The following is a 112,806-nucleotide window of genomic DNA, read 5'->3' on the forward strand; positions in this document are numbered from 1 at the left end:
TTTGATTTCATGAGGGACAACGCTCATGAAATTAATATTTCTAATAACAAGTAGCCTGTCAGTCTTTTCACAAATGTTTACCTGCTTGGTTCACAGAGAGTCCTCTTATTTTGCAGACCACATGAGTGCATATGGGTAAAAAGAGTGAATGTGCATCGGGGCTTTAGATGCATGAATGGATTTTCAGGGCATTGATGATTCAGACTCAAAGAAAGTGCACTTCTTTCTATATGGGAAATAATGCAGGGGTGATTCGGCTTCATCATAAGGGCATCAGCAGCCGCAGCAGTGCACTGAGAAAACACAAATCTAATGGAAAGATGAGTGGTTTTGGAAAGCCGGAGAACCAGTGTGTCATCCACTCTCCCCTCTCAGGATAAAGCCCCTGTCAGAAAAAAACCCACTAATGAAACGAACAGGACAGCGCAATAAGCCTGAGACAAACATCTTTTAGCAGATCATTATTACTTAGGGAACAGAGCCAGAAAGAGAATGAGAATGTCACATTATATGTCAAATTACCTTTTACATTATATACGACATTCACTGAAAGGAATATCTCATTCTGCAGTCTTTTGCCAGTGGGTTCACTCCATGGAAGGAGGAGGCTGTGAAGGAGAGAACTATGAATTAAAACCCATTAGCAAAGCAAGCAGGCAGGAGACGGGCTTGAAAGATCAGGCAAGATAAATAATGAGCAGCTTTCAGCCAGATTTCATGATTTCCAAGGCTATTAAAACAAGCATTATGAAAGCAGATCTCAGGCTCTGTTGCCATATACATACACTTTCATTTTTGAACCATGGAAGTGTGCATGACAGCAAGTTAATATGGTGACGATGAAACAGTCTTTTAAAAAGAATGATGGTAATATACAGAAAATATACAAAATATACAACACACAGTCTAGTATTAACAATATGGCTAATATTTTACCAGTGCTTATGGTTTTCTAAGTCATCTGATGAACCTGTAGTTTCTGTATTTATGTTTTATCTGCTGGCACTGTCCCAGTATTATGAAAGTCTCACAATCAGCTCTAAATATCAAGATCTGAGACTAATGTCCTATGTTTTGTTCCTCTAAAAACACAAAGGTTTACACCGGGCATCAGATTAAAAAAAAAAAACAAACAAACAAAAAACAATGGCTCATGCCAGCTTCATTACATTGTTTTATCATTCATAAAGGGTTGGTATTATGTTTGTTTTACATTGAGCAGGGAGAATTTCAAAACATGGAGTGTTTACAGACCTACTGTCTCCTTCAGCGGGCTGCCATCTTGTGGTAAAAACAAGCCAAGTTGTGAAGTATCCTTTTGGCTGTGTTAATTCTCCTCCAGCATTACACTTGCGTTGTATTTTAAGCTCTTTAATTGATTGGGAAGGGAAGGCCCCTCCAAAACAACCAGTTGACCTCCGACCTTCTGTAAAAGAACTGCAGACTATTTGGACCAAATGAATTTAACAACTTAATAACATTGACAATGACAGACTTGATGGACTGTTGTAAAAACATTCTATTCATGACTTCCTGACATTCATAAGTGTAGACGTATTGGCTTATTAGAAAGTGCAAAACTCGTGTCCCGCTAGTAATTAGTTTATTAAAATTGCAACTGCAGAAATGATCATTTAAAATATAAAATAAAATATAGATGCAGTAATCTTCATTAATGAGGGCAAACAACAGTGATGGGGATTTCTCACAAGGTGGAAACCCAAAACTGTTAACTGTAAGTGAGCTATTAATTTATCGTTGATCAGTAAGTGTTTTCTTCACTATCATTGAAGCCATTGGTGAGAACTTAGACCCATAAACCAAACCAAAATCATAGTAACGCACCTATAAACCAAGATAACAGAATTTTGTACATGATAAAATTGGTCAGGCAAAATAAATCACTTGCTTAAACTACTGATTTAGTTTATAATGTAGAAAACGTATTAAGTACTGCAAATTTAAATACTGCAATATGTGTTGAAGTGCTTCACATGCTCTTAATTGCGCTCAAGTACAGCATAATTCTCCCAGAGGGCACCATTCATAGACATAAACTACCGCCAGCAATCACAAGCAGTTACCCGCACATTTACTGCCTCTGCTAACAAACCTACCAACCAGAAGACCATCGAAAACGATGGTCTTATAGCCGCTGGTTTTGACTGTGTATCGTTCCGCTAGTACTAGAATTGAACGTTTTGACCAATAAAACCTACATTCAGCAAACTGAACATTGATTATATCGATTATCTGCATATTTTTATGTTAAATAAACACAATCGCACTGTGCTATTACAGTCATAAGGAAAATTTGATCGGCAATACGCGGAGGAATATCGCATATCTTTAGTGGTCGCAAGCACAGAGCAGCAGCGCAACCGCGGCGAATACAGAGCAAACGTTTCCTGTCGGCGGTGCTTGGTAAGAGCAAATGATTCGCTTTTTGTCAAAAACTTTGGTGAAATATTAGGTGTTTTCCACAGCCTCTTGTTTGCCAGTAGCTATTGAGCAGGTTCTTGACTGACAAAAGATGCATTTTCATTGTGGCCCGTGCTTATTTATTCTTAAACAGAGTTTAAAGTTAATGTTAGAGGATGCGCGAGCGCGTTCTTTCTTTGAGGAAGCTAGCTTATTAGCCAACGGCTGCTAACGTGTTCTGCAAAAATAACATTTTATGTGTCTTCTGTGACTTAATTATGCTCACGAATAAGCGTACACGGCCTGTTAATAATAGAATGGTTCCAGTTTTAACGCCCAAAGTCTCGTTTCTGATTCACAAATACTATAGGAGTGTATAAAATTGTGCTAGCTGATGCTTGTAATGATGTCATCACTGTGCGCCCGTAAAGAGGCATGTTTGTGTCTTACCGGTTTGTTTGTCAAACACTATTTTCACTGTTGCAACGCTGTTTTTTTGTGATCAGCAACTATAACTTTCTTATCTATATTTACATTAACGACTGCGGATCTCTTGTTTCCTCTCATTTCTGTAGTGTACATGAAATCACACTGAGGTCTGTGCAGACTCCTGTCTGCTCCCTTTCCCCACAGCAGCACAGTCTTTCTCAGCTGCCACCATGGCCTTTGTGCCTGCACCCAGCCCCACTGTGGTCGACCAGACTACACTGATGAAGAAGTACCTGCAGTTTGTGGCAGCACTCACAGACACAAACACACGTAAGTTAATAGATCTGAAACTGTATTGTTACACAGGCGGTATGTCAGATGTCAGAAAAAGGGAAAATGACAGCCCCAAAATGATTCACTTTCAGAAAGGATCTATCTGTGTTTAATTACGTTTATACTATCAAACACAAATTTGCGTGTCAGCCACTTAAGGTGCTCTGTTTAAATATTTTGCAGTTATGAATTTTAGGAAGAAAATGTTTGTATAATAAAAGTTGTAAATATTTCCCCCCAAAAAAGAAAGGGTCTTATAATTTTTCTTGTTTGGATTTGATTAATAAGGGTTTCAAATTCACAGAGCACATTTCTCATTCATATTAATTCATTTGCACGCACCATGTCATTTTATTGAGTCTTTTTCTGCTTAGCGTCAGCAAAATAAATGATGTTTAGATGAGGCACCTGTGCTCAGCATGTGCGATGTGATGAGAGCGATATGCTTTAGTCCAGTCAAAGGTACGTGTGTCTGGGAGAATGTTTGTCTGTGTGAGTGTGTTGACGTGTGAGTGTGTTTCTTAATGTACCTTTTGATCAATCTGGACGCTGAAAGTAAAACTGATAAGATCTGAGAGTCATTGCTGAGCACATGGAGATGGTCATGAAGAGTGGAACTGTATGATTAGTAGGTTTGATTAATGGTTCTGTCCTTCAACTTGCAGCTGATGAAACTAAGCTGAAGATGATGCAGGAGGTCAGCGAGAACTTTGAGGTAAGTTTGATGAATGTTGTCAGTGTATGATGGAGGGGATTCATTTTCTTTGTCCCTGCTGATGTATTATGGCGGATTTTAAGAAGTTTTATAGAGTTCCCAAAAATGTAATTGTCTAAGGGTTTTTGATGCTGTGAAATATATATAAGTCTGCAACAACAAAGAAACAACCTTGAGAAAGATTTGCACAGCACTGAAGCATGACTGCAGGATATACTGAGTTACTACGTGGCATACAATGTCTTGGGCTTGTCAATTTCAGAATGTGACATCTTCGCTTCAGTACTCCACCTTCTTGGAACATATCATCCCTCGCTTCCTCACGTTTCTTCAGGATGGAGAGGTGCAATTCCTTCAAGAGAAACCAACACAGGTGTGTGCTAAAGACACAGTTTGGGCTTCTTCTTACACTCACCACTTTTCATTTATTCATCAGTGTTCAACAACAACTCTCCCTTATTGGTGTTGAAAGTGAACTTGCTAAATCAGTCACGGAAGTTCATCACAACACATTCCCTGAAATGAGCGAACATCGCTGGATTATATCAAATGTGTATGAGAAGCTGGATCCATTGATTTAAAACACTATCCACTCTTTCAGCAATTGAGGAAGCTGGTGCTGGAAATCATCCACCGCATTCCAACCAATGAACACCTCCGTCCACATACCAAGAACATTCTATCTGTGATGTTCCGCTTTCTGGAGGTATGAGTCCTAATCTCTGACAGAATTCTTAATCTTATTTTGAATCCCTCAGTTATTCTAAAACTGTATTGTTAATATTTTTCCACTGTTAGTTGATTTTTCCTCATTGTCTAACAGCTAAGAACTTTCTAAAGCTTTTTGAATACGGATAAATTGTTGGAAATATAATATTAACCATACCTCATAAAAGCTGCTGTTGTAATAGTTTTGTGTATTGGAAGACATTTTACAAATAATTAATGAAGCACATTCAACATTTAGTGGGAAAGCAGTGAAAAATGGTCACTGTGGGAAGTAGGATTAAGAAATATCAGTTTTATATGTATTTATTCCATGTATACTAAAGCTATTGCATGGCCTTTTCACATTGATGATTTTTTTCCCCCACAGATTGAAAGTGAGGAAAATGTGCTGATATGCCTTCGCATCATTATTGAGCTGCATAAACAGTTCCGACCTCCAATCTCTCAGGAGGTGAGAAACTCAGCCTTATTCGTTGAAAAAAGATTAAGTTGTGACTGATAGCGCTGTCCTTAACTTAGGAAATCGTTTGCTGCCCAGTTGTGGATTTGGCTGAAAAATCTGTCAAATAGTTATAATGATAATAATAATAACAGCAAGATTTTTTTTCCCTCCTTTGCTTTACAGGCCAAACAGAACTTAGACATTAAAGAATAATTGATATTTGTGCTGTGTATGAAAAAGAAAATGTCTTCTAGAAGTCTTAGATGTTGACATGTTTTCCATATTTCTCTCTTCTCAGATTCATCACTTTCTCGACTTTGTGAAGCAGATTTACAAAGACCTTCCGAAAGTTGTTGTAAGTCCAGCCTCTGCAGCACGTGGCTTTGCTTTCACTAAAGAAGTGTTTGGTTCTAGTTTCATAGTTTTCAGAGTAAATTATTGTAATACTCAATGTCATTTTCTTCTCCCCTGTACCTTTTTTTCTTTTCACCCAGTCTGTTTCCTCTAACGTCTGTCTCTTTCTGCTCCCTCCAGGCCAGGTACTTTGAGAACCCACAGGTGATAGCAGAGAACACGGTTCCCTCCCCAGAAATGGTGGGGATGATCACATCGGTGTTGGTTAAGACTGCACCCGAGAGGGAAGACAGCGAAACACGAACAGTAAGATAACCAACATTTGTAGCAGCTGAGATCCTCACTGTTTTATCTCCGTACCCCATGCTGTTACAGTACTGTTTCTAACCACTGGATGGTAGTAGTATTCCGTATTGGCACACTAACAGGACAGACCATTAAACTGCTTTCTTTCTTATCCCCAAATGGACAATACATAAAACATACATTATGCTTTCTTTGAGCATAAATTTTCAAACCGAAGTTGTATAACACATGTGCTTTTGTCAGTTATACACGATGCTGCACTGAATTTGTTCTGTTTAGGATCACAGTCCTTTATTGACTGCCAGTTCTTGGAAAAATCTCTTATTAAGAATTAATTTTCCTCATTTTGTGAAGACTGAAAGCCTAATCTTACAGATGGAATAACGAGTGAGAACTTTAATTGTCAAAAATGGCAACAAGGATCCAACCCAGCAGCAATGGTGTACTTTTTTTATTTTATTGAGGCAATTGTCTGTCCGAATAGTTTTATTTGGTATGTTTTAGCTGTAGGTACGTGTTGCACATGTCCACCACCTACATCATTCAGCTATATCAATCATTCTCATTATGTTTCTCTGTTCATGCCTCTAGCACACCATCATCCCACGGGGGTCCTTATCTCTCAAGGTGCTCGCAGAGCTGCCTATCATAGTGGTGCTGATGTATCAGGTTAGTGGCATACTCCTAAATGTCTTAAAATAGATCCATCATGCGGTAACCTCTGGTAATGTGGCTCAATAACGCAAAAGGAATAAGTGAAATGAGTTGTTGTTATTGCGATTATTACCTATCTGCTTTTGGTTTAAAAAATTGCAAAAGATTTGAATGCAACGGGGGAAAACAAAGTTTAGGGTAAAATATGCTTCCTTTTTAAGAGTGGAAATTAAGTCACCATCTCAAAGATTTTGACCCCACTGACTGAATTGACTCATCTGCATTTTTAAATAATTGGAGTCATTGAAGTTTGAGCATTTTTTCCCTTAAAAATACATATAAAAACATGTAGTTTTTGCTTTAGTGGTAATACTGCTTGTATAAAAAAATGAGGTTAGTTCTTCATTAGCTGAGATTGTGTCTCTGCTCTGTGCCCTCAGCTGTATAAGCTGAACATTCACAATGTGGTATCCGAGTTTGTCCCCCTCATCATGAACACCATCATGCTCCAGGTGTCTCCGCAGGCCAGGTAAGACACATCTGTGTATATTTGTGTGTGTCTGTGCATGTTCATGTATGCTTCCACCCCTCCCTCCTCTCTCTCACTAAGTCTGTTGACTTGATGGTGTTGCTTGGCACTTTGCATGCCAAAGCTGGAGTTAAAATCCATTTGGGGAAGTTAAATTTGTAGAAATTGGCTTAGCGGGAGGTGAAACCGCTCAGGGTAGGAAGAGGGTTGTGTTAAGCATTCTGAGCAGGATGGAAATGGAGCAGAGTTAATTTAGAAAAAATACCTCAGCAGTCTCTCTCAGGTATAGACAAGGTTTCTTCCTGATGTGCAGTAACAGCTGTGACGCAAACAAATAAGTCACCCATGCAGAGTGGAGTCCTATATCTAGTCCCACAATTTCAACCTCTATAATTGCCACCTACTGCAGGTATTCAACATCGTGGATGTCTTTGATGAGACTAAATGTTTTTTTTATGTATATCATGCTGTTTCCCTTGCAGGCAACACAAACTTTATAACAAGGAGTTGTATGCAGACTTCATTGCTGCGCAGATCAAGACGCTGTCATTTCTAGCCTACATCATCCGAATCTACCAGGTACACCTGTTTGATGGCTGCCTGTTGCATCAGTTTCCACTGTCAATGAAAAGGTTCAATGAGTTATTCTACCTCAGAGGAAAAAAAGTTATTTAGAGTTGAAGTTTTTCTTACTGGTTTTTTGCTATGTGTAATGTATATGCTTATATACTTTTTGTTGTTTTTGAAATGCATCCTCTTGTCAAACTTGTCTTCACATTAATAACTAGAAACCATCCCTAGAATGTAAAGATGTTGATTTAGTAAATCAAGCAGACGTGTTTTGAAGGATTGTTTCCTGGATATCATTTCTTCCTGTGGGTGTCAGGTGATTGGCAGGAAGTAAAGAACATAATGTGCTCATTGATATGAAGGCACCGAAGCCAGGAAGAATGAAGATAAAACAGACACTTTGAAAAATTAAATTAAGCTTTCATATTTACTTAATTTTTTCCACACTGAACAAGAATGAATGGCACAAATAGCTTCTTCTGAAGCTATTTCCTACTACACTGACTGTGTGCAGACATCAGGAACCGGATAAGACAATAACAATTGGTACAAACACCAAAAACACTGATAATGCCACCAAAAACAAAACTTCTAACCCGCCCAGAAGAATTCTATTAGTAGGGATTTAAGTTCACCATTGTCAAATTGAATTGAAAGATATTAAAATATTGAATACTGGTCCAAACATTTGGCTTGTATCTGTATTTTCTTGTATATATTAAATATTTTTGCAGAACATAGTGTCTTTTCTGTAAAGTAATTAAGACATTGGTGCTTTTAATCATATGTTGTATGTGTGTGTGTGTGTGTGTGTGTGTCTGCCTGCCCTATCAGGACCTGGTAGGAAAGTACTCACAGCAGATGGTAAAGGGCATGCTGCAGCTGCTGTCCAACTGCCCCTCCGAGACTGCTCACCTCCGCAAGGAGCTGCTCATTGCAGCCAAACACATCCTCACAACTGACCTACGCAGCCGTATGTGCACACACACACACACACACACACACACACACATACATACATATAAACTAATGTGAAAGAGGCAAGTGAGAAGACTGGGTGACATTTTTCTATACTGCCTCATCATTTTTTTTTAAATGTTTTCTCTCCTCAGTTAAAGTTGAAGAAACTTTCAGACTAATTGTAGTTTAATGTGATCTTTCTGGTCAAAACATTAGTAGCCCCCATTCTTGCCAAGTCACACTTAATTTTTCCTATTTCACACTTCTGAAATAACATTTTTATTAGCTGTCAAACTGTGGCTGTGGAACCTCATTCTGATTTGGGGAGTGAAAAGTGAGACTGAATGAAATGGAAAAAAAGCTCAACCACCCATCAGTAAAATCTTGAGAAACTGATCCACATTTTGGATGATTTTCTGCATGAGTTACTTCTGCTTCTGTTGTTCGGGACATTTCCTGTGATTCATCTCGTTTGACATTGTGGAGTTGCAGAAAACTGAGAAACCCACAATTAGGTGTATGAGTTAGAGTTACTATTTTGCTGCCACAGTAATGAAAGGAGCAATGATACAGATAGCGTTATATTTGATAAAACAAACATTTCTAATATTTTTATGTACATATGTTTATTATAGATTTTATTTATCTTGTCTCATAAAAACGTTTATTTAACACCATGTATATTGCAACATGTGTACACACGTTTTATCCCTGTCAGCTTGTTTATCAGGGGTACACCTAAAATCTTTGAATGGTGCCATGAAAAATGTATCCTACTGTGTTTCAGAGTTTATACCTTGTATGGACAAACTTTTTGATGAAGCCATCCTGATTGGTTCTGGTTACACCGCTCGGGAGACTCTTAGGTGAGTTATTGTGTGTCCCCCCCCCCACACTTGGGGTTGATTGCTCAGCGAGGTGCATGTTAAGTGTCCTAGCATATTAATCAGGCAGTTCTCAGTGCTGCTGAAATCAACGGGACGCTGACTCCAACACTGCTGCACAGATAGCACTGTCAAGTTGTCATGTACACAAGCGTCTCCGGAGGGCAGGCTGCTCGCACGTCCTCCCTTAGGTCGATTTCAAAACCTTGTTGACCCTCTTCAGGTGCCAAACTAGCTCACCTCATCAACAAAATAGCTGCCATTTCCCATTAGTGCTACACTGGAAACAAGGCAGTTGGCTGAGCCATGGCAGGACTATCAATGTCACTCATTAGCTCGCCTTCTCCTTTTCTTTCTCCCTCACTGTTTCAGTTGCATCCCAAAGCTAATTTCCATATCTGTCAAGCTTTATATGACTTCTGCTTACCTGATTACTACTTTTCCTGCCTTGAAAATGTCATTTCACTGGAGCGCAGTCTTTTCAGCTACTACCACGATTATAACTCTGCTGCAAATGTCATAGGTACGTTTCTCTTTCTTTCCAGACCCTTGGCCTACAGCACACTAGCAGACCTGGTGCACCACGTGCGTCAGAACTTGCCCCTGACAGATTTATCCCTAGCTGTGCAGCTCTTCGCCAAGAACATTGATGACGAGTCACTTCCCAGTAACATCCAGACCATGTCCTGTAAACTTCTGCTGAACCTGGTGGACTGCATCCGCTCAAAGTCAGAGCAGGAAAATGGCAATGGACGGGACATCTTGATGAGGATGTTGGAGGTGGGCAGCACAGAGCTTGGATCAGTAGAGAAGACACTTAAAAATGTTTCATACACATTGATAAAGAAAGCTGAGTTAATTTTCTCTATTTCTCCTACAAATCAGGTTTTTGTGCTGAAGTTTCACACCATCGCACGCTACCAGCTCGTCTCCATCTTTAAGAAATGCAAGCCCCAGTCAGAGATGGGCGTGGTCGACCCAGGAGCGTTACCCGGGGTACCAGCCACACCCACTCCATCCACCACCCCCGCCATTCCACCTCCTGCTCCTCCCACACCCGTTCCCGCAGCACCTCCAACCCCAGCAACGCCCTTTGACCGACCTGGTGAGAAGGAAGACAAGCAGACGTTTCAGGTGTCGGACTGTCGAAGCTTAGTCAAGACCCTGGTGTGCGGGGTGAAGACAATTACTTGGGGCATCACCTCTTGCAAGGCCCCTGGAGGTGAGAGGGCACAGATCCATGCTCAACAACCATGATAACATTAATCACTTTGTTTAAAAGCATCGAGCTAGTTATCCCGCAGACAGTCTAAACACATATCTATCAATGATTGTTTGATGAAAGTTGGCCTTACATATATGCATTGCTAACTTCCTTTTTTATCTCACCTTTCAGAGGCTCAGTTCATTCCTAATAAGCAGCTTCAGCCAAAGGAGACACAAATCTACATTAAGCTTGTAAAATATGCCATGCAAGCCTTGGACATCTACCAGGTACAGCCAAATTCTTGATAATACCATTAGTGTTTTTATTTGTCCACTGATGATAAAACAGTGCAAGCACATATGAAAATCCATAACAAAAAATCATGTCGGTAAGGTCTGATAAATACAATTATTTTTAATTGAGCAATAGCCCAGTGTAAGAGCATGTGTTTCTCCTGAGCAGGTACAGGTTGCCAATAACCAGCAGACGTACATCAGGGTGGCCAACTGTCAGACTGTACGCATGAAGGAGGAGAAAGAGGTTCTGGAGCACTTTGCTGGGGTCTTCACCATGATGAACCCCCTCACATTCAAGGAGATTTTTCAGACAACTGTGCCGTACATGGTGGAGAGGATCTCCAAGAACTATGCACTGCAGGTACATGCCGTCTCGCATATCAAAAAAGAAATGTGTTGTTAGTTTTATATTTTTCTCACAATTATTTAAGTCATAATAATAATAAGGTCTTCGGCCTTAGTTCATCGCTTGTGCTCAAATTGGATTTATTTTCTGTTCTAGATTGTGGCAAATTCTTTCCTGGCCAACCTGTCAACATCTGCTCTATTTGCCACCATCCTAGTAGAGTATCTTCTTGAGAGGCTGCCAGAGATGGGCTCTAATGTTGAGCTCTCGAACCTTTACCTCAAGCTCTTCAAACTAGTCTTTGGCTCAGTTTCACTATTCGCTGCTGAGAATGAGCAGATGCTCAAGGTAAGTGGGTTTTTTTGTGAGGCTAGTTTTTTTCTTTATCTATGTCATTCCTTACGTATATAACTGTTTCGGTTTCCTCAGCCACACCTTCACAAGATAGTGAACAGCTCCATGGAACTGGCCCAATCAGCTAAGGAACCCTACAACTACTTCCTGCTTCTCCGGGCTCTCTTCCGCTCCATTGGCGGAGGCAGCCATGATCTGCTCTACCAGGAGTTCCTACCCCTTTTACCTAACCTGCTGCAAGGTAAAACCTCGCACAACATCAAAAAATGTGAAAAAGTAATACTCTGTGTAGTACTTTCTTCTCACCTAATTTCCTACCTCCCCTTTCCATGTCATTAGGGCTAAACATGCTGCAGAGTGGCCTTCACAAGCAGCACATGAAGGATCTATTTGTGGAGTTGTGTCTGACAGTGCCAGTGCGTCTGAGCTCCTTGCTGCCCTACTTACCCATGCTAATGGATCCACTGGTGTCTGCCCTCAATGGCTCTCAGACTTTGGTTAGCCAGGGCCTTCGCACTCTGGAGCTGTGTGTGGACAACCTACAGCCTGACTTCCTCTACGACCACATTCAGCCTGTCAGGGCAGAGCTCATGCAGGTGGGGTTTTTTTCCCATCATCAAACCAATAATTGCACTGCCCAATTCAATTTTTGCTGAGCTGCTTGGCAGGACACTCTTAGATCCAAAAAATAGCTCATTCATTACAATTCAGTAGACCATCCTCTCAGTGTTGCTCACCATATCTGCCCTCTAGTGGTCAACAGTGGTCATGGCAATATCTGCTGACAAAACATTGAACCAGGATTTCACACTTCTTCAGCATAATACTGCTGAACTGTGTATGATGCATAATGGATACATATGATTATGACAAGATACCTACAGTGTCTCATTTGCTTTCCCAGCATTTTGTGTATATTTAGGGTGGTGTTGCAGTAATGATTGTCATAACTGATGACAGATTAGTGGTCAGCTCTTTTAAGTGATAAAGTGTAATTCCCTGCTTCTCTCATTTCCTATCAACCTAATGATTTCCATCCTTCTCTTCCTGTGCTTCAGGCTTTGTGGCGTACACTCCGTAACCCAGCTGAGAGCATCTCTCACGTAGCCTACCGGGTGTTGGGAAAGTTTGGCGGGAGCAACAGGAAAATGCTGAAGGAGTCTCAGAGGCTGCATTACGTGGTAACTGAGGTCCAGGGCCCTAGCATCAAGTCTGAATTCACCGACTGCAAGGCATCCATACAGCTACCCATGGAGAAGGTAGGACCGCACTGTTATTATTGGTAGTGAATGCTAGCATGATGTTCTCCACTTAGAGTTGTTTGCAGAGCTCTGAAGAGAAAAGTTTTTGGATGATGTTACTCAGTCTGAAGACCCCACCTCTGTTGTTTTTACCTTTTGTTTTTCAGTTTTAGAAGGAAAGAATTAAACATAAAAGAGCTTGATATTCCTCATTATTGTGCCCCACTGAGAGCAATATATCCTTGTCAGGGGTTTGTGTGTGTGAGAGAGAGAGTGAGTGAGGAGTTGTGTGTGTCCTCCAGGTAATTAAATTCATCTCCTGTTTCTCCTCCTCATCCCCAGTCAGTAATCATCAATCTAGTGTGGGCCACCATGACGGCATTATTTACTCTCACTAATGGCTGCTCCTTCTTTCTGGCTATCCGTCTGTGTGTTTGCCATCATCATGGGTGCAGCCAGCACACACACAGACTCTCACAGACTCTCACATTCTGCACACCCACGTGCACAGGCTGAAGGCAAAATCTGCAGCAGGCTCATGATACAGCCATACAGTTAGCTGGCACATAGAGAGAATACTAGAGGTAGACTAAGAGATCAAATACCATTGATCTGAATACTTGAATCTCTTCAAGGTAGTACAAGGTGTAAAAAACACTCACATGGGATTTGGGCTGCACACCTTCAAATTTCTTTTGCATCTTATGCCTTTCAACATTTTGCCTCTTCAATCTTTATTTTTTACTGATTGCTTCAGAAATGGTTTACAGTAAGTCTGTACTCTTAAAAGGCTGAAGTAGAAAGCTGTGTTTTCTTAGAGGGTTGCATTCGAAATCTAGTTGTTTTCCCCTTCAATTTCATATTTATGTACTTGTAATAGTGTACTTCAGCCTTAGTCCTGACATGCTAATACATTGACAGGTCTATAATTCAATTATGCTGCCCTCATCTCTCCTCTCATCCTCCCTCTATTCCTGCATCCTTTTCATCGTCTCCCCTCTGTTCTGAGTGGCATTAATTAGTTCATTTTCTCCCTTTCTAAGTGCCTGGCTGCTGTGGGTTGTCAGCCCATAATGTAGAAATCATAATGACCTTTTCTTGGCCAGATGGCACCCTGTGTTACTTCCTGCACACGAATCACATGAATACTCGTATATCACAGTTTCATTCCCGTATTAATTGCTTTGGACTGTTGGCATTTTGCAACATAGGAACTTGTCATTTATTAAAATAAAATGGTGAAGAAAGATTTCTCTGGTATATTTCTTCCAAGGCGATAGAGACCGCTCTCGACTGTCTGAAGAGTGCTAACACAGAGCCCTACTACAGACGACAGGCCTGGGAGGTCATTAAGTGTTTCCTGGTGGCCATGACCAGTCTGGATGACAACAAGCACGCCCTTTACCAGCTTCTGTCACATCCCAAGTAAGTAAACAGTCTCGTTTTGATTTTGAATGTGGCATATGCATAGATATTATGGTTATTTTGGCATTTTATTACAATTATTTGATTCAGTTCAGTTGTAATGCAGTATTCAGTACTGAATTATAGATGTATGATTTTTTTGAACTAGGATAAATGGGGCTACCATGACCTAATGTATTTTGATTGGCTAGTTATTCAGGACGTAGTCAGTATATTTATTTTTATGTTTCTCTATCAGAACAACATAGATTGCTGCTTAAGTCTACACAGATGGCAAGAGGTGATAAAATACCTTTGCCGCTGAGGCTATACACAACCAGGCTTCAATCAATCACCCCCCTCTTTAACCTTACCTTGACTCAACTTGACCTTGACTTCTAACCCTGCCCACTGCTTACCACACCATTCCTCACCAGCTCTGTGTACATATTCCCTGCTCTCCATTACCTCCAGCCCTGTCCCGCCACCTGCTGACATCTCCTGCTTTCACTCTCTCAAGTCGCGTCTTCACCACTCTCCCCACCACACACTGCCTCATCAATTCCGTCTCAAGAGCGGGACTTGCTAATTACATGCTCGCAGCCCCCCACCTCCACCCACCCTCTGGCAGGCTGCAGTGCGAGGCGAAGACACATACATGAACAGACAAACAGGAAGTGGGGGTTGGTTGTCGGGCGGGTTAGTCGCATTACCATCATCGATCCCCGGGCAGGAGCTAATTGACTTTCCCCTGTCTGTTTACGCTACACCATGCCCCTTACACTCTCCTGTCATTACGCACTAAATCACACATGCACATGAATACATCCGTGTGCACACTTCTGCGGGGATAATGAAGTGTGTCAGTTATGATCAGGGGGCCTGCACCTGCTGCCTCCTCTTGTCAGATGTCTTGATTTGCAGAGCCCTCTTTCTTGAAAGATTTTGTCTCCTTTATTCTCTGTCTGCCTTGCTTCATCTTCTTCACACCAACTCTCTTTGCCTTTGTATTTGGTCACTGTAAGTGCAGCCTTTCAGTTTCACAAGAAAAAAAGGATACATACAGTCATGAAATGCCAACTGTGGAGAACAGTTCAGCGTTGGAGTGGCAGACCCCTGAATGAGTGAAGGACAATTGATCTGACATTCTGTCAACTATGCCAACCCCCTACTTTCTCCACCCGCCACGTTCCTCGCTCAACTCTTTCCTTTCCACTCAGTTCCCCTCTCTCTCCCTTCCCCCTTCTTCTCTCTCCTCCTCCAAAGAGTAGTCTCTTAAATGGCAATAATGAAATGAAGCGATCCATCAGGTCTGCCCCTGGCGTGTGGCATTATAAAACACAAGCTCAAGCATGGAGAAAACAGCTGCTCAATCACACCACGGCCCAGTTGCCTTCAGCTGCAGTAAATAACAAAAATACCAACAGGGGACAAAGAGGGAGGCAGAGGAGGAGAAAGGGAGAATGAGCTGAGAGGGGAGAGGGGAGGAGAAATTAAAGAACAAAAAGAGAATCAGAGTTAACAGGTTTGGGGACTGCAGATCTTTTGAATATTGGGAAAATGAGCTGAACCCAAACCACTGAGTGATTTTGGACATTAAAGAAAGTTTCAGTACCACTGCCACATGCTATGTTGTCCTTGTTAATATGTGATCCTCTAATTCATTGTGTGGCTTTCTTCTTTCCTATTAGCTTCACTGAAAAGTGGATCCCCAATGTCATTATCTCTCACCGCTACAAAGCACAAGACACGCCTGCACGCAGAACTTTTGAACAGGCCCTGACTGGGGCGTTCATGTCTGCTGTGATAAAGGACCTGAGGCCCAGCGCGCTGCCCTTTGTAGCCAGTCTGATTCGACATTATACCATGGTTGCTGTGGCACAGCAGTGTGGTGAGGGACTGGTGTTCTTCATACTATTTATGTCTAATATGAGCTTTTTGTTGTGCCCTGGCATGGAAATGTATTCCCAGCACAAGACAAGGAATCAATTTCCACCGATGTCCTCTCTTTGGTTTTATTAGAGTTCAGGCCTTTTCTATTTGCATTTGATGCAACATAAAGAGATAAGAGAAATTTATGTTATGTGTACTATAACACATAGATGTAGCTGTCCTAATCTATGTTAAAATTGACATATTTCACATTAAAATTGACTCCTCTCCACTGGTCCTCCCCCTTCATCCCAGGTCCATTCCTGCTGCCATCCTACCAGCTGGGCAGCCAGCCAAGCACAGCCATGTTCCACAGTGAGGAGAATGGCTCAAAGGGCATGGATCCACTGGTACTGATTGATGCCATAGCTATCTGCATGGCCTATGAGGAGAAGGAGCTGTGTAAGATTGGAGAAGTGGCCCTGGCTGTCATCTTTGACGTTGCCAGCATCATCCTTGGCTCCAAGGAGAGAGTAAGTCACTGGGACGAGGGTGTTGGAGGGTTCAGTTATTTGTAAACATAATAAAGTTGTTGGCACTTAATGCTTATTATGCTTATGGTTTTTAAAACTGTGCTCATCATTAATATAACTTAGGAAGTGATTTCACTCAAATACTACTCTGACACATTGGTTCCTTGCATTTTCATATTTAAGTTTGCAGTGAACATCTGATGCGCCTTTAATCTAATTATTTTTTTCATTTTATAATTATCCTATGTTTTTGATGTATATTTTCATATGAGTATGGTTTTTCAGTCAGTCATCTTGGCCTCTTGTCTATATCTTCAGGCTTGCCAGCTGCCCTTATTCTCCTACATTGTGGAGCGTCTGTGCGCCTGCTGTTATGAGCAGGCCTGGTATGCCAAGCTTGGCGGTGTGGTGTCCATCAAGTTCCTGATGGAGAGACTGCCTCTGATCTGGGTGCTGCAAAACCAGCTCACCTTTCTCAAGGCCCTGCTCTTTGTCATGATGGACCTTACTGGAGAGGTGAGAGGAAATGACTGAATAATCTAACTTTCAGCAAATAATTTCAAAAGGAGTAGAAAGTTTTACCTGCTTCCATTTGTTGTCAGCTTTTGTTTTCACATGGTGTTTTACAAAGGCTTGGAGCAGCAGCAATGTAACAACTTTCCTCTTGTGTTGAACCACTGTACTCTCACTGCAGTGGCATTGTACTTACTGCCTTATTGATTTTCATAAGGTGTCAAATGGAGCAGTCGCCATGGCTAAGACCACCCTGGAGCAGTTGCTCGTGCGCTGTGCCACTCCACTGAAAGATGAAGAAAAGACTGAGGAGCTGCTGGCTGCGCAGGACAAGTCTTTCCACATGGTCACGCATGACCTGGTCCGAGAGGTCACCTCCCCCAACTCGACCGTCAGAAAGCAGGCCATGCACTCCCTGCAGGTGCTAGCCCACGTCACCGGCAAGAGTGTCACTGTCATCATGGAGCCACACAAAGAGGTAAACCAAAATGCACCTGTCTGTTCATCTCAAACATAAAATAGCTTCAAATCAAGGAGTCTGTCTGATCACCCTGAAGTGATGCCTTCAGATGAATTACAAAATGTCTTGTAATCCGCATTAATTGGTCGTTTTCTTTGGGTTTCTTTCTCTCCAGGTGTTACAAGACATGGTTCCCCCCAAGAAACACCTGCTCCGCCACCAGCCTGCCAATGCCCAGATCGGCCTGATGGAGGGCAACACCTTCTGCACCACCCTGCAGCCCCGTCTCTTTACAATGGACCTCAATGTCATGGAGCACAAGGTCTTCTACACAGAGGTATGCAAGATGCAGGAGTCACTAACATTAATCAAATCTACTTTTCCTAATTTATTGCAAGTTCATAACATTGGTATTGTTTTAAATGTCCATCTATATAAATAAATTGTACCCGGTGTAAGCTCATTTTTCCATATTATTTAAATGAAATTTTGCACACTTATATGGTGCAAATTCATCCTAGACTCAGATCTTGTACATAGAAAATAGAAATGTGTTTGCATCCATGTTGAACATTTACCAGACAGTACATGTGACCTTGGTGTGTGTGTTTTCTCCCCTGTCTTTCTAGCTGTTGAACCTGTGTGAGGCAGAGGATGCTGCTCTGATGAAGCTGCCCTGCTACAAGAGCCTCCCCTCCCTGGTTCCCCTCCGCATCGCTGCGCTCAGTAAGTTGGCCCAGCTGCACTTGATGCTGGTCCCTTGTATTGTTGGAATTTTGCAATTGATGCTCGATTGTGTTTTGTGTTCTTTTGAATTGAGCTAAATACCAGAAATTTGCTCTTCATAATTCATTAGAAGTTAATAGTCTAAGTACAGTACAATTAGCTGAGACTATTTTTATCATTATTTCATTATCTTTGTTTTACCACTGTGAATTGAATCAATAGCTATTTTACTAAAAATCATCGATCATCTCCTGTCTGTTTATAGTCCGAAAGGAAGTGTTGCTGATGTTCATGCTTCTCTGTCTAGATGCCCTGGCAGCCTGTAATTACTTGCCACAGTCCAGGGAGAAGATCATTGCTGCCCTGTTTAAAGCCCTCAACTCCACCAACAATGAACTGCAGGAAGCTGGCGAAGCTTGTATGAGGAAGGTCAGTTCAACATCTCTCAAGTGTTTCGTGTTGCTTAACTATTGGTTCAGAATTTGTTGAAAAGACATAACACCATGACTTTAAGTATAACCACTCCATTTTTGCTTAGCTTACTTATTAGCATATGTAATATCATGATGTCAACTTACATAAAGCTTATGGTTTATATCCAAAATCCAAAATTTTCAAGGAGACTACATTTTGAACAAATTTTCCCAAGCCACAATCTCGGCCACCTGTTCAAGATGCCACCTGCTTTGTCACCTACTATCTTGGCAACTTTACATTAGCACCCAGTTTATTTTTTGCTTGCATTGGAATTTATTTCAAGGGTTATTCAAATTCTTAGAAAGCTCAGACCTGCGTTGTAGACCCACAGACATGGCCTTTCTAAATCTGGATTTAAGACTCTGCCCTTAAGATGTGAAGCAGTCCACCCAAGAATTCTTCCTAAAACCACATTTTCTGCACCTTTGAAATGGCCCTCTACTGTGCCTCCGATATGCTTTATTATCTTGTTTTCCATTGTCCTCTTCCTTCCTGCTTCATTAGTCTTTTATCTGTATCAGTCATGTCATTTGCCATCTTTGAGGTCCTTTGTTACTCCTCCTCTCATACCATTTCCCCACCCAGTTATCTTCATATGGACCTCCCTCGGCTTTATCGCACTCTCCCTGAACCATTGCTGCCTCTATTCATCAACGTACCCACACAATCTTAGCCTCTATCCATCTACCCCCAGCTCTTTGTCTCCTTTCCTTCAATTTCTGTGTCCTTGATTTTCTTTCTTTTCCACCGTCACTCCCTTTCACTATCTTGTGATTTTTATTTATTTATTTATTTATTTTTACCAAGCCCCTCTCTGCTCTCTCCATTCTTTCCTCACTGCCCTGCTAGCACTAATGAGCATTGCCATGGCCCGATCGATACAGGATGGAGTGTTTGTTCTCAGCACTGAGAGGAAAATGAATGTGGCTGCCATGCATCATTCCCTCCTGACTGTGTGAGGGTGTGCGTGTGCATCATCAGTGTTCGGTGTTGGCATGTGTGCTTGTTTATGGCTGGTCATGCCCTCATTTGAGTGGCCTTAGTTCCTTTAATGGAGACACAGGGGGTAGTGAGCAGTTCATGGGGCTAGAAAACCTGCCAGAGAAAAACAGATTTGTGGAAAGGAAATTAAAATGATTTGGTTTAACGCATTGGGAGGAAGATTTTGTCACAGATCTGAATAATTCTTTGAAGCTCACACAGTTTTTATGTATGTAAGGTTTGACAACATCAGTAGAACTAACTTGTATTCTGACTCACAAAAATAACACAAGAACATTCTGTGGAGGCATATTTGCAAACTGCTTTTACAATATTTATTTTAAGAGTTATGAAAACTTTCTGGAATTGTAAATGTTTCCATGTACTCTGCTTTAGTTCCTGGAAGGTGCAACTATTGAGGTGGACCAGATCCACACTCACATGCGCCCCCTACTGATGATGCTGGGTGATTACCGCAGCTTGACCCTCAACGTGGTGAACCGCCTTACCTCCGTCACACGTCTTTTCCCCAACTCATTTAATGACAAGTTCTGTGATCAGATGATGGTGAGAAACTTCAACCTCTGTCCTTTTCCTCATCTCACAACACCTAACTGCACCGCATACAGTTTTTTCGTGACATCAACATGGAGAACATTGCATGCAAAGTTTGAAACTGTGATAGGCTTCGAAATATAGATGTTTTTTGAGAATCTAAATATGTGGTTATTTTTAAATTTGAATGTTCTACTAATATTCTGCAGGCTTAATCAAAAACAGTTACTTTTAAGTAATTTTTTAAGTTTACATATGAGAGTAATTATGTATGCTATTTCGCTTAAAATGATCATTTACTAGTTTCTTTACATTTTATTTATTAGGTGAAAATGTGTTCTCACTGGTGCCATGTTCTGCCTATTCAGTCTCAATCTCATCTCCCACTGTCTTTCTCAGCAACACCTGAGGAAGTGGATGGAGGTGGTTGTAATAACACACAAGGGAGGCCAGCGCAGTGATGGCAGTGTAAGTATACACAGTTCTGACAGTCCCATACACACGCTACAGCTCTGAGAAATGTAATAGAAATGTGAAGCTTTCATCAGTCATAACATGTCGATGTGTCCTGCTTCTTTCACCTACTTATGTATGTAGATAGGTTTGTATGCAAAACCAGTCATAGCCTATTGGAGCAGCTCAATAGGCTATGACAGGCTGTCTATTTTTTGTTCAGTTGATTTGTCCTGCCTAAACCAAACAGCACCCACGGAAAGGTCAGAGAGATTGCCCCTTGTACACACAAAGCCACAGTCACATGTAGTCAACACCTCCTCAATGTGGACTCCTCCCAAATGAGTTGTGAGTGGCCATATTACAATCAATGATTAATTAGGCGCCAGGCAGGCGGTGGTGGGCCCAGCGCTGCGTCTCCTCATTATCTCCCCGACAGATAACCTTGTAAAGACAGAGAAAAGGTGAGAGAGAAGGAGGGGAGGGAACAGCTGCCTCTCCCTCTGAAATAATGCCCATTTTTCCTCCCTTCTCCTTATGTGAGTTCTTCCTGCCGCATCTGAAAATGGTGTGTTTAATTAGATGCAAATTGGCCCTTTGTCTCTCCCTCCCTCCAACTCGTGGTCTTTGTGCGTGTTGACAGCAAGGCTGGCAGTGACAATAAAGCCAGGGTCAGCGGGTCAATTAGCCAAGCCTGATAAAGACAGAAACTGGAGAAAGAGGGATGCGGCCAGGCTGAGGTGGATGGTCTGAAGACATGTAGGCATGGAAGAGGGTTTGATAGAGGGGAGGAGAAAATGGAATGGAGTAACGAGGTGTGAGGAGGAGCAAAGAAAGTGTATGAAAGAAAAGAAAACTATTTTAATTTGACTGAAAGAGAGAACAAAAACAAAATGTCAGTTTCTGTGTTCATGACCTGATATCTGTCAGAAGAGTGTTTTCCCTCCAAATGCCACAGATTCTGTATTGCTTGACTAACGTTCCAGTACGGCCCCTGCCCCGTTATCCACCCGCTGCTGAGAAAAGTTGTTCCCGAGGTCACTCGTAAAGGTTGCCGCTGGCTCCACATCCATTTCATTATCACCCTGTCTTATCTGCTCACCTTCCATATGGAACAAAGACAGACAACACACAACCACACAAAAATGCACACATACTGCTCTGCTGACTCTGATCATTGTCTCCCGTTCCGGTACAGCCTGCGTTGGAGGGCGTTGAGGTGAGATGTGACCTGGTGTTGCGCCCTCTGTTGGTGACTTTTTGTCAGTGATTTTAAACTTAGTTAAACCAATGTTGTGCTGGTGAATTGAGCCAATGTCATGGTAGTGGTGCTGGTGGAGTCGCCCTGTATTTCTGTGTCCGTGTGTCTGTGGTCGTCTTCAGAAATGTTTCTGTCATCTCAGCCTTGCTCTAAATCCACGTTTTGACTGTGATCGAAATGTCCAGTTGTCCCCATTTCCCTTTGACTTTTGCACTCCAAGATATTGATAATACGAGGTTTATGAAAATTATTGTGTACACTGTGCAAATGTATCCAAGAACTCATGCAAGTGTGGTGTGCACAACTACCTAATGAGCACAGATTGCATTTACAGTCATTCGACTAAGATTCATCTTTGTCTTTCCACAGTGGCCGTCCATCAAGACTGTCTGTCAGACAATTTGTCCGTGTCTAGTTCCGTCATCTTACCAAGAATTTAATTTGCTCCCTTCTTTTCTCCGCTATTTTTCTCTCACTCTTTCTCTAGGAGATGAAGATCTGCTCTGCCATCATTAACCTTTTCCACCTGATTCCAGCCGCACCTCAGACTCTGGTCAAACCTCTGCTGGAGGTGGTCATGAAGACGGAGAGGGCCATGCTTATAGAGGTAGGCTCCACTCCACGACTCCACTCTGTCACTCTGTAGACCGGACTTGTAGGGACTGTCCAGCCTTGCTTTAGAAGTAGCGTTAAAATACATAATTGAAAATGAAGGCTGTTGGTGGATTAACAAGGAAATCCAAAAGAATGAGGATGTGGAAAATTACTTGATAAAATAATGACCATAGTTATGTTAAGGATGTTTCAGCTTGAAAAAGGATCATTGGCATTCCATGAGATATTTTATAGGTGAAGGAAGCAATGCATGGTAACTTTACAATAAATACCTGAAACTATCTTGGTAATCCCATGATATAAATTTTTTCATCCTGGAATAAGCCTCCTAATCCTATTTGATCTATATCTGATACGTAGTGTTAATGGCACATTAAACTCTGCTATAAAGCACAGATCTTCACAGGAAGGTGATGAAATATAAAACTGCATTTTCTTCTTCCTGCCTGTTTCCTGTGCTATTTCTCCTATCCTCCCTCACTCATCCCTCCTGTGGCAGGCCGGCAGTCCATTCAGGGAGCCTTTGATCAAGTTCCTGACGCGTCACCCGTCTCAGACAGTGGAGCTTTTCATGATGGAGGCTACGCTGAACGACCCTCAGTGGAGCCGCATGTTCATGGTCAGACACTAGCAGCTTTAAATAGCAGTCCTCTCAGTCTTTTCTCTGACACATTTGCAATTAAAACAGCAGTTTTGCTTCCTCAGTAATGGGATATAATCATGGATATATTGGCTGTTTTGAGGCTCAGTGGTCCTGTTAGGACCAAATATAGATAGATTGCTCCTAGTAAAAATTCTTAATGTTCTTTATTATGTTTTCTTTAAATTTGTTATTGCAGTTGTTGACCCAGTGCAGTAAACATGGTTCTCTCTAGTCTTTTTAATGTAATTTGGTGTTATACTTACAGTATCTGTATATGTTCATGTGCAGAGTTTTCTGAAGCACAAAGATGCCAAGCCACTAAGGGACGTCCTGGCCTCTAATCCCAACCGCTTTGTCCCCCTGCTGGTTCCCGCTGGCACTGGAGCAACTGTTCGACCTGGATCTCCCTCCACCACCACAGCCAGACTGGACCTACAGTTTCAGGCTATCAAGGTATACATATTTTTATTTAAATTCTATTATTTGTTTGCATTTTGTACACACACTTATTACACACAGCCATATCTTTGCCAAATCCGACGTGTATATGTGTAAAGATAACCGTCAGGTGTCATTGAATACTACATCATTTTTATTAATTCCATCACCTCTAACCTTTTTTTCTTCTTCATCCCCTCTGGCCAGATTATCAGCATCATAGTGAAGAATGATGAGGGCTGGTTGGCAGGGCAGCACTCCCTGGTCAGCCAGCTGAGGCGAGTCTGGGTCAGCGAGGCCTTCCAGGAGAGACATCGCAAAGACAACATGGCTGCCACCAACTGGAAGGAGCCCAAGCTGCTGGCTTACTGCCTGCTTAGCTACTGCAAGTATGTACATTTATTCAGATTGTAATGGGGATGAAAATTGCGTTGTGCTGGAAAATGTTGCCGTTCGACCTGAAAATGGACATTTGGCATGAACATCTGTGTTAGGAAGTGATGATAAACAATGAGCCCTCCCTCAACAGATACTGTGAGCCTTTGGGCCATGCATTGCTGAAATTAACAATGCTACAAATAGAGTGTAAAAAAACTTGATGACTCAAATGACCCTTTGAGTTACATACATTGTAGAGTATGTAATTTAGTTGGTGTGTGAGGTTTAAGTTCATAATGGAAATTTTTGAAGTTAGTGCAGTTTCTAATTTAACTAACTTAATGGAATTCTGATCATGAATGACCTTCTCACCTCTCCTCTCTGTCTGAGCACAGAGAAAGTGCTAAAACACTTGGTGCACTCGGCACTTGGCAGATGTTTATTTCAGACCCCCCAATTAACCCCCAACCACTACAGCCAGTAATTTTAGAGCGTGTGTGTGTTGTCGACTTTCTTTTGATAAACACATTTTTTTTTTTTTCAAAGAGTGTAAAACTGGCTACTGAGTCACATTGGTACCTAAGATTATTTGAAACTTCCTTCTTACAAAATCACTGTTGTTGACATTAGACATATCTCAATCTGTGCACTGACTTACTGAAGCCCTCTCTCCCCAACAGGTGTAACTACTCAGAGATCGAGCTGCTGTTCCAGCTGCTGCGAGCCTTTACTGGTCGCTTCTTATGCAACATGACCTTCCTGAAAGAGTATATGGAGGAGGAGATCCCCAGGAAGTACTCCATTGCACAGAAACGTGCCCTGTTCTTCCGCTTCGTTGAGTTCAATGACCCACACTTCAACGATGAGCTTAAAGCTAAGGTACGTGCAAAGGCAATCAGAGAAGGAAAGTCCATTTATGACAACATACCGTAGGGAGCATAAATTCTTGGTGACTTTGCTTTGCTGTTCAAAATCCTTTGAGCATCTCCTCAGCTTGCTTACTTTGCTTCCTCATCATGGGACCTGACGTGTGTGACTTTTATGGTTGGTGTGTTTTGTAGCAGAAGTTCTTTGATAGAGTCAGGAAGGTCGTTTTGTCTGGTTCTAGACCCTCAGAGGCTCACAGATGAATGCTTCTGTCCTCTGTACCTGACCTGCTGCTGCAAGCATTACAATCATTGCTGCTTTTTAATTAAGCCCACTCTCCTGCATGCATGCTTACACGTGCGCACACACACGAACACACAAAAAAAACCACACACACACTTTGCACTGCTGTAGCACGCACACAACTAGGCACAGAGGAGCAACAGCACTGCTGTTAAGTACAAACGGGTCAGCGGGGAAGGCCTGCCCTGGCACACTATAGCACATAGCCAAATGGTGGTGTGGCAAGAACACACAGCTGTGCACACACACACACACACACACACAAGAAGCTGGCAAGTGCGCCCAGACCCCCAAATTCAAGGACATATAGTTGTGTTTATGATGCTGCTCAGTCCAACCTGCCCTTTTTGTTCATGTTCAGTTTGCATTAGACAGCAGCATATGGACTTGGAAAAATTCAGCCAGTGTCTTTTCAGTTCAAAATGCTGTGTGTGAATTTTTAGTAGAGCAGAGTTCAGTCACTGAGCTAGCAGAGCCGCCCCGCCCCCTTGATTTTTGCCCATATTGTTGTTTTTGCCTTAATTGTCCTCCTCTGGTGCACAGCAGATGCTAGCTGTTTATGTGAGGTGGAGAGACAGACAGACAGAGAGACAGACGGACAGAGAGAGAGAGAGGATGTGTGTCTGTGTGCATATGTTTGTGTTCATTGGTGTACAAGTCGTGAGTAAGAGAATGAGCGTGGGTGTTACCTCCACTGACATTTAAATAATCGCCATTAGCATTTTCCCCAGAAGCATATTAGCACAGGGAAGTGTGTGTGCTCTCAATTTGCCTGGGAGTTAGATGGAGGCTGTGGTCCTTCCGTAGCATCACAGGGGTCTTGGAGAATATTTCACTTTAAGCGAGACACAGAGAGGAGTGTGTGTAAAAGAGAGGGGGAGAGAGACAGTGTGGGACAGCAGCAATGAATCATCAATGATGGCACAGACTGACCTCATGCTGCTCCTGTATCACTTCTCTTGTTTTATCCAAACAGTTCTTACAGAAAAACCTTTTGTGCTGCTTTTTTGTTCAAAACGGTTTGACTATTCGTGTAATAGATTTCAAGCAGACAAACAAACAAGTGTATGAAATTAATGAAGCACAGCGAGTCTGTTTCACATTCTGCTACTTCTTTTTTTTTTGTTTCCGACATGACACTGTGTAGCAGAATGTGTCTACATGCTGTGCGTGATAAATCACATTGCAGTGTTAAGTTGAAACAGCAAAAACACGTTTTTTGTTAGTACCTGTACCTGTTACATACCTTTTTATGCCTTCTGTTAAGTGTGTGTGAACAAAACAAAGAACTGTTTTTTTTCACCCACATTTAATTACTATTATTTGTTTTATTTTGTGTTTGGAAATTACAAATGAAACAATAACAAAGAAAAATAATGCTGAAGTATTTTTCAAAACATAATAAATTCAGCAATTTAAAGAGATTAGTGCAACTGTATTACCAGCACAGATTAATTGCCTTTTTTTTGTTAGCTTGTCCAATCAGTCATACTTGGACAAATAACAAAACCCGTTGAATAAAATCACATTACACAGTGCTGCAGGGATATTTTTGTAGGCCAACCTGGAAGTAAGCAACGCCGTGGCCCCCTCTAACAAATGTCGGTGGGATTTTTCCATTGGTTTTTGGATTATTGCAGGAAAAAAAATTCTTTGGCAAACAAGAGGCTAGTATCCTTATACATTTTGTTCAGCCAGATAATCTTCACAAATGAAAAAGCTAACGTTAATAAAATTTAATATAAATGAACTACACAACAGTTGCATGACTTGATCGTTACCACCCCTAAGCCTCCTACTGCATTATACTATACACACTTTACCAGAAATTTTGGTTAGAATACTTTGCAAGAGCACGGGTATAAACACATCGAGGCTATAAAGGCAGACTAGCAAGTCGGCAGGTTTCCATATGCTCCATGTCTGTAGTTTCATTTAGACACATGTTAGCTTTTTTTAAGATGCATAAAACCTTCAGAATTCACCAGGGGGGTATTTACTGCCATATTTTATGTCGTAGAACAAAACGTGAAAATCTTTTATGCTTGTGTTAACCACAGACCTTATTTTGGGCATCTGCCCAATCATGCCCCCTCCGCCCTTGCCACTATCTCCCTCCTATTGTGGTTGTGTGTGTCGCCAGGGTTCCTCTACACACACACGCACACACACACACACACGTCATTTCTTAAAGGGTATGGAAATGGGATTTAAGATTATTAAGACACCTGCAGAACAAGATCTAGGCTACTCGCCCAGAGGTATTGTGTGTGCACATGTGCACCAACACACAGCCTGCAAGAGCACTACATCTACTGGCATTACATAAATACGCCGTGATACTACAGTGATTGATGCCAGAGAGGCTTATAATTAATAGGAACAGATGAGACTGAAGAAATGACTGGTGCTCCATGCATTTTCTTTGTCTTCATTTAGATGTGCGTGTGTGTCTGCATGCATGTGTGAGTCTGTCAACCATGCATGTACATCGTGCAGAGTGTGTGTGTGTGTGAATAATGTGCTAATGGAAGAACTTGAACATATGCTCCCACAGCTCATTCTCCACTGAGCGATGCCCTGTCCTCCCCAGTGATGGATTAAATAAGGGGGTTCATTAATCGATAGCAGCTTCTTTAATAAATGCAGTCGTTAGCTATATTGTGGTTGGGTTATTCTGTATTTTATTAGCTAATCAAGCCTTTGTCTTCATCAGATCCCTGATTCAGATCCCTGAATCCCTGCAGGTTTCAGGATGATGTAAAATTGCCTTTTAAGATTTGCGTCAGCGATAGTTTAGAATTTGTTTTATTTTCATTTAATCATTTATGTTTTTGCTTTCAGTACATTTGATTAATTAAGTGAACATATTATGAATCTTCAGTATTATCTCAATACTAGAAATTGTTTTCCTCTCTGGTTCTTTAAATGTCACACCTTTTTTATTACCAATGTTTCAAACATTTGACATTGCCGTGCTTCAAGTCTGTCTTTATGCTCCAAAGTTCGTTTTTTCCCCTCTCATGAATCAAAGTTTCTTCCCCTGTTATTATCAATCTGAAAGGACTTGTGTCCCTCTGATTTTAGAATAGATAGTAGAGTCGATTAGTATTTCATCACTTAATTATGTGCCACAGAGAGCTGAGAGTGTGCAGATTTTTAAATTATGCACTTTTTGAGAGACCACACCAGGTGATTCACTGATTAGTTTCTCCTTTCTTGAATGTCTGCTGTCGGTGAAATTATCCACTGTAGTCTTTGCAAACTTGCAGGAGTGAAGGTTGCATTTTCCCCCAAGTACGTTTTGGATCAGTAAAATTATTTCAATGTGTGTTTCATAGGTACTCCAGCACATCCTGAATCCAGCCTTCCTGTACAGCTTTGAGAAGGGAGAAGGTGAGCAACTGCTTGGACCGCCCAACCCTGAAGGAGACAACCCTGAAAGCATTACCAGTGTCTTCATTACTAAGGTACTCATCCACACATACACTTGTGGGTATTATTTTTCCTCCTCCTCCTCCTAACATCTTTCTTCACATCGAGCCTGCTCTCTTGTCCCCCCTTCTTCCTTTGTTCATTACTCAACAGCTTTGTCTCTCCATCCATCGCTCTGATTTCATTACCTGCTGCGTTTCCTCTCATAATGTCTTATCAGTACAGCACATCTCCATACTCTCAGTCATCATCAACTACATCCCACTTAGTCTGAGTCTTCTTCTCTCATGTTCTCCACACGTTACTTGATCACTTAATTGCTGTCAGTTCCATCTCCCTCTTCTTCCCTTTTGTCTCTTTCATCTGTCTTTGTTTTTCTCACACTATTCCACTGGTCTCTCTTTCCATCACATTTAATTCATCAGGCTAGACTTTAATTCCTGGTGTAAATGTCAGGGTGAGACCATGCTAAAGGTCAGCGTGTTTGTTTGTGCTTTGGCAAATCTCATCACTGACTAACACCAGTCCTAATGGCTGCTAATGGCTCCTCTACGGTCTGGTTAAAACTCATTTCCTCACTCACCTCCCTCTCTGTGTGTGCCCTCCTCCCCTCTGTACCTCTCTGCAGGGAATTCAGATGATGATGGGTATTTTGAATGGGGAGCTCTCTTTTTATGAGAAATTTTCACTGTATGAAAAACTACATTGCTGTTGTGGTGGAGGTCATTCAAATATAATTTCGGGAAGTAAACACTAGTCAGAACTAAGCATACTTTGGCATTTTAGGTAAACAGTATATTCAATAGAATGTGTTTCACATGAGGTGCATTAAATAATCCAAGACTTCTATTGACCTCTGTTGGCACCTGGTAAGAATTACAGCTGCACCAACAGAGCTTGGACATTTTTGTTCTACACACAAAATGTTGTCTATTTATTTTACACACAAAGCATCTCACCATCTTGAAAAATAATTGTTGATTCATTGTTATGTGTCAACACCTCTGCAGCTACATAGTCTATGGTCTGGCTATGTGCAGCAACAACCTTACCCATTTCTCTTCACTAAACAGTCTTTAACCCCACATTTTTCCCATCCCTCTCCAAGGTTCTGGACCCTGAGAAGCAGGCTGACCTGCTGGACTCACTGCGAATCTGCCTACTGCAGTTCTCCACTCTGCTGGTGGAGCATGCCCCCCACCACATTCATGACAACAACAAGTCACGCAACAGCAAACTGCGGCGCCTCATGACCTTCGCCTGGCCGTGTCTACTACCCAAAGCCTGTGTGGACCCTGCCTGTAAATACAGTGGTCATTTACTTCTGGCCCACATCATTGCAAAGTTCGCCATTCACAAGAAGATTGTCCTGCAGGTGAGGAGGAATGCAAAGAGAGAGGAGAAACTCAGTGGAGTGTGGGTTAAACTTAAAATATGGCAAAAACAGACAAAACAAATAAAACAACAATGGTGAGATGAGATTACAATAGATGTATGCAAGATAAAATGTAAGAAACTTAAAATGAGAAGAACAAGATATATCCAAGTATTAGTAGAGAAAATGATACCATGGTAGGTGAAAAACAGAGCAAGAAAGTGAGTATGTGCATGCCTAAGAGGATAGCAGTATTCTGTCAATACAATATGAATGTACTGGAAGACAATTGCAGCAGGTAAAATGGCCATTAAAAATTCAGAATTAGCAGCAAAAACGTTACAGGAAAAAGTATGTTAAAAAATGTATTACCTTTGCTTTCCCAGGTCTTCCACAGCCTGCTGAAGGCCCACACCATGGAGGCCCGGGCTATCGTAAGGCAGGCCATGGCCATCTTGACCCCAGCTGTGCCTGCCCGCATGGAGGACGGCCACCAGATGTTGACCCACTGGACTCGTAAGATCATTGTGGAGGAGGGACACACTGTGCCGCAACTGGTCCACATACTGCATCTCATTGTGCAGCACTTCAGGGTAAGCAGATGCAAAAGAACACACACACAGAAATTAAGAGTTTGTTAATAGTGCATTTGTTGATTCTCAGCATCTGCATATGGGGTGGTATATCTTATACTTTACATTTTATGGTAAACCAGTGTAAGCTGCCACCACATTAAGTGCTAGGGCAACTGCCACTTTTGGGTACATCCACAGCTATTTGTTGCTGCTGCCAGCTCCCTGCTCAGTGTGCCATCGGCAACTGCAGGGAACCACATGGGGAAAAACAGTCGAGAAGCTATTTTTGCTGATTATCTGAGTGCCCTGAATTATGGGATGCCTCTTAACCAGCCCTAATGGGAATGGAGCATCATCATTAAAAGTTGGATTATCTTCTATGGCCCAGTTAATAGTTTTTATGATATTAGTTAGTTAACTAAATTTGAATTTAATTTTGCCAGTAGCAACGATAGTGGTGTTGCTGCTCCCTGGTTAAAAGCTGGATCATTCAGTGGTAATGGTAACAGCCTGCTGCCTGTAATGGCCTTAATGCAGACACATTCCCAGACACACCCTTCTCAGTGATGATCAGCAGAGTCAAAGAGCGCCGAGTCTGTTCACAAGTCAACATCCAGCGAAGGATCATTGGCCTTTATGTTCGCCTTTCTCCTTAAATTGCCAGACACTTTCTGCCCTCTCGCTCCTTCAGCTGATGTTCACCGCCTCGTCGGTCAGAAAGTGACAGTCTCTTAGCAGAAGACTGACATTTTCCTCAGCTCCTCTCTCTATCTCACTGATAGGCTGCTCTCACTGGGCCAGATGACTAATCTAATGTAATCACATCAGCATAATTACACTGGGGAGAAGATAATGACAGACAGATGAGAGACTTTGTGTGTGTGTGTTTGATAAAGAAATAGAGAGACTGTGTGTGTTTGTCTGTGTGCACACGTGATGGACAGGGCTTAGCCACTCTGTCATTAAGGGGCTGTGAAGCCCTGCTCTATCAAGTATAATTACCCTCAAAGTGAGAAGCTTTAATATTCTTTGACACTGGCAACAGCCCTCAGATAGACATCTCATCTCTTGCTCTTTTGTCTGTGTGCGTCTGTGTGTTTGAGAGTCCCAGTTCAGTTTGCGATGAAGCTAAGTGACTCTTGAGTGTGACACTTGAGAGTGTGAATTCTCGGGGCTAAGTGTGTGTCATCATGTCCTTGAGACTTAAGTGGGAATATGACTTCAGAGTTCGCCTCTTCTGACTCTGTGTCTTAAAGTGATTGAGCACCCCGTTTAGCGTTGCATGCGTTACCAATCCTGAATCTAGAGCATATATGCCAAACTCTGGCCTGCGGGCCAAATCTGGCCCAGTCACCTTGGGCAGATGTAAGGCACCCCTCCCAAAAAATGGCCAAACGGAAGGTGGAAAACAGGAGCTTTCTAGACAGGTGGGACACAGAATATCTGTTCACGACCGTAAAGCACAGACATGTTTGTCTTGAGCGCGGAGCCAAGGTGGCTGTGACAAAAGAATAGAACAGAAGTAGACACTTTGAAACAAAACATCACGACAAATAATACATATTCAAGGACCTAGACATAAAGCAGAAATGCCAGGAGGTAGAGGAGATGACAAGAAGTTTGGTTTCTCGACAGACCATGTTCACAGAGGCCACATCACTCTGAGAACAAGTTTGCCACTAATAGACTGAAATATAAAGTCCAATGTGAAATGTGAAATACAAAATGAATCACTGTTTTCCCAGAATTCCATACTTGGATTCTGCATCTGGTTTTTGGAAAGAGGGGTGGCCTCGGGTTGTGAGATGTCCAAATAAAAGTAAGAATGCAAAAAGCAGGCCCCAAGTGACAATGGCATGTAATGTTGAAGCTTGGGGTCTTCATCATTCGTCATCTGTTCAGCCTTGCTGGCTGTCATTGCTCATGTGTTCTTCTTCTGCCACTGGCATCAGCGACCATCTGCCATTGGTGATTTGGTCATTTTAAATATTATCACTTAACTATTTTTTACTGCATACTCTTTCCAGGTGTACTACCCTGTGCGCCACCACCTGGTGCAGCACATGATCAGTGCAATGCAGCGTCTAGGCTTCACGCCCAGTGTGACCATAGAGCAAAGGAAACTGGCTGTGGACCTGGCTGAGGTGGTCATCAAATGGGAGTTGCAGAGGATCAAAGACCAGCAGGTGTGTTCATGTATTGTAATAAATATACACTCACAATCACTGCAGCAAAGAGGCTATCTGGACTACATACAAAAACAGTGCTGTGCCCATGTAAGGCACCAAGTTACTACATCCTTCACTTCGCACAAGATTTTATTTTAAATATTGCAAATAGATCACTTCCATCTCCAACTGAAGAAAAAGACGTTATTATAGAGATTATAACATTTCGTTAGTCATATTTCATAAATACTCCTTACTCATAATCCTTAAGGAGCTGGGATGGAGCTGGGATGTTTCATTCTGTAAACTCTAATTATGTTGTCTCATGGAATCCTCTTCACCCCCGTCCTCCCTCTCTTTGGTGTGGCAGCCGGAGTCCGAGGCTGAAGTAGCTGGCGGTGAAGGGACTAGCGGTGGCACTGTGAAAAGAGGACTGTCTCTTGAATCTGCTGCTGCTGGACAAGACGTGAAGAGGTTCCGCACAGCAACCGGAGCTGCTTCCACGGTGAGCTCAATCCACCATCACCCAGCGGCCAGTAGAATGTGGCTGAGTGTTTCTATGCCCAGGCACTTGACCCTGGCTTGGCTGGACAGTAGTTCATTATGTGTGTTATATTTTACACCCTCCAAAATTAACAGATGATCTTCTTACCTTCAGAGTTCTTTTTGGCTGTCCCCGTGTTCCACGCCTCTCTGAATAATTGCAGGACAGTTGGAAAAACAGCCATTCTTGCATCTGTCTGTGACAACAGGAGATGACAGCTCGGTTGATGTCGTTGTCTTAATCCATTGTTCCTTACAACAGTATTGCAGCCTCACATCTGTTTCATCTTGAATCCCACTGTGATATGTTGGTTTTGCAGTCTCAAAACTGGATGAGATGCCTTGGTTGCAAGAAGTGCCTGTTCAAAATCTAAGTTGATGAAATGTGCTGTGATCAACCTTTGAAATATGCAAAAACTAATCTGTCAAAAGGCCATTTGTATTTAGAATAAAATCTTTGAAATTGCCCTCCTACACCATTAGCTTGCTATCACAGCCCTCCAGGTTTTTTGCTAGGTACCATAATGATGCTGCTACACTGTACCTGCAGGCCCACCAGTCAACTGCATATATGAAGGCTGTGTTTTATGGACTGGACAGTCACGATTGGCCAGTGAAAACACTGTTTGCATTAAGTTTATTCATTTACCTCACCTATTGTGCAATGATATTGGTATTCATAATATATCTTTAATTAGTAACAACAGCTCATGCTCATAATCCCAAAGCCTATGGAATTAGTTACTGTGTCCTAAAACAGGCATTTGTTTTTGTATTTAATGCAGCATAACTATCTTAATAGCACTTTGACTGTCTCTATCTGCATGCAACATCCTGCAAAGCAGTTCAAAGCAGATTTAAGATGTATGTTAGTTTTTTTTTTTTTTTTTTTTTTTTTAAACAATGTGTTAAAAATAACCAATACTTAACACTAGCCCAAGTCTCTGTAGTTGCAGTCTTAATGACAGTGTTATTTCAAGTGTCTTTTATCTGATGTCAGGAGAAAAATGCAGTAGCAGCATTTGTTTCTGCTGGAGCTGAGGAAATGTTAATTGCACAGAAAGTTGCCGGGATAGTTATCAGAAAATCATAGTTGCAGCCTTCTTTTCACTTTAAGCAGACAAAAACCTGACTTTGTGCAGGCTCTTTGATATTCCCTCCTACTCAGCATTTGCACTCATCTCACAGTTTTTTTTTTTGATGAAATCTGATATGTTTCTTCGCCACTGAAAGTTTAAAACCTTGTTTATCTGTCTCTGTGTCCAAACAAAAAAGCTGACATATGAGTAAGTGTAATGTTTGTGTTCAGGTGTTTGGCCGCAGCCAGTCCATGCCAGGTACAGAGACCATGCTCACCAAGCCTGTCGAGAAACAACATACGGACACAGTGGTCAACTTCCTCATCAGGATTGCATGCCAGGTAACACCTCCACCATAACCCACACACACACACACACACACACACACACACACACACACACACACACACATCCACACATCTCTCTCTGACACACCAGGTACAGTTCTGCCATCCATAGTGCCTGCCAGGTAGGACGCAACTATCCTAACCCTTCAGTGGTGAAGGTAGGACACACCTGGTGGCTGTCCTAAACGCATCTCTTCACACACACACACACACATGCACACGCACGCACCCACGCACGCACCCACGCACGCACGCACGCACGCACGCACACACACACACACACACACACACACACAGTCCTTTATGTGTCTCCTCACACAGCTGTCCCTTGGTCTAGTGGCAGTGATGACCTTGGTTACAAGCCTGAAATAGACTGTTGAGAAGTCACTCACCTTGACTTTTCCTACTTTTTTTTGGGCCAAGATCCATTCTCACTGTTCATCCAACCATCTCTGGTGAATATAACCTTCTGTATGACTGCTGGGGATCAGTCACTGCTCACAGACTAGTCTAAGGAAACAAAATATGTTCTTTGTATTCCCCTTGATAACATTGCATTGTGGTGCTAAATTGATCCCTGTAGAAAAATTTTATCGTTTCACTGGTCCTAGGGATTACCATCAACCAAAGAACACCACACCTAGAGCTCATAGGGATTCATATTCTTGCTCATGGAAGTTTCTGCAGGGTGGATGCTTTTCAACATGCGGGCTCGTGCAGGGCCTCCTGATTGAAGGATGGTCTCCATCCTTGCGGTGCTACTGTTGAACTATAACTGCATGTATGAAATGACAATATATGGTGACAGTCAGAGACGTGTGTCCTTTTGCCCTATGTGATTTCACACTTGGTCAGGACACCACTGTGATATTGAAGATAAAGACCCATTGTCGTTGATAATGATAATGATGCCAACCTTCCTCCGCTTCTCCTGTCTAGGTGAACGACAGCACCAATGTGGCTGGATCTCCGGGGGAGCTGCTGTCCCGTCGCTGTGTTAGCCTGATGAAGTCTGCCCTCAGGCCTGAGATGTGGCCTCGCGCTGAGCTCAAGCTACAGTGGTTTGACAAGCTGCTTATGACAGTGGTAAGATGGCATATGCCTTCAGAATGACTCTGTCATTCATTATGTACCTTATTAAACTTCCCTTTATGTTTCATATAGCCACATTCCTGCTTGTGTTGGGCTAAGCTGTGTTTACTAATGTGATACTGCACTGCATTTCCCAGAGATCACTTGTGTCCAGATTTGTAATGGCTTTTCCTTGGATTTTTCACTGATGAACATTAACTTTCTAAAAGTACCTTGCTAATCTTTTCTGTTTTTTAATGGGGACTATTCTTGCTATTCTTTGGAGTCCAAAAGATGTTTTTATGTTGTTTTAAGTCGCTAGTGCAAGTGTATGTGTTTTAGGCAAACCAGTTTGAATAAAATTCTAAATATTCAGGCTTGTTGTTACAGCTCCAAGCAATAAGCAGCAAACAGTAAAGGATAACTAATGCATTTCTTCTGTTCACCTTTCCAGAAACTGCCGAATTTTCCCCGTGCCTGCTTAAGCTCTGTCGTAGTGTTTGCTCTAACGTCTCAGAGTCCTTTGTCTGTTATCAGTAATACATGAAGTGAGGCGCCAGCCACCATAATGACAAAATAATGACAGTGGTGAGATAACAGGAGTCTATCCGGGTTGGCCTGTGCCTTCTCTTTCAACCCCCACCCCTCTTCATCCTAAACTCCTCATCCTTGCCTTCTGTATCGCCCCACTGTGCCTCTCTGCATCTGTCCTCGCCTTTCCTTCTGCCTCTTGCCACCACTTCCTCCTCTCATCTCTTCTTTTCTTTTCAGCCTCTTATCACAGCCTCTCTTCTTTCTCTCTCCTTTTATCTTTTGCTCCTCTCCTTCTCAGCTCATCTCTCTGGTCTGTTTCAGCGCCACAGTTCAGACAAGGTTATCGCCATACCCTGGCAATTGTCACGTACTTCCCTTGTTCCCTTTTGGGGATCACTGCATCGGCCTTTCTTACTGCCTATATGCACGCGTGCTCACACGCACACACACACACGCACACACAATCAGCCCCTCCACATCCCATGGGAATGGTCTGACAAACAAGGCTTTCTCTAGGTCTTATGCAGATGCACATACACAGGCCCTGTCCCCGTGGGAGCATGCTCTACCTGGCCAGCCATCTCACTCAGACTAATGAACGATGCTCTAAATCGGATTACCCTTTATCATCTCATTGTACTGGCATGACAGTGATTAAGAGTCAGGAGGAGTGGCGTGAGAGGGCAAATGAGGAGGGGCAGGGGACATGAACACAAAACATGCGCACAATCCCTCACTCACACACATACGTCCATATGCCCTATCTGCATGGCTCCAGAGAAGAGGTCCTATCCTGTTAATACAGTACCAAATCAATACTACCCTAATATCTACCAGGAGCCTTATCACAAGAGTCACCTTGTTCATTAGCAAAGATTAGTGCCATGGATCTGTCCCAGATTATCCTCTTGGCCCTGCCATCGTTGTAAACCTTGATTGCAATTTAGACAAAATTAGGCCCCGATGTTGGCCATTGATCTTTGGTTTAGCAGCGCTTGGTGCTTTTGTGTGAGAAATATCTCTGTGTAGAATATTGATTTCTGAGTTGTCTGGAATTTATATGGCACAAAAACTTGAATGATTAATGTACCTGCTGATGAATTTGCACTACAGTTTTTCTTGCTTTTGCTTTAGGCTTGTATGCTCATGAAATACTCATGAAATGATGAGCCTGGATATTTTCCTTGATATGGGGATTACATTTATTAGTTTGTAACAAAAACTGACTGGCTTCACTATTCTCCTCTGTGTCCCCTCAGGAGCAGCCAGCACAGGCTAACATCTCCAACATCTGCACTGGACTGGAGATTCTCTGCTTCCTTCTGACAGTGCTGCAGTCCCAAGCTATTCTGGCCCATTTTAAACCCCTCCAGCGGGGCATCGCTGCATGCATGACCTGTGGCAACACCAAAGTCCTACGGGCTGTCCACTCCCTCCTTTCTCGCCTCATGAGCATCTTCCCCACTGAGCCCAGTAAGTTGCAAGTGCTTAATGCCTAAATTGTAACTGGAACTTAATTGGGCCAGCTATGCTTGTAAACTCCAGAAAGCAGTGCATATCTGAGTTGTGTGAGGAATTGTAACTCCCTTCTGTGCTCATTGAAGACGTGCCAAAATATTTGGACCATTGCTCTGTTGATTGATGCTCATCATGCCATGTCCTGAAAGCAAAGCATTGATTTAGATTCTCAGCTTTTCTTTGTTTGAAGCAAACAGTGTTCTCTCCCTCTAGGCACATCAACAGTGGCGTCTAAGTATGAAGAATTGGAGTGTCTGTATGCTGCTGTGGGCAAGGTCATCTATGAGGGACTTACCAACTATGAAAAAGCCACAAGCAACACTAACCCAACACAGCTCTTCGGTAAGACCTTCAGCTCCCCTGCTCTCCCTTTTTCTTCCAACCATTTATCCCTTTCTACCCCCTTGTGCTCTGTTACTCTCACTTTGGTGCTCATAAACCATGTCTTTTTTTAAAAATGTTTTTCACACTCCCACACTTTTCCCTGCAAAACCGAGCTACCTCAGTCGCTTTTAGCAATTAAGCCAGTGAGTGGGTCGTTAAAATGCAAGCCGATGGGCCCTGCTGCTCGGGCCAACATCTGGTCTGTTTAAACGGAGGCCACAGTCCAGCGGTTTGGGAAAGGTTGTCTCGGGAAGGATTGCTGCTTTTGGCCGCCCTCCCTTTATGAACATTACTGTTATCCTCCCAGATGTCACAAAGTATTCATGGATAAAGCTTGCATCACAGCTTATTCCAAGGAGACAGTTGTCTGATTTTTCTTTGTTTTATTTGAAATATACAGTAGCTTTCTAAATAGAGTCGCATCACATCACAATGTGACAAATGGCTATTGGAAAACTAAAGGTAATGCTGTTTGATACGGTTTCCCAAAATCACAGTTGTTGTCAATAAAAACCTTTTGATATCCTGCTGTCACAGAGGGGTACTATGGATATGATGGGGGGTGACATTTTAACATTTGTCTCCCCTCCAGGGAGCACCAACAGAAGGGGACATTACTCATATCTATCGCTGCATGTGTGACACTCTGGAGCTTTTGTTAGATTCCCTCTAAAAAAAAAAAAAAAGGTCTCTCATGCTGTGTGAATGAACACAAGCTGCAGTCGCAGGTGTGTCTGTATGTTACCTTGCCCCACAGAGGTTGGGCATTCTGGTCTGGTTATTGTTTTTTCCCATGATTTCCACCCTTAATCCTCCATCCCCTTCATTTGTCTTCCAGGAACTCTGATGATCCTGAAGTCAGCCTGCAGTTACAATGCCAGCTACATTGACCGCCTCATCTCGGTGTTCATGCGCTCACTACAGAAGATGGTTCGGGAACACCTGAGCCCCCAGCAGGCCAACCCAGGGGTCACCGAAACCAGCACAGGTACATGCATGGATGTGGACTTAGTGGGAAGATGTGAGGAGGCCAGGCCCTGCCATAGCACACATATACAGTGTATCATATATAACAGCATAAAGAGTGATCACATACAAATACGCTTGGACAAATATATAAGAAATGTTTGACAATTAAGAGCAGCAAGTATCGACAGTTAGGAAATCCCAGCAATTAAGTATAGAACTCAAATATAATCTATCATGAATTAAAAACCATGCACATTCTCATGTCTCCACACAAACTCCAACGCATTCATAAAAATTGTTGCTAGTCACAGCTGCTTTTTCATCCCAGTACCCCCATTTCTCCCAGCATCCCTCCCTGTGTGGCTCAGTTTTTGAACCCATTTCTTGAGTTCACAGTTAGAGCACAGAGATCCACCAAACTGTACACCAGACATCAACTGCCATTTCAGTTGAACTAATTCTGCAAGGCTGAAGTTACATCAGGCTCCCATTATCAGGAATGCTAGTGTTTCCCCAATCCTTATCCAACAAGGGGTTGACTGTGTGTGAGGTCAGTCGTACACAACACATGCACACTAATATGGCGACCTTCCTCAGACTCCGTTAGAGCTCGGATATCCAATTTATCTTAGAAGGGCCCAGCTCCATACAAAGACAGTATCAAAGGTTCTATATCAATGGCTGCAGCTGTGTTCTCAATAGCTGACTTGGTCAGGGGAAACCCACTCTACATTTAGTCTGGTTTCGGTAGTTCCCACCCTGTATTGTCTTTTAGTCTGTTGCAAACAGATGGTCACCTTGTGCTGTTTTGCTGTGGCTTTGAAAGGGTAGACACTGTTTGACACAAAACCTCTTGACCATTTTGCCTTGCATGACAGTCAGCAAGGGTACACAGAAGTTTTGTTTTGCTGTTTAAGTCCTTTAGGTTGTTGAGCTCTCTCATGACCATTACAAAATTCATTAGGGTTCCCTGTTCACTTTCTTCCCTGAGCGTGGCTTCACCAGGTTTATAGAAGTCAGGTAGTACATAATTCCTGTTGCTACTTCTCAGATGGGAGGTAATGGCTCTATGATGCTATCAGCACTTTAAATGGGCCTCTAATGACTATATCAGGAAACACAGACATTTACCCTCCACTAGGCGCAGTTATAGTCACTAAGACCAGAGGCTATCTGACCAGAAAGGCCTTTGCCTTGTTCATGTCTCACTAATCTCATAAGCTTAACTGAAGTAGTTCTATCCTGATTGTATTGAAACTGTTAAGTTGTATTCTGGCTGTTATCACAATGAAAAAAATATATAGGAGAGCACGGCTCACATCGCAAACGCTGAATTGGTGAGCGTAAATGGGTTCAAGGCCAGCTTGGCTCTTGAGAAAATAGGACACAAGGTGAGACTTTATTTTCTGTAATAGCTCTCTTTTAGAATAGCACAAAAAAGACCTACCCATCTGACATTGAAGACACGCTTAACCTTGGTAGCTTTGAAAGTTCTTATTTGAACAGTAATTTACGATCATATCCATACATATTTGTGCAATATTACATATTTCCTTTACATTTTGTGCAATATTTTGTGCAGTATTACATGTCATTTACTGTTTTGTATATTTTATTCTTCTGTGTAATAGTAATAACACTATTATTATTTTTAATCTGAAGACAGCGTGCATTGTTTTTTTTCCACAGCTATTGGGGCAATACATACTTTTTACATATTCTTTTATATATTTTGCCTACATATTTTTTTCTTTTATACAGTCAAATTTCATTTTGCTTGTATAATATGTACATGTATGTAGTCTACTTTTTATTTTGCATTTTTTTTCAAATGTTCTCTGTCTCTGCTGCTATTTTTCTTATCTTATTTTATCTTCCACATATTATCTTTCTTGGTAGCTAGTTTGCCTCCGCCCTGCCTCTGACTGTTATCCTCTCTCTTTTTGCAGTGACGAGTGAGCTGGTAATGTTGAGTCTCGACCTGGTGAAGACTCGACTGTCTGTCATGAGCATGGAGATGAGGAAGAACTTCATCCAGGTCATCCTCACTTCGCTGATTGAGAAGTCACCCGACCCCAAAATCCTCCGTGCTGTCGTCAAAATTGTTGAAGAGTGGGTGAAAAACAATTCTCCCATGGCTGCCAATCAGGTAAGAAGGAGGCATTTCTCAGTGGGACAGTTCAGAGTGTTTGAACTTTTACAAATATAATGTGCACAAACATATAGAAATGCTTGATTCAGCAGATAATCACATTATTTATTTGATAATAGCAGGTGTGAATCTGATAACTGAATCAGCGAAGTACATTTTAAAATGTGTGCAACCTTTGGACAAACAACAAGCAAAGCACATTTTCTAAACCCATTGAGGTTAGCATTAGCATAATACCCACAGAGGTGTCTTTTCTTTTAAGCTGTAGAAGGAGAGCAGGCAGCAAAGAGCCAAGGTGGACATAGATCTTCCATCTTCCTGCCCTTGGTCTCTTAAATTTTCATAATACCTCTTCCACTATCTCTCCTTTCTAACTAACCTCCCTTTTTTGCCTCCACCTGTCAGATGCCCAACCTGCGCGAGAAGTCCATTTTGCTGGTGAAGATGATGACCTACATAGAGAAACGTTTTCCTGATGAACTTGAGTTAAACGCCCAGTTCTTGGACCTCGTTAATTACGTCTACAGGTAATTACCGTCATTCATCACATGGCCAAATGGCCGTGCCGCCGACGCCATGCCGCCCTTGCATCCATCTTAACAGAGGGGGATGAAGGTCGGCGGTTTGAGGCGAGGGAAAGACACAGGAGGTTGGGTCAAGGAGCAAAGGAAAATGGAGATGAGAGATGAGGAAAAGGGGGTTTGAAGCATGAGCAGTGTACCATTCTTTTTTAAAAGATGGAAGTTAAGACAGATCATGGTAGATAGGTAGAAATTGTTAGAATTATTTGGTGATATTTGGAGGCAGAGGAATTAATTAATTGAAACTGAAGCTGTAGCTGGACAAAATGTGGAAAATAGGAGTGTGGCATTGTGCAGAAGGAGTCAGAGAGACAGTGGTTAGTGATAGAGATAGATAATGTGCCAGGGTCTTTCACAGGGCTACAGTAGTGTCGGCCCTCGTGACAGGACACACAGCAGGTTGGGGCCAGAGGGGAGAGACTGTCTTACTGCCCGCTATTCATCAATCCATGGCTCTCTTTGTCTTCCTGTCTTACACACATACACATTTAATCAGCCAAATGCATCCTGTATCCCTCCACCCCATCTGCCCTACATGTCAAAAGATTTAAAATGAGAAGTAAAGCCATGATGGACAGAAAGTAATGATAATGGGATGATAAAGCAGCTGTGCCTGAACAATGTGTGATTAAATGAATAGCGCAAATAGGGGCAATATGCAGCTGTGGTGGCATTGCCTTTGTTGTCGCTTTAATCCCACCTTCCCTCTCTCCTTCTGTTTCGTGAATCACACCCACGAGGCTCGTTCAGTGCAGCAGGATGATGTAGAAATGATGGCATTTGTTATTTAAGTGTTAATGCGTGACCGTTAGTGCTTTGCTATCACTGGAGTCTCCACATCAAAGATACTTAATTTCACCCAATATTCAGTGTTAACTGCCATCTCCTCACACTTCAGTGATCCTCAATACTAAATTACACGCTGTTTACACATGCTGGCACCTTGCACTTGAATGTTTCTCTGAGATTACGTACTGTGGTTGTAGTATTTTTGGAATGCTACCTGCCCGCCTGCCTGCCATATTTGTAAATAACACCTTATACCAAACGAGATTGGTTCAATTGTATTGTGCTAATTAGTAGTATGTGTAATTATGTCTACACTTACACAGATATTAGCTGTAACGTAATAATTATTCATATAAACAATATACAAATGCATCTAACAAAGGTAAAAGTCATAAAGAACATAAAGAGAAACATAAAGAATATGTTTCAAGCTGTCTTAATTGTGCCAGCACGTCTGAGTGTTGTTTCAGTGAGTATTAGCATATGCCACTGCTAGTCTCTTGACATGCCACTCAGCTGTTAGTGTCACAGTGATTGTTGTCAGTGCAGTTGTATAAAAGTTAGATAATAATATGTAGCTCGAACTGAATCTGCACATTACTGATATACTCAACAAAAAATGAATATGATAAAATTTATAAATGTGGATTCACTGCAGGGTACAGGTTTTGCCATTTTTCTGTTGTTTCAGTGTCTACTTGTTTTTTGTGAGACATTGTGACTTGTTTTTTCACAGCTGTCTCCCTGTAGTTTTGGCTCTCCCATCAGTGTGGTGAATACTTTTAGTTACAGCAGATGTTTCCAGCTTTCAGAGTTAAATTTTTGAATATCAACAAAACACATGGGTTGTGCCTTTATAAATCATGGATGTAAAAGAGTTAAGAGCTAGCATGCAAGCTGTGTCAAGTAAATAATTTGTCCATCACATTATACAGGGACGAGAGCCTTTCAGGAAGTGACATCACATCCAAGTTGGAGCCGGCCTTCCTCTCAGGGCTGCGCTGCACTCAGCCGCAGATCAGAGCCAAGTTCTTTGAGGTGTTTGATGCCTCCATGAAGCGTCGTGTCTATGAGAGGCTGCTCTACATCTGCTGCTCTCAGAACTGGGAGGCCATGGGCAGCCACTTCTGGATCAAACAGTGCATCGAGGTAAACAGAGTGCCGCCTCTGATCTTTCAGTAGAATGTCTTGTTGACACATGAAACAAGTTGTTCTTCTGTATTTTTTTTTCAGCTAGCCTCTTGACATGTCTGTCACTTGTCATTTACTGTCACTGATGGCATTTTGCACTTTGTGTGTGTGTGTGTGTGTGTGTGTGTGTGTGCGTGCGTGCGTGCGTGCGTGCGTGCGTGCGTGCGTGTGCGTGCATGCGTGTTTCTTAGCTGCTGCTGGCAGTGTGTGAACGGAACACCATCATTGGCACCAGCTGCCAGGGATCCATGCTGCCGTCTATCACTAACGTCATCAACCTGGCCGACAGCCATGACCGTGCCGCCTTCGCCATGGCAACGCATGTCAAGCAGGAGCCGCGTGAGAGAGAGAACAGTGAAACCAAGGAGGAGGTAGGATACACGCACACAACAAAATGCATCGAGAGGCACACATTGTAACATATTTTAGCACATTATCCCATCAGAGATGTTATATGCTGTGGTCCTGAGAAAACATTAAAGCTTTGCTTATTGGCTTGACTTTGTCTTTTAAAATGAATGTCAGCTCTCATTTGTCACCCATTACCTAAGCTGTGGATGGTTAATGACATAAAATGCCCTTTAAAACACTGCTGTGTCCAACATGAAGACTGATTGTCAAAGTTCTCCTAAAAGACGATTACTTACTTATCTCCTCTTGCGATCTGTGGCAGGATGTGGAGATAGACATAGAGTTAGCACCAGGTGACCAGACGGCCATCCCCAAGAGTAAGGAGCAGGCTGAGAGAGATGCAGGCAACCAACTGCACATGCTTACAAACCGCCACGACAAGTTTCTTGACTCACTACGGGAGGTGAAGGTAAGGATGGCCCTGTTGAAGCCAGCATGTCTGTCCTTTAGCTCAGTGCACTGAGGGGTTAGACAAAGCTGAGGGGATGATATATCTAACCATTATGTTGAGGAATTTTCAAAATTACCCAGGGGTTGCTATAATATTAGAGAATGTTGAATTTCATTATATTTTTAAAAAATTCCATCACCTGTACTGTGTAGCTGTTTTTATGATCCAGAGTGATTTTTATTTAAGCTATAAAATTAAGAACTGATTTTGACCTTGTACATCAGGTGAAAACAGTTACCTGCCCAGTAGGATAGTAGATCAGCATTACTCTTGAGTCCCACAGACAATGATTAAGAACCTCTGCCTTGTTGGGTCAGCAGCTGTTATTTTTCTCTACTCTGTGTTAGACGGGAGCACTTCTGAACGCTCTGGTCCAGCTTTGTCACATCTCCACGCCGCTGGCTGAGAGGACCTGGGTTCAGCTCTTCCCTCGCCTCTGGAAGATCCTCTCGGACAGGCAGCAGCATGTGAGTATAACTTACTGGCCTCTGTCTAGTTATACTCAGAATAGAGATACACAGAGCGAGGTACCTCAAGGTTCTTTATATTTTCAATTGAAACAGAATGTCCATCCACCTTTGTGGGAAAATAGATTATGTAATTTTGCATTTTGGGGTTTGCCAGAATATTTTGCCTTTGCATTACACAGCTTACATACTATATGGCTCTTGCTACAATATCTTAAAATCCATAATGGGTCTATTGGTTGGAAAATACAAAATTACCATTTAGTAACAGTTAAAAATACAAATCATAAACACAGACGCACACTTGTCTCTACTCATCATTTTTGACTTTGTTCTCATTCTGTACACACACGCACGCACGCACGCACGCACGCACGCACGCACGCACAAAGTCCCTCTATCCTTTTCTGTATTATATCAGTGAAGTTAGCAAGCAGACTGTAACTCTGACCTTGGCCATCCCATTTCTGTCTCAAAACGTGCAATTTTACTTAATGAGGACAGATTCATTTATGCTAAATATGGAAACGAGAAAGCTGAAGGAGCAAAGCTGTAATGAGTTTAATGAACCGGATGCATATAGAGTATTTTGAGACTCGTTGAAAGGCCTTGATTTGAAGTGATTGAGCTCTTAAACATCTGAAAGGCTTTCAGAAAGATGGCTTCAAAATGATATTTTCTTCCTGTGACAGGCATGAAGTCACAAATATGTCACATGTGTTTATTCTGATGCCTGCCTAAGCTCTGCGTTTCATGCCACCATGCCATCATATCAATTTATGGGGAAATAGAATCACTGCTGCACAGACTTCATATATCTGGGTTTATTATTAAATAGGAATGATGGAAAAGCAAATTCTTCTTAGGATGGAATTTACTTCCATTCACATATTGGCCTTCTCCAACACCAGCCTAATTATAGTGACCATCAAGGCATTAATTATTCCATTCTGTCAAGGGGCAGTGAAAATTATATTCATTACCAATACATCATTTATTTCTGAGTGTGTGTCAGTCATGATTATCAGAGCAGCAACTCCACGGTCACATTCAAAGTCGGTTCTCTGGGTATTCAGAGAAGCTCTGATTGCATTGGGCAGCCCAGTGCAGATCAACCAAGCAAATAATGTTTAAAAAAAAAAGTTTCACATTACCTTAAATAAAATTACATAAAAGTGCTAAATAGTTTGCATTAATTGAAAATTAGTGAGTATCACAGGATAATGGCTTTCATGGTAATTCATTTTCCATTAATGACTATTTGTCTATAAAATCACAACACTCCGATTGTATTCAAAAATCACATTGGTTCATTTCTGCAGGAAAATAATGGATTTGATCCTGTGTTGATCCCGTTTCTTGTCATCCCTTTCCAGTCATCTCACCTGTTTTCTCTTACCTTTTTTGTCTTTTACTGGAAAAAGGTATCATGTTGCATCACACACATGCAACAGAATGCCTTTATCAATATCTATATCTATATCAGTGCACTGCTGCTTAAGTGTAACTGGGTAGTTTGATGAGCTCTTTCTCTCCTCTCCAGGCTTTGTCAGGAGAAATGAGTCCTTTCCTGTGCAGTGGCAGCCACCAGGCCCAGAGGGACTGCCAGCCCAGTGCCCTGAACTGCTTTGTGGAAGCTATGTCCCAGTGTGTGCCTCCGATTCCCATCCGACCCTGTGTGCTGAAGTACTTGGGCAAGACACACAACCTCTGGCTACGCTCCACTCTAATGCTGGAGCAGCAGGCCTTTGAAAAGGGCCTCAGCCTGCACAGCAAACCCAAGCAGAGCACTGAGTTCTATGAACAGGAGAGCATCACACCACCTCAACAGGTAATGTATTTGGATTTTAGGGTGGAGTTATATATGTTTTCTTATGATCGATCAAAGGCTTCTTTAAAATTTCTGATTATTTTCCAATAATCATTTTTTTACTTGACAATTTGCAATCTTTGTACAATGTAGTAGTTCTTCTAGGACCTTCTTTGTCAGGAAAAGGAAAGCCTCAAAAATAGAATACAGGGTTTTGGTTAGCTTCCATAAAGTGCTACTGATCTTTTTATTCATCCTGCTCTTCCATATACACATATTACATATATTTGTCATATGTGGTGCATAGCAAATCTGCCTTTTACCATGTGTGAACTAGACTCATGAGCAAAGCTGCTCTCATTCAAATGTACTCTTATTCAATTTGGCCTACTTCTCTACAGGAGATTTTGGACTCCCTAGCTGAGCTCTACTCTCTGCTCCAAGAGGAGGACATGTGGGCCGGCCTGTGGCAGAAGAGGTGCAAGTTTCCTGAGACTGCCACAGCCATTGCCTACGAGCAGCATGGCTTCTTTGAACAGGTGAGGGAAAGCACATGGGCCACTTTCAAATGTATGTATGACCTTACTTAGTATACACTGTTTCCAGTTTGTATATCTCACCTCCATGAAGGTGTTATTTGACTTCACAGTCGTTTTTGCAGCCTGTAATTTGTGGTGCAGATAAATTGTATTACATTTTACTGAGAGGTGTTATTAATATTTTGTGCATCCTGTATATCAGCGAGGTTAGACAAATTGTTACAATTTTCAACGATACAGGCATGTTGTCACTTTATTAGCCTCGAACAGCTTGAACTGAAAACTTCATGTGTCTGCACAGGCCCAAGAAAGCTACGAGAAAGCAATGGAGAAGGCTAGAAAAGAGCACGAGAGGAGCAACGTCTCTCCAGCCATCTTTCCTGAGTACCAGCTCTGGGAGGACCACTGGATACGGTAAGATTTCTGGAATAGAAAGGATGCTGTTATCCCAGAAGACATTCTGTCTTACACAACAAGAGAGCTAGCAGAGCACAAAACTATAGTGGATTTTTACTTTAATGCCTTCATATATATACTGTGCGCCTTTGATTGTATAAACCAGGTAGCATTTATTCCATTCATCACTCAGATTATACAGCAGGGCATTCTGAATCATGTGTTAACTGAACTTAAGTTATAATATGTATATATACCTCCAATATTTAGCGTATTCTACCATGCAAAAAGTTCATAAAATCAAATAGAGACACAAAAAAATATGGGATAGTCTAAGAAACCCCACATTTTGCACATTTTAAAAACCGAGAATACTTTTTAAAAAGCTGTAATCATAAACTTTGAATTCTTAGCCAGGCATACCTCCCACAGTGACAGCTCCGAATGATGCACTGTGGATTGGACTCGTGAAAACGATCCAAAACCTTAATTAGCATTGCTGCAGCACATTTCAAAGCATAATCTGTTTAAAGTTGCCTAAATGTTTCATCCCCCTTGTCTTCATGCCCAGCTGTTCTAAGGAATTGAACCAGTGGGAGCCGTTGACAGAATACGGCCAATCTAAAGGCCACTCGAACCCTTATCTCATGCTCGAGTGTGCTTGGAGGGTTTCCAATTGGGCTGCCATGAAGGAGGCTCTGGTACAGGTGAGCAGTGCGCAGTCACCATGTAAAACGTATTCATGTGTGGATTTCTACACACATAAACACACACCCACGCATGTGCGCTCTCATTGTCTCCCAAGGGTTGCAATAACTCCCAACGGTTTGACTAAAACCACATTGTATGTAATGCGATCATAAGCACAGTGGAGCCTCTAGGCTTGAACCTGGTGAACCGGAGACTCAGCTCTACTTTTTTCACCATATTCCTGGTTTCTGGTACGGTGCTTTAGCCCGGGCCTCATGTCAGTGTGAAGTATAGTAGCTTCATATGGGGACCATCCAGCCTCTCCACAACCCCACACCCCTGGGGAGAATGAGGGAGCTGGCCGTAAAGCTGGGGAAATGCAGTTCAGCTGTTTGCCTTGTTAATTTATTGGCCTCATGTTTCCTAAAACGAAGTGTAGACGGGTGGCGAGCGCGTGATAGTACCTGACATATAACAAATACTCCTGCTTTGCTCTTTCAAGGAGACTTGGAACCAATCCATTGAGCCGCTCTGTCCTAAGGTGACACCTAATTAAATTGTCTGGATGGCAGCACCAACTCCGCTATATCCCCTCCTATGTGTTTCATTCCTTCCCTCCTCTGTGTACCCATTTCTCTTTCTTTTGTCTCTTACTTCTCCAACTTTTCTTCTCTACTTGGTTTTCTTTTTTGTCATTATTAACCCTCTTCACTTACACTTCCACCCCCATCTCTCCATCCCTTGCGCCGCAGGTCTGGTTTTAGCGGCTAATATTTACGACAGCTACGCGCGTGAATAATTACCCCGGCATCTGCTGCAGGGTGATTTGTTTTATGGTGGAGGAGAGAAGCAAGGCTTTCAGCTGCATGCCTGCCCACCGCTCACCACCTCAGAGGCAAAGTCCAAATGTCCCCGCTTTCAATTAAAGCTGGCTCTTGATAAGGGCGGCCCTGTCTCCAGGATATTCATCAAGTGTCACACCCTGATAAGTGCGCTTTGACCGATCACTGTAATTTTCTCCAACATTGGAAGAGCTAACACAAATACACACCTATGCTCTCTCTCTCTGTTGCTTTTTTCATACTAACTCTTTTTTGGTCTCTCATTTTGTCTTTCTCTCACTCTCTTATAAACACACAACAGCAAACCGTGGGTTTGATGTAACAGCCTCCCCTGGGCTGTTGTTTGTTTAGTGCTAATGCACTCAGCGTTTTAATCAATAGCAGGGCCTTTTCCTCCTCCACTTCCGTGTCAGACTCATCAGGTTGATTAGTCATTAGCACCGAAGTCCTGCTGAAACCATTCAGAAAATGAATTTGAAACAGTATTGTTGTGTATTTGTCCAAGTACTAAATTATACAAGGAAGGTGTCGTAGGCCCTTTCCCCTCAAATGTTTACATTTAATAAAACTGCCAAAGTCCCAACACTTTGAGGGGTGTGCTATCCTGTCTAACATCGTAGAGACGAACACAGAAAAACAGCATGCCATGCACGCCAACTGTGTATCTGTTTCTAGAGAATATCACCAAGTCCAAATTTATTCTGTCAAATTGATTTATTTTAGCAACTTGCTGCTGTAAATGAGCTGTTCCCATTCATTGTGTGAATTTCCAGGTGGAGCTGAGCTGTCCTAAGGAGATGGCATGGAAGGTGAACATGCACCGTGGCTACCTGGCCATCTGCCACCCAGAGGAGCAGCAGCTCAACTTCATAGAGCGGCTGGTGGAGATGGCCTCCAGCCTGGCCATCCGTGAGTGGAGGAGGCTGCCGCACATTGTTTCCCACGTGCACACTCCGCTGCTGCAGGTCAGTATACAAAATGCATGAAGAGGTTGCTTTTTCTTTTTCTTCTGCTGAAAGGCTGCATTTAGACTGATGTGGCAGTCAGGAAGCCAGGAAGAGCGTTGAGGGGAAGTCAGTTTATTGTGATAAGCACTTGAAGAGATGCATGTCAAGAGATCATCAGTAGCCCAGAGACGTTGTGTTGTTGAGTAACTGCTGATAACGGCCCCTATCTGCCTCTCTCACTTCATTTTGGAAAATTGAGATAGATGATTAAAAAAATAAAAAAAACTTTAAGCCTCTTTGATTCCACCACGAGAGATTACAATAGACGGGCAAAGATGAAAACAGAGAAAAGAACGGAGACTAAGGCAGAGGAAATTGAAAAAAGGTGGAGAGTGAACAGAATGGGGTGAACACAGGGAGAAAGAGAGAGAAGAAAAAGAGGAGGGAAGAAAGAGAGTTAGTTTAGAATGGCTGTAATTACTTCCCTGCCATCAGATACCATTTGATTAAATACCTGCAGCAGAATTACATTTACATGATGAATGGGACGCTCTGAATGAAGGTTAGAAATGGGCCATCAGCTGATATTAACAGATAATTGTGAAAAATATTGTATTGCCTAATTTATTTTGTTTTGGGAGATTTGATTTCAGAGCGGGGGGGTTAAGTCTTCAGCACAGCTCTGATTCACTACATTTATCTTTTCAAAATGGGTATTTGAATTGGGTGACTAGATTCTTTGTTATTGTGCGTGTGCATGTGCGTTTTGTGGTGTGCGTGTGCTCACATATGTGCAGTCCAATTATTTACCCTAGCCGAGGGAAAACAAGCTATTTATTCCTCTGCCCAGCCAAGCGGCCTGTTGTAAATCTCCATTCCAAACTCTATATCTCATATTCACGACTCCATGAGCCTTGGAGAATGAGAAGCCCAGACTCTGCAAATACAGTAGGGCTCAAATACCATTTGAATCAAGTTATCATCAAATCCCAGCTCTTAGCAGTGGCTGACGATCAATGGATTATCACCCATGCCATCGATTATGAGGGTTGACATTAATATTGATTGATGAGTAGTTATAATGGAATGATTGATTATATGTTCGCAAAGCGGCTTTGGGCCGATCAATGAGACTTTTTTTTTTTTTCTTTTTTCACGGAATGAGATAGAAGCCCTCGCTTATCATTTTCACATTTTCCCATCTCCTTGTCCTTTTTTCTGTGCCAAATCAGAGCAGATTAGCTGTCGAAGTGATGTTGGGAGACCTAACGATTTTCCCCACAAAATGATGGTGCTGGCATAAAAAACTATTGCTGGACTGAATTTCTAATGCAAAAATTGTGTGTGTGTTTGTTTCCGTGGCATTTTCGTTACATGCAGAATCCCACGTTTTTATTTCTAATTATTCAATCAAATTGGCACAAAAAGTGGAAATACAAATCAAATTGTATCAAAAGTCAACATGTTAATGTTTTGCTACAAAAGGCTATGAGAAGGTGTTGCTTATGTCCAGACTGAGTTAGAGATCGTCAGATCTAGCAGTCCGTAGAGGTAAATGTGTTTGGCCACTTTGATCCATCTCCTTTGTGGAGCCTTTCAGGCCCTGGGATTGTTGAGGAAGCCAGTGACCTAGATGAGAACGGCCTCGGCATTGTCGTCAATACCTTAACAGTAGCGGTCCTCTAGTTTTCCTCATCATTTCAGTCTTTGCCTTTTGCTTCATCTTGTTTTTTACTCTCAATGCTTTTACCTCGTTGTCTCACGCAGTCATTTTTTCCATTAATGCAGTCTCACATTCTCTTTTTCTTACCATCACCTTGCGTCTGTTCCTTCCACCTATCTTCTGATCCTTGTTCTCCACATTTCCCATGCCCCATCCAACTCTCTGAACCTTCCATATCCACCATGTTATCCATATCCTCCTAATGGTTTAACTTTCTTTTCATTGGAATTATTTAGATATTTTAGGGATTTTCTGCTTCATTGACCTTGTGCAGTACACCATACACTGAAGGCAAAAAGAAATAATGGGAAAGAGATGAGGCAGAAATGCACAAGACATTTTGGATGGCTCAGTGCACTAAAAAACTTAGTATGCATGTTAAAACACCCTACAGCAAGCAAAGCTTAAACCTGTGTTTGGTTCTGGAGACTCAACAGAGCACGAAAAGGAAATAAACAATTTACTAAACTTTGAAAAGTGAGAGTCGTTGATTGACGGCAGATGGACCCCATGTGGTTAATACACTGCAAACTAAATGGGAATTTTGGCTAGTAGCATACATTTGCTGAGTTGTGTAGACAGAATATTAACAAGATTAAGTGCATCTGGTGTACTGTCTGGACCAGATCTCTGAAGCAGGCTGTAAAGCAGGCCTGGGAACAAAAAATGTCAACTTTAAACAAAAAATGGTAGCCATTGCAAGCGTGAGAAGCCTGTGCCATTTGGCTGCTGCCTCAGATCTGCCACCATAAAGGTTTAAAGAGCCAGACTAAAGTGAGAAACTTGAAATGATTCTGCAAAAAGGTCGAGAGCAGATTTTTTTTACTTTGAATTTCTACCCCAGGCGGCACAGCAGATCATTGAGCTGCAAGAAGCAGCCCAAATTAATGCAGGGCTTCAGCCAGCTAACCTGGGCCGCAACACCAGCCTCCACGACATGAAAACTGTGGTGAAAACCTGGAGGAACCGACTGCCCATTGTTTCTGATGACCTGTCCCACTGGAGCAGCATCTTCATGTGGCGCCAGCACCACTACCAAGGTACAACACACACTCCCACAGACCCAGTACTGCCTGTCAAATTTGACACCAGTGATGTTGAAACATATATTAATGTTCACGTGCCTGATTTTTTACACATTGTACAAGTATTACGGGGTGCCACTCTCATGCAGACACACTCTAAGATTGCTTCTTAGGTTTCAGCTAGTTCCAGGAAGGGGTCTTCTTTAAAAGGCCACGATGTGCAGAACCCCCTCAGGGTGTCTGTACATTTCCAAATGTCAGCTTGCTAAAGCATTCTCTCTCTCTCTCTCACCAGGACACAACCCCCCCCCCCCCCCCCCCCCCCCCCACACACACACACACACACACACACACACACACACACGCACACACACGCACATATTTACCTTGCTCTGTGCTCAGTTCTCTCCCGCGGTGACTTTGAAACCATTCAGAGAGGCAGCCACTGCAAAATGTGATGTCTCAAGCAACTTGAGCTCCAACCCGTGCTGTGAGGTGCTGAAATAATGATAGCGCTGGTTCTGCAGCACCATGCCAATAAAGTCCACTTCATTTATATGTGACAGCCTTCAAACTTATGTTAAAGTGAAATGGAATTTTCCTGATGAAATTCATTGGCATGGCCCATTTACTGTTCAATACGTTTAGTGTCCCCTGTGCCCTCCTCTGCTTTATGACAGCTGATCCTTCAGCGGGCTAGAAGATCCCCAGTGTTCACACTGCTCTAGGCTATCCTCTTTTTTGCTTACTTTTCCAAATATGACACTTTTATAAAGGGAGGCCATGTCCGTTACTGTTTTGTCTCTTTCCACAGCCATAGTGACGGCATACGAGACGAACACACAACATGATCCAAACAACAACAATGCCATGTTGGGAGTTCATGCATCGGCTTCTGCTATCATTCAGTATGGCAAGATAGGACGCAAACAGGTACTGGTTTAGCCCCATAAATCATTTTAATCAGATAAATTCCAAATAAATGTGAATCAACAATCAACAGGTTCCTTTCTTTTAATTGTGTTTGTGTTATTTCCCTAGGGTTTGGTGAATGTGGCTCTGGACATCTTGAGTCGTATTCATACCATCCCCACAGTGCCCATTGTTGACTGCTTCCAGAAGATCAGACAACAGGTCAAATGTTATTTGCAGCTGGCTGGCGTCATGGGCAAGAATGAGTGCATGCAGGTAAGATGGAATGTGACCTTCTCTCATTTTATTTTCTTCTTGTTGCTCAATATCACAAATTACAGTGCTTTAGGATCTGTACATCGACGACACCCTCTATCCTTAGGCCCTCCTGTACTATAATTCAAATTAGAAAATAACTAAGACTTTATTTAATTATTTGACCTATGCACTAAATATTGTTGCATATGTAGGCATTAACGCACCTGTCCCTTCTTATACCCCCATTTCTTTCATGTTTTTGTCATAAAACCATTTTTCCAGAAAATTAAAACTTGCACTGAAAACAAGTTTGTTATTACTATAAACAATAGCTGCACTTAATGGTATAATCTCAGCACATTTGAGCCCCAGGATTGTTGTGTAGAACTCTGCCCATAATGAATAATATATTACATAAGTGTGTTAATGAGTGTGTTTGTCGTGTTCAAAATTACGGTTTTATGAGCGAACACGTACATTTTTATTTGAGCTCGTAAGTAACTCATGAAGTATTTTATTGGCAAAATCAGTGTCTAGAAAAAGCAAAGCTCATTTAGTTTGTACAATCTAATTATGTGTCATCAAAACATGATAAATATCTCGCACCCATGTAACACCTGCACCATAATGCAGCACAGCTGCAAGAGATCTGGACCGTGGTAATGCATGCTCCTATTTGAAATAAGACAGCCTGTACTGAAGAACAGCGCATTTGATGCATTTAGTGTGATTTAAACACTACGGTTGATATCTGTTAGTAGTAGCTGGAGGTATAGTTAGTGGGAAAAGTAGAAAGAGCTAGAAGTGTTTGCGATGGCTCTAGGTGACAAGTTATAGTGAGGGGGACTTATAAGAGAGTGTAACTCGGGAGCTTGCTCTTAAGCCCATGGAGTACTCTGATTAATAGAAGCAGTTCAGCACACCACAAGTCATTAAAAGTGCCAGTAGACACTCTTCTCTCTCTTTCTTTCTCTCTTCTATCTCATCTCCTCTGGTTCTCTCTGTCTCTCTCTCCCGCTACACATCGTTTGTCACAGCAGTACATAGGGGACACCTAATCAGAGGCTCACCATAATGGAAGTTTAGTTCCCTTAACACCTCTTTTCTTACTTCTTAATGAACACCAAGCAGTTTGTTTGTTTTTCACCTGTGATTATGGCCCTGTCTAAAACAGAATGTCGTGGTATCTTCTTTGCAATTCCCCTCGCTAGTGTCCATGAAAGTTTCTTTGCTGCAGTTTGGTTTGAAGTTAAACCTGTGTTGCTCACTTCCCCATCTAATAGGGTTTGGAGGTGATAGAGTCGACCAACCTGAAGTACTTCACCAAGGAGATGACGGCTGAGTTCTATGCTCTAAAGGGCATGTTCCTGGCTCAAATCAACAAGTATGTCCTTCAGGGCTCCAGTTTAGATTTGCTTCTTTCACCTTGTTGTTTTTTGCATTCTAAATCCATTCTTCTGTCTGTCACTGTCTTCCCTTTGTTCATTATCACATCGTCCTCAAATCTGTTAAGTGGTCCCTTAACTCTGTGTGGGTGTTTTATCCCATCAGGGCATGGCAGTCATATTTAATCGCCATTTCTTGCCTTAAGCTGACGCACCTCTGAGATTATATTACTAGGTTACTCCTGTGACATGGCTAAGATATTAATGTACATCTGTGTCATCAGTTTGTGACAGTGTCATTAATGTGCTTTTAGCTGCAGGGATTGCCTGTGGAGCATGCAACTGCTCTCTCCATCGCTTTGCTGGATACCCAGAGCCAAACTCTTTAACACCCCTTCAGCGCCCCCCTTTCGCCTGTCATCTTTGACGTGACATGGCGTCCTGAGGGGTGAAAGACAAATTGAGGAAGGCTTATTAAATGTATATGCAGCTCAATAATTAACTCGAGGCAATTTGCAGGAATCTCTAAGATCAGCAGAACTTGCCTCCACCTCAGCAGGGTTTATTACAATCATTAAGTTTCCCCTACACCGGGGGAGAATTAACAGCAGAGTGGGGGTTAGGGGTTGAGAGAGTCTCGGTGTGTGTGTGTGTGTGTGCATGCATGTGCAGCCACATGTGCTAAGGATTTTGGGATCATTCAATTAAACGGGTGTCAGAGATTTGACAGTCTGCTGGGTGCCTGTGCTCCTGTTGAGCCGGGTAGTAGAAACTGTTAATGTACTTTAACACTGGCAAAGCGACTGAGGCAACCCCATTAAGTATTACTGGAGGGTCTTCGGCTCTGACTCCCATAGCAATCAAGCTCCCATTTCTTAATCACATGCCAAAATGCCTTTTATAATAACACATTTTAATTGATTGGCTTGGGAGGCATTTCGCTGTAAGTAAGTGGGAGAGTAGTTATGGAAGCACTACTAAAGTGGAGGTCCATTTACCAACTGTAGCTCAGTAAGGCTTTTTCATTGACAGGCCTGTCTCGTTGTTTTGACTGCAGGGTGGTGCGTCTCGGGTGCCTCTTGCATCTTATTTATTAATCAAAGGCTGAAAGGTGTGTGAAAATTATTCAGACTACGTGCCAACGAGCGGTTAGAAGCCGCTTGGCGCGGTGAAAACAGCTGATGATTCAGAATATATTTCCCTGTCAGCATAAATGGTGCAGTCAAAATGTGGGGCCCTGCCAGATTTCACCTGTCTTATTTCTTTGCCTGCTATTTAACAGTTTCTAAATCGAATACTCAAAGTGTGACTGCTAGATTGCAGTACCAGGATAAAAAAAATCCCAAGGATTCTCAAGTTTATCAGCCTGCAGATTTCTCTAAGCTTTAGCAATGCTCTTCACGGTCGATGTATTTATATACAGATAAATATAGCCACAACATTGAGGTTTTTACCTTGCTTCGGCTCTGTCATTTCTGATAAAATGGGAAGATGTTAAGATCATATGTCATCCAGTACTAAATGGATTGATCCGCACAGTATGATAGGGTTGGGTTCAACTCATATTACAATACAGCAAAAAGCCTGAACCCTTGGTGACACTAATTCATGCTGGGTTAAATGCTTACTCTGTAATGCCAAGGGGAAAGGCCTTGAAGATTACAGCAAATGAAATATGGTGCTTAGTCATGTGTAGTACATAATTCAGTGTATGATCATCATAATCTGTTTCACACTGCATCTTTCTCCTTTTCAACCCACCCTGCCCACTTCCCCCACCGCTCTCCCCACAAGTATTGCATCCATCTCTTTCAACCCCCCTACTGTCACTCCCACTCCTTCCCCTTCAGCTGCCTCCCTTTGCTCACTTGCACTTGACAGCTCTGTGTTACCCTCCGTCCGTCCCTCCCTCTCTAACGCTCTTCACCTTCCCTCCCTGCTTGTCCCAGGTCAGAGGAGGCCAATAAGGCTTTTTCAGCAGCAGTACAGATGCACGACGTCCTAGTGAAGGCCTGGGCCATGTGGGGCGACTACCTGGAGAACATCTTCGTCAAGGACCGCCAGCTCCACTTGGGAGTGTCCGCCATTACATGCTACCTCCATGCGTGCCGCCACCAAAACGAGAGCAAGTCCCGCAAATACCTAGCAAAGGTGATAAGTGAAATTTGAAGACATCTTTTGAAATGCTAATATCAGCAACATAATCACTGTTGGTTGTTTTTCTCTTGCGCTCAGTTGTTTTTGTCCATTTTCTCTGAAGCAAGCATGTTTGCAGACACTCCTGCACCTGTTTCTGTAGCCTCAATCAGGCCTTTTCTCAGATTTAAGTCCTCAGCTTCCTGACCCCATCCTGCCCATATATTATTGGTGCTGATGAGTAGAAAGGCATTCTTTTTTCCCCCCTCTCAAGCTCTGCCACAGTTACAAGCAAGAGTAGTAATTTGATCGATTATAGCCCAGTGCTAGACAGTGTGGATGGGTTCCCACGGTAGATCGATGGAGGAGTGAAGGCCATCTTCTTGCACGGGGGGTTAACAAACTAATGGCCTCCCCTGACACTCCAATTTCATGACCCTCTATATGGACCGACCTTTCTCTAACAGTCAGACCAATGCTGCCATGCTCATACCAGCTGAATAAGCCCTGTGTGGGAGGTAAAGAGATGAACTCCTCGCTAACAAGCATCCCACCCTCTTACACAGACACACACCAGCTCATTCAATACTCTCCAGTCCTTCCAGAGGTTAGCACAGAAAGACCTCTATATGCTCTTATAATGGGTAAAGACCTGCTGTGTTCTGCCACACTGTTCCCAGGCCAGGTGGTTCCCGATAGCAATAAAAGCAGCGACATCAAATCAGATGATCACAGCACAAAATGCAAGATCATTATGATAGATTTAGGTAAATTTTGCTTCATTAAAAACATAAACTGGGTCTTTTTTCCATATTTTATTAATGAACCAGAGGGGGCTGAGAGACTGTGAAAACTTGACTAAACTGCCTGCTGGGCCTCTGCTTTCAAGGAGCCACAGGAGAGTGAGATTAGAGAGACTCATCCTCTGTGTCAGGTTTGATAAATAATGAATATGATCTTGCCACATCCAGTGTTAGCATTAAACATTGCTATTGTTATTTGTTCTAATAATGGCTGCTATCGGCTTCTCATTCCAATTACATGCTTTTCTGGTGACCCCCCCAGTGTTGTGCTGCCAAGCCTGGTTGGCAGCGCTTAGTCCTGATGGTTGAAGTGAGATGACCAGTTATTATCAGTAATTATACACAATCTGTGTGCTGGGGTAGGCTAACCGAAGAGAGCCGGGGGGTTAATATCTTCATCATAATGTGGATGCACACACATGCACATTAGGGGAGGAGAGATCAGCTCCACATTGGCTCAGCTTTGATCATATTAAGGATTACCGAGATGTACTTGTCCACCGCTTCTGCTGTGAACAGAGCCGGGAAAACAGCAATGGTCTGATTAATGAAGGATGCCTTACGTCTTCCTTCTCGGTTTCTCACAGTAGTTTTTTTTTAATGTGACTGCCTTGGCAGAATAACCATAATGCATTTAATTTGTTGTTTTTTTTTCTTTCTGCTTTATTTTAAACTGCCTCTCCTCTTGTCTTAACCTCCCCACTCCTTTTTGCCCATGTGTAGGTGTTGTGGCTACTCAGCTTTGACGACAAGAACACCCTGGCAGATGCTGTGGACAAGTACTGCATTGGAGTCCCACCCATCCAGTGGTTGGCATGGATACCGCAGCTCCTGACCTGCCTTGTTGGCTCAGAAGGCAAACCTCTGCTCAACCTAATCAGCCAGGTGAGGCCTTTTCAGTACTCCCTATCCCATATCCAGCTCCCCATAGAATTCAAGCCAAAATCCACTTGACTTCTGTCATCAACTTTTTATCAATGAAAGCATCTGTTAAAAGGTATCACCATCTCATCCCTCCCCTTGTTGCTCTCTCATTTTGTCTTCTCCAATTTCGTATCTGGATGTCCGCTCCACCCATCAATCTTTCTTTTTTTTTTTTTGCTCTTGGATTTTTTCATCCATTTGGGGCAGCACATCTGGCTGGTGTGTTAGCATTAGTGCTCATGCATGTCTTTCTAATCAAGATAAATTAACTGCATTCACACCAATGTGGCCTCTCTCCTGCTTTCTATTTACCAAATTAAGCATTCAGATTCTTTTACTGTCCCTTTTCCAGCAATTTACTGGCTTTCACCGGTCCCTGGTGAATTGGTTTTTAAATTATTTGTTCAAGAAATGATTATAAAGTTAATATCGTGCGCATCCGCACTGCAGGAACAGAGCTAGTAATTAAAGCGAGGACTAATTTGCTTTGCTTAATGGAGTATTATTTCCGCACAATTTGAAGAGGGTGATCTTCAAAGAGTAGTCTGCTATAACAAACAGCCATCCTCTCTGCAGAGCAGGATCATTGTATAGAGGGTATGAGAGAAAGTGGAGGATAAAGAGAAGAGAGGGAAGAGACAGGCTTTTGAAATAAGAGTGGATAGTATAAGAGATGGATGTAGTATCATGGAAAGACGGACAGCGCGTGTGATGAAGCGATGATGACTTCTGAAATCCTCTCTACTCTTTAGCATGCAGATAAAGAATCACACTGATGGTTTGTTGTTAAGCTCATTAACAAGCTGGCTTAATGCAAGTTAGCTGTTAAATAAATGAACACAGAGGCAGAATCAAACTAAATCATTTGCATTCATGTTTTTATCTTGGATTTTTATATGACATGTTAACTTTTAAGTTTTGTCTATCTAGAGGACAGTTGAACAGGACACATGCTTGTTACAAGGTTTAAATTTTTGATCTCTTGGTTACACTTCAGTCACTTAAATCAGCACCTGCCTTTTGCATGTATATGAATGGATGTCAATGGGTGAGCGTAGAGATTTTCCATCTGTGGCGATCCGGTCCTCCCTTTGGTGCATCGTCAACCTGTCTTGACTGAAGGGTAAAAGGTTGACACCCTTTTTCTTTATCTGCTTTTTTATGTAAAGAGAAAACCATTTTTAATGCATAGCAGGCTTTGTCTCTGCCGCTTGCCTGAATTATTTAGAGTTTCTCTGCGGCGGCGGGATGTTTAAAAAACGTATGTTGAAATATTGATGAAGGTGAGCAGAAGAGCGCCTGGGGGCAGGCGGGAAGATGAATCAGAAGTTAACAGAGAATCTCAACACCTCTCCCCACACGTGGTCTCGCTGCCTCCTCCTTGTCTGCCATTCGCCCTCTTCCCCTCGGCCCACCTCTGCTTTGCCAAAATATGACATTTCTTATCTTCCCATTAGTGTGCTGATCTCTGGTTCCTCCCCTTCCTCTCTGCCTTCCATCCTCTTTCATCTTTAATGCTGCTGTTAGCTGCCACTTAGAACTCCCTCTTCCTGTTACCCCTGATTTTCGATCTTTTATCTCTCTCTTTTTGAGCATGGGGAAAAGGAGAATCATGAAACTTACACATTTATTATATATGCAGTATATAAAATTGGGAAATGTGAGAGATTAAGAGAGGGCAGTTTGTAAATATTTGCAGAATGCTGTATATGTATAGGGTGGCAAATGTGCCCACATTTAACTTAATATGTATATGGAAATATTTATTGAGCTGACTTCTCCGATATGGATAGTAAATACAGCACATTTCTACAAATTTGCAGGAGGAGGTGACAATAGCTTGTCTTTTTCATGAGGCTGTGGCTTTTTGTACTGGCAGCATTGTACAGACGGCTCTACTTTAGCCACAAAAGAGCGGTTAAAGGCTTTTAGTGGTGGCCGAAGGTGCTCCATAGCTAAATTACCTCAGCAATGAGGAAGTGGAAAGTGTTTTCTTAGATGTAGTTCAATGTGATAATAGTTTTCGTTTTTCCCTTTTGTATCGTCTCCAGGCTGTCCAGGCTTTAGACCTACAACAGCAGCAGCCACTTTCACCCGTTAGTTAATCCGATCTGTCTCCCCTGCCTTGGTGCTGCCTTTACAGCACACTACCGCTGACTGACCGACCATGTAGAGTTACACGGATTGAGCTGAGTCTCCTGAAAAATCTGAGACCTGCTGGGATCTGGAACTGCTCTTTTAGTAGTCCAGTCTAAGCAGAACTACAGTACGTTCTAGTCAGCCATGGGCCAACCCATTCTCGCAGGCAGCTTTAAACTTGAGTTAGTTTTTGCGTAATCTTGATTTGTACAGTTTGAGAATCCCTCTGAAGACCTGGCCTAGATGTCAGAGGAATGTGGAGTCAGTGAAAGCTTAGAGGGTCCTAAATCCATTTAGCCTGAGGCTGAAGTGGGAAAAAAAGCTTCTTCTCTTTCTTTCTCTGTCTTTCCTCTGTATCCCCCTCCACCAACACGGCCATCCATCCTCAACCCACTCTTACTTGTATTGAGCTCAGTTTTGTTGTTGAGAGGTGGAGGTATCCCTTTCTGCCCTGCAGACATGTAGAGGGTCTAGAGGGGATCGAGTAGTGATGTAATTGCAGCCTATGAGACCTGAGAGAACCTTGTGGTTTGGTCTTCCACCAATATCCAGTGGGGCTAAAGCCAGGCTTATACTCTCTCCCACCTAGAAATTCAAGCAAAAATTATTTTTTGTTTTTTCACAACATGATTATTGTTTTTGTACTTTTCTTCGGCATTTCTGTTCATTTAATAACGACTCGTACATGACTGCAACAGGATATACCATGGCAAAGAGGAACATGGTAGTTTAGACAATCCCACAGATTACAAACAAATTTCCAAATTGGCCAGATTAAACCACTTACTGTATTTGAAGATGAGGCTAAAAGTATGCTTCTGAAATGTTTATTGTAATCCCTCATTTCTTTATTTGTGGGACTCTCAGATCATATGTTTAAAAAGATCATCTTTCATTTAAGCCTGCCACTATTGGAAATGTTGTTAAAAGAAAACACTGGACAGAGCTTGTTTAACCTTGGCTTATAATTAGAAAAAGTGGCAGAGCTCTATTATGCCTCTGTAGAATTTGAGCGAGCTTTGTCACAGCTCATGTTCTACCTCTAGGCACTCGCTTTGTACAGTCACAGTGATAGCCAAGATGTGTCACAGTGGTCGCCCTCTTGTGTATTTGAATGACGTTTGGTGACAAGTGCGGATTTCTTACTTTTGCCACATAAAGGAGGCGTTTGAGAATTTTTTCTGAGCTTTTGCTGCATGTTCAAGACTTTATGTAAGGTGCAGTGTGTATTCAAACAAAAGCTTTCCATATTGCCATCTGAGCTTGCAGGATGATGTGAATGGATGATGAAGGAAGGAAACCTACAGTAGGTGTATTTTCCTTTACTGAAGAAAATAAAAGCTGAAAGAAAAATCTCAACCAAGCATGCTTCTCAGGTAGCTTGCTAACTTATCGAAACATTGATTTTCACTTCATTTCTAGGTTTGGTAGCAGACATTTTCAGTAAATATAGGATCTTGATTTTAAAAAATGATCTAGCTCAGATGTGGAAAGAAGTGCAGGATATCTATCTACCCATTCCTATGTTCTGAACGAACTGTGACCCTGAGACTGATATATAAATTATACACCAAAGGCAACACTGAATTCACCTACTGCATTACTTATCAAAGGAATCCTACTCAGCCAAGTTTGAGGTGAATTTGCTATGTGTTTAAAAACTTGAAATCTCTTATGTCCTGACTTCAACCATTAAGACTTTCTATGTTGTCAGTGACTTTTCTTGAAAGTCTTGAGGGCAATTTCATCATCAGTCACATTCAGTTTTGTAATTCAGCCATGACGTGTTTTTAACTTCCCTAACTCCCCTGACTCAAAGCTTCAAACACTCCCTCTGTTACAGCAGAGGTCTCTGGCTGTATCAGTATGATCTCTCTCTCTCTGACACAAACTATCTCTCTGTCCCACTCACCCTCCATCTCTTCCCCTCTCTCTCACTCTCTCTCTCGCTCTCCTCTCCTCTGCGGTCCTGAGGGAGAGTCTTTGAAATGTAATCTGTGACCCTCTTTTATCTGCTAGGTGGGACGAGTGTACCCCCAGGCTGTCTACTTCCCTATTCGCACCCTTTACCTGACACTCAAGATCGAGCAGAGGGAGCGCTACAAAAGTGGTAAGTAAACATGGCTGGCCGTCATGCGTTGCCTCATTACGATGTTCTAAACATTGAAAGCTCTTTTCTACTTTATTTATAGTTATTAATTGTAAATTTGTTTACAGTATATGGAATATACTCTATAACATATAACTTTCCCCAGTATTACTCTGTTACTCATATGTTTATCTGGTCTTTGTAAGTTTATACTTGAAGAAACTGTAGAATTTGTCTTTGCTTGTCTTTTCCTCCTGTCACACCCCCCTCTCCACCACTCATTCTTTCTCCCTCTTACCCACTCTTCTTCTGCAGATGCATCTGGACAACAGCAGCCCAGTTCAGTGGGGGCCCAGCCTCACTCGGGGGCCTCTGACCCGGGACCTATACGTGCCACCGCTCCAATGTGGCGCTGCAGCAGGATCATGCACATGCAGCGGGAGCTGCACCCCACTCTGCTCTCCTCTCTGGAGGGTATCGTGGACCAGATGGTGTGGTTCAGGGAGAACTGGCATGAAGAGGTGAGAAGAACAAAGGTGCTGGTCTCGTGCGTGTCTGACTTTGTTGTTATGTGTGTGTTTTCAGCAGATTAGATGGTGAGAAAATAATACAGCTGCTTGCGAGATTTTTCATGCATCTCTGCACACGTGTGAAACAAGTTGGAGTTGACATCTTGTGTATGTGTGTGTCACGCCACCTGGTCATCCAGATGACCACAGTTTGGCAGACCCTGTCTCTCTGGTGGGCCCACACATCTGTTTAGTCTAAGGTGTTATCCTGACTTGTGTGTGAACATGTCGTCACAGTTTCTAATTCCCTGACTGAATTAGTTTGTTGCCATAAACCTTTTGATGGTAGATAATATTAAAGACAGAATTGGCTGTAGACTCATATACATTTCAGATAGTTAATTTCCCCTTAATTTCATTATTTCTGGGCTGGTATTTTCTCAAATACTTTTTGGTTGAAGCACATGTTGCAGCCAGCAGCCTTCTTTCGTCGTAGCTGCAGTAATTGTGAAGATGTCAGTGCAGGAGGTAGGCCTGACTTTGACTTGGTGCTGCTGCAAATTGTTTTAGCCATGCTGGGCAGCGTCCACACAAGGTAGCTTGTCTGTGGGTGGAGGGGAAGACTGGAAGGAAGAGGCAGCAGGAGGCGAGAAGACCGAGACAGGTGATGGATGGGTGCAGTGAGTGTGTAGGATGGGGCAAGGGACTTAGGGCTGGAAGTGTGTCTGTGTGTGTGTGCGCGCATGTGTGTGTGTGTCTGTGTGTCTGTGTATCTGTGATGGTGTGGGGCACTCAGCAGCAGCTGCAGGCTCTATGCTTCATTCCACGGAGCAAGCAGGGGCAGAGGCATCATCACCACCCTTCTCTTTCTTGCTTTGGTTACTGTATGACATCACATTGCTGCACCTTTGTTCCTAAAAAAAACATGCATGTATCTCTGTTCCTTGCTTGTGTGTCCATTTATCTGACAAATGACTCCAGAGATACTTAAAACTGAAATGGTTTCAGATTGGAGATAAATGTTGAGACATCTCTAATTAATATTGTAATATTATCTCACTATCTGTCTATGCTCCTTCTCTCTCTGCAGGTCTTGAGGCAGCTCCAGCAGGGCCTGGCTAAATGCTATTCAGTGGCCTTTGAGAAGAGTGGTGCAGTGTCTGATGCCAAGATCACACCGCACACGCTGAACTTTGTCAAGAAGCTGGTTAGCACCTTTGGTGTCGGCTTGGAGAACGTCTCTAATGTTTCCACCATGTTCTCCAGCGCTGCCTCTGAGTCGCTAGCCCGTCGGGCCCAGGCCACAGCCCAGGACCCTGTTTTCCAGAAGATGAAGGGACAGTTCACAACAGGTTGGTTTCAGATATACTCACGATTATATTTACTTGCCATCCAGAAAAGACAGAAAGAAAAACAAGTGTTGAAGAGCTCTCTAATTTTGAGGTTGTTCCTATGTTTACTTTTTGAACTTAGTTCTTTGTTCACTTTCGTTTCACGGCTGTCAGCCGTGTTAACTTTTAGCATTGCCGATTTACCTCTTTGCAGTTTCATCATAACTCTGTGAAATTTGATGAGCAGTGCAAGGTGCAACAATTGGCCAGGTAGCACAACCAACAACACCTCTTTCATATTCTCGCAAAAGCTCAGTATCAGGCATCAGCCACCTCTCAGCAAACAAGAGCAGCATTCGTGTGACTGTATGTCTGCACTAGTTTAAATGATGCTCTATCCGTGCGGCCACTTGTTCTGCTCATATCCACACTGTCTCTTGGAGCAGCTGGAGCATTGGTGTTCTGCAGTGTAATTAAGGTTTCCAGTAAGATGATGGGATTTCACGGCAGAGTTGTTTCTGGTGACTGGTCAGAAATAGATGTGTTTTGCTGTCTTTATTACACTGTGTGTGTGTCTGCACACATCTATAGTGGATCTGTTTATGCACAAGTCAGCTGCATTTCCAATCTAAGCTAGTACAGCACTGCGATTGTGATCCGAACAAGCACAAAACTTGTCATGGTTTGATAAAACACAGCAGAAGACACTGAGTGCTCCTGCCTCAGCTGAAACTATGAAACAGTTAACTCTGTAAAAGTTCAGCCTTTAGTCTTAGTCATGTTTAAAAGTCTGTAAAACATGATTTGTTACACTACACCTCTCTACTGAAACTGTAACTGTAGTGAAATTATTTTATTTCTTGGCAGCTTTTTATTTCAGACTGAAATTGATTCTCAGTGCAGGTTTTACAGACTTGTAGTCCACCAGAGGCTGAGTAAAAATAATTTCCACTGTATTGGCACTGGGCAACTTTGATTTCAATATTGAAATGTAAATGTAATGCAACCCCAGTTAGGCTGAGTACCACCAGCCACCAATCCAATACTGTGTTATTGTGGCTGGGGCTGGAAGATGTGCTTACAGTATTATCCTCTTTGCCAGATAACCAAACATTTTTATACTTCTACAAAGGCTACCATGGCACAGAGATGAAGCATGTATTCCCCTTTTCTGCTATATATTTGTACAAAACAATAGCAGGGCAGCTATTGTGTTCTCATTACAGAGAAAATCTTTAATTGTAAGATAGAGTTGACGAGAGTTAGACGAGAGATAGAGTTGAGATGAATTACTAACACACTTCCCTTAAATCATCAAGGAAGGACATATAATATACAACAGTACCAAAAATAAAGTCAACTGAATTTGTCAATTGGAGGTTTTTAATGTTGGACAGTTAATACAGACATCCATTGATCTTTCTTTTACGTGATGTTGGACTTCCTCCTCCAGACTGAGACTAGAATTGCACTCTAATGTCAAAACTTGTGCCATCACTGAGATGACGTATTTACAGTGTGAATTATCACTGGTATGTATCCTCTATCTTCAAATTGACCACCCTTTTAATCGTAAATCCTCAGAAAATTCCTAATTGCACATTTTCTACCAATCTTGTCGCTGAGCTGTTCACTGATGTGGCATCAAGGATTAAGAGTTGGAAGGCACCCTGCACTGAGAGACAGTTTTCTGATCCATACCCAGTTTTGGGATTAACACATTTCAAAGCAAATATTCTGTGATATTCATATGTAACTGGGGTTACACAATGATGAAGCCTCCAGTCATTTTGGCTTGCATGTTCAGATTCAATTGCAAGCTGTGGAATCCAACAGGACAGGTGCAGTTCTAGTTTAGCCAAGGCCCCCTCTGAGACATTTTTCTCCAAACAATCATTCCCCTGTTTTTGGAAGCCACGTGTCTGTTTTCCTACATTGCATAAGGGAGTTGAGCCACAGTTCACTGGACCCGGCAAAAATAAGGACTGTCTGCAGCTCTCCCAGCTTTAAGCGTTCAAATAAACCTCTTTGCTGACTCTTTCTCACTGCCGTGGACTGACTGCACATACATGTTCGCTGAATTACGCTCACAGTAAACTGTCGGGTTACTCCTTTTTATTGCATTTCCACACAGCAACTCCTCCCTCTCCTCCCTCCTCCCCCTCTCTGCTCTTCAGTCTCTCCTGTGCTTTTCCCCTCCACTGGTCCTGAGAGTGGCCAATAGAGCTAATGTGTTTGGCCCTGGGATAGAGGAGGACAAGGACAGCGAGTGAATGAAAAGCATCTTGGGAAAAAATTATCACCTGGCTGAGAGGGGAAAAAAAACTGTAATAAGGGTGTGCCAGAGCTGGCAAATATAAAAAATGACAGAAAAGAGCATTAAAGGTGGAAGAGAGGAGGTTATAAAAGAGAAAACAATAGGCATGAGAGCTTGAGAGGAAACGTGAATACAGGTGTGATGGCATTAGCGAGCGAAAGCAGGGGACTGACTGAATGAACAACACAAACAAGAGTGAGCGAGACTCGGAGTGAGCGGTGTGATGATGAATCTTACCAGATGTCGCAGTGCCAGCTGTGCTCACGCAGCCAGGCATCACCAGGGCTTCTGCCTCGCAGGGTGCCTGCCGACCATCGCTACCCAGCTGTCCCCACGACGACGCGGGAGCGGGGCCGACAGAGACTGAAACCACACAAGCCTTCCAGAGCGGAACAAACAGGGTTTACAGAGCTGCTGAGCAGCCAAGCTCCCATTCCCCCGTACCACGTTAGTGGCTCACTCGCTTTCACAGGGTTTGTGGGCCGGAAAATATGGGTTTATGTGTGCACATATAACATTTGGCAGCAGGGAGGCATTCAAATCCAATTACGGCGAATGCTATTTGCATGAGTTACTGTTTTAGCAGTGGATCTGTTCCAGAGACTTTTGTCAGAAGAGTCTTTTCTGAAAAAAGCAAAACAAAACACAAGTTTCTTGGCGTTTTATTTCTGTGCCTATTGAATAGTTATTTGTCATGCTAAAATGATATTTAGCATAGGTAAATGTATCTCCGTATAATTTTGTATAGCACTGTGTCTTAGCACCTATGTACCCGCAGTTAGTTGTCATAAACTTTAAATGTGAACTTTTATTGTCAGATACCTCTTCACTCCAGCGTACACACTGCTTCTGTGACTTCTGAAATACTCAAAACTTCAGTTCACCAATCAGATATACTAAAGGTGAGCTGACTGCATCCCACCACACACATTCATGCAATCCCACGCTCACTGGGTAATAGTGGTTCTATATACAGAGGTGGCCCACCTCCTGAGTCTTGAGCCATAATTTGGTGCAGCAGTGCAGATCCTCCGCTGTGGTCTGTCAGGTAGGGCAGAATACCAGCCCTGGTTTCTACACACAGGTCAGAGAGCAGCCTGGATACTTTCCACACCGCACTCCTCTCTCTGCATCCTATTCCCCCAGCTAGCTGACTGAGCGGGGGTCAAAGATGAGTTCAGGGGGACTGAAAATAACTCTCTTCTGGTCTCATTGGCTGTATTGCTCTCAGAACAGAGCACTCCTGTAGTTTCTCTCAGAAACTGTCTGCAGGCTTAATATTGTCACAGGTTTAATGTTCAAACAAAATGAATGTGCTTTGGCTTATTAGTTTAATTATAATGGGACAGTTCCACTGTTTGTATTTCCCGCTAAAATATTACTGTAATGTTAATGTCTGAACAACAGTTGGTCCTTTTTGACAAAGTTTGCATAAATATCAGATGTCCCAAGGCAAATAGATGAATTGGAAATGTTGCCAATATGGTGAAATTGAAGTAGCCACAGTCTGTCTGCTATGTGCAATATCTGGAGCGTTATTCACCGGCTGGCCTGAGGGTGGGCAGATACTACATCCTTTTTCCACACATTAATGTGTCATGGACAATGCACCACCCCTGTGACCTTAATAAAAGGTGTTGCAGCTGACCACTTTATTGAAGAATTCAAACATATATCTAATGTCCAAAGTTATAACTACAATAAGGTGAAATATTGGTTACTAAGTGTTTCAGAAAAGGTCTTTGTTTCTAATGTTTAGCTTTAACTGCTTTGAATACGAGTAACAACATAATGCCGGCATATTACGTGCAGCCGCCTCCAGATTTATACAGATAAAATGTTTTATATCCAGTAAAGATGGAATTATATGACTGTATTGCTGCATGGCTTCAGAGGAGTGGAGCATGTCTCACTCTTTCTATTTGTAAGCATTATACACTTTTATGGCCCTGAATTGTTGTCGGGTTGCAATTCCTCAGGACTGTTTCAATTTTACCTCCGCTATGGAGGCAGGTGAATTGCAGGCAGACGGATAGCGAAATAGGGCCACTCCGAAAAGAACATTGGCTGTTTTAAAGGGCTTATTTAAAGTATTAGGAGGTCTCACTCTGGGAGAGATTGAACGGGTTTGAAATGGCAAGGCCTTGCAGTTTCATGGATTCATTATAACAGGCGGCACAACAGGGTGTACTGAAATAGGAGAGGTGTGTGTGGATGTGTGCATGCGTGTGTGTGCATTCATGTTACAGAGATGTCCTGGGGGCTTTACTCTAAAATGGAAAACCTGCCTGGCTCGCTTCCCCCCCTTCCGTTGTTATTGCTGCAGCTCATCACAATATGTTCTGTGCAATATGAGTTGTGACTTGAAACAGGAATTTAATACTTTAAGACTCTCATTTTTATAGCTCTAATTTAATCAGCTCCCAGCCTCCATCGGGGAGTTTTAAGTCGATAGAGCAAACAGTTCTCCTTGTGCTGCCAGCCTGCCATGAATAACTTATCCATGAAGTTCCCTCAAGCAAGGCAGCACACTGCTGGAGTGGATTGGTCAACAGTGCAACACAATATTTAGAATGGACATTTCCCAGATGTAAGTTTGTGTAACCACTGCCCTCCCTAAGCCATCACTGTGAAAAACAAGGTGTTTTTAGTTCATGTTACCGGGTAAATAACAGTAAAGTAAATACCCAGATCTCACTCTAATTAATCTTTGCTGTATGTGGTTTCCAAGAGGCCCTGCAAGGTTTGCACTAAAATGTCATCTGGCCAATAAAATTTCAAACGTTTTTCTCTTTGATTAGATTAAAAATTCTCTTCTGTGTGTTTGTTTTCTTTAGTCATATTTGACTCTACTTTGATCCCTGTGTGCGTGCTGCTTGCATCTGTTTTAACCCCTTATAGTACTTGATTTGGCAAGGTTTCTTAACCTATGTGTATTTATAGCACAGGTGTGGGAGCATATAGCTGCGGGAGAGGTTAAAGGTCGCCTACACACACAAACACACTTGGGAGCTGCCCACTGTGTTACAGTCTTGTACTGTTGGCATCAGAGCAGCTCCACTGGAACAGTTCAGGGGTTAGTGTCTTGCAGAAGGCCATTTTCAGGATATTTAATTACCGAGGGGAAAGTGCAAGCATCCCCTTTCACCAGCCTGAGGATTTCATCTGGCAGCCTGCATCTGCTTTTTTTTGTTTGTTTTCGTCTTCTTTTCAATTTTTTATTTCACATTCTGCTTTCAGTCATTGATACTGAATCATTAAGCCCGCCAGGTACTGTTATTTAAAAGCCATTTAACAGGAAGGATGGGAGACGAGTGGCGGAAGGAAATGAAAAGCTAGGCAGCGCTATCAAGAGATTCTTCCTGTAACAACAACTCCTCTCCTCTCCCCCCACCAGACTTTGACTTCAGTGTGCCAGGCTCCATGAAGCTTCACAATTTGATCTCCAAGCTGAAGAAGTGGATCAAGATCCTGGAGGCCAAAACCAAGCAGCTGCCCAAGTTCTTCCTCATTGAGGAGAAGTGTCGCTTCCTCAGCAACTTCTCTGCGCAGACAGCTGAGGTGGAGATCCCCGGGGAATTCCTCATGCCCAAACCAACACACTATTACATCAAGATCGCAAGGTAAGGGACTCTTCTACGCAAGAACACCTTAGCCCAGTAAACAGGATGTTATAAAACACCAGTCATGAGCCAAATGCTGAAATGAAATTTTGACACTCTGCTTAACCCACCGCTTTCACACATTACAATTTTAGAGGTCTTTTTCTATTCTACACTGTGTTCCAAATCAGTATGCACATGCTGTTTTTGTTTGTTTTCCCTAAACAGACAATATAATTAAGATGTTTTCATCCGCAATAATTTTTATATGGATGTTAAAACAGCTTTTTTTTAGATTTTGAAAAAGAAAACCCAAAATGCACTGTTCCAAGTTATCATGCACAATGCAGTTTGAAAACATTCATAACACATCTGAGCCAGAAACCTGTTGTATTTGTTTCTTTTTTTTTTTATGTAATTTAATAAACAAATTTTCATTTCTAAACCCTTCTTTGACATCACTTTAAGTCTCTCGTCCACTAAACCTGTAAGTCTGTGCAGAGTTTCTGCCTGTATATCGTTTGAGGATGTCAGTATTGCCTCCCAGAGCTGCTGTTGTGAGGAATACTGCTGCCCACCCTCGTAGATCTTCATTTTAAGAATGCTCCACAGGTGCTCGATAGGATTGAGGTCAGGAGATGATGGTGGACACTATGATTTTTTTCTCCCTTTATGCCCATAGCAAACCAAAGGGTCAATGGTGTTTTTTTTACAGCACAGGCTGGTGTATTGTCCTGCATGAAAATAATTTTGTTCCAGAAGGCATGATTCTTTCCTTTATACCATGGCAGTGAATGGTTGGTAAGGAACTCCACACATTGTGCAGAGGTCATTTTCACAGACTCAGGGACACTAAAAGCACCTACAATCTCATTTCCCAATTTTTCAGTCCACAACATCACTCTGTCACCTCCTTGGTGACATCATAGTTTTGTTGGAAGAGGAGAACTCCATCCATCTGGACTATTCAGTTCATCGTGGCATTCATCGGTGAACTGTCACTTGTATAATGATTTGGAACACATCAGTGTAAATGTTTTTAAATGGGCGGTGAATGTAAGAGGTCTCTGCTGCCTATGGATAAAACAGATCAGCAAATACACATGGAATCACACAGGAGAGTCGCACCCACACATCATTCCTCTCGCATCCTTTGTAATTTCAGTCCTGTGTCTCTGCTCCTCTGTCCAGGTTCATGCCCAGAGTGGAAATTGTTCAGAAACACAATACAGCAGCACGCCGTCTGTATATCCGCGGCCACAATGGCAAGATCTACCCTTACCTGGTGATGAACGACGCTTGCCTGACCGAGTCACGCCGAGAGGAGAGGGTCCTGCAGCTCCTCCGCCTCCTCAACCCCTGTCTGGAGAAAAGAAAGGAGACCACCAAGAGACACCTCTTCTTCACCGGTAGGGCCAGGGATCAGAAAGATGGGTGTCCGGGTGCATGAGGTGTAAAAACATACAGGGAGTAGGGATGAAACTTCACCAGGATCATGGCTTTTTTACTTAATTTTTTCAGTAGTCTGTACCTCTATCACCACCTGAGTTTTTGATTGAGAAAATGGCATGGCTGTACGATAACCTTTTTTGCACATAGCACTGGTGCTACAGAGGTTGAACGCTTTGCAGCACAGGCCACAAAATTAGGGCACGAGTATAAGATGTCTCGTACCATCTCTAAAAACAACCACAAGCACTGCAGTTCATCACTCAAACAGACATGTGACTGGCAGAGGACATTAATTTTGCATGCAGGGCACCATCCAAACTTTAACAAGAAATGTTTTCAGACAAACGTTTTCTTTATTTGCCCATAATGGTAAATTATGGGGACATAATACCTCTTGCAATGCATAATATCCATACACACTTCAAATGAGCAGTATAAATCTCAGTAAGTTTCTATCATCATACATACAACATTATTCAAATAAAATAAAATTCATATTGATCATACACTATAACGTACAAACTAGAATCCAGAAGATTGTTTTTTTTTTTTTTAAACATACATTTGTTCATCACACCAGAGACACCTGGTCACCTCTGATGCTGCTGTACACTGACAACAGTTGGTAGTGACCTCTCCTTTCATTTGTCTTCTCTTTCTGCCTCACTCACCCACCACACATGCAATTTATATTTGCTTGCAAGCACTATTTCCTGTCATCCCCTTGTGGTTTGCCTCCACCCAGATGTTTGCCCGCTCTCCATTTATGCACTTGATTGGTTTGTTTAAAGCAGAAATATGGACGGGGAATTCAACAGTCCCTTCCAACCCATTTCCTCTCAACTGGAATGGCTGGTATTGATTTGATTTGGGGTGCCAGTGTATGTAAATGTTTAGACTGCTTTCACTGTGCAGCCCATGCGCAGCCTTTTACCTTCTTTGACCCTGCTTGGTGTTGAGAGATGGCACGCCTTCAGTGCAGCTGTTTCCCAACTCTGGAGTATTTTAGTTGTTGGTTTAGATCTGTGGTTTACACTGTGGTACAACAGAGATTGTTTACTAGCGAGTGCAGCCAAATATTTACAGTTTGTGTGTCACTGACGTGGTTGTTTTCCCCTCTCCTTACCCCCTTCCCTACTACCGATCTCTTCTTTTTTCTCCCGCTCTTCTCACTGTCCTATTTCTTCCCTCTGTTCTCCCATCCACATCTTTCCCACCTGTATCCTGTCCTCTTCCTCTCTAAAGTGCCCCGAGTGGTGGCAGTGTCGCCTCAGATGCGGCTCGTAGAGGACAACCCTTCATCTCTGTCACTGGTGGAAATCTACAAACAACGCTGCGCCAAGAAGGGCATCGAGCATGACAACCCCATTTCCAGATATTACGATCGTCTTGCCACTGTGCAGGCCAGAGGCACACAGGCCAGCCACCAGGTATGGAGCCAATCATGTGAACAGACCTGCACACATACACAGATATCAGAGACAGCACATAATCCAGCTGTGATCTTCATTAATGCCCTGCATTGGTATGCATCCTCTGTGATTAGATTGCAATTTAACAGCATCTTGGTGCAGCCATGTCACGGTCACCAGGGAAGCATTTGAGTATTTAGTGGCTGCCCTGTGTAACCCCTGTATCTCCAGGAGAGAAATAGCATTGCTTTCAGCTTTGTGACAGTGCATTTTTCAGGTAATCCCATTTCTTTTTATCTGCTCTATTTAGCATAAGATACAGGAGAATTTCCTCGGCCTGTAAAGGAACATTTAATTCATAAGTTAATTAGAAATATTGAAATTTCCAAATTTGGAGGTTCATGATTTTCACTGCACAGGGACGATTTGCTCTCATTAGGGGCTGTGTCTGTGGTGGTCAGTCAAACTTAATTTGCAAGCTACTGTATCAACCAGCCAACACATAATGGATGTATTCTTTAAAATACAGGAATCCCAGCTGCACCAGCTGAGTTCACTACAGGCTGTGTTTTGCTTCAAGATGACAAACTGTAAAATTATGCTGGCTGTTTCTGGAGACTGATTATCACCTAAACTATTCATCAAAAAGAAAAAAAAAACTGGCAGATCAGGCTTGTGGCTTAATTAGAATGATTTTAGTGGCTGCTTTACATTTTGTTCTATGAAGTTTACACTCCTAAAATATTGGTTGTTGATTTCTTAGATAGCTGCAACATTGCTTCTTCTCAGGTTTTCTACCTTTGACTGGAACAAGAAAATCCACCAACAACTGCAGTATAGAATCATATCTAACAAAAATGTGTGTTCACAATTGGGTGGACTGTTGTGTTGAGTAAAGAAGAACATAAGCGTGAGGCCTGGTATTAGCTGGATCACGACCACCTATTTAACCTCTACTCCCTCCTCCTGTTTGCCACCAGGTCCTGCGGGACATCCTGAAAGAGGTGCAGGGAAATATGGTTCCTCGCAGCATGCTGAAGGAGTGGGCTCTCCACACCTTTCCCAACGCCACCGATTACTGGACCTTCAGGAAGATGTTCACCATCCAGCTGGCCCTCATAGGCCTCGCCGAGTTCATGCTCCACCTCAACAGACTGAATCCGGAGATGCTGCAGATAGCACAGGTAGGACACATGAGCAAACACACGAGGACCAAACATGTTTGACTCTCTGTCAAGGACAAGCGGGATCCATGTGACAGGGGCTAATTCAATAGATATCCACGCTCATAGATGCATTAAGAGATCACCATTACCCTCTCCATATCTGGCTGTATGAATTACCATTCTCCCCCATGACATTCACGCTAGGCCTATCAGTCAGCCTTCTGCTGTCAATGCGAAGGATGTTTTGACAGAACGTTATATTCAGTCCCTCTGCTCTACAGCTATCAAAGACGTTTCAATTTGAAGAGGCCGTGTTTGTGTGTGCGTGCGTCTTCCTCTCAGTCCGTACACACATCCGTCTGCTGCTCGGGGTCTGCAGACAGCTTTCTCAAAGTCATTATTAAAGATGATTGTGTCAGTCGGCCACCCCTCCCCTCTGATCCTAATCGGCCTTTGCTGACAGGCGTTCCTCCGGGCAGCTAAGCACTGGTATTAAGCCCCCTCTCTGCCTGTTCCACTCCGCAGATCCCATTAGACACAGGAGGATTACGGTACGGAGAGTGTACACACACACAAACACACACACACACACACAAACAGAGAGAGAGTGCAAGGACAGGACATCACAGCCGTAGCATTGCGCCCCGCCCTGCTTAAATAGAGACCTTAAGTTCCTTCAAGTTGGAGCTTAGAGAGCTCAGCGATGCTTCGAGTCGTCAGCGAACAAAGGCGCTGCTTTGTGGCATTCATCAAGCCTTAATTCAAACTTAATTCTTTCAACACCTGTCTTCATAAGGCGTCACATCGTCTCCCGAGAGTTTGTTCCTTTCATAACGATCTCTCCATCTCCTTTGATTTCTTTGACATTTGTTCTGAAAATCAGCCAGAGTCATTTCTCACCGTCAGGTTCACAGCTGCAAGTCACTACACGTGACACACAAATTTTGCGTCATCCCATTCACACCAGCCCCAGAATGAAGCTAAACCGTTGGCCGCTCGAGTGGTGATTTAGCATTCTAAGCGCTGCCTCCACAGCCAACTGTCTGCAGGCTTATCTGAGCCTCCTGGGGGTTGCTGGTGTCTCAGCTCACTGCCTTGAGGCCCTCCGCTGGGGCCTGGAGGAGCAAATGACAGTAGGAGAGAGAGAGAGACGGGAGGGGAGGGAATTAAGGCAAAGGAGGGAGGGAAAGAGGCGAGACAGAGGAGGAGAGGGAGCACGAGCTGGAATGAAATGCTCTGCTATAAAGCTGTCAGAGCCACTCACCTTTTCATATAAGGGAGCTTATCTTCCCCGGAATGGCTGCTCGTGCAGCGGTCCACTCGCACATAAATGCAGGCTTATGGATGAAAACTTGGCTGTATATATTTAAGTCAGCGGGGAGCGATGGGGGAGAGGGGAGTGGGAGTGAATTGAGGATTATAGATGTTCTGCTGCTGATAGTTTGACGTGTTGCGGTGTCTGGGGCACGCAGATCAATAACTGCAGCCATTTCGTTGGTGTGAGCTTGTTTTGTTACTCCCCTAGCCTTTCTGAAGAAGAGTTATTTTCTTGCAGGGTTTATGTGGTCTAAGGGCTGTGGAGAACACTGCAGAAAGAAATATTCATAAGTGATTTTTCTTTATTCGCTACTGGTTTTGAGCAGGTTCTTCTGAACCATGCTTTCTTTTAAGTGTCTTACTCTCTTAAACATAGAGCCTGCCTCATACTTATATACTGTATTTATACACACTCATCTGGAAGACTACTGACTTGTACTTAATCTTTACCTTTACACTCTGTTGTCTGTTTTTAGGACACAGGAAAGCTGAACGTCTCCTATTTCCGCTTCGACATCAACGACGCCACAGGCGACCTGGACGCTAATCGCCCCGTTCCGTTCCGCCTGACGCCAAACATCTCCGAGTTCCTGACCACCATCGGCGTCTCCGGTCCGCTGACTGCCTCCATGATTGCCGTGGCACGATGCTTTGCACAGCCAAACTTTAAGGTAACTTGTCTGCTTTAAAAGTTGTCACATTATTATGATTATCCTTTGGTTTCAATTAAACTGCAGCCCAAAATATTATATATTACAGATGAATATGCTGCTACACAATATATCGGGATGGAATATACGAATGAGGTTTATCTTTGTCTTTACTCCTTTCTAATTTAGCCAGTCACACTTGATCCTTTCTATGATTTTAGCTTTAATCAGCCATGTTAACTTGTATAAATAATAAAGCTGCTTTGAAGCGGCTTTATTCTGTGCTTTCATTTCAACAACGACGCCTGTATGTGATTGGGGTCAGTCATAGCGGCGAACCCACAGAGAACTTTCTCCCAGCTCTGCAGTTCCCCTCAGCTCTGCAGAGCTTTCTCACATCCTTCAGCTCATTGTTTTGTAATTAGGGTGAAATATATGATGTGGAAAAACATATGGACTTGATTGCATATATTACTGCAGGAAGTCCCTTTACATCGTATTTTATGTTTAAAACATGATTTGCTGTGAGGCTGAGGCACATTTTCCTAATGACAAAGGCCTGTGGCTTTGAGAGCATTGCCTGTTTTAGTGTATGTTTGCATTGTATCTTAGAGCTGTAAGTTAAGGTCATTCATTTATTAAGCCCAAAAGCATCTGTTTGGCATATATGGAAAATATTTGCTAACAAGTTTGCCGTACTGTAGGTGGTAATATGGCAGTGTTGTGTTTGCAGCCAGTGTCTCTGAGTGGCCAAATAATTAGTTACTGCAGGTTTAAGGAACACATCTTTTGTATTCTCGTTAAAACACAGTGTGTTAGTTTTGTCATAAAATGTTAAATCACACTGACGATACTGCATTTAAATGTTAAAATAAGTACCTTTGAAAAATGATACTTGCTCAACTTGACCCAAATGACATGAGTCTTGGATTTTAGGGTTTTAGGAGAAGTGTGTTTCACATGTGAGGTTCAAGTCAGCTGGCAGCATCAGCGAGGATGTATTTCATTCTGTCATGAGGACGCGGTGGTTTGTCGTCAAATTTAAGCTCTTGCTGAATTCTCCAGATATTGTCCAGCACTTAAACTCATCCAGGGTGGAAGCTCACCAAGGCACGACCAAACAAAAACAATGCAGTGAAAGCAGGAGCAGTCAGAGGGTTGTTAAAGTATCTGCAGCAGGCCAGTAATGACAGGCGTGTGGTGTCTATGTATAGGTCTGCCTCATACTTTAAGTCTGACTGATGTGGAGGGAGCAGGAGCGCTGAGAATGCAAATAAACAAAACACTTCATTATGTGAACTACTTAAAGCCAGAGGCCAGCGCTTCTTGTGGTCAAAGAATACGGACGTTTCCAGGGAAAGCAGCAGAACACAACAAACACGTAACAATCATCCACTCAAAGATTGAAGCCTTCAACCATATAAACACTTTAGGTAAGAGCAGGGAACAGTGTGTACCTAGTTAGGTGATGATTGCTGGTGTTGTGGCCCCGTCATGGTTTCAATGGTTATGTATTTCAGTTCTGTGTCACCATAATGGGCTCCTAACAACAGAGAGATTCCCCTGAGGATGATTGACACACCCTTGATTGGGTTTAACAGCTTTGTTTTACGTGTATGTTTGAGATTGGCAATGGCTCCATATAAACTGAGGTTTGATCATGTTTCATTGCTGTCATTCCCGTGACGGACGCTTTCAACACACGGCTCAGGAAAGTCTCCCCAGAAGATTGCTTTTCATAAGCTTTATATCATCTACATATAAATAGCATTCCTGCGACACATAAACTTCAGATAGATGCGGTGGTTATTGAATTAGCGAGGAATCTCATGAACAACTGGAACATGATAGCTACCACATACTACAGTTTGTTATACTACAGCGCTATGAAAAGGTTTACACACTGCTTGGGTTTTTGCATCAGTTGTTGCAACACAAAGAACAATTTAAAATTTTTTAAAGCAAAAATGAAGTAACTTAAGGTCCACTTACATGCTTTTCTGGCACTTTCAACCTCATCTTTTGATGTTACATCTTTTGGTCCTCATCTGTTTCTTGTTGTCAAAAACTGCAAGTTAAATTAAGTAAATCAAATTAAGTTAATGAAGCAAATAAAAGTTAAATAAGTGCATTTTTTTTCAGACTTATTTTTCATCAGGATGTTATAAGAGCCAAAAAAAACAATTAAGGCTGCACAAAAAAAAGAAAAGTATAGTTGCTTGAGGATCCAGTTTCAAAGAGGTGTTATTGTTTTATTGTGTGTTATATGTACGTCTCCATTTCCTCTGTCTCTGATAGGTGGATGGCATCCTGAAGGCAGTCCTTCGCGATGAAATCATTGCCTGGCACAAGAAGACCCAGGAGGACACGTCCATGCCTCTGTCCCCGGCCGGCCAACCGGAGAACATGGACTCCCAGCAGCTAGTGTCATTGGTCCAGAAGGCTGTCACGGCCATCATGACCCGCCTCCATAACCTGGCTCAGTTCGAGGGAGGAGAGAGTAAGGTCAACACCCTGGTGGCTGCAGCGAACAGCCTGGACAATCTGTGTCGCATGGACCCTGCCTGGCACCCGTGGCTCTGAGAAACCAGAGAGGAAAGGGTGATGTGACCCGGAGGAGGAGAATGAGAGGGACGGGATAAGATGCAGGCCAAGAAAAGATGCTTTTGTTTACTTTTATTACGTATCTGACAAACACGGGCAAGGGTTGTTAAATGGATGTTGTATTGTCACTGTAATAGAGTGGAATCAGGTTGAAACAAAGACCCTGGCTGTCACACTGCTACTTTAAACAGGGCTTGCCAGTATTTTTAAGTTACGTATCCGGACTGAGAGAATCTTTTTTATGAAAACACAATTTCTCCTTCATCTCATATTTATTTTTATAGCTAAACGACAGGGACTGTGTGTGGTGCCAGTTGTCCTGTCTTCAGTATGACGAGGAGACGACAAATATTTGTGCAGGTATCATTGTGAGCCACACACTCAAGCTCACGGGAGTTCCTTTTTTCTTTTTTATTTAAAGAGATGGTAAATCTTCTGTTGTTTGCTTTAGCTGTATCTGTGTTGTATTTCACCTGCATCAAGAGCTTACAGTTTTCCCACCTTTATTTTTTCCCCTCTTAAATAGCTATTTGTCCTCTCATGTGTATTTGTATTTAAGCTGAAAATGTGTAACTCCCTTTCTGTCCCTGCCGAATGAGGAATGTAGCGGTCCTGTGAATAACAGGTGATTGTCTTTAATTTTTTTACACACTGTCTGAACTGTATTAACATGTCTGACTATTCCAAAAGCTCGTTCTTTACAATTGTTACGCCTTTCCATCGGTCTCGTTGTAATAACAAAGTAAAACTGCCGAGCGAATTGACAGTGTCATCAGCTGGAACAGCTGTAATGCAGATATGTCATTCCCAAGCTCGCTGTGTATGCTTATTCCTCCCCTTTTTGTAAAGGTACAATGCCTTTTCCAACAGAAGTATAAGCTCCTGTTTTGTAAATAAGCATTTTGTTTTAATAAAATGCTCTTTTTTTAATGCAGAAACTGCCTTGGCTCTTTTACAGTAACCTCCTGCTGAGTCTTTGTTTAAACTGTGTATTAGGACAATTTCAACCGGTTCATCTCAGAAATGAGTTTCAGCTATGCTCGCAATTACCATAAAGCAAAACTCACATTAGTTTTCCTCCTAAGTTGTTTTTTTTTTTATACCAGTTGTAAAACAGCAGTAATAACCAGTAATCTCCATCTGCGCCTCACATCTACTGCATCACTGTCACAGCCATAATCACCCTGAAGGACGCACTCTTGGATATTATTGCGGTAATAACTCATGCTGTGAAATGACTCCAGACGAACCGTTCTCTGACGTTAAAAAGTCTATTGCCATCATCCTTGCGCGCCACAGTTAGCAGACATTTATGGAGAGGCATTTCAGCGCAGCGGTGTTGAATCAAAGTGCTGCTCCGTCTCGTGGAGGTACAATAACCTTGTGGTCATTCCCTCCCTCTGGTTAGAAAGTCCCGCAGAGGTGTGTTGAGGCGTTTCTCTTCTCCCCTGGTGTTTGATTAATGCGCGCCAGTAGATCTCCGAGTGGGCTGGCCTCGCTTGACTTACACGCACTGTCAGCCAACCCGCCTGCACTCATAAACAAAGGTTATATCTCTGTTCGCCTCTATACGATCCACATACACAGCCTCTGCCTCGCAACATGTTTACACACTGCCTCAAACATCTCTCTCCTGCTCTGATCCACACAGGAAAGGTCTCTGAAGGCTGGTAGGTTCCCACATTCACCTCCTCCTTTCATCATTTTCTGCTGCTTTTTTTTTTCTCTTTGCCATCTTGGTAAACATCTGCATTTGCGAGTGTTTTCACGAGGCTGCAGTGTTTTTATTAGGTGCTTCACTGTGCACGCCCAGGAAATGAATGATAGTTTGTACAAACAATTTTTTTTTTCACCTCACATTTCTCCTCCGTCGGAATGGAAATGTTTAGAAGAGTTGTCTGGTTTCCTGCAGAGGTGAGTCATGTCCGTTTGCAACATGTCGTGGGAGGACAAAAGCAGAGTACCCTCACTCTGGATTAAAACTCTAACCTTAACTGAACTGAAAATAGGTACGTTTTCATTAAGACAGCAAGACAAAGAACAAGATATACACATACAATTGCTAGTATCATGATGTTGACGTTACTGTCAAGTGAGCTTCCAGCATAAGTAATCAAAAAAGTTGGACAAAGCTTATAGAAGTCAGAGATATTTCATTGTATATACACATATTATCAATATTTAACCAAACTGAAGAACATTCAACATATTTTTCCCATTTACAGTTGCTATATGCTCTTTTTAAGCCATTTGAGATGATACACCTGAGCAGTGTACGACTACAAACTGTAGCTTCACAGCAACTTCTGTTAACTGCAACATTAAGAAATGGCCGTGTGAAGAACTTTGTGACCTTCTGGCTTAATGACCTCTCATCTCTGATGTCTTCCGACATAAGGAAGGTGCTTGACGTCAGAGTTAATTATCGTTTTGCTGACTTGGCTGACCTGCTCGTTCCTGGATGCGTCACTTCCACTGCAGGGTCACACTGGAACCGAACAGAAACCAGCGTGACCCCGCGACCTGGAAACGAGGATTGACAGTCATGTTAAGTGCAGGGCCAAAGCATGATGGAGGGATTTAGTTTCTCACACACACACACCTGGTGTGTTTTGTTCAGATTCCTCGTGGATGATTGTGTTTGAGGTTCTGGGTGCCCTCTGTCGGGACAGACATCCATTTCACGCCCCAGGTGCCTGTTCCGATGGCAGAGAGATTAGGTGAAATGTGAAATCCACAACAGCAGAACACACACACACACACACACAATGATGTGTCATCGCTTGCCTTCGGGGGTCTTTTCTTGGCACCCCGTGACTGCAGACAGATATCGCAGGAGCAGAGGTGCCAGCTGCAGCGACCCCACCTCCGTCTCCTCCTTTTCTCTCCCTCTCTCCCTGCCTGATATGAGCGAAGTGGAGACGAAGGCTTCGCCACCCCTGCACCTCCCTCCCTCCCTCCCTCCGCTTGTGTGAGAGGAGTGGAGGTGATTGATGCGCTCCAGTGGGAGTGGAGGTGTTGAGCCTGGATCATCATCTGTCCCGGTACAGAGCTGAGATCTCAGAGGACACACCAAAGCAGGAATAGATCCTGGCAGGACCACATGATGAAATCTTCCCCCTCCGATGATCCTCATCCCTGCAGAGGATGGCTGAGGGGGAAGGAGGGGGAGGAGGAGCGGGAAGGGCTTAAGGGAGGAGTGAAGGAGGAGACTTTTTCAGAAGCTGTCTGTTTGCTTTATGTGGCGACTAAGCTGTCATACTGTATTCCTCCAGAGACGCATTTGGATACAGTGTAATAAGAGCTTACAGTAGACATGCAAGAACAGAGGTGAAGAAGTACTTTAGCAGCACCCTAATCCACTTCTTTCCTCTCCCCACAATTCATCATTCAACACCAGGACGCCACCGACTATTCCTCTGTTCTCACAGCCGGCATCCAATTATATATCACATTGTATCAGGCGTGGTGGCGCGGCAGGGGGAGACGCTTCTTTGTATTTCCATGTAAACAAACAGTATTAATCAAATAACGATTGTGTGTTGATCTCCAGTCTGGGAAGCGGCGCGTCTCACATCTAGCAGCTGAGGATTTGTTTTGTCGCTCAGTGAAGGAGCTCCATTAGGACTTCTAATGGCATTTCCACTCAGAGGAGTTGAGCTCATTAGTTTGGTGTCTAAAATCTGCCATTATGATTTTAATTGCCCAGGCTGTACACAGCAGTATGGGAAGCAATCAAAGTCACTTTTTTTTGTTTTGTTTTGTTTTGTTTTTTTCTTGGCGAAAGTGATGCAGCAGCACATCAACAAGGCGCACGCTGATTTAAACACGCACAGATAGAGTTTGTCTGGGAGGACAGCGCAGGGGTTTGGAGTGAAAAGGGTGTAAGCGACTGTTTCAGAACTTTAAATGAGTTTATATTCAGCTCAAATCACAACAGAGGCCCGCTTCTTTTACTGAGCAAAACTTTCCGGAAAAAGGAATCTGATATAAGTGGCATGGAATAACGCTGCCTGTGATCGCGTGTGCTGTTCTTCCAAGCATCTGCCACGAGCGAGATGTCACTTCCTGGGTTGCGATGCTCCAGCTGCACCGCAGGGAACCGTCGAGAATAGCTCGCCATTTTCTGTGCCAGCAGCCGGTTAGCTTAGCTTAGCATAAAGAGAGATAACGGCTGGAAAGTTAAGCTCTAAAGTTCACGAGTTAACTTTGAGTTTTAACAAATGAGGTATATTGTGTTTCATCCATGAGCTCTAGAGGTGGCAGTAGCTGGATTTTGTTATTTTTAGAGAGAGTGAAGCTAGCTGTTTCCAGTCTTTATGCCAAGCTAACAGCTAACCGGCTGCTCACTGTAGCATCACATTTAATAGACATGAATGGATGTATCGGTCTTCTTATCTATCTGCCAGAAATCAAATAAGCAGGACCACATTTCCCAGAATGTCGAGCTATTATTTTTTAGCATGTTTTCAAGTGGAAGGAGCTTCATTCTCCCTGTTAAAGCATCAGTACAAAAGATTAATAACTGTGTTAGAAAATGGATTTTTATGTTTTGATAATAAGTTTTAAAGTTCAAGCTTTATGGAAGGAGTTGACTATGACTCCCAAGGTGCATTTCGGCAAGAAACAGCCAATCACTGAGCTGAACATGCTGGGACAGCAAGTTAGAGGTAATTACAGTGTTGAGAAAAATGCAGCATCAGTGAATTTACTTTAATTCCTGCTCAACTGTGGATGAAATTAGCAACTATGGCAACAGGGTTAGAATTTGCTCCCCCTCTGATTGATGTCTCTGACTGGTCTCTTCTCCATAGCAACAGCAGCCGTGGCTCATGGATATTATGGATCTTATTATGGGCCACACTGAAATGACGAACCAAACATGATTTTTCTCGAACAAAGTTGAAATAATTAAACTTTCGACCACAACATAAGCCTGTATGACTTCACAACTCCACTGGGACGCCCTGAGCTGATGATGTCATCACACGGTTGAACTGAGCTGAGGAGGAAACGACAACAACATCGTTCCTCTTCGCTGTTGTTTACCGCCAGTTGGCAACATCAGCAGCGCTTGAGCGTGGCGCAGCGGAGCATGATTAATTATGAAGTACTCTTGGCACGGAATACCGTGCTGAAGTGGTATTAGTGTTAAGTGTGCATGAAGAGTTGGTTATGGGTATTTCACGCTGGCACTTTGAAACATGGGACACATACCGAGTGCAAGTACATAGCTGTGTTGCCAAGCTTATTGTGCAAGCCTCAAACATATTTTCAACCCAATCTAATGTATGGCTTTATTTATTTAGAGGTATACAGCAGAATTCTCCTAAAAACAACATATAGACTTGTCTGGCCTTCAGCCAATAACAGAAATAACATGACCTAACAATGTTGACAACAGGGCAGAAATGTACACATTAAATATAAATGACCTGAATTCTGTTTTAGCAAAGTCTGACTTGCAGCAGTGCTAACAATGAGCGTTGCAAAGCTTTGCAGCTGTTCTTTGAATGCACTTTATGTGACATCGTCCACTGGCTCATTTGCACTCTTAAGTCTCTCTTAACTAAAGATCTAAGCCCATTTCCTGCTTAAAACAAATGCTGCTCTCATCACACGAGTGGCCGGCTGAGGGGTGTTCACATCATTCCTGATGTCGAAGAGGATTTAGCGCGTCGCAGTTCCACAGAAATCAATTCTTGTGCGGCAGGGCTTGGCGTGAACCTTCCTGCTCCTGCTGGATGCATCGATTCAGCGCTTCGTATGTGGAAATGTGCTGGCTGTCAGTATCACTGCATGAAGGGAACAAGGGGGCTGTCCAATCTGCAAGTCGGTTTCCAGTGATGGACTGATGGATTTGACTGAACAGAGGAGGTCTGTCAAAGTGGTAGTGAACTGCGTTTCAGCCTGAAATGACTGCTGGGATCAGCATGAGGGGCTTCAGAGTACACAGATTCACAGGTCCCTGGCTTTCATGAACACATTAAAGATGTCTCTGTATGGGGATCACCAGTGATTCATCCTGAAGGTACCATGAATGTTGTCACCCGTTCATGGCGACCCAGTCGACAGCTGTATTTGACGTTGAAGTTGCTATACGTGTAGCCACATTAATGTTAACTAACACGGCGGCAAATTCAGAAAAACAGTGTAAATGCAATGCTGAGGATAAACATGATGGCTTCCGAGTGATAGAAATGAGTGAGTGCAGCGGCATTATGCCATGATGTGGCACAGTTAAGGGTATATTACATAATAAGTTTAATTTCACTCTCTTTAGTAAATACGATAAATAACAGCGCCGCATCCTGTGATTTACAGTTTTACCTCCACTCGAAAATCAGTTTGTAAAGAGAGAACCCAGAGACGTGTCTGTCTCCAGGATACAAGCTCATATCTGACTCATGACCACATTCATATTATAGTTGTCCCATTAGCTTTTATAGTGACAAGCAGTGTTGTAATAAAACTTAAACTTCACTCTGGGTACTTTCCACACAGATTCTCTGGCAATAACTTTAAAAATTACTCAGGTATCGTTCCCATTTGATGAGATAAATTTCATAGCTTTTTGAGTCTAGCGAAAAAGTAATACGGAGAATATATCATATATGTCAGCAGGAATAAGTCAGCAAAACTGCTCTTATTTGAAGAAAAGTCCACCCCCTGATACTCTTACTGTTATGATCAATCCATTCCAGGGGTTATTTTGTGATGAAGTGCTGTAATATACTTTTTGGTGCACCGATTTTCACCCCGCCTGCCTTATCTGCTTCTTCTGAAGTCAGAGAGTCCCCACCTCTCCACAGCCATCCTGCCATGCCTGAACTTGTTGCGCTGAGACGGCAGAAAGTGGTGATAGTGATGGGTAGTCAGAACCAAGAGCAGATTTTAAGAAAGAAAAAGCAAGTTGCGCATTTTATTGTTTCCCGATTTCAGTCCTCTCACAAGCTGCTGCATTCACCTGGTGGCCCCGGTCTAAATCAGCCCTTATTAGACGTGTCAAATGAAAAGCAGCAGGACTGGAGTCAGGAAGTTCTGCTCCGGTCCATTGAGAACACTGTTGGTGGGGAAATTGGCAGCTCTGTTTCTCGGGTAATGGATTTCTCCCTCTATGATTGTTGGCAAGAAGATAACGACGTTAGATGATGATGAGGCCGCGATGCCAAAACTTTCCTTGTGCTACTGATACATTTAATATGATCACTCATGTTTAGCCACGCTGGCAGCTCTATGCATGGCAACGCTTGCCTGTTGGTCCACTAGTTTATCCCAGGCTGAAATATCTTGACTGGTGCTGGATGGACTCCCCAGAGGATGAATCCGAATGACGCTGTTCCCCTGGAATAGGAAGATGAGACAAATTAAGGCCAGAAATGCTGCGTTCCTTCCCCTGAATCAGGTAGATGTTTTTCTTCTGGCGTGGCTGGTGGGGTTCGTCCTTCGCCTGCAGCCCCTGCGCCCGTTTCATCTCTAATAAGGCCTTTAATTGCACTCCATCATGGCTCCTTCGTGGACATGACCAGCAGCAACAAAGCCGTCTCCCACCAGTGCTCCCCTCCATCCAGAGCCAATTAAGGATTCTCCTCGTAGGATGTCCTGATCAGACCAGGCAGAGAGCTGCTCAGCCGGGTTGACAACTGTTCCCCCTCCTCCCTCCGCGCCCTCCGCCCGTCCACGGCAGCATCCTCAGCACTCTACCTCTCCTCTGCGCCCAACCGCGTGATTTAATTTGTTTGGTAATATCAGGATTGGCATGTTCAGCCCAGCTTCACTCCAAAGTGAAATTGGACAAGGGCATTGGAGCCTCACCATGTAAAAGCGCCTCACCTTGACAGCTGCTTGAGTGGGCAGCGGATTGCAGAGGAGAGTGGAGGAGGAGGGAGAGGAGAAGACGGGGGGGATGAAGGATGTACCTGAGAGGAAGGCAGACACCAATTCACTTCTCTCTTTTCCACAGGGGAGCTCTGTGTCAGGACGGGAGCCAGCTATGAAGACGGAAGCTGTTTAAAGTGGAGGCAAAGCACCAGGTGCTACTGGGGACCAATCTGCTCCACGGCAGCGTGCTGGAACTCGTCCAATCTGTCCAATAAGCTTCCACGCAGACTCTGGCATGACAGCTCATCCTGTCGTGTGTGATGGGTCTCATTGAAATTTGTGGCATACCTTACGTCCACTCAGATCTTCAAACTCTTGCGTTTGATTGTAGAGATCACAGATATGAGTGCTTGTGTTTTATGTTTAGATTTTCCCGCTCAGCCCTGAAGCCATTTATTATCTCTGCCAAGTCCGGTTTGTTGGTTTGTTTGTCTCTCAGCAGGATTACGGAAAAACTAAAGGCTTGGTGGAAGGCTGTAGTATGGGTCAAGGATGAACCCATTCAGCTGTGGAGTGGATCTGAGTCATGGGGCGTTACATCTTAAAACCCTATAGATTGTAGTAAAGCTCAGTATTGACAAAACAGCCAATTGTAGAGACACAAAGAATCCATATGACAATCCACATCCACGGTTTCCAGTGATCTTCTGGGGTAGCTGACACATTTAGTCACTCAAGCTACAGTCGTTATGGGAACAGTGGTTTGGAGAACTGGTACAACCGTAACATTGTAGCAACAATTTTTTTCTGAAACTAAGGTGTGGCCATGGAAACGTAACTACACACATAGCAACAGATGCAACTAATTCTACACATCCACTGTCTGCAATAAACTCAGCAGAGATATGAAGGAAAACTTCACGCCTCACGAGAACAAGCAATGATATTGACGCTGAAGTTTGCACTGCAGGTTGAAGTTGCTCTTCATGCACTCTCGCTGTAACTTTCTAAAAGCTTATACCTTTTGTAGTCTGATTTCCTGTGAATGAGGAACATCCACTATGAGCATTTGAAGGACAAATAAAATAGTTGCAATTAAAATATGAACTTGGGATTGATAAGAGTTTATTGTACCACTCTAATGTCTGTCTGATAAGCATTGAGCTGGGACTAGGGGCAATTAGCTTAGCTTAGCATAAAGGCTGGAAGCAGGGATTGGAACAGTTGGCCCGGCTCACTTCAAATTTTAAAAATATGCCAGCCAACACCTTTAAAGCTCACTGGTAAAAATGTTGTGTTAAGATTTCTACTTTCTTTGTGATGGTGACAGCTGGAGAGAGGCGGGAAGGCAGTGGGGAGCGCGGGGATGACATGCAGGCGGCGAAGCCGGGCGCTGCTGCAACGACTCAGCCTTGATATACAAAACGTGCGGCGAGCCGAGTGATTTGTCTCAGTAAAATGCAATACATCAACTTGTTACACCCCTCAGCAGCATTTCATACATCATAACACAAGCATGTTCGCACAGAAAGCTTATTGATATGTTTGCTACGTCTGCGTGGAGCGCTGAGCCAAAAAAAAACGCCACCTCGGGCTGAGCCCACTGAGAGAGAGGCACGTCTGAGCTGCATCCATTCGGGACGATGCTTTTGATGCACACTCCTGATCATGAAGACAGACAAAACAAAGAAACCACTTAACTACACGGCCTAATTAGCCGCAGCAGAAGCACAAACGTCAAGGAAAAATGACCACATCAACAAAATCCGAGCAAGTCTGCAAACTCGCCGCCGCTTTTCAAACAGAAGCTGTGTGGAGGATCAAAGCCGTCAAACAGACACATTGTCAGCGAGTCTTGCATGCTGGAAAACGCTACTGGATTCATGGCAGGTATAACATATGTAATATATACCTTCTTATATTTACATTGGAGTCCTGTGGCACTAAAAGTCACCATTTGCACCATTGTCCCTTAGCTTCATGTAAAAGCACATGTGGCTGATGGCGACTCATTCTGTTCACTCAATAATTCATTCACGTTTTATCTGTTTTTGGCTTTGACTGGCAACGTCATTTCTCAACAGATTCTCTCTGATCCAGGATTCGTTTAGTGCCGCCACACGCCTGCATTATTGTGAGCAGTACCACCAAGTTGACTCAACAGTATTAACCTCACACTGCAATCCTCCTGCAAGAGGTTTAATAAAAGAGTGCAGAGGCTGAGAGGACATTTTTGGAGTGACAGACATTCAAAAAGACTGGTGAACCTGACTACATGTATGTATGGACAGTCCAGGTGTTTGCATCTGCTTCTTCGCTGTAAGAGTAACAGTAAAAGCTCCTGGACCAGAAACGTGCTGAGGCAGCGAGGAGCGATGGTAATCAGATGAGTTTTTCTCCAAACTTTCATGCAAGGCAGATGGCCATCGTTTGTGACTATGTCACTCCGTCAAGGCCTCTGTTGATCCTGATAAGTTGCGGCGGCTTGACGGACATTGATAAAGAGGAGGAAGAATGCGAGTCCCTGAGTGTTTAGCTGACTCTGCTGCTTCAGCGCATCAAATCAGCAGGGGGGGAAGAATCGAAGGCAATTGGTTTCAATAAAATCGCGCCGCAATTGATCATTCTGTAGTTTTGGAAAGTTGAAGCTTTGGCTCACACACACACACACACACACACACAGACATATCCACTGCACACACCCGTCACGTCAAACAAAGTGAGATGGCCCAGATAGGTAGACGGGGAGACAAGCGGGGTGTTGGAGGGAGCAGAAAGGAGCAGGGATCTGAGGCCAGATTCATTTCCACCTCCAGTGGAGGGAGACCACCTATTTAGCCTGTCTGTGAGAGGCCAGGCCACAGGGACGATAACAGATCACAGCCCATCAGCTGCCGGAGCTCAGATCTAACTGATGGCCTTGAGAGGGGAGCTCACGATTGCATTTCACGAACTTACGACTTCAATTTCCATATCATTAAGCTGGTCCGTGCGTTTCAGCGCTAGTTTTCATAAATCCACGGCAATGCATAACAAATAACAGTTGTCATGAGTCCAGCAGTGTCAGTCTCCTGTTGTTTATAGGTTGTGTACAGAGATATGCGTTTCATTTAGGCTCATTTTGTCTACGTAGCCGCACATAACCTCATTACACCTTAAAGTGCACGGGGGGGATGTTTTGATGTGCTGCTCGAACAGACTCAGAGATCTTCCTCTTTTGTTTAGCGAGTGAAAGAATGGAGGAGGAGCCCCAATCTCCTGGCTTCCCACCTCATTACCCACACCTGGATAGGACTGCGGGGGATCCTAATTTAAGTCACTCGTTAGCAACGTCCAAATGCGTTCTGACAGCAACAAGGGAAGGGGATGGAGGGCGGGTGAAAGAGGAAGATCGAAGGAGAAGGAGGGTGAGGAAGGGAGGGAGAGGATGGGGAGAAGAGAGGCGCAGACTCGTCTTGACAGACAGCTGCAGGACAGAAACCAGGAGGAGGGGGGCCGTCTGTGCATTACAAGAACTCTTCTTATTTCTTGCTTTGATTTCCATAAAATGAGCATCATCCTAAATCATCCAGGCCCTCCGCTGTTGGCCCCGTATGCATAAACCATTAGACTCCTTTGCTAATGCACATAAACTAATGAGCACAATATCGTTTTCCACTACTGTACCGCCGCAGCACAACAGGAAATCAAATAAATCCCTGTTTACCAAATAAATTCTTCCGTGTCTGTGTTGGGTCTGCCTCTGGTTGATTGTATGTTTTGCAGCAGAACGCAGCTGCGCCGTCGCTCCAAACAGCGGCACACATCAGCACGCTGGATAATGGATCGGGAGAAATTATCAAGGGAGTTGGGGTAAATTTGACTTCTGAGAGTGAAGCGTGGCGAATTTGCGCCTCCAAATGGGTTTGGAACAAGGTCGGAAAGATTTTCAGTGAAAGCAAATCCCTTTGTCTGCCTGAGATGTGGAAGGATATATCCTCCATTACCTTACAATTGCAAGAACCCGTGTTCACTCCTAGCGCAAATCTCATTTCGCTGCCCCCCAGTGAAAAGTTTTACAAGATTTCCATATCAGGCCAGTTACATCCCATAGTTAGTAACTGAAAGTCAGTGAATGTCTCATCCACAGGACTGCTGGTAAAAGAGAATCATTTGATTCATTTGAGGAGGGGTTTCTAGGTCTTCACCAAGTCGAGACATTTAGTGACAGTAAAATGTCTTAAAGCAGGGCTGAGAAGCTCCAGTTTGACGTTTATTATTTATCACTAGACAGCAATTCTTTCTAAAGTTTCACTCGATTGTAGCAGGAAAGAAACAGATACCAAACGAAAGGCAAAAAAGGTCCCAAGCTTTACTCAGAGCTAGGATTTAGCAGGTGTCTTAGGTCAACTGAGTCTCAAGGATGCCCAATATTTCTACATATAACCTTTTATTTCCTGAGATATTAAAAGTAAAGAGTGAAGTTTGGGTGTGAGGGCTGAATGTCAGTTTGAGTCTGAGGGAGCGCAGCCGCGAATCCTCCTCAAACTTCAGACAACAAACTGAATAAGAGAGGAGGCTGGAGAGGCAGCGGATCAGCAGGTTCATCCCGATGAATATGAGAAACCGTTGCAGACCCACTCATTAGTCCTGACCTGGTGTATAATTCCGGCTCGGCAGCCTGTCGAAGCAGCACGGCGAGAGGCAGAGAAAGAGATGTGACGGGGAGAAGCGCGGGGAGGGAGAACAGCTGGTGGCAATACGCTTCACGTTGGCATTTGCAGATGAAAAGAGACCTCGTGGTTTTAAAGACACTGGAAAGATGAGAAAAGGTGAAATAATGAGAAAATGCCAGAATTAATGAACCTGCAGGAAACAGCAGCGGGGACATTGACACAATTATTGACAGTAAAAACTGAAACCACGGGGCCAGAAGGGAACTGAAGTTCCCTGTTAAAGAGTCTCTTCTACCTCTTATAGAGTAATGCTATTAAACTGTGTCAAGAGAGACTTTTTTATTGTTTTCCTTGAATTAATGTCAGATACATATTTGTGGTCTTGGCAAATGGACATGAACATCAAGCTTATCTGACTACAGGTCAGCGCTTAAAGCAGCTAAATGCTAGTTTGTGTGAAATGATGTCCAGTCTGTGAAGCAAAGTGATGGAATTTAAAGGACACGCAACAGCAAAGCAGTCTGTCAATCTGACCTCACGAGACTGTTACTATATTAGACTGTAAGTCAAGAGCTCATGTTTAACCAGCAGAGGATGATGGGTAGTGTTGGTGGCTGGTTTAAATGGGTGCCCTGGCCACAGGAAACAAATGTCATTTATTAGGTGAAGTTCTTTCAGAGGTAAAAGAAAGGATGCATCTTAGTGGAGTGATTAACTGTGAGTTCAAGTCTTAATTCAAACTGTGGTGCACTCCTGCACACTGTCTGCACACACTGTCTTAAAGCTGCTGTAACAACTGTTTTTATGCTAATAACTGACTAATAGCTGTCTGTTTAATGTAAGAGGTGTTGCCTGTGGTATGAAACTCAGTCGCATTTTAAGATATTCAGTCTAAAATAATATCAGAAGCTTCAACAGTGTTAAACATGTGGGTAATTTTAGAGTGTAAACTTTGCAAACATAACAGGAAGAAATGAAATCAGAAAACCCTCAAATTACTTGAAATATCACCAAGGACATGAGCTTTGTATCCTCAACAGTTTCCTCACTGTTCACCTATGTGAGCAAATTCTAAAAGGTCACCTGACAAAGGAAAAAGAACATTTCTGGAGGACTCATTGGAGGAATACAGTAACATGTAAGCGAGCATCTTTGAATTAGATTACTGACAGGATGAACAAAATTCAAAGCTCCCCTGTGCAGCTAAATAAAGATGCATTTTGGTGTCAAACGTGCAAGATTTGACATTCATCTATCACTGAATGCACATCCAGCAGGTGCTACATGAACGACAACACCAGGAGCAGCAGCAGCGGATCTCACACTGTCTCACTTATAACATTCAGTCACAAGAAGGTGTGACACTTAAATAAATGATCATCTGTTCTGACTGAAATGCATTTCTAGCGCTGATTTTTTTGTTTTGTTTTGTTTTTTGTTTTTAGGCTTGAGCGTTGCAGAACAGAAATAGAAATAAGGGCACTTGCCAGCACAGCTTTCACGCATTTCAGCAGGTGAGATAAACATGAACATGCAGTAAAAATAACTCCACAATTAATATTTAATCCTGTCCTTACCGTACCCTCCCGTGCTGGTAATGCAGTTTACAAATATAACAGATTGCTAGTCACACAGTGCTGAATAATTCTCTCCCTGATTGGAAATAATATTGGGAAGCCTGGAGCACAAAGATATGAGTTTTAATTTGGTTTGCTGATGCATTCTGAGGGATAAACAAATAGATAGCGCCGTGATCTTAGACAGACAGAGATGGATTTCCTGGTTACTTTTTCACGGTTGACTTTGTTTGTGTAGCATCTGGTAACACACTGGTAATGAGATTTTTAAGCTGAAATGACATTCAAATACCATTATATACTGTACAATATCAAGATGGGTAAGGAAAGCTAATGTGGAGGGAATATTCATAAACTGAAGTTAGAGACAGTTCTGCTTGAAGCTCAGCTGCCTGCAGTCCTCCAAACAGCAACTGTCCAATCACTGAGCAGTGCTGACTTCTTTTTTTTAAGCTCTCCAGGAGCAAAATAATTAGCGCATTAGTTTGTGGTGTTACAGGTTACATTATATATATAAGAAAATCTTAATCATGAGTAGTACATCCACTCCGCTGCATTTACCCGCTGGGTGGAGGCCAGTCCTGGACCCTTTCAGAGTTTAGGCTAAAATTAGCGGCTCTGCACTGCTCCTAATTGGAGACACCACAGCAATGTCACCTGAGATAGCGCCAGCCACATTGATTAGTCCTCCTTTTAACTGAATTTTCTATTGCAATGATTAAATAGTACAGGCCTTGCATACTTAATGAATAATGTGTACACTAAGCAGCCAAAAAGGGTTATGTCAGAGTCTAATCTTTCATTTTCCATTCCATACTTACAAGACTAACTTACTCTACGCTACAACACAGGACCAAGCCTTTATTTCTACGTCTTTTATGGATCATCAGCTGGTGAGGATGCTGACTTTTTGTCCGGGACGTGCAGATTTTGTAGCACAATGTAACTAATCATCAGGTGCATGTTTAAAACACCTTTTACAGGATTCTTTTGTTTTAAAACAGCTGGAAACAAAGTCTGCCGCTAGTTTTCATCCACTCATGCAATCGTTAGCTTAGTTAGCTCGCTAGAATTAATGTAACACCTGCTGGTGACAGTTTCAGCTGATGGTGGTGGAATAGAAATGAAGCGTTTGTCTACCTTGTGTCTGTCTGAACTCTGAATTTCTGCAGTAAATCTGCCCGCATTATAATTTTAAAGCTGCATGTGCCAAGCGTGAATGCAAAGCCCGACAGGCGTAGTTCAGTTCCAGCAACTAAGCTTGAACAGTCAGTTCAGTGTTTCCTCTATTAATTTGAACCTCACAAACGAATCTGTGCAGTAGACTTGGTGTCACTTTGATAATGCTGATCAGCCTCTGATTCTGCACAGGTCCACTGTTCAGAAACACCTCTCAGGCAAATCCAGAGCCAGTCGCATCAGCCATATTCTGCTTTGTCCTTGTCCGGCGTACCTGAGCCCGTTTCCAGCCAGTTGACCTCTGCCACTGCTTCGAAGGCACATTCCAGCTATTAGACTAATTTGTTCTGGGCTCCTGCAGTCCTGCAAGAGGAGCAGTGAAAAGGTTTTGGAGTGCAGTGCACCGTCACAGTAGGGCCGTAATTAGCACAGATTGAAGCGCTGTGCCTTACCTGCCCCTGTGCAGCATGACAGATGCCTCGAATGATAACCACAGTGTGCAAACGTGTGAGGCTGGATTCACGGTTAGATTGTAAAATCCGAATAAACAAGAAATATGGAGAGCGCTGATATTACAGCGTGAGTAGGATCACTTAACCTTTTCATTTAACCTCTTAATCAGTTTTTGTATACGGTCCAGCTGAAGTGCAGTTAAGGGGGTCACCCCTTGACCTTCAACTCCTGTAATAGTGTCAGTATCTCAATAAGAGGACACTGGCTGGAAGATTAAATGGGTTTAAATGTGTGTGTCGCGTTTGTGAATGGGCGCACGCGCCCGTGTGTGCGAGTGCCTTCCTGTAAGGCGGGTCAATGTCACCGGATTGCTGGGAATAGCCTTCTTATCTACCCGCCGTTGCTGCTCCACTTGACACAAGGGATGGCTGTCAAATGAATCAAAGTTTAAGGGCCCTTCACCACAACAAATAACCCCATTACCTTTGTGGGAGGATTGAGAGGCGACTCCCACGGACTCTTCCCTATTAATAATTAAAAACACTGATGCTCTTGTCACTTCCCATGAATCAAATTTAACAGCGTGGTGACGGAGGGTTTGCGTCCATGTTTTATGTCAGTGTGCTGCTTCATGTTGGTGCGTGCGGGCTGAGCGGTGTAACCTGCGCAGGAGACGGCTTACAGTGTGACCTTAGCCGTTTGATGATGGATTGCCGTGCTGTTTATCATCTGTAACAGCATTATTTTGATGAGCTGCTGACAGCTGAACCGCTGGTTTCTTCCACTGAGTGCATAAAAAGACTCGCTCAGAATGAGCCAAAAATGAATCAGTGTCCAAAACATGATTGGTCTAATTGATTTTTATGTTAATGTTGCGAAGATGTTTGTTTACCTGCAAAATGAAAACTAACAGAATTTAAAAAACAAAACAAAACGTGATATTTATAGAAACCAATTCGCTGGCCACTCCACAAATAATTCATTAAATGAGAGTGCGTGCATGTGTGTGGATCTCAACAATGCTGTATAAAAGCCTCCTGAAGGCGCTCAGGGCTATCACGAAGAACTGAGAGGTAATGTACTGTCGCACTGACACCTGTGTCTTTGAGCTCCACGCATGTGTGCGACTTCCTGTGCGTCTCCGGGGACATTTGCAGTCCACGCTTTGTTGTGCGTGAGCGCGCGTGTGTGTGCAGTCACGTCCAGCCTCTGCGCAGGAGCCCACGGGACCTCTGTGATAAATCGTTGACAACCTGCAGTAATTACTGATCTGCGCTCCGATAGCTTCAGCCACCAAGTCCGAGGAGGAGAGATGAAACAGCAGATAGTTTTCAATCTACCAGCTCGTCATGTGTAATAAAGAGATCGTCCAATTTGATCATCACGGAAATCTGCCCAAACAAATTAACACTGCAGTCTGTTTGTTGTGAAGAGCATACATACACTTTCCTTCGCTGTGACTTTTAACTTTCCAATTTCTCTTCTACCATGAGTCACGTTCTTCTGACAGAGTTATAATGGCGCCGAGATGAAAATAGATGGAAATAATGAATTCACTGTGCACATTCTCACACACGAGGCTCTGTAGCTACAGTGTGCCTGATGACATTTAGATAGTATTTGTGTTTCTCTGTGGGTGACCCGTGTCAAAGAGCAAATCTTCTCTTTTCATCTCACTGAATCTCTAATTACAGTGCAGTGAATCATGTTATTTCCTGCTTTTGATATCGTCTCACTGACTCACTCGCGAGCTCATTCAATCGCAGGGGGAGAAAGAAATCAAGTAAATTGTGTATAACCCATGTTTAGGATGCGACGCCTTTCGTGTAGCATCTGTTTGTATTGTCAGGCTGCATGTTTTCACACTTTTTTAATGGCTATTCTGGCAGGGCGTGTTAGCCGTCGTGCTAGCAAGCTAGCACAATTATCCTCTCAAAGGCGGATAAAATGCTTTGCATCAAGCAGTTTTGATAATGAGGCACTTATAATGTAGTTTTGATATGAATGGGTTAATTAGGATCATTTCCAACTGTGCATTCACACATCCTCTGTAATGTGTTGCAGGAATGCATGGGAATGGGAGGTGTGAGAGGCTGCGACTGCATGTGGTTCACAGCGATAGAGTTTTAAACACATCGCGTATTTACTGCTGCTTTTGTGTTTTCTTTCATTCACTGTATTTCAAGTCTCCAAGCAACATTTTAACAATACTGTTTAGATATTTTCTCATATTGTGGAAGGATTTAAAAAGGCTGTAATCAACCTCTCATCCATTTTGCAGGCTTTCCAGGTGGAAATGACCTGACGAAAGTGAGGCTAATAGCCCACTCGCTCTCCTTTTAGCTCTGTTTTGGTTCACCACCTCCTGAGAGAAATAGCAAAATCGCTAACTTTGTCAGCTGTTAGGTGTTAAGCAGGCTACAGTGGGTTTATTAGAGCTCTATAGCTAAAAACAACGAGTGATGCCAAATAGTGATGTTGCTAAGACGAAACAACAAGCTGAAAGAAGCTAAAACAGCTGCACTGCAAAGTTGACTGATAATTTTCTTGGACGTCATTCATAGTCCTTAAACCCGAAGAATTGAAGCAAAAATATTAATTAGTGCAGTTTTTGAACAGATTTATTTGTCAACAAAACTTCCTTTTTAATGCATTTCAGTCACTTTACTACTTTAGGCTTTATTACCTGTAGCCACCATATAGACACCCACAGCAATTTGCCAGTAAAAGTGACATTGTTTAATTTATTTTTTCTAGTGTAGAAGATGCATGAATGTTACAGAGAGGTTTGTTTGATAATAATACTTCATATGATATGCAGTCAGTTAAAAATGGCGTCCGAATGAAGCCTGTTTTTATCCAGTGCTGTATCTGCCTTTTCCAAATCGTGTCTTTTATACAACCATTCATGTGAAAACAATTTCAATCATGTTCAAGTTCAAACATTTCAGTCACACTTTCATCCATCTGTTTTTATCATTTCATCTTATTGTGCTGCTCCCCTCGTTGTGGCCAACTATTTCTGGCCGACAAGTCTGTTCTCTGTCATCATGCTGGCCGAGTTTCCCTCCTCGCTGAGCCCTGTAGGAAATGAATGGACCTCCAGTGACTTGCTGATCACGTTGTTCACAGTGGGAACATATGGTAACATCTTAGACAACTGAGAGAAACATGTTGCGTCAACATAATCGGATTTGCAAAGGTCACTGCTTTTTGCCTGTTGTTTCTGCATTTGTTTTATAATTACGCAGATATCACGATGATGCATTAACTGACAGGGACATTGGACAGAACACAAAATGCTGTTTTCCATGCAATTACAATTAATACAAATCATCTACTGGGTGCACCGTATCTTTTGTTGTTCAGGCTGTGTGTGTCTTCATGTTCCTGTGTTACTCTGGTGTCAACTCTTCACCAGAATGAGTTGCTGGGTGAGGTTGAGGGGGCTCTCTCTCAATCAATTCAATGGTTTTAATGTAATTGATTAACTGCCTATCACACTTCTGCAGCGGTAACGAGCTGAGATCGGGAAAAGCGAACATTTCCGGCAGTCGTGTTGCATAAACGGCTTAATTAAGAAGTTTTTGGTTCATTCATAGATGAGGTGTAAAATGAGCTCACTGCCCACGAGCCCTGAAGACCCCAAATTAAACAAAAATAAAGTAAAACATCATCAGTTTAACCGAGCGAAACAACACCCACAGTTTTGACTGCAGGTGCCAACTGCATTTAGGTTGCAGTTCGTAACATAACCTCTTTCACCTTGCACAACACTGTTTCCTAAGGCAGCGAAAGGTTAATGTTGTCTCTGGCCTCTACTTGACACCAGAACATCTCTCTGCACTCCATCCGCTTCCTCCACCACCATACTGTTTGCAAACCCTGCACTGCTGATGCAAGATAGATATAGAGTCTAACAGCCCCCCTCAAAACGTCCTCTCAGGTGAATATCACATCCGAGAGTGCCAAGTCGCTAAATAGATCCTTGTAGGGAGCGCTGCTGTGACGCTGTGGGGAAAACAGAACTTCTCCAGAGAGTGAGGACGGAGAATATCGTGTTTTAATGTGACAGCATTAGTTTGGACGGAGCTGTTCATTTCCCGTGCAGATGCACCTGACTCTGCACAAACACTTCAGTGCTGTTTGGATGTGACGAGTGTCGAGGTTTTCCATTCCTCACTTATCATGTGCAGCACTAGCCAAACCAGCAGCCAGGATCTATCCTCTGTGTTTCTGCGATTGTGCGGCGGCATGCATGTGGGCTGCTGGATATTGAATCTAACAGCCCACACTGCTGGAGAGGTCTTACTCCAAGGACACGGACTAAGACCTGTCTAGAGCTGAGGCGATCCATTGATCAGTTCAGCCAGTCTTCTAACAAAAAAACAAAAAAACATTTTTTTAAAAAGCCAAATATTCTCTGGTTTCAGCTTCTCAGATGAGGAGAGCTGCTGCTTTTAGCTTGTCACAATTCGCTGCAAACTGGATGTTGGTTTTGGACTTGAACAGAAAAGAACATGACATTTAAAGATGTCAGACCGTTGAAAAATAAAATGAAAATACTCATTAGTTGCAGGCCTACGTCGCCTCCTTCCCCTCTCGCCAGCATTATAGAGTGCAAATGACAACTTAAAATATGATCCGGAGCAGAGAGTGCTGAATTTGATTGATTCCATGCTTTGTTTTGTTAATTCTTGCCCTCATTATTTTGTTGTTTTGTGCACACAGACTCATAAACAGTGTGAACAAATGAACATACACCCATGGGTTGAAAATGTATCTTAAATCAATGCGTTTTAGTTTACTAGTTTCTGCAGCATGTTTCTGATTTCCCTCACATGCTATAGTTAGTTGCATCGGCTCTATTGCATTGGTTTATTGACTTTTCTCCTGGTGTAGTGTTTACTGAATATATAAAATGGAATGAATTGATAAGTATGATAAACTCAGGGGATGAGTTAAACCCTAATCTATCATCAATATGAATAGTGGAGGGATTACTGGTGATTATCAGGGACAGCTGCACATGAGGGACGAGGTTTAGTTGCACTGGATTTGTGCACAGGTCTTACTTTCTTAGTTATGGCCTGGACCAGGCTCTGTACTCAGGTGGCAGACAAAGTGCAGGAATTTTAATGCTCAAAGCGTATCCTCTATCTTTCTGATGCCACAGCAGCTGTGAACTGAGCCGTGATACAGGCCCTAATTAGACGCGATGGTTTAATCAGCCTAACAAGGCACAGTCAGTCAGTCACTCCGACAGGCTCCTAATGAACCAACAAGTGTTTGCAGAAACCTCATACTGTGTGTGAACTCTCTCTCAGTCATGTGAATACATGGAGAAGGAGAGCGGCTTTGCCTCGAGTGAACAAAAGCTGATCACCGATCATAGATGGCTGCTGATAAAAACACATCTGATTCTTGGTCAGCAGGTATCTTGAGGATTATACAGACCAGCGGGAGAAGAGGAATAATGCAGATATCTGCATGATTCAATATAATAACTGCAGATGTCACAGAGAATGTCCTTCGCTTTAAGGAGGACTATTTAAATAAATCCCATTATCAATATGCTGAAGCGGTTTTTACATCACAGAGGAAAAGAGCATAAAAAAGTGAGCGAGTGAGGAAAAAGAGTGAATGACAAAGAGGAGACGGATAGACAAGGAGAGCGAGCGAGATGTAAAATGGTGTCGAACAGAGATGAGAAACAAAGGAGGAGGGGTGAGGAGATATGATAATAGATTCACTACAGAGCCAAAGCAATTTCCATTCTTAACCTCATCCAGACCAGCTGATGATTAAGAACACAGCCGGGGTCACCTTGCTCCAGCTCTCCTTCCTCCAGCCCAAATTAGAGACACTTACGAATTCATGACATGCATACAGTGGATGGAGTCACTCTGGATTATACACCAATATATAAACCAGGACGCTCCGAGTTAATAAGCGAGTTTCGCCCAGATGGCGCATGTATGAGCGCGCGTAAAGGAAGCAGAATGATCGAGCGTGATCTATTTCTGTGCTGTATGTGTGGAAGGTTAGAGGTTAGAGACACAGAGTTATAATCAGGAGACTCGAGTTGTGTTCGAGAGGTGTTGAAGTTCACCTCAAGGTTATTTTTCCACTTGTCACGCAGATCTTAAAGAGGCACTCCAGTTATTATACTGCTCTTCCAAAAGGTTGAGGGGCTTTCGAGAGACAGCTTTTTCAAAGGGGACTACCATCCCAGTTTCCACCATTCTATTAAAGCGTGTGGGAAATACACTTATTCATTTTCTACCCCTGTCTGGAACTATGACGCTACCACCAGCAGCTGCTTAGCTTAGCTTATCTTAGCACAAAGACTGAAAACAGAGGAAAAGAGCTAGCCTGATCTGTCCAGAGGTTACAAAAGCTGCCTATAAATAACTCTGTGGCTCAATAAATAACTTGTTATATATCATTTGTTTAATCTGAACGAAAAATGAAGAGTAAAAACAATGTCTGGTTGTGTTAACTTCCCAGCTAAAAGCATTCAAGTTTTTTCTATGGATTAAACTGACGAGATGCAATGTGCTAATTAGTGAGCTTTAGATGAGATTGGTATCAATCAATCAATCAATCATATATCTCTCGTTAAGCAAGCAAATAAGCGTATTTCCAAAAAAAAGTGGGACTGTTCCTTTAAGAGAAAGGTCAAAATCTAAGCAGAAGAGGACACCTTAGCTTTTAGCCCATTGTTTGAGGCACATCCCGAAACCCTGGATCCTACAATTCCCACAATGCAACTTGATAGCACCTTCATAAGGCCACCACTGCCTGATGAACAGTCTATCAGAACATCTGCAGTTTGTAACACAGCCTTTCCATTAAAGATGTGAAGCCTCAGGCCCGATGGAGAGAAAACACAGCGTCCAAACCCGCCACGCCAAACTGCGGCCCACGCTGCCAACAAGGAGGCCGGGCTCCAGGAAGAGGTGAACGCTCATTCAAGCGGTCACCTGCCTCGACATAGTACTGAGCAGCCACTGAGTCCAGTGACTGAGGTGCCAGAGCATTATTGAATCCAGCCTGGTGAAAATTTCCAGCGGTCAGGAGGAAACCTAATCTGCTACAATCACCCGATGAAATTGCCAGGGTCATTTTCTTGGACTTTTACAAAGCTCCTCCGAAGCTACGGAAGACATTATGCAGCTGTTTTCACACCCTGCTGTAGTACTAGTGGTAATTTTAGGTGTGCTGCTTCACATCTACTCTTTCAGCTCCACGTCTGCTGCAATATTTTCTCTGTTTGCTTTGGTTCATTGTTTGTTCAGATGAGTTTGAAGACTCATCGGCATGCAGGATTGTTCTTTTCATGCTTGCGTGGTTACGAGAGCGCTGCGTGGTGGTCGAATGGGAACACTGTCTTGAAGTTTGAGTTTCTGAAGGTTGTGCAGTTGTCTTTGTCTTCTCAGTCCCGCTGGATATCGCCGCTCATGTACACATTTCAGTTCTTCTTCTAATTACTCCAAACAAACCGCTCTCGCTGCCTTGAAGGCTGCATGTCGATCACGAGATGCGAAAGTCCTCGAGCAGCCGCGTTTCTCGCATCAATCCGACGGTGTAGCAGCAGAGACATTCAAAGCTAATCCGGTGTTCAGTGAAACCTCACACTGTGGTGATCTGAGGAAGTTGTTGCCACAACCAACGGATCCATCCCTTCTTTCATCCCACCCCCCAAACATCCTTTCTGTGGGCTCATTTATCCCATTTGAGTGTAGCATAGTGTAATTGACTCCAAGTGTAAAGCAGAGCTGTAATTGTCCACAGCAGCGCCACAATTTCCAGCACTAGCAGGAAAAAGGCACAGAAAGCTGAATGGTGGAGTCATTTTAATGAGAGTAGGTCGGACTCCCTGATGTGAGCTCTTTCTGACTCCTCGAGGAGTATTTTCCATACGGTTAGTGTTTAACATTTCACCTTATAACCATGTAAGTTATAGCCTTCTGTCCTGTACGATAACATGACTCCACCATTCAGCTTTCATGACAGTTATAATAACTTCATTATCACTGTAAAGCCATTAGGGGATGCTGCTCTTATCTTTAATGTTATAATTAGCCGAGAACATTCAAATAATCCCGGAAATGGTGAAAAAACATGTAGAGGGAAAGAAGCCAGTCCAGAGGAAAAACAATTAATGGCATAATCAGTGGGGCAGCGAGCAGCTCTAATTGCTGTCTGTTCTTACTGACCTTGCTTGCTTATCACACGCACACTCACACACACTCTCGGGCCACACACTGATGCACGCTGGACATATTTTCGTGTGATTTAATGTGTTTCCCGTTATGTTGTGGTGAAATGGGACCGAGATCTAATGAGTCTGGGTAGCAAAAACACAAACAGCATCAGTTAAGGCCAGGCCTCTGGACAGAAAACTAAACATGTGGACAGATGAGAGACAAACAGACTGAGGTGGTATTTGGAATAAATGGCAGTATTCTCATTGATTATGTTCCTGATTACACGTTGGATGACTGTAACACAGGCAGCCACAGATCCTGGAGTCCTGCGCACACACACCACCTCTCTGTCTTATTTTGCTCCACCTGAAGGGTGCACATTACATGATTTCCATTAGAAAACACCACATTACATCCTTCCCCCGGCATCCAATTTCCTTGCGGTGGCTGTGCAGGCTAACAGGTTAATGGGCTCAGTGGTAGCCCTGTGGTAAATTGGTTGCTTTCCAGTGGTTAAGGGAGTCATCTAAGTGGCTGATTGCAGCCCACTCACCTGTCCTGATCCCCGGGGTCGCACCATCAAACGGGCCGGTCGCACCGCCGGCCAGGCGAGCAGACGGCTAATTGAACGGGCGTTCGGGAGGGAGATAGAGGCGATGAAAAAAGCTGAGCGAGGCAGGGACAAAGGATGGATGGAAGGAAGAATGGGAGGAGGGGTCAATGAGGTCAGTAACTGATTCTGAGAAACTGTAAATGCGGCACCAAACTGAAAGCTGAGACATCAGTTATCGCCCAAAGCTGCAATGTGCATCATGTTGTGGATCTATGACTTTTCTATCGGCCTAATAGTTTTCCTAAACCTCTTGAAGTGTGAAATCATGCTACTCAAAATATCAGACTGTGCAAATGTGATGCTTGTTTCGGAAAATATGAAACTTCAGTTTTGAACATCGCTGTCTGTGAAACACTTATTTTACTTTTGTCTTGTGAAACATTTATTGAGAGGATCCATACCAGTCTCATATCTGTCGGCTAAATATGATGTGAAATAAATTGCAAGAATCTTAGCAACGTTTAGCAACATGCACTTGGTTGCTGGCTAGCTTAGCTTAAAGGCTGGAAGCAGTGAAAACCGCTAGCCTAGCCAAAGGTAACAAAATCTGCCTACCAGCACCTCTGAAGCTCACTAGTTAATATCTAAAAAACAAAGTGTGTGACAGGTTGCAGTCTTATGGGGGTTGTGTACGCTGCAGTCGCCGTGGTTCTGGTTTATGTGAGTAATTTCTCCCATTAAGATGAAGAGGTAGAAGGAAGGGGATACAGAGTCGGAAAGAGAGGAATAGATGGCAGTAAGGAAAGATGACAGGAAGCGAGGACAAAAGCATGAAAAAGTAAAAGTTGAGAAAGGAAGCCAACAAGATGAGAATAACTACAGGGATGGAAGTTTTAGAAACGAGAGGAGAGCAGCAGTAATATAGAGGATGCTTTGAGTATTATACACAGGAGAGATGAGGCAGGCTATAGGGTCATTCAGTCAACATGACCTATATAAAGCTTTTGCAGCACGCCAGCACAACACTGTTTGAATAACCACTGCTTTCCTTTCGCCCAACATGACCCCTGGACTGTGGCTCTAAATATTTATAGAGACAACATGCAGAGGAAGAAGCTTTGCTGCACATTATCCCAGTGAGAAAATCATCTGCTATTCCCGCTCGCTGCAATAAATGCTTTACAAAGCATTTTTGACCTAATAAAAAAATAATAATAATGCACCACATGCAATTTTTTCCCCGGCGAGAGATCCATTTCGGCTCCGGCTGCGGCCAGTTTCCCTTGCTCTGATTATCGCAGTGGCATTGAGCTTTTCACCTTGAACGTCCAGTCATATCTGCAGTAAACTTCAAGTAGCGAACGACTTTGGCTCCAAGGACAAAAAGTTTGAAAGAAATTATTTCCAGTGAATCACGCGGTGCGTTCGGAGACGCTCAGTCAGATGCTAATTTAAATAAAACCGCTGTCAATAATAGATGTTCCTCTCATCTCTGTTCCCCTGTCAGCTGATTGGGTGTGATTCACTTGCTGGATCACGCAGGTAGAAAGCTATTGACGCAGGGAGGCGGGAAGAGAGACACGTGTGCACAGTCAAGTAGTCACACATGTGGGGAGTCAAGCAGACGAGCTGTCAGACAGACAGGTAGTCGCGCAGTCCAGCCTTCAGGCAGAAATTCAAACGGCCAGGTTATCAGACACAGAGGCAGACATTTCGGGAAATGGACGTTAATGCAGTCAGACAGGCAGTTAGACCCAATCAGGTGTTCAGACAGGTGGTCAGTCAGTTCGGCAGTCAGACGGACAGTGCAGATATTTCTGCCTGTCAGAGAGACGGGCAGTTAGACCGGTAGGTAGGCCGCTGTGTAGGGAATACAAATAACATTCAGTCAGTGCCGTTACAGCCCTACAAACACAGACAGCGTGGCAGATTAGCCACTCTCCACTGACCAGAAGCTGTGGACGAGCCAGCGGCGCAACAGAGAATGAATGGATCATTTAACAATAGCTCCCTCTTCCTGGAATGGGTGGAGGGCGGGGTGGTGGCGGTTGGGGGGTTCCAAAACAACCAATATGGCTGCCAGAAAGCCAACAGAGAGCGCTGGAGGATTGATCGGGGCGAGGTTTGTTTTGGTTTAGGACGCAGGATCTCTTGAAGAAACGGCAGTCGGCGTCCGGCAAGCCTCACAGAGAGCTTTGGGGAACGGTCACATGACGCGTGTTTTATACGTTACGTGACCGCAATGCAAACCGAGCTCCGACTGTTTGGTTAAATTGACTGGAATGGTGCAGTTTCAGCCTCATTAGCCAATCCCTGCCCATTAATTCTATTAGAATCGGTGTCGTGGTGCAGAGTTTCCAGTGCGGACATTATCCACGACCTTCTCGTCAACAATAGTCAACAGGCCGTCTTTTAATAGATCGCCTTTGCAGCAGGCGTACGAGATGACAGCAGGCTGTGCCACTGAAAATGTTTATTAAAAAGACAACACCACCTGTGGTTACACTGCACTGAGGTTGACTAAGGCTATTGTGGGTGGAGGGATGGATGTCTCCGTCTCCTCTGGGATGGATTTGCATCAGTATTTGATTCTGAGGGGCCGATGGGGAAACCTGACCTGACGTGACATCAAATAGCAGAAACATGTGAACTGCATCAAACGGACACCACAGCACTGACATTTAAACACCGAAGAAGGTAGGGTGGATGTTAGCTTCAGTACAATTACGGTACAAGCTGCTCCTAAATATGAGCCTCTATAAGCCTCTTTCGCAGCAGGTATTTGGACGTGTGCTGGTAGGAAAAGCGCAGAAGTTGGAATAACATTAATGACGTCTATTCAGGTGTCCCAGTGAGCCGTGACTGTGTGACAGAACAGAACTCAACCATAATCCATTTGATTATTTACACCTGTTTTTGCTACTGTGACACGTCAACATTTCTCCTGTGAAGAGGCCTATGGGCCTATTAGAATATATTATAATACTTCAATATGCAACACAAGCTGTCTTCCATATTGTGCTTTATTCTGTTCTTTGGACCCTGGACCTGAGCTTTGAATCTGCATAGCTAACGCCTCTAAATTCTCCTCACATACTTCCCTCTGCCAGGTTGTTTGTTAAGGTATTTTGCCCGCTCACAGCCACTGAATGATAGAGAGAGATTCATTCCGACTCCTGCTCAGGTCAAAAGCCTTGTTTTGCTTCCGGATACAGTTTAATAATGCCCATAACGAGGGCTGACAGAGAATTAATATAAATTAAAGTAGACCAAAGAGTGCCTGCAAACTTGTCTTCATTAATAGGTAAGTGACAATATAATTTTTGTGGGGTACTCTTGCCAAGAGGCTCATACAATAAGCTCTGTACAGGTTGCCGTCCTATGAGTTATTTCATTGTTTTTGAGCATAATTAGCTTTTGATAAAGCTTTATGAGGGGGTGTAGACGAAGACGGGGAACAGGAAGGGTAAAATAAAACTTCTCTAACAGGGTATTAGCCTCTGGGGGGTCTGGGCTCTTCACGTTGTGTATTAGGTTATATTAATTTGCAGAGTGGTATCTCTTGCATGGAAGAGGGGGGGCTTTCTTTGATGTGCTCTCCTCTGCGGTTTCCCCCCTGAACCATTCTTCATGTAGGTGCTCCACTCCGTATTGATTAGGCCTCATAAATTGTGAAAGAGTATAGGGGCGATGGAGGCCTAAAAGCTGCCCTAAATAGGTTAATGCTGGGCAGCAAGAGCCGGCAGGGAGCAGAGCAGCAGCTCGTCTCAGAGCACCTCATTTGAAGGCACTGCTGAGACCATGAATAATCCCCTTATGAAATTAACTAAACGTGCAAGGAGCTCTTTATCCATGTCTGCCTTTGTCTCACGCTAAAACAGTTCTGCACGCTGCCACGGAAAGTCTGCTGAGATTTATACCCTCAGATTTACTGCAGATCGGATGTTTAATCGTCAGCGTGAAAGGAGTTCCTCGTCAGGATCCAAGTAGGATCCCAACACATTGACACATTTAGCCCAACCCTTAGGCTGTGTCCTGCATCACGCCCTGTTCACTATCTCCTATTCAAAACACACTCGGTAGTTTGCTCTATATTAAATTGAGATTTAGGACCTTTATGGACTGCTGTCACTTTGCATCATCACTCGTCACACACACACACAGTGTGCTCTACAGTAAGCAGGGAGTGGTTTACACAAGTGTGAGCGTGCAGACGTGTATTCGATACCATAGCAACAAGCAAACACACACGTCTTTTACTTCCAGGTTGTGATTTTTCAAACTACAGATATTTGGGCTATTCCTGGCAGGATTTGCTCTGTCTGTCCTCCCCTTGCTAAGCTCATGCTCACCTTTTTTTCAAACTGGCTCTGTTGAGGATTTGTGGCTGAGCTCAAACATTGTTAGTAGTTGCGCTGTTGTCCAAACAGTTTCCAGAATATCATCTTCATCAGTCTTTGTAGAGACGGTTTCTCCGATTCGTCATTGGTGCTCCAGTTTTCGTCTCAAACACATTCTTTCCGTATCGTCCTCAAAACTTTTGTGGAGCTGCACTACTTTGTCACTAAATCCTCTTCAGCAGAGACGGCTATCATTGTGCCGGTGTGGCCTTTGCCTGTACCAGTGTCGGCGCGTGACAATAGAAAGAAGAACTTTGGGTGCTCGAATTAAGCGAAAGCCTGTGATATCTTCTGAGCACCTCCTTTCAACGTCGTATAAAGTAGGTTACATTGTTGGATGGGGCGGCGCAGTCATTCAGAGCTGTCAGATATAAGCCGCAGCCTGGAGTTGAGCTGTGAATGAAGCCGCAGATACATACAGCATGTGCATGCTCACACACAATCAGTCGTGTTTACTGCTGTATATCTTTCCGGCTGTTTATCTCGTCTGTCAGAATGAATATATGCTTACAGTGGCGTGCTGTGACGGCGCGGATGCTGACGTATTTAGATTAAAGCCACCTCTCTGTGCTTCCCTTTATCACACTCGAGTGCAGGCTGTCACCATGTTAGTGTGGAGAGGACAGAAAGATGAATGTCTGTGTTACTGGCTTTCCTCTGCTGCAGTGTACAGCACATCAGAGGCTATATGTGTTTTCCATGTGTTTCTGTGTGTGTGTGCGTCCTCTGCCTCGTCTCACGCGTGGAGAGAAGGTATGAGTTGTAAAGGCGAAGCAGGGAGCCACAGTCATCTGTCTTTGTTCAACACTGATGTCCTGTTATATATCAGAGGCAAAGATGAATGCAGTTAATAGACTGTGACACAGCCATTAACTGCAGCTGTAATAGAAGTGTAATGGAATCAAACAGCCATTTCTCCCCTCAGCACAGGCAGCCACAGGTAAATGTTTAAAGACCAGTCGCCGCAGAGGCACCTGTCTCTTCCTTTCATGCTCTCGTTGTAATGTTTCTCTTTTATCTCGTGCATATTTTCACCCTACGTATCAGCCCCACCCCTCCTCAGTCCCTCCCTTGGCATTGCGGTCGTCCTTGAGCCTCCGTCATCGCCTCCTCGCCAACATCAAAGCCAGCAGATAAAAGTGACCAGTTGTCCATTTTCCTATTGATACTCGATGCCGCCAGACAGATCCACTGATGTCTGCGTTCATGGCCTGTGTCTTGGGGATAAGATGTGACACATCTCCCCACGCACCCCCTCTGCAACCCCATTTGTAACTCCTTGTATATTCCTGTATGAAATTACTGTATTGATTGGTGGAATCGTCGTTTTATGGTCGAGCTCTTGAGTTTCAGGAGATAATGGAAGGCGTGTTATGCGCCAACTTGGACAGGAAATCATTGGAAAATGGAGAGCAGTCGTATCTGCACGATGATAATATCCATGTAGGAACAATGCCGGGTTTGCCCGTTGTGAGCTTATGTGGCAGATTTTCGAGTATGTGCATCCAGAATGTTCATTATTGATGTTGAAATCCAACTTTTGAGTGATTTTGGCTTCATTTCGCTTTGCCGTTAGTGTGCAGTTTGAAGCTTGGCTTGATGTCAGCGTGCCAAGTGACGTGTTTTCATCTAAAGCCAGCGCTTTGCAGTCAATTTCCTCCGAGCTCATGCAGTGATCTGCGCACTGTTGCCTGTACTTAACTGTAGACACCCCAGTGCTGCTGTCGATACAGGAATGCTGATATAGCCTATGAAAATACTTTTTTTTTTTAAAAACCTGCAATTGCTAAAAACAAAACAAAAATAAATTCCAAAACAGCACAATTCATAATTTTCATTTTAACTGTGTCACAAACTTCAGTCTCCTTTTCTGTACATTGTATGGATGCATGTTAGAGGTGTCCTGTAGAGTTGTGTATGCCTTCACGTGTGTCCTTATGTGCAAGCATGATACAAACAAAAAGGGAGCCCACTTGTAAAAGCATCACTTTATGGCACTACCAGTGGGTACTTTCAAGGCCTTTAAGAAAATAACATGTATTTCATTTGCCCATGGGGATATGCAAAGGAATATGTGCCAAAATATCATTCCAACATCAATGTCTAATCTCTCTGTGGTGAATTGCATCTAACGTAAAAAACAAGACGTTTTGGAGGTGCTCACTCTTTGCAGTGTGTTTGATTGTTGGCATGTGTCATTAGTCCTGCGCCGGAAAAGAAAATGATGCACATTATTAGCCATTTTTCACAGTCCCTCATGAGGAAATGAGATGTGTGACAGGTTGCTTAATCTCCTGTGTCTAATCCTCGACTATCTTATTTTTGATGCAACAAAGTGAGATTTGTTTTGTGCTTCTATGTAAATTGGAGCGATAGCGACTTGTCTGAAATGCATACCAAGCATCCGTTCGTATCCCAACCGTCATTCTGATCTCTGTTTTGATGTCTGAGTCCTGCGAACTGTCAAAAAAAAAAAAAAAGGAGAAAAAGCTTTGACTGAGAACTCCCACCTTTCTCCATCACACCAATCAATTCTGACCAAAACATTGTTATCCTCCCGACTGTAGCCTGGCGCGCCTGTGTGCATATCTTTCCAATCCGGAAAGATCACACATCAGGAAGCACGTCTCAGAAACACACTGATGTCGGCTATGTAACGAGATACGCCTTTGACTGCTGACCTGCGCCTCGGCTGGTCAGCTCACGGATAACCTGAGAAATTATTTAAAAATGAAGTGTTTCATGCAGGCTGTCATCCTTGGACGTGACGTATAACCTCAGCTTGATTACAATATCAGAGGAAGCGTGCTGCAAAGATAAGATCTGCGTGACTGTTTTGAGGCCATTGACCTTGAAGGACAGAGCCGGTTCTGAGTGGCTTGTGAAGCAGCTGATGAGGGAACTGAACTGATGAATCAACCTGCATGATGGGAAAGTATTATCAGAAACGTACCAAAGTGGCTGGGGTCACGCTTTAAAAGCAACGCTTTTAACAAAACACAGACCCGCTCTCCACAAGCACAGAACTCCGAAAAGAGATATTCATCTTTGCATGCTAACAGAGACATATTTCAGGAGTGATTGAGGGTGAATAAGCTCCATCCTGTCCAGCTGAGAACAATCACACAGTGATGTTTGAATCATATCTGCTCGGCGTTTACCGGAGCCGTGTAGCTGCTTCCTGATTAATGAGACCCAGCTGTTTTCGGCCCCGCCTGGGACTGGACAAACCGAGCAGCGCATCATTACCTGGTCTGATTAGACCTGGATGGCTGCTGACGGCCACCACGGGGCTCTGCACCTGCTTCTTCTGCCGGGTAAAGCAGCATCATAACTTCCTGCCGCTCCTTCATTTAGCTCGTCATCTGATTGGTTTGCCCACGGCTCGTTCCTTCTTTCCTGCTCCTTTAAAGCTTTTCACCCCCTTCTTCCGAATTTGCGCTCCACATTTTCCCGAGGCGAACGCAAAATAACGCGTGTTTAGAGGCAAACAAGCCCGAAGCGTGAACTGAAGCCTGCTAACATCTCAGCAGGCAGAGCGGCTCCACTGTTGGCTGAGAAGTAAATCAAGCTCAATTTGTCCTTCCACCTACTGTCCCCCCCATCAGTGTTACGAGTCATTGCTCTCCGGAGCACAATCCACCATTCTGGCTGCTTATGTGGCTGCCTGCTCGGGATTTAGTGGAGT

At 43.1% G+C, this 112,806-nt stretch overlaps 1 protein-coding gene across 1 annotated transcript; it reads left to right on the plus strand.

The window, feature by feature from the left end:
* The first annotated feature begins 3,024 nt into the window (after window positions 1–3,024).
* Window positions 3,025–81,197, plus strand: LOC121624505 (transformation/transcription domain-associated protein). The gene is made up of 71 exons (XM_041962213.1): window positions 3,025–3,180; window positions 3,849–3,898; window positions 4,161–4,271; window positions 4,500–4,604; window positions 4,995–5,078; window positions 5,368–5,424; window positions 5,604–5,729; window positions 6,321–6,398; window positions 6,824–6,912; window positions 7,395–7,491; window positions 8,317–8,455; window positions 9,230–9,308; window positions 9,872–10,106; window positions 10,212–10,548; window positions 10,723–10,820; window positions 10,996–11,190; window positions 11,332–11,523; window positions 11,605–11,770; window positions 11,869–12,125; window positions 12,588–12,788; window positions 14,044–14,195; window positions 15,866–16,065; window positions 16,362–16,579; window positions 16,898–17,095; window positions 17,310–17,570; window positions 17,728–17,889; window positions 18,182–18,278; window positions 18,586–18,707; window positions 20,133–20,303; window positions 20,691–20,759; window positions 22,493–22,612; window positions 23,120–23,239; window positions 23,552–23,716; window positions 23,909–24,090; window positions 24,760–24,958; window positions 28,591–28,719; window positions 29,793–30,059; window positions 30,446–30,652; window positions 32,662–32,820; window positions 33,173–33,307; window positions 34,655–34,765; window positions 35,711–35,857; window positions 37,636–37,849; window positions 38,108–38,236; window positions 39,117–39,266; window positions 41,197–41,396; window positions 41,805–41,926; window positions 43,705–43,918; window positions 44,152–44,331; window positions 44,634–44,780; window positions 45,170–45,289; window positions 46,833–47,120; window positions 47,501–47,638; window positions 47,940–48,052; window positions 48,606–48,741; window positions 50,340–50,531; window positions 53,081–53,276; window positions 54,076–54,194; window positions 54,303–54,449; window positions 55,715–55,815; window positions 57,766–57,967; window positions 59,479–59,640; window positions 63,838–63,928; window positions 64,223–64,428; window positions 65,507–65,768; window positions 71,462–71,687; window positions 72,858–73,075; window positions 74,364–74,548; window positions 75,511–75,714; window positions 77,490–77,684; window positions 79,962–81,197. Exons 1-71 carry the CDS (start codon window positions 3,081–3,083, stop codon window positions 80,244–80,246), a joined length of 11,529 nt encoding a protein of 3,842 aa, XP_041818147.1. The 5' UTR covers window positions 3,025–3,080; the 3' UTR covers window positions 80,247–81,197.
* The last annotated feature ends 31,609 nt before the right edge of the window (window positions 81,198–112,806 follow it).

Source organism: Chelmon rostratus, chromosome 21 (assembly GCF_017976325.1).
Source record: "Chelmon rostratus isolate fCheRos1 chromosome 21, fCheRos1.pri, whole genome shotgun sequence".
Lineage (NCBI taxonomy): Eukaryota > Metazoa > Chordata > Actinopteri > Chaetodontiformes > Chaetodontidae > Chelmon > Chelmon rostratus.

What these genes read in the sequence shown, in the direction of transcription:
- LOC121624505 (XM_041962213.1), top strand. Translation starts at nt 3,081, where the DNA reads ATGGCCTTTGTGCCTGCACCCAGCCCCACTGTGGTCGACCAGACTACA. An exon ending in CTCTTGCAAGGCCCCTGGAG is followed by an intron (nt 10,549 to 10,722) that starts GTGAGAGGGCAC and finishes CTCACCTTTCAG; the next exon opens with AGGCTCAGTTCATTCCTAAT. An exon ending in ACAAGCTGCTTATGACAGTG is followed by an intron (nt 35,858 to 37,635) that starts GTAAGATGGCAT and finishes GTGTCCCCTCAG; the next exon opens with GAGCAGCCAGCACAGGCTAA.